The sequence below is a fragment of the Lagopus muta genome, chromosome 16 (assembly GCF_023343835.1).
Source record: "Lagopus muta isolate bLagMut1 chromosome 16, bLagMut1 primary, whole genome shotgun sequence".
Classification (NCBI taxonomy): Eukaryota; Metazoa; Chordata; class Aves; order Galliformes; family Phasianidae; genus Lagopus; species Lagopus muta.
This window is the reverse complement of record NC_064448.1, coordinates 4,644,894-4,787,424: the sequence shown is the minus strand read 5'-3', so window position 1 is coordinate 4,787,424 and position 142,531 is coordinate 4,644,894. Positions and strand designations below refer to the sequence as shown.

The following is a 142,531-nucleotide window of genomic DNA, read 5'->3' as shown; positions in this document are numbered from 1 at the left end:
GTCCCACTGGGAAGGCGAAAGGCTTTTCCCAAGAGTGCACATCTTGCTGTGTGATTCCTTCTCTCCTGTTGCTCATTTTTAACTTGAAAATCTCTTGTTAGGCAAACCAGATCCATTTTTCCTTCATTAAAAAAAAAAAAAAAGTCCCTTATTTAGCAAACAATTCTGACGTGCATGTCAAACCTGCTCAATCTCTGCATGACATCAGGCAGACAGTGCAGTCAAACAAGCTGGAGTGTGTGCTCATCTCCCTCCTGCACAGAAGCCTCTCAACCCCCAGTTACAGCTCTTCCCACTTCACAGCTTTCTGAATTCAGGACTGGCTTCACCATGTGGGGGGACATGGTTTAGTGGATGCAGTGACGATGGGTTGATGGTTGCAATTAGAGGTCTTTTCCAACCTTAATCATTCTATGGTTCTGTGATTTGGGGGACATTGGCATCCGCCTTTAAACTGAAGCTGTAAAAGAAAATGCAGGAGAAACACAAATAACTCCAAGGTAGCAATGTGCATCTTTCAACCTAAGCTCCATAAATATGAACTACATAAATCTGAGCAAGGCAAATCAGAAGAGGAAGGAGGATGACAGCCAAGGAAATGTGAGTGTGGGGCTTCCTCTCCACAAAGCTTTGGATGATGTTGGAGGAATGGGTTTGTGCTTTTCTGCCTCAGTCTCATCCCCTCAACAATCAGCAAAACGCTTCTGCAGAGGCTGCTTATCAACCCCATCCAACAAGGGAGATGAAACAAAAAAGGCAACAAACCAGCACCCATGGTAAAGGGTGAGAGAAACAGAGAAGTGCTGGCAAGGGAGAACAATATGTTTTCAGACAAGATTTAGAAGGAAATGTTATGTTAATACCAGTTTGGCGTCATACTGTCATAACACCATCAAGATGACATGCTGTCACCACTAATATGACTGTTTAGGGAATATGCAACATGAACAAAAAAGCAATTCACTCAGAAACAACCAGGATGAGTCTACATTGTAGGAAAACAGAAGGATGCTGCAATCTGAGGGAGCACTGAGCAGAACTTGTTCCATGCTGCACATGGCCTCTGAGCCTTCACTGAGATAATCTGCTCAGAAGAGAGAAACAGTTTAAGGACGGCTGTTCTGGTGTTAATTAAAAAGCCCTACAGTTCTTTCCTAATAAAACCACTTTTCTTCTAAGATCTCCCTCGATTTGTTTTAATACCTGTCCCTAATTAAGTCCAGTGAGAGGAATTCACTACTTCAAATGAGTTAAAAACGGCTGTTCTCAAGGCACCTGCATCTGAAGGAATTTATTTTGAAGTCCCTGAATTAAATTAGGAAGGGACATTTCCAAACTGATGGCTCCCTTTTGATTAGCACAAGCGAGCTGCCATTAGTGCTAGGTTAAAAACCATAGTGCTTGCTTTTCTGTGTGATTTGGAGAGAGTTCAGCTGGTCGGGTGGTAAACGATCACCAGATTGGATGGGGCACCAGGCAGCATGATCTGGTGGGTGGCAGCCCTGTCCATGGCAGGAGGTTGGAACTGGATGATCTTTAAAATCCCTTCCAACCCAACCACTCTATGACTGTATGATTCCACAATTCTATGATTCTGTGAATCTATGATGCTAAGATTCTATGATTAAAGATTCCAGGCTGTGTTTTGGAGTCCTTTGGACTCAGCAGCACGTTACCTGGTGATACCCCGCCGTGATGACAGCCCCTTGTTGGCCAACAGAGTCCTGGCATGAGCCCTGTGCACATCCCATGAGAGCTGGGCTGGCAGTGTGGCCACGGCAGCTGCTACACATGGAGCATTTGAGGAGAAGTGGGCACAAAAATATCCCTGCAGAAACCCACTAAAGAAAATTAAAATAGGAAATTTGCAAGGAAGTGAAGCTGTGTGTGAAATAGGCACCATGTATAAGTTTATAACTGTAGTCTCTCCCAAATTTCTCCGCACTTTACAACCAACTCTCCCCTAGCACAAGCACTACATTATATTCTGTCTGAAAATGTCAAACGCCCTGCTTCTTTTTGACTCTTCATCAAAACTGTGAGCTGATGGGCCTCAGAACCAAGCTGGATTCCTGGTGCCCACCAGTGTCCCAGGTGTGACCTTGCCTTCCCCATCAGCACTCCCCTCCCTGCCCTCCGTTCAGCCCAGCCAGCTCCATCAGCTGCAGAATTTGACAAGGGAACACGGGGGGAGATGCTTGTTGCCCCACTCCTCTCAATATGGTGTAAATCTGACCAGAAAATGACTTAAAGCATTTCCGAGGGGCTTCTTAAATGATAATTTCATACCTCTCTTGTCATAGCCTGCAGAAAAGGCGATCAATCAATGCTGGGTGATGCGCTGGGACGGAGTGTAAGCTGCTCGAAAGCCACCCCATCTCCAGCTGAGCCTCGGGTGAGCTAAATTCATTCCCGGTGTCAGGCCAGTGAAGCACACAATTATGCAGGAAAGATTTCAGTCTGTGCTGTCTAGTTACGTTAGGCCACCGCACCAGGAGCTGGAAAGATTGTGGCCAAGAATTTGCTTCTGGAAGAATGATAAAGTGCCCTGTTCAATCTCTTCCTTCCCACCTGCTGGGCTTTCTCTTTTAAAACCTGAAAAATAAGGCAGCAGCACAGTTTGCTGCGAGAGCTTTGACCCATGAGTTGGTTTTCTCATGTTGCTCACAGCCAAGCATTTCAAAAACAAGCCCAGCCATCTCCACCCAGGATGGATGCCATGTTCCAACATATCCGCACAGTGGTAGGCTCGTTCCTGCTGGAGCTGGGCATCTGCCATGCTTTCCTAGAAAAGCTCTCTGCAACATTAATTCTGAACAACAGAGATGGAATGAAATGTACTTTTGAAAGCAAGCCACGAGGCAGAAAGCAATATTTAGCTTTCCTATCCCAGCAGTCTCACCTATGTTGGCACTGGTTTAAAGATGTTAGAATGGGATTAAGGGGCTGAATCAGATATTTTATTAGTTACAAGAGCCCATTTTCCTTGCTAAATAATTGAATGCTTGTGCTTAAGGCAAGAGTCAAAGCTAGGTGGTGGACAGGAGTCCCTGATACTGTGGGCTGAGAGCTCACAGAGGATCAGATTTAGTGTGCAGCATCAGTCCACGTGGCGAGGACATCTGGTTGTCCTTTCCTCTGGAGTGGGCACCTGACATTAATATGCATCTCCATTTGGAGGCATTTCTGACAAGGATCGACATAAGGAGATAAAAGGAGCTGAAATTTCTTCAGAGGAAATCCTTTATTTTTTCCTCCAGATGAGGAAACAGGAGCTGAACTTGTGTCTTCTGAAGGTTTTTATTGAGTCCGTGTGCAGGCCAAATCTCCAACAGGATCATGAAATGCAAGGCCTCCTCAGGTTCAGCTCTTCATGTGATAACAGAAAGATAAAAGGCTGAGAAAGTTGCATCAGAGCAGTCCTTAGGAAATGTTCAGCTGTTCTGCACATTTAATATATTTAAGCACTTCTACAAATACCCTGAAACTTATTCATAAAACTTGGCATTTTATCATCTCTAATGGAGCTACAGAAAAAAAAACCCCACGTTATTATAGATTTTGTGGTAAATCTCACAATTCATCAACCAAAAAACGTTCCAGAGCTCCAGAGGCTTTTTCTGTAAGTTAATGTCATATGATTTGATGGTTCGATGGTTGGACTTGGTGACCTTACAGGTCTTTCCCAACCTTAATGATTCAATGATTCTACGATTATCACCTGGGGTTTGCTGAGTTTGCATTCCTGATCAAAGAGTTGACAGCTTGGGCTAGTGGACACGTCAATAGGATATCCATGCAAGCAAGTGACCTGCACAGCTTCAGCCTCCAGGTGGGGACACTACATGCCTTGGTCACCAGAACTTCTTGTGTATTTGCAATTGCCTTGCCCAGAGGCATGCACCAGCAGCAACCCTGAATTCCTCATCCAAGCAATCGCCGCTGACATACCTCAGGATTCAATCAACAAGGGAATCCTGCCCACTTTCTAGGGTGTACAACTCCATTCTGGGGCTACAGCAGAGATGAGTGTTCAGTGCCAGCATCCACCACATCCCCTCCTAAGCTGCGCCCAGGCTCTGGCCATCTTCCACACTGTCTGCAGAGGTGGCTGCTTTCTCTCTAGGTGAATGGTGACAGCACGTCCAGAGTGTTACGGGCACCGGAAGGCTTAACATCACTAAATGAATGTAATGAATATATATGATTTCATTTTGCCTCCCAGCCGCATTTCTACACTTTCATTTGATCTCGTCAACGCTCCGCAGCCTCGCTGCCTGTGATGTATGTGCACACCCCATGTCACAGATTGGAGCCAGGGATCTTGGCAGGTACGAGCTGCAGGCAAAAGAGACCCCAACACTGCATATGCATGAGTGGGGAGCTGGCAACTGCGTACACCACACTGCATGCCAGCCCCAGCAGCTAAAGGGGCCGTGGCTTCCCACTGCATCTCATCCCATCCCATTCCATCTCATCCAATCCCATCTCACCCATTTGCATCCGCAGCCTTGACACCCCTGTGCACACACGCTCACGGTCACACGGGGTGGTTGATACACACTGCATGGATGCAGACATAAAAGCTTTTTGCAGAAGTATTTCTGACTCTCAGAAGGGTCAGGGATGCTCAGGAGCGACAGAGATAATCAGGAGGGACAGGGATGCTTAGTACATGCTTAGGCAATGGCTCCACTTCAGGAAAGAAAACTCATCATTCACCTCATGATGGATTTGCTCCTGTGACCCAGCAAGCAGAGGTCAGAATACCCAGACAGGAAAGCAATGCAAAAGGGCATCCTTCAGAAATTCCTGCAGTAATGTCCTCTCCATCAGCTGCGGAGGGGCCGAACACAGGAATGCCCTCACAGCCTGGGTGCTGCTGAAACAACTCCCTGGGAGCTCCATCTCTTCCCACCTACAGCCTAAGAGTTCTCAGGATTTACACTGCAGGACAACGGCTCATCCAGCCACTTATCAGCATCCCCACTGCCCCTGCTTTGGGCAGCTCCTAACAGCTCCCTGCAAGCACTGACACGTCTGAAATAAAACAAATGCATTGCAAATGACTTTGTCCAGAAGAAGCACAACAGTACAACTTTGCATGCTCTTGTATATATCCTTCTGTCAAAACCCACATCCTCCCCTGTCCCTTTTGGGGATGCACTTGAGGCCACATATCTCACATCTCCCCATCCCAGGTGTGTGGGATCAAACCCAATTCTCTTCCTAACTCCTCCCATCTCCTTTCCAAGATGTTCCCATGTGCAGGGAGCAAGCACATTTAGGGACATGGTAATTTATGGTATCATTTATGACGAGGACCGTGCATCATCACTCAGAAAGCAGGGAAATAAATGAATGAGCTGGGCAAGTCTTCTTCACCACTTAATTGTTCCAGCGAGGCCGTGTTCTGGGGAGGGCGATGAATCATTGTTTATCAAATACTTCATCCAAGAAGATGATTTGAAAAATACATTTATAATTTATTGCAACCTTTTGCTTTCTTTGGGAACAGCAGCCAAAGGAGGAAAGTTCCTCCCTCCCCGGCTGCCTTCCCTCAGTTCATTATCACTATCATCTTATCTCCCATACGCTCTCCTCACCCTTTGAATATTACATCTCCTGCTTGTGCATGGAGGTGTAGCCGTGCGGGAAGGGGGGGGGGACTGGGAAAAATCGTCACATATTTCAGGCTGGCTCTATTTAAATGAGTTTGGGATTGTGCTTCTCTGGAGCAGATGGCCCTGGAGATAATGATGCCTGAGCAGCGGAGGCTGGAGCCCCTCTCTCCTGTTGCCATGGCAGGCCACGGGGCTGAAATGGATTCTGCTTATTAAATTTGCGAGCTCTTGTGTACTCAGGATGAATGGCGTTCAGTCATAAAGAGGCCCAACCTCCCAACGTGGCTGGATAGTTTTATCTTGGAAAGCCAGGCACTCCAGCTCAGCCAGACGATGGGCTCATTAACCTATTAACAGAGCCGTGCAGGAGTGCATCCCGTGGGGGCTCCTGCCCTGCAGCCCCGTGAGGTCGATGCACCAACATGTTTGTATTGGACCTGACATCACAGAGCCCCACTGTGGGCACTGAGAAGAGTTTGGGGCTCATGGAGGACAATGAGGTTTGTGGGGGTGAGAGTCCCGTGTCCCACTGGCAGCGTCACCTCTCTGGTATCAAGATTATGTAGAAATACGTGTGATATTGTGCTGGGGCCATGGGGAGAACGTGGCAGGCAGAGATCGTGTCTCTCAATAGGAAGGAGGAGAAAATGGGAAGATCTGAGATTTAGAGGACAAATATCTGAAAAAAAACAATCAAGGAAAATATTGGAGTATCTTTCTTTTCTGGTCTTCCTGTAGGACCAGCTGATGCTCAGACACTAACACTCCACTTATAGACTCAAAGTATTTCTGATTAAATAGAGCAGGATGACAAGCTGTACTTGAACACTTCCTTTCTTTCTACAGAAATTGGGTTTTTGATGAAAGTAAATATTTCTATATCTATATCTGCTCCAGACAAGGCAAACAAATCCATCCTTCTCCAGTGTGTTGGCAATGGGTGTTTCCCAGCCCTTTCAGCACGGTTTGCTCCAAAGGCATGGTGACACTTGAAGAATTAAAACTTTTTCCTACTATTCTGTTTTAATCGGGAGCAAAGCAAGGGATTCAAGGGGTTGCACCACTGGGATTTTGTTGTCTGACGTTTGCGGAGCCACGTTTCACAAACACAGAAATGGTTTGGAAGAATGGAAATTTGATAGGCAGTGAGACAACACACGCTACATTATAATGCAGTTGACTTTGATTAACCAGAGGTTGGCAAAACAGCACCGCACTATATTTAGTTCCATGTCACATTTTTTTACATGCTATTATGCAAATGTTTTTTGCACGAGCCTTATTTCAAATGCAACCCAACTCTATTTTCTCCCTGGCTTGGTGGGAGCCTTCGTTTCTGCATGGCCTCCATGAGCCCACCAGGAGAAAGCAGACATGCAGATGGGCCGTGGCTGTAAAGTTGGTGGGACATCTCCTAAAGGAATTTAATTACTTTGTAATTATGAAGGGAAGCATTTGTGGACCAGAAATACGTGACCCAGATGTTCCCTCCTCCATGGGAGAGAAACTGGACCCCTGGCTCCTTTGAACCCATAAGCATCTGGGCAGGTAAATGCAGAAACACACTAGAGCTAGAAACGACCTAAAACCTCCTTGTCACCTTCCAAGTCACTCATCACAACTGCCTAGAAGTTTCTCATTGCATGGGGCTGACAAAATAATCACAGGAGCATGGGAAACCCATCCTTGCCCCTGCAAATGAATCATTTAAACTCACAACCAAATGCTTTGGCAGTTGAGTTTCCCAAATTCAGGCCAGATGATAAAATTAATGCATCTAATGGCAAAGGGATGTTCACCAGAATTTCGTTCACATGGCCAAGCCAACTGGATCTTTTATTTAACACTCCAATTCATTTTGGTAAGTGCTGAGAATCTATGTCCTGCAGTTGGCTTTGAAAACCACAGCTTCATCCAGGGGCTCCAAACATCTCCCGTCAGCTGCTTGGACACACAGCAACTTCTGCAGCTTGCTCAGCATTAGCTGAGCTGCAATGAAACCTAACCCTCAGTCTACATCAGCTATTTGAGGGCTCTGCAGGGCAGAGGAGCAGAAACACGTGCTCAGGTTCTCACAGCACTCTCATCATACAGCACCAGCAGCAGCAACTGCAATTTTCAGAAGCTGGTTGGGTGCCACAGGGAGGTGCTTATGGTTTGCTTATGCCCGGCCACGTTCCCCAGCAGCAACCCTGACTGAACTGGAGGCAAGCGAAGGTAGAGGGGCTGCAGAAGCAGCTCTGAGCCCATGTGGATGTCACCTGTGACCCTACCCAGGTGGGGCTGTGTGACAGCAAAGTGCCAGAGCTCTGCGCACACCAGGTTGTTGCCCCCAGCCTGACCCACCACACACTCTGTTCCAGAGCCCCTAAAAAGAGAGAGGATGCACAGCCTGCTCCTGGGGCAGCTGCCTGCAAGCCTGGCCATAGAAAAGGGATTAGCTCCATCTGCAGCATGCAAATCCCCTCTCACGCTCTGCCCTCACAGGCACTCCTGCAGCACTTTGCCTGGTTGGAACATACAGCTTTTACACAGGCACGAGCTTGCCAACTTAATGTCAGGCGTGTGCACAGTGGTGAATTAAAACAGAGCCTACAAATGAGAATAGTGGATTAGTGGATATTAGAAGGACACTGAGACGAAGAGGCCGCAGTGATGGAGAAAGGCTCTTGTTCCCCACCTTGGTCTGTACTGTCAGCAGCAGGATCCAGAGGAGCAAGCAGGGGGTGCTCAGGTTGGTGACAAAAGCCACCACGTATTTCCTGAGACAATCACTTTTATGAAGCAAGAAAGGAAAGGCTCTTTAGACGCACTGGCAAAAGGAAGTTGAAAACATGAGAGAAAGATAGGTCTTTTCCTTCTGTTTGTTACTAACCAATCCATTTGGAGCATGCGACCTTCTTGCTTGTGAATGCTCCCTGTTGTCTTCCCAAAGTGGGACGTACCCACCAGCAATAGGATGAACTGAAGACAAACACTTCAGTCACGATGCCAGCTTAACTTCACAGGGGAAACAAGAACAGCATTAACCTGGTGTTCTTGAAGTAGCACTTTAGTTTCTCTGTTTAAAAGAAAAAAAAAAGAAATTACTATGGAGGGAAGAAAGGAATCACTTTGCTGTGATAATTGCAAAGCGCACACACACAAAAAAAGGTAATTTTTTGCCTGACTTACATTTAGAAAATGTCTCAGTTTTTACCAAACAGCCTTGGTTACCGACAGCAAGCAAGCACTGAAATACGTAATACACAAAACAGAGAGCAAATCCCTGGAGAACAAGCAAAGAGGATGAGGAAGAGGTGCTTGAAAGCTTGCAACGTTTGTGAAATGGTTGGTGGGCACTTCTGGTGTTGTTCTGTAAGGGATTCCAACCGTAAATGAGGCATGTTGAGGCTTACAGAGCAACCCAGGCAGGCTGCAAGCCTGGCAGAGGCAGAAGGAGATGCTGTTGCTGTGTTTCCCCTTGTCTCTCGTCCCTACGGAAGGCTGAAAAGGAATTGGCCATGCCCCTTTGACTCCCACACTTAAGATATTTATAAACATTAATAAGATCACCTATAAGTCTTCTTTTCTCAAGGCTGAACAGACCCAGGTTACTCAGCCTTTCCTCATAGGGGAGATGCTCCAGGCCCTTTATCATCAGCAGATCCTACAGGAAGCAGTTACTATAGGGCATATGGTTCCTACAGGGCACAGTTTCTATAGGGCATGGTTCCTATATGAAGTAGTTCCTATAGGGCATATTTCCTATAAAGCACAGCTCCTACAGGCTGCAGTTCCTATAGGAGCATGTTTTCTGTAGAATCATGGAATCACTCAGGTTGGAAAGGACCTTAAAGATCATCAAGTCCAACCACAACCTAACCATGCTACCCTAACAACCCTCATCTAAATCCCTGAGCACCACATCCAAACTGTTTTTAAACACATGCAGGGATGGTGACTCAACCACCTCCCTGGGGAGCCTTTTCCAGTGCTTTAACAACCCCTTCTGCAAAGAACTTCCTCCTGATATCCATCCTAAACCTCCCCCGGCTCAACTTGAGGCTATTTCCCCTCCTCCTGTCACCTGTCACCAGTGAGATACAGAGCACAGTCCCTATAGGGAGCACTTTCTATAGGATGCGGTTCCTATAGGGCGCAGCTCCCATGGATACGCCCGGCCCTGCAGCCTGAGTGCCCGAGGGGCCGCTTCTGCTGGCGGCACGCGTGTGCGTGCATGCATGCAGCCCCAGGCGCTGGATGCATTTCCATCCCCGCATGCTGACACGGCCTCGCTTTTGTTTGCTGAGTAAATAGAAGAGCCGCGGTGGCAGGAAGGAGAAAGGCACGGCAGCGCCCGGCGAGCAGCGCCTGTTTACAATGACAAAGGGCTCTGCCACACTTCGGGGAGGAAATTTTCCTTCCAGACTTCAGGGCTCATTAAGTGAGTGGGCGCAGCTAATAGGCTTTGTGTGCGAACGGCCCCAGCCTTGCAAGATCCAGCTGTCACCGGGGCGAATGTCAAAACTAACAGCGGGCCCAGCCATTCTCCACCCCGCTCCGGCTTTAAAATTTATCCTTAAAAGGGGGAGGAGCAGGCAGGGAAAAGTAGCGAGCAATTAACGGGAGACAAAAGCAAACGGACCCGCCGGTCTGATTTGGGGGGGAGGGAGGGAATGAAGGAGCCCCAAAATTGGCTGTAGGTTTGGTGGGGAAGGGAGAGAAAAAGCTGGCAAGGAGCAAGCCATTGCGGCACTAAATGTGAGGGTGCTCAGGAATCGAGGGTCGATGCGATCCCACCTTTCCGAGCAGCCCCGTTCCCCAAAAAGCCACACGCAGATGGTGACTGCGCGGCTCTGCGGGGTCGGGCTCTGCTGAAGTTTCGTCTCTCGCTGCCAGCAGCAAGCTGACAAAAATATGCAGAAATAAATATGCTGCTATGTTTAACTTTTCTCTGTCACCCCATCCAATCTCAGCTTGCCCTGAAATAATATTTGCATGCGTTTGCTTTATCCCCCTGTCAGCTCCGTCTGGAGGGAGACGCGCAAATGGCTCGTTTGAGGGTATTTGTGATTCATGTGATACATCAATGGAAGAAAGGATTTTAAAGCTCCAGAACTTTTAATAGCTTAGTAGGTCTTGGCACCCACATTCCCCCAGAACGTGCCTGGTGTATTTTTAGCTAACCTCGAGCTGACTTTGATTTCAGGCAGCAGCATCGCGTGCTCCGTATCTTGCCGTTGTTGCTTTGTTTTGCAGGATGGGTCCCAGCTCCACACCCTATTGCCCACATTCTTCAAATATCCGGAGACATCCCCTCACTTTTACTACTGGAGACGATTTTTTTCCGTGCGCTTTTGTCTCTGCGTCAATGAGGGTTTTTGCCTGACGAGTCTCAATCCGTGACATTTACACAGCACTTTGCTGCTCTTGGGCAGAGGACACGAGGTACAAACAGTGCAAGCTGTACGCCAGACAAACTTACGAGCTGCACGACCTCTGCTTTCCACACGGAGAAGTGCTGTGTTTGTGCAAATCTTACGTCTGAAAATGGAGTCCATGAAACAAAGTTGCTTGTGAGGCTCTGCCCTTCCACAGGGGCTTAGCTGGAGCCTAGCAGCATCAATGGGATGCCCTGGGATGATTCTGGCCTCAGGGAGCAGCGGCGCACCTTCCAGCACCCCCCTGCACTACTGTCTTCTCGTGCGCAGATATGTTAGGTTAAAACGCGAGGGGAGCTCATAGGGGGAAGTTTGGGGTTAGTTGAAGGCTCAGCATACAGCCACAGAAGAGAGAAGCACGCCTGGAAGCTCTCGAGGGTCCCTGAAAACAGCACGGAAATTTTTTGCCTGAATGAGTCACGCTGGTGAGAGCTGGAGCTCTCAAAAGACGCAACAATACACCTTGATGGGAAGGAAGCGAGGAGAGAGAGCCTACTCCAAACACATCTGCTCAGATCCAGGGTTCAGCTTGTTGCACTTGTACTGGGAAATCTGTGCAAACAAACAGTTATTGAGTGGGTCAACTGAGCAGAGCGGCTGAAGGAGCCGAACAATGCCCTGGTTTATTCACTTAATGTATGCCAAGGCCATTCACCAGGCAAGCACCTCTTAAGCAGCCACGTGATAAGCAGCCTCGATTTGTCGTTTGCTGAGGTCACATATTTGGGATGCTGGTCGTGATGTTGGCAAATGGGAGCAACAAGGATAGTGAGGGAGCTGTGGCACTTCCAGCACATCATATCTCTGGGTTTTCGTTCTCTTTAATTCCACGTGGGGATGAGAAGGAGCTGCTGAACTCCGGACTGAGGTGTGGTGTTCGTGGCTCTGCGTTTCACCTCTCTGAGCACATTTTGAAGTTCTGGGAGTCAGTGGGTCAGCTTGGGTCCCCCTGCTGTCAGCCCTGTGCTCCGTGAGCCTTGGAAGCTGGCAGCAAAAAGTAGGGAAGGAATTTGGTGTTTCCTCCACGTGCAACTCCATCTTGCAAGATGCTCAGGGGTCTCACTGAACAACTGGTGGGTTTGGCAAATGCATCATCTTCTCTGCTCAAGTACCCTCACAGCTTTCCATGTTCTGCTGTAAAAGTGTGTTTCATGGATAGCTGTTCTCCACAATAAAGCCAACAGCCTGCTTATGGCCCACACCAGGCTGCCAATGGAGTTCCTTTGCTGAGTGTAGTGAATGCAACACCAGAGGCTGCTTTTCTCTCCTCACTGCTGATTTATTCAACCCTCCTTACCCTGTAAAATCTGCTTTTGGAGCATTTGAAGGTTTTGTGCCACTGGCCTGGTTGGGTGAGTGGTGCTCTGGACAAGACACTGAGGAGCACCCAATGCTGTCAGACAGGAGGTGAACAGGGCTGAAACATCATTGCAAAGCATTACCCAGGAAGGAATAGGAGCAGGAGGGGAAAAGCAGAAAAGGTCGATGAAGAGAGCAAGAGGAGGAACAAGAGAAGAAGCAGAAGGCAGAGAAAAGGCAGATAGAGAGACAGACAGGTCCTGCACCCACAAACTGTACTGTATGCCGTGGGGACAGCCCTACTGATGGCCTTTGTTTGGCCACCTGTCCCCTTCCCCAGCCTGGAGATTTGGGGATTTGCACACTGGCTGCTCTCACCCCCTCACCCAACCATTGCATCCTTCCCCATCAATTCCAGGGCCCACCAGGATTCCCTACATCTGTATGCAAATGGGAGCTGCCAGCACTGATGGGGGCACTTTGTTTGGAGCAGCCCTGGCACAGCTGCGGAGCTTCCCAGGGTCAGGCTGGAAGCAGCCCCTCCATTGCCCACACTGAGGGTTGGGCATGGTGATGTGTCAACGATAGCATCATGTGATTGTAGGGAAAGACCCTGAGAGCTGCCCATCCCATAGTCACCACCTGCCCCGAGTCCTGCTTGTGTCTCCACACACTGAGATGTCCTGGGTACGGGCAAGAAAATATGCAATCTGTTTTCATACAGCATTGGAGAACAACAGACAGGGAAAGCTGGTGCTGAGTGCTGGAGAACAGACTCAGACACATTCTGGGCTGCTGCTGCTCCTCACATCCAGCTGCAGCTGCACCCAGGTGAGCAGGCAAAGGCTTGCCAAAGAGACCTGGTTGCAGGGCTGTGCAACAACCAAGGACATGTAGCACTGCTCCCAAATAGCATAGCTTGAAAAACCAGTTTATTTTCAGCACTAAGCACATATAAGGCGCAAGTGATTTCCCAGCTGTTTGCCTCTGCAAATGGAGAGACCTGAAGCACTCGAGGAGGTGATTTTCCAACCTGCCAAGCCCAGAACGCTCGACCTGGGTGCAGATCAGTGCACTGGTCCTGGGCACACACAGCTCTCAGGGCGCAGAGAGGGTCCCATTTTCCAATGAATTTGTCATTTGCAACTCAAATGGCCGCTGCCTCGGGGGATCTGTTTGTTTCTTCTTTCTGCTGGACGAGATTCTCTGGCTCAACATTTTATAAAAGCAGATTTTATTTTTCCCTTCATCCCATGTGACACAGATGCAAATGGGGAACAGTGGGATGCCAGCTTATCTTTTATTTGTGCTTTTAGGTTATAATTGCAGTCTGAATCACTGACTTTTAAGTTACACTACGTTCTGCCTCAGCAGAGAAAGGGAGAGGAGCGGAAACAGGGAACGATCCCTTGAAGTTCAGTAACACCAAGCAGCTTTGCCTTCAGACAAAAAGGCATTTGCAAATGTTCCTCCCGTTCGTTAAAGGCACAAACAATTTCCGTGATGAAATAATAAAGGGACTTAATTGAGATGGAAGGAAAAAAAAAAAAAAAAAAGAAAATCAAAGAAGAAAGGCTGCTTTGGTTCCTGTGACCAACACACTTATATCTACGATGCCCATTTTCTAGTAGTGATTTGGAGAGTTTAGAGCACTTCACCGCACTCCCAAAAGCAGTGTTTTGGAGGGTTAGCAGTGGAAAGTGTTTTCCACTCAACACGAGCCCAGCTTCCCTTTGGAGGCTGTCCATGTTTGATTAGTCAACCTCAGCACCCCCACAGCATCAGGTCTGGGTAGTTAGAGACCTTATGTTAATGAGTAAACTATGAGTCTAATTGACTCTTCCAAGGCCGAGCCAGCTGCCAGAGTTGGACCCACAGCACAGGGCTCCCAAGTTAACACATTAAATCCTTCCTGTTAACAAGACTTCTCACCTCTATTCCCAGCTTGGGGAGATGTCCAGCACTGGGACACAGGGATACATGGGGCTGGGATGGGTGCTGCAAGGTTCAAAGATCTGTGAAATGCAAAAGATGGCAATGGATGCTGCAAGATGCATAGGTTAGATTCTGTGAGATCCAAGGGGTTGCGAAATGCAAAGTATGAGGATAGGTGCTGTGAAATGCAGTGGCTGGAGATGGGTGATGCAGGGGGCTGTGATGGATGCTGCCTTTCTCCCCAGCTAAAAGCTCATCCGGCAGCTTCCAAGCAGACAATAACATCACAGGCTGCCCCACGTGCCCCCAGCAGTGACTCCATAGGACCACCCTCCTTGGAGGTGAAGGGCAGGGCAGCCACCCCACTAAATCAGCCCTCTCAATCTTCCCCAGACAAAGGCTATCTTGGGGCAGCAGGTCCTGGGGGGTCCAGGGCAGGTCTGGCTGGTGGGAAGCAGAGTGGCTGGGCTGGGGATACTGCCCCGTCCTGTGGGGTCATGGGCAGATAGATTTGGAGGAGGAGCAGGGCTGCAGAGGGGGAAGAGCTCGCTCCTCTTGGCCTTTGCTTCTCTGTCCTGTTGCTCCCCCTCCTCCCCTGTCTGGCCCTGGAAATGGGGAAACCTCAGCACAATTTATGGAGTATTTCACCCTAGGATAATTTACAGACATAGCATCTGCCAGACACTATAGTTAATCCCAGCTTTCATGTCCACTACCCTCTTTCCCAATGAGTTTGGGAGGTTGTATTTTTTGCCAAAAAGAATCCCCAAAAGCACTGTAAGGATCTCTTTGTCCATTTCCAATCTTGGGTAGATCCAGCTCATCCAAGCACAGTACAAAGAGTGTGCCTCATCCCACCGGACGTCAGCCTTGACTGGGGTAATGAAAATACCAAACCTCCCTTAGTTCCTTTCCGTTGCATACAGGGAGGACTGAAATATGTCTCATCACATAAAGCCTTCCTTAAATTAGGTTGATATTATGGACTTAAGCCTCCTCTGGTGACAGGATCGACACAGACAGAGGGACTGAAAATAGAGGTGGAGGTGGAAGACGGCAAGCAACGAGGGCTTAGAAATGCCTCACACCACCCAGCTTTGTGAGAGACATCTCTGTGGTTTTGCCTTTATGCAGAGCAACATCAGAAGATGGAAGTGGTAAGTGGATGTTTCCTTCATGTCAAAACAAAATAGACAAAACACACCTCCAGCACTATCACCCCCATGGCAGTTGCCAACCGAATTCCTCATCCACACAGAGCCCACATCTCATGGTGACAATTAATTGCGAAGCACAGTGGTTATGTACGTGTCTTGATGCCCAGATCAGTGCCATGTTGCTTTGGGCTGCATGCCCACACTGTGTCCCTTCTCCCCATCCCTGTGTGTCCCTGAGGTGTCCCTTGTCCCAGGGCAGGCCTGCTGCAGACCAGATGCATACATCCATGTGAGCCTTACTAATGGCCTTTCAGGTACAACATGATTATTTTCCTCTAATGGTGTGCTTTTCTCTCTTTCTTCCTCCTAGCTCATAAAAGGCACATCATAACTACAGAGGGAGGGGAAAAGAAAAAAATAAAAAAGGCAAAAGCTTTGCAAATTACAGCAATCAGAGAGCCTGAACCATTAGGAGCATCTGGGACTGCATTTTACATAACAGTGGACACTTTCTTTGAAACAATTACAGCTAATAATGAATTAGGATTGACTGGGCTGTAAACGTTTCCAATTGCAATTCAGAGACTGTCATTCCCTGTCATCCCTTCTCCCTGGAAAAAGCCCTCGCCATGCTCAGTGTGTGTGTGGCTGGTGATGCTTCAGCACTTGAGCAGTCGGGTCCTGCTTCGTGGGCTCTGCCTGGGCTCTGCCAGAGCAAGGATGCTATCTACAACTATCCTGACTCCAAATACATCTATTTGCAGTATAAATCAAGTAATCCATTTTCTCCTGTTTCATCTAAGACCTGTTCAGGGATGCTGTTTTTCTCTAGGGACTGTATTTCCAAGGAATTAAGGGGTGGCCCTAAGTCTGCTGGGGAGATGCTGTATTTAGGGTCCTATCCCTGGCTGGCCCAGAACTCCCTTGATGCCTCCAGCTCAGTTTTGTCCCAGGTTTTCATCCCATGCTACGAGATCCACAGCTGGGACCATTTTCCCATTGCTGTGACAATTTCTCCTCAGTGTGAGGCAGTGAGACCTGCAGCTTTAAGAACACAAATTTAATAAAAAATAGAAATATCAATGCTCATTTCCTTGCCTTACAGCTGATGATGGCACCAGCTCCTGCAATGCCATTTCTGGGCATGTGGCACTGACGTGTCTTGAACTCCCCATAGCCCCAACAACCCCCTCCCCCCACCCAGAAACACCACCAGGAGCCATTTCACAGCTGCCACGTCCCCATATCTCCCCCCAGAAGAGCCAGGATGAGGTCCCCACCTCTCAGCTCCCTGCACAAAACCCAGCAACTGGTGGTCACATCCTACTGCAGCTGCCCCAGGTAGTGAGCCAGCACTCCTTTCACTTCCATCAGAACAAAACTCTTCTTTAGAGACATGGTAAAGATAGAGAAGGAGATTGAGCAGAGGGAATGCGCGTTGCTGCTCTGCTGGGCATGCAGATGTGCTGGCAACGGGTCACTCTCTGCCCTCTCAAAGCACCCTTCTCTCCTGACTTGGCATACCCTAAAAGGCTGCTTGTTGGTAAGCTGGCTGCTCTTGGGCATCACTTTGGGCTTCAAAGATCAGCCACGCTGGCTGTCCATCATCCCATTTTGGCTCCCTTTCCTAAGAAGTCACCAAACAGCAGGCAGCAAGAACCCACATCTCAGCCCTTCTGAGGGAAAAGTTGAGAGTTCAGCATAAGGGGAGGTAAATTTAACCCAAACCAAAGCAAAAAAATCGTCAAAACCCATTCTGATACATCTTGAGAGCTTTTTGATATCTAGCCCTACATATCAAAGAGCCCTAGAGATCACCAGATCTCTCATTGAGATGCTCCACTGATGTTAACTCACAGAGCACAGCCAACTTCCCTTCCACTCTACTCAGACAGCAGCAGCTCTTTCCCGACTTCAGGCAAGCTGAGGCTTTGCAATAGGCATGCATGGGAAATAGCTCCTGTTTCACAGAGAAAGCTCACACCAGCTTCAAGGTTCTAATTATAGAAGAATAACAAGGCTCTGAAGCTCAGAAGCACTTAGATATTATTTCAAGCCAACCAACAAGGAAGTTACAGCTGCTGTAATTAAACATGACACGGAGAAGTCAAGCATTAAACGCAGGTTCATTAAGAAAGCACAGGGATTCGGTGATCCATAAAGGCAGGACCTTGTAGTCTGGGGCCAGTGAGGAGAGGCACAGTGAGGGGAAGTGTCATCTACCTGCCATGAGGATGCCACAGCACCCCTGAGTTCTGCACGCCCAGCAGCAATCTGCCTATGCTAGAAGAGAAGATAAATAAATACAAAAGCAACCCTCCAAAAAGGAACATGTTGATATTTAGATGCTACTCTAGCAGTTGGTACCTTGTGCTGCCCAAGTTGCTCGCATGGAGCATAGGGCAGGATTGAGCATGCTGGTGCTGAGGTTCCCTGCAGGAGCCTGGCATGGTGCAGGGCTGCTGCCTCCAGCTTTGGGCAATCCCGAGGTGATTGCACAGGGCAGCAGGGTGCATGCAGCCCCAGCTCCCCACACAACATCCCAGCACAGGAGGAGCTGCAGGGACATAACCCACTGCCACCCCACAAGACCACCGAGGAGAAAAAAAAAACCCACTCAGATCTCCGCAGGAATAAATCACCACATAGCACAGAAATAACAACAACAAAACAATCAAACGAGAGAACCCCTCAACAACCCCCCCGCCAAGATTATTATCTATTTATGTATTTACAGAGATAAAAGCAAAAAGATGCAGAAGACGGGACAGCAGCGGTGAAGAATAGAAGAAAGGAGGGATGAACAGCATGACCTCCCCCCCATCAACCCCAGCATGCAAGCCCAGCTTTGTGCATGCCCCTTCCCCCCCAGCTCCTGCATGCACAATCAGGGCAGCTGCCTGGAACAGGGCCGGCTGCCGCGCGGGAGAGGGCACAGGGGCAGAGAGTAATTTATTTACTCCTTACAATGTGCTGTTTGAACAGGCTCCTAAAGAAAACGGAGGAGGAAGCAACACTCTGCCAGGCGGGAGGAGGAGGAGAGTAGGGGGAGACGGTCCTAAATGGATTAGAAATTTACCCTGCAACTGTGGGCCTTTAATTGATACATGGGGAAAGGGGGGGGGAGCGGTAAAATTTCCCTCTAATTGTATTAAAGATACACTAATTAGGTTGATTAAAAACAGAGAGGCTGTTTCTTTCTTTCCCCAGAAGGCCTAAGGGATGGCAGCAGGGAGGGGGGGGGGGGGGGGAAGGAGAAGTGCAAACAGATTGGAGTTTAAAAAAAAAAAGAGTGAAAAGAGGAGAGCTGAGCCCTGCAAGAGGACCACAGCACAGAGCCCCGGGCACCACGGGATGGGCAAAGCTTTGGGGCTGAGCATCCCAATGCACCAGCCTCTACCCAGCCAAAGTGCTCTGAAGTCAGGTTGTGCAGCTACTTTGTCCCTGGTTGCTGAACTTGTGATCAGCAGTCCTTGCTCAGATGCCCGCGTTGTGCATCCTGATACAAAGATGTGTGCAGGTGTTATACAACTTTGAAATAAAGACTGTACTTTTGTCCCACGTGGAATAAGCATAAGGGAATGGCCTCACAGCTGCCCAGGCCTCTCTTGAGCAATCCCAACTATTGGAGGGTGGTTATGGAGAGAGGATGGGCACGGTCACCTCAGCCCCCACACCTCTCTTGTTGGGAGAGCTGCTTTCCTCTCCTTTGCAGCTCTGATGCTACAGCCCCAGCCCTGCAGCCTGCTGGATTCCCCTGCTATAACCCTAATTTCTTGCTTACTGATGCAGAGCCTCAGCACCACCAACTAGGAGACAGCAGGACAAGTACCTGCCACAGCCTTCCACATGCCCAGAAAGTGCCTCCTTCCAGCATTTACCAGCTTTTTACCCAGGAATTCCTGCTTTGAGCTACAACAAGCCTTTCCACAAGAAGGACAAGAAGAAAAGTACTTTTCAGCCTGGGTAAAAGTTTCCCCATAAAAGGTTTTTTCTTCACATATAAGGTAGCTGCTAATTGATCTTTGAAACGGGCAGGATGTAGAATGGGAATGGCAAATAAAGAGCTGTGACTTTAAGGGAAATGAACAAGATTGCATTCTTTTTTTTTCCCCCTCCCTTCCTCTTCCAAATGACCATTTTCTCCTTAGCCTGAAACCACGGGATGAAGGGCAAACTCAAATTGAGGAAGGAAGCGCAATGATTTCTGATGCTTCCATTACTGCATAATCAGGGACTGAAACTGCAATCAACAGAGCCGCCTATGCAGCCCAGCAGCTTTCAAAAAAACTCGAGTGAAAGGAAGATAATTTTCTTTGTGGGACTTTACGCTCCTGAGCCACCACCTCCCTTCCGCCCTTTATTTCTTAATGTTTGTTTAGAAAGGAGCTGTGGCAGCGCCAGGGAGTCGGGGCAGAGCGATGCAAAGCTAAAAATGTGGCTCTTACTGCTCAGAAATTGCATACACCCAAAGAACCAGGAGAACAGAGGCTGTTTGTCCCCTTTTCCTATGAGCAAATTCAACTTTCAGGCTGCATCTGTCACAGAATCACAGAAACACCAAGGTTGGGAAAGACCTACAAGATCATCCAGCCCAACCATCCCCCTATCACCAGAAGCTCTCATTAAACCACGTCCCTCAACACAAAATCCAACCATTCCTTGAACACCTCCAGGGTTGGTGACTCCACCACCTCCCTGGGCAGCCCATTCCAGTGCTGGATCACTCTTTCAGAAGAATAGTATTTCCTAACATCCAGCCTAAATCTCCCCTGCCTCAGGAGATTTAGCTCACACCTGTTTGCACCTGTAAAACCCACCAGGGCCTCATCTCCAGCAGGGTTTCAGCTGAGTTAACCAACTGGTTAACTCAACACAAGGAGAACCCAACACTCGCTGCGAAAACTGAGTGTTCAGTGAGTTGGCATCACCCAAATCAGAAGTGCAGGGCGTTTTCATTGACATCTGTGGTCTTGACACCTAAATCCACTCCCAACATGTGGGAATTCAACACGCAGCTGCAGAAGAAAGGAGGAAAAATAGTGTTTTTCCATAGCAAAAAAAGAGGATTGCTATTTGCCCAGATGGAGTTGCAAGCAGCCAGCCTCAGGAGGAGGTCCTTGGCTGCTGTTCTGCCAGCCTGGTTCCAGCAATGCCAATGCACAGAGCATTGGGACCACAGCTCTCAAAGCAGCCACAGTGCCAGCAGCATTCCCAGCTTTCCAGCCACAGGCATAGGGGTTTGCATGAAGATAACTAGCTTATCTGGATTAAAACCAACTGGATCTTTCATTAGCAGATCAGATATAGTGTTGATATTTTTCATAGCGCCGAGGCAGCCTCCAGGACTTCTCAAAGTCCTGGGACAGCCTGGAAATATGACAACCACCTTGAGCTTTGGGAGGCGACTGTCACACACTGCCACAAGCACCATGCCCTCCCTGCGAGTTATTCCCTCTGCTGTGCAAAGAGCAATGCTTTAAAGACAGCCAATTGATAGCCAATAATTGAGGAGCCTGTGAGCATCAGTAGCTTGCTTGGGCAGCATATCCAGAGTCACCCCACTCTGCCCCACTCTGGAATTCTTGATGACACAACTCTTAATGAATAAAAAGTGAATGAAGGCTTTTTCGCTCTGCCCTATCACAATTACACATCCTTTTGTACCATGGAAATGACAACTGAGGTTGTAAAACAGTGGCACCATCAGTTGTCCAGGTTTCCCATTGCTCACCACTAACAAAACACACAAGGCAGCCATTAATTTGGCTTTTAACTACTAATATGTTTGCTGGAAAATTATATTTCAGACGGACTAAAAATATTAACAAATTTAGGTTGGAAAAAAATGGGGGGAGGTGGAGATCGGATCTAAAAAATGTCAAAACACTCAGATGTAGCATTTTTAATGAAATGTTTCACTTCAGAAATGCCAAAACATTTTGTTTTGACATTTTCAAAATGAAACTTAATGATATTTTTCTTAGAAACAGCATGGATTGCTTTGTAATAACCCAAGTTAAGGAAAAAGGAAAGAAAAGCACAAAGGCTTGATGGCCACCAAAACAAGGCAAAGTTTTCACTATCTTTCCAGCAATGTGTTGACATGGAAAGAGCATTTCTTTCCCTCCTTCTGCCACTTTGCCAACAAATTCAAGCATTTTCTGTTTCACTTCACATTGCACTAATGAGTTCCCCTGCTTTCCTGCATTGCAAACGCTCTCGTTTTCGCCTGCCTTCCAAGATGCTCCTTTCTGGGGCGACTCTTCCCAACCTTGCCCTTGTCTGCCAATGAAGATGGGGGAAATCCTTTCGCCTATGGGCATGCTCAACCTTCTCCTATCCCAAAAAAGGTTTACATTCAAGCAGCAGTTGCTTGCTCCTCTTTGGGAGAGGAGCTTCTTGCTCAAGTTCTCATAGAGAAAGGAAAACTCTCTGCAATATTACCCATGGTAGAAACAATCACATAATCATTAAGGTTGGAAAAGACCACAGAGATCATCGAGCTCAACCATCAACTCATCCCTGTTAATCATGTCACTCAATGTTACCTCTACCCTTTTCTTGAACACCTCCAGGGACAGCGACTCCACCACCTCCCTGGGCAGCCCATTCCAATGCCTGACCACTCTTTCTGAGAGAAATCTTTCCTAATATCCAACCTGATCCTCCCTGGCACAATGTGAGGCCATTACAGCCTGTCCTATTGCTGTAACATGGGAGCAGAGACTGACCCCCACCTCACCACAACCTGCTTTTAGGGAGCTGTGGTGTCTGATGAGATCTGCCCTGTACTTTCTCTTCTCCAGACTAACAATCCCAATTCCCTCAGGTGTTCCCCATAAGATTGGTCTTTGTCCTTTGAGGACCTAGGGAGGGAGCTCACCAGCCCATGGGGCAGGATGGCACCCAGTCTATGGCAGGGCAGCATCCCCCTTCCCAAGCCCTCTACATTCACAGTGATAAAAACAAACCATGAAAGTTTATCAGCCATGAACCAAATGGCTGTTTATGTCTGTTTATTATGCAGTTATTTGTGATCTGCAACTCCACGCAGTTCATAGCAGTGAGTCGCCTGTGCTAAGCCCACATGGGGCGACACTGAGCACAGCAGGCTCAGGCAGGGATAGGGCACTACAAAATGGAGAGCTCTCAGTGGCTTTTCTTTCCATTTGGACTGGGTGGGAACTTGGCATTTCATGTGGTTAACATGGAGCCAGGCAGCACCTCTATGCCTTCCCAATGACACGTGCAGGCATTCATCAGAAACAACTTTTATCCCACCTCTCCCTTTCCCATGCTCACCTCCCATGCTGGCTGTTGGAACACCCCCATTCTTTCTCCATCCCACTGCCTGGACCCAGAAACAAAGCTGCAGACATCAAACAGTGCAGACTTGGCTTCACAGTGAGAGTTGAGCAAGGAAACCTGAAGGAGAGAGCAGAAACAAGGCAATGGAAAGGGAGCAAGGATCCAAGAAGCCCTTTGGTGCCTTGAGAAGTTGAGAGGGGGGCAGGGATTTCCTTCTGCCAGGTTAACTGCTGGCTCCTTTCTTACAGGGAACAGCAGAAGCCAATGCAACGTGAGCTCTGCTGGGCACGTCAGGTCCCAGCTTAGGAGAAAGCAAGCAAAGCTCACAGCTGCCTTTTTATCATAGAGGCTGAGATGCCTGTGCTTCACTGTGGGATTTTTCACTTTGCTCTGTGCAGAGAGATCAAAATAATTAATTGCCTGCACAACCCCTGCACATGCAGCCCTGTATTTACATATGGAAATTAAAGGATTGAGTATGCAAAGCCAAGCACATCCAAGGGATTTGCATCAGGCTCCTCACGGAGGATTGCTTGCAAGTATCTCCATAGGGCCAATGGTAGAGGGACAGGGATGAGGCTGCTGGTGACCATCACTGCAGTCACCTCCACACTGAGGGCAGCCTTGTGCACCTCTAGAGGAGACAGAGCACAGCATTATGTCTGCAAACAAGAGACCCACAGCTCATTTAAAATACGGTGCTGCCCATTAGCCAATTTTGCTTTTTCTAATTGAAATTATGCAGAATACCTGGGTTTGTGCTTGCAGCAGAGTCACACACTCAGATTGAGGAGGAGAGGCTCTAACAGCCATCCTCTGCTGGAAGAGGCAGTACAAAAGTAAAGGGAGAGAGCTACAAAACCTCCAAATGTGAACTGTCCCTTTAATTTCTGTCAAGGCTAAAACCCACAGACTACAAAAACAACATTTTAATTTAAATTCCGATTCCACATTCATTCATGGGAGCTGGCTCTGAGCGGGGATTTCATTAAAGGCTTTAATAGATTTTATAGGACTTGTCAGATCCGGAAAGGTTATGGAGCAAATGCATTTTCTCTGCTTCCAGAATTTCAACAACGGCTCGGTAAACAAATTTACCATGAAAATGCAGAGTCCAGCCTTGTACAGACAAGGAGAAATGAACTTCATCCAGCGACTTAAAGGCATCGTGATGCATTGTCTGCTCCCTACCCAGCTCACTTCTCACCGCTCCTCTCCCTCTGTGTGCCATGCAGTTTAGGAGATGTTTCTTTTCTGATGGAAAAACAGAAAAGGAGAAGCACCTTCTTCCATTGATCAGATTGGATTTGGAGGCATTTGTGAATGTTGGCAGCCTCAGCTGCAGTGCACGTATGGGAGCTGCCTCAGAGGGTACAGATTTCGTCTACTCAGGGTGGTGGGTTTTGAAGCTACCAATGATTTTGTTAGAAAATCCAGTGCATTTCAGCTGGATATACATCAGCCAGTGAAGCTGGAGTAGAAAACCAGCAGAACAGACAAAAACCACCTCAGCTTTGCTCCCAGCCAGTCCCAGCACCACATCATCCTTTTTCCAGGGACTTCTTGACCAGTTCTTCCAGCTCAGCATATAGAGCAGCAGTGATTACAGCAGGAGAACCACGTAGGCATATTTGCTGACAAAAAAAACATTTTGTACCACTCTTTTCCATTTTTTTCCCCATGATAAATCAAGCTTGAATGCTGGGCTCAGCAAAGAGCTTTTCAAGGCTTGATGGTAGAGCTGGGACTCCATCACAGGGGATGCCAATGTTGGGTTCACCACGTTACTCAGCTGTGGGCTCAGCACAGGGACTCTGTCAGGAGGGCTCAGGCATCACTGGTTGGAGCCAAACCGCAGCAGTCAAAGGCAGGTGGGTGCCTTGGCAACCGAGTCGTGGTGATGCTGAATAAAGTGAAGAAAAGGCCTCTTGTTTTTGGATGAGCTCTGTAAACAGAGATGAATGTCAGAGATTTTGCCTGAGTATCGCTTACTGGCTGCACAGTGGCATCACAGGGAGAAATCAGCTCGGAGAAAATTATAACTGGTGCAAACCTCCAACCAAAACCTTTTTACTGTTGGAGGGCGAGACAAGCTGACGGCTTTATTATTATTATTAATACGATGATTATTTTCCCTCCTTATGACTTTGCAGTTCGAGATTGACAGGTCCCAGCACAGCTGCTCTGGATCCCTTCCCAGCTCCACAAAGGCAGCGCGGTGCAAAGAGCACCCAAGGGCTCGAGAGCCACAGCCCCAGAGATGCAGGGCCCTGTGCCCAGAGGTGTCCCACATCTGGGAGACACTTGCAGCAGAAAGAAGCCCTGCAGGTGGCTCAGGATGTGCTGGGAGCTGCGCTGCAATTACAGGAAGCTGGGGAGAAAGACGGATTTAAATCAAGTGGCTACTGAGTTAAAGACTGAATATTCCCCCCATGAGATTTATGGCATGTTAAATAGCCTAAATATTCTGTCCCCATGAGTTACTTTAATAGCTCTTATTTTGAGGAAGCTTTTTCACCTCAAGCTTATTTTTTTCTCTTCATAGCCAGCAGGTATTACATCAAAATATCCTCCTCTGCTGTGTAATGTATACTTAAAATGACACACGTCCCTTAGGACATCAGCTTGCTGAACTCCATCAGATCAAACAAAAGGGATGCTTTAAACCAAATTGCCGAGGAGGGCCTCAAAAAAGCCTCAGTGTGGATGAATCTAGGAGATACTCCAGGAGGTGGCCTCAGGTCCTGCTAACACATCTGGGACACTAGGATGGCTATTCAGAAGGTGGTCAAGAACCTGGAGAGTGCTTCAGAAGGCTCATCCACCCCAGAAGTGGCAACAGATTCCACAGACAACTGAAATCATCTCCTCCAACCACGCAAATGGCTAAACCAAAGGAAACCCCGTTACATTGATCCAGATGGGCACAATTGGCACGTGATAGGGATCAAGCTGCTGAATGCTAGAAGACTCTGCAGGTCCCTGGTTGGACTCTGAGTATCTCTGAGCTCTGTGCTGCTCTGAGAACGCCCAAGCCTCCTGCAGACAAGTTCTGGAAGCCTTTAGGGATGAAGGAACCACGAGCTTTTAGCCAGCACAGCCACTCTTAAACTCCTCTCTCTAACAGCAGGCAGCACTCACTTCTCTCTCCCAGCCATAATGCACCAGTTGTACCAAAACTTTTGGATAGCTCTGATGGAAGCATCTCTCTGATGGAAGCAGGCACCCGCAGCCATCTCCACGCTGGAGGACACACAAAGCTCTGCGATGTTTTCTGCCCTGAAGTCAGGGCAGGGCAGAAACACAAGCAGCGAGCGGCCATTAGCAGAAAAAAATACGTTACCCAGAGCAGGAATCACAAAGAAACGGGATAGTCTTTATCCTGCTGCCATCTACAGTTTGGATTCGGTTGAAAAGGAAAAAGAAAAAAAAAGAAGGAGGAAAAGCATGGAAGAGAAAGGCAGAGGTGCAGCGATCCTCCACTCCGCTGAGAGCAGCGGCCGGGCAGCTGCTGCCACCTACTGATGCCACGGACACGGACCGGTAAAAGGGCGCCCGGCAGCGACCCAACAGCGAGGCTGGAAATCATTTCATCGTTCACAAAGCAGCTTCTGAACGCCTGATTGAGCCCACAGGGAGGTTTTACTTCCAGTTCGGGGTCGCACTGGCTTTTAAAGGCTATAGGTCTTCTCCCTGTCCTTGCCCTGCATCACAGAGCCACCACTCTGATGCGCTCCTCCACATCCCCTGCTGTTTTCCCCAAAGCCCAGGTGGAAGAGTGCTCTGCCATCCCTCATACAAACCCTCTTCCTGGGCTTCCCGATGGCAAACGGATGGATCCCTGTTCCTGTGCCTCCTTGGGCACTGTGCAGAGCTTTTACAGGACTTTGTGTTGCCTTAGAGAAATTCTGTTCTGTCCATTCTGTGCATCTTTGACTTCTTCTGCATGGTTAAGTTGCACCTATGAAACCCCACAGCCCAAGGGTTTTTAGGCTTTCTCCCATATAAGGATGGCAACAAAGCCATCTGCAGGGGATGGGCTGAGTGCTGAGGGGCTACAGGCATGGTGCTCAGAAAAAGAGCCAAAGGATAGCTGGGGAGAACAATAATAAATGGCTCCAATGTTAATTTGAAGCTGGTTTGTTCTCTGAACACATGAGGAAAGAAAGCAGCACAGAGCCTGCATGGCAGAGAGCTGTGAGGTACTTGTTCAAACAAATGTGGGAGCGAGAACGCCTTTGCATTAACAAGGCAGAAGGATACACACTGGTGTGTGCTGAGGGGAAATGAGGCCAGGCCCTGTGAATGAATCCCTTAGAAAGCAAAGACAACCCTACAGCACCTCAGATTTGCTTGGGAAGGTTTCCAAGGACAGAAGGGACCGTCTCAGCACAGACCTCCCTCAATGCAGGCTTTGTGGCGCTCCCTTAACAAGGACAGGCAATATCCCCTCCTACTCCATGTTCCTCCCTGTCAGGGCAGTAACAGAGCCAGGTTTGTTGTAAGGCACAAAGAGACCTCACAGCATCTCTCTCAGATGCAGCTCTCCCTGTCCATCCGCACAGCCCCTTCCACTCCTCTCTGATCTCAGCACAAAGCACTGTGCGCCCATCTCCAGCCCGTAGAACAGCTCAGCATCACCTGGCAGCCAGCAACATGCATCCTCTGAGCCCAAACCCATGTCCTGGTGCACCCTCCAGGCTGTCATCCCAGCATCATTGCTGTTCCTTTTGCAGGAACAGGCTGCCATCCTCTTGGTGACAGCAGAGTAGTAGAGCAGAGGGCTGTGTGTGTTGCCATTGCAAAGCCTGCCAGTCAGATTTTGCTGACCAAAACCAATTCTCTCCAAGAAACAGCTAAACAAGGAACAGGACAGCACGACTCCTCCAAGAGCCATAAAAATGCTTTTTTTACAGGGTAAATCTCTCTCTCACCCATGAGCGGGTTGATAAAGCACTCTGCAAGGCTTTCCCAGTGCTCCAAACTAAATTATCACATTTGACATTTCCTCCCTCCCTCCAAAAAATAAAAAAAAAATGCCCAAATAATTCCTTTGCTCTGGATACAGACCAGTTGGCAAACAAGATTTCAGGCACAATTATTTTGCCCCGGGAGGATTCTGCAGCTGCTCCTCTTTCTCCTGAGATCAATAACTAGAGGATAATCCTGCAGATTATCCCACAGTTTGGTAGTGTCGGCTCAAGCTCTCTTGTCTTCATGAATTACAAGGAATTTTCTGGTTAGATGCAGGGGAGAAAAGTGTTATTTTATTCTGCACCATCAGAAATTATATTTGGTACAAACTGCCTGCAGTTGGATGGTAATTAATACTGTTGACTTCTTGGTCAAATTGGAGCCGTTTCTGAGAACACAGTGGCTCCAGGTGGGACTCATCCCCTTCCAAAAGAGCAGAGCAAACAATAGCAACCACCTAAACAAAAACCAGAGCACGTTTCTTCTTTTTTCCTGCCCTATTCTTTTAAGGAAAATCAGATCTGCAGGAGTTTATTCTTCTGCAAGTCTCGTAGGCGAGCAAGGCAGCAGAGATCAGAAACTAGGCCTTAGATATGAAGGGTTATTTTTATTTGTTTTTAACCTGTCACACAGTTCTGAAACCAACCACGTGCATCCAGAATAGCAGCTCATGACTATTTATTGCTGAAAAGCTTCCCAGGTGGCAAACTTGAAGAAAAGAGAAAACAGTTTCTGTCTCTCCCAGGGCAGCCAGGCTGCTGCTGGGGTAAAGTTTTATCTCTGAATAATTGCCACAGAGTGCTTGGCTGCTGCCCAATAGATCAGATCCATAAATCTCCCTGTCAGACCCTCAAAAATGACTGTGTAGGATAAAGGAGTTTTCAAAGCCTGAGGGGGTGCTGCAATCTGGGCATCTCTGAAAATCCCCTTGTGGCACAGATACGCACACAAGGAGCTCGCCTCTCTCCATCAGCCCGCTGTGGAGACACATTCTGCACACTACTGGAAATGAAAGACTTTTCCAGCCCTGATTTAGGTAATGCAAATGCAATTTTAAATATTTGCATATACGCTCCTGGAAAAGGGTAGAGGTGGCTTCAGGGAAGAGTTCTCCTGCCTTCCTAAACGTGGCTTTTATGACCCATCACTATCCTGGATGCTCTCAGAGACACCCTTCTTAAAGCCAACTGTTTGAGCAGATGTTCAGTGCTAAGCAACTTTGGAGAAAAGCATTTATACATCAAGCCCAAAGGCAAACCACACCAGAGCCACCAGCAGTTGGACATCCCCCCAGTTCCTACCCAGGATCCTCCCAGCTTCCAGCACCAAGGGATCAAACAGGAGATCAGTCCCACCTGTTAAGCACAATCTCAAAAAGGAAGACCTTGAAACACAACTTTCTTGTACCAGCACTGCACATTAGCCCAGCTCTGACACCTTCACCCTCTGACACATGGCTCAGTGCGCTCCTTCACAGGATCACAGCACGGTTGCTCAGTGCTAGCAATGATGGAGAGCTCACAACGAGCGTGCAACTGAGAGCCAGAAGCACGTCCATGTAAAGGAACACTGCAAATCACTGAGCACAGGGCAGAGCACACACGGACACGTGTCTCCTGCCACTTGACAATTCAATTACACTGTGTTCAAAGCACTGCTGATCCATAAGTGAGCAGACGTGTGAGGGAAGGAAGTGCCAATTAGTGAATCTCAGCAGCCCTACTCATTCTTTCCCCTTTATTTGACTTCTCAAGGCTCAAAAAGACTAACCATTTATTAATGCTAATTGGGGCTTGCAGGCGGAGCTGCCCTGCAGGAGCCCTGGGGCTGCACGGTGGCAGAGCCCTCCTACCCTGTGGTGCTACAGGAGGGGACCAGACCTGGCTTCCAGCCCCCCCAGCAGCCAGAGCCATGCAAGCATCCTCCACAGCACCTTCATTTCATAGAATATCCTGAGTTGGAAGGGACCCATCAAATCCACCTCCAGGCTGGACTACCCCCCCCCCCCCCCCCCTCCCTTCCCCCCCCCCAAAAAAAAAACCCAGACCATACGAGTCACAAAAATACTCTGAGAGATGAAATACCTCCCTATGAGGACAGTCTGAGGGCTGAGATTGTGCAGCTTGGAGAAGAGAAGGCTCCAGGGAAACCTGAGAGTGGCCTGTCAGTATCTAAAAAGGCTCTAAGAAAAAAGAGGGGAGAATCTTCAGTGGAGCCTGTTGTGATAGGACAAAGGGAGATAGGTTCAAACTAAAAGAGGAGAGGTTTATGTTGGATATAAGGAACGTTTTGTACAATAAGGGTGGTGAGGCACTGGCACAGGTTGCCCAGAGAAGTGATAGTGACCCAACTCTGAGGACACTCAGGGTCAGGCTAGGTGGGCTCTGAGCACTTGATCAGTCTGATGTAGATGTCCCTGTTCATTGCAGGGGAGTTGGACCAGATGGCATTTTAGGGTCCCTTCTGACTCAAACAATTCTGTGGTTCTATGACTGGATAAGCTCCCAGCATCAGACTCCTCATTCCCTCTCTCTTTCTTAGAGCCACAGGATATAGCTTTCCATCCTCACATTCAGACATCCACCTCTCACACCTTTTCCCACTTGTGTTTCAGCATTTCCGAGGCAGGATCATGCTGGGACACAGCAGCACTCACCACCATCTGCATCCCCAAGCAGGGCAGCGCTCCACAGCAAAGACCCTGGCCATTCCTCTCTTCTATCCTCGATGGAGCAGAAGAGAGGGAGATGGAAACAGGGACACCATGTTCCTGCTGGTCCCACTCCCATCCTGCATCCTCAGAGAGCTTGTGTACTGCACATACCAAAGAGCATTGGAGGCAAAAAGAACATATTCCTTCCAAGAGGCTGCACTGAAATCGCAGCTGTTCAGAGCCAGGCACGTTCCCTGGAGGACTTTTAGCAATGATTTTCGTTATATCCCATCTTTTTGGAAGTTTCCCTGCGTTTTATCTCGGCAGGAAGGCACAGGAGCTGTGCGGTGCCGATCCCACCAGGGGGCAGCGCGCACCGTGCAGTGCATGGAGGAAAGACTGTTGCTGCTGTTGGTCCTCGCTCGGGTTAGCGGGAAGTTCTGCTGGAAGGAGTTATGATGTTCTCACCCCATTCAATGGAATTTTAAACTGGGGGAAGAAAAATGCAATGCCTTAGGTGGGCAAGCTGTAATCAACTATAAGCTTTGCTGAACAAAGAGGGGTTTCCACTGGGAGTCCAGCCCTGAGGATGAGCAATTAATGCTGTGTCAGAGAGGAACTGCTGAGTGAAACGGGCTCATCCCTGCACCTCTTTCTATTCAGGTCACTGAGTTTTGATCGTCCATAGAAGCAGGCAGGGGTGGGGGAGAGCTGCAGCCAGGAGGGCTCCTTCTGGTTGAGGAGTAAAGGAGTGAGCCAGAGTTGTACGCTCCTCTTTTCTGCATGCAGCATTAGGTTGTCAGATCCTTCTCCAAGCTGATCAGATGCACAACTTGCTCCTCGCTGTAGCTGTCCCACCTCAGCTCAGTTAGAAGGCTGCAGCACTTACAAAGGATGCCTCCTGAAGCAATGGGATGCTGCAGCAGGAATTTTCCAGTGGGGGAAATTATACTCCAAGGAATGGGCTACTTTGGAGAGGCAAAATTAAACCTTCTCTCATCCAAACACCTAAACTGACAGCTTGACAAAACAGTTACCATAGCAACTGGAGGGAAAAAGTCATCAAAAACTCAGATCTTTTTTTCCTGTTGAATGGAGAAAATCAACTTTTGATTGCAGCGAGCTTCACTGCAGTGCTGGTGATAAAGTGGCTGCCGTGGGGCTTGCTGTGGCTCACAGCATGGGACAGCACAGCTCCACAGAATCACAGAATCACAGAATCACAGAATCACAGAATCACAGAATCACAGAATCACAGAATCACAGAATCACAGAATCACAGAATCACAGAATCACAGAATCACAGAATCACAGAATCACAGAATCACAGAATCACAGAATCACAGAATCACAGAATCACAGAATCACCCGGGTTGGAAGGGACCCCAAGGATCATGTAGTTCCAACCCCCCTGCCTAGCAGGGCCACCAACATACATATTCAGATCAGGTTGCCCAGGACCCCGTCCAACCTGGCCTTAAACACGTCCAAGGACGGGGCATCCACAACCTCCCTGGGCAGCCCGTTCCAGGGCCTAACCACTCTCCTAGTAAAGAACTTCCCCCTAACATCTAACCTAAATCTTCCCTCCTTCAACTTAAAACCATTTCCCCTAGTCCTGCTGTTGTCAGCCCTTTTGAAGAGTTTACTCCCCTCCTGGGTGTAGGTTCCCTTCAGGTATTGATAGGCTGCAATGAGGTCACCCCGCAGCCTTCTCTTCTCCAGGCTGAACAAGCCCAACTCCCTCAGCCTGTCCTCATAGGGGAGGTGCTCCAGCCCCTTGATCATCTTAGTCGCAAGCTCCATGTGGTGCCTGGCCCAAGTTTCTCCTGCAAACCCTCTTCCAGACCTAGAAACACTGGGAAGCCCCAATGGACTTGGGAAAGAATTGGTTTTCCTGCTTTCTAGGAGAAGAACAAAACCCTGGGGGGAGTCACAGTGCCAACATCCCAGGAAAGGAAAGAAAAAGAGGCTGAAAACTCAAACTGTGGTTTACAATGGAGGGATGTGGCCCACAAAGCAAAACAGCTCAGGCATGCTTACTCCCATCCAGGCTGACAATCAGCAGTTTATTTCCAGTGGGTTTCCAAACACTATTTAACACTCTATTTGTTATCTCTGGTGCAGTGTGATGCTGATGCCAATCATACAGCAGCCAAAAACCAGAAGTACCCCAAAAACCTGTGAACTTCAGCCCCCCCAGCATCACCTCAAGCTCTTTGCTGCTGTACTTCAGCACAACCCTCTCATTCTCCAGCCAAAGCATCACCCCCCTTCCCCCCTTGGATCTCTGAGCCCCAAGGAGACAGGCTGCAATACAAGTGTGTTTGTTGTCGGTCTCAAAAACAGCACAGGCACAACCTCTGCAAACACCTCAGCTCTCCAAGGAGGCCTCAGACAAACCTGGCAGTGCCCTGCCTTTTAATAAAAGCAGGCTTAGCCCAGTCCAAGAAGCAATTATTTGCTGCAAAATGTTCCATTGGACCACTTTAGAGTATTTTTATCTTGCTGATAGAAAACACAGCCTGAACCAGCAGAGCAGAGGTTGCCCATCAACCCCTGTCTGACCACAGGGCTCAGCCACAAAACTCTCCCACACTGCGAGCAGCTTCTCCTGCCCGGCCCTGTGCTCCCCCTGTGCCTTTTCCTTAACAAAGCAGCTTTTGATTCCAGCGCGATGCTTCCAGTTCTGAGAAACAACATGGATAAGACATTGCAGACCCCTTAGGTTTATATAAATGTGGTCTGTTTATTATCCTTAGCAGTCGCTGTCTGAGCTGAAATGCTAGCACTTAGAGGGGGAAAAAAACAGGAGAAACTGGATCTTTCTTTTGCTGTGCTTCGTGAGGCTGTAAATAGGGCTTGGGCAGTCCTGTTTAAGAAGGTCAGTGATGCCCTTATTAATGGAAGAGGTTTTTTTAACAGCTCAAAATACACTCTTTGGTGACTCGTTTTCCTCTCCCCAGTCTCCCCACTCCCTCCAGCCATCACAGCTAAGCTGACAACCCCACAGCACCCAAACTACAGGCATCCAACCATGGCTGCTCCTCCCAGTCTGCCCCAGGGGATGGAGACCCCAAGAGCACAGGGTGAGAGGCAGTGCAGAATCCAGCACATCCCCCTTCCCTTTCATCCTCCTTCCCCAATCCATCAAACAAACAGGTTTTTCATGTTGTTGTTTTGCAAAACTATCCTTTCCAGCCCACGACTCCAGATAATTTATAACAAGGCAACAACGAGCAACAATGAATTATAGAGGAAGATTATGGGAAGGTCTGACACCAATCACGTTTGGAGGAATAAATGGGAGCAGACTGTTAAATATGATTATTCTTGTTAGTGCCTGCCTTTCCTTAGGGTGCCTATCACCAGAGCACAAGTGCCACGTGCAATAATTAATTGAAACAACACATTTACATAATTAGGGATTAACTCCTGTACTTCTCCTCTGGCTAATTAGTGTATCTATAGATCTATTTAGAAAGAAAATACACTCAGAAGGCCCCTGCTTCCCCCAAGGTATTCATGTGAACTAGCTGTCAAACGCAGGGATTAAAAAATGCTTGCTTCTCCCTTCCCTCCCATGGCACCTCATCTTTGCTTATTTCTCTCATCTCCTATGCAGCCACCACACTGAGTTTTACCATGCAAACACTACTGTTGGGGTTTTTCTCTCCCAGGTTTCTTGCTGGCTGTCATCATCAGACTGCTCACAGGAAATATGCCCAGGTGGAAAAGAAGATTTTACAACAGGGATTTCAGTCTGGTGGCTTAATTAGTTCCTCCTGTGCAGGACACAGCTTAAATCTCAGCTCACAGGGAGGAAAAAGCAGTAATTTTTATGTGAGTACTGTACTGTTGCAAGCAGAGCTGTAGGCACCTACCCAGCCTCAGTTTTGGATGCAGCAAACCTGTCCATGCCCCAAACCCAGCTGCTGGTTTTCATAGCAAATAACTGGGCTTACCCAGCTTCCTTATGGACTCCACACAAACTCTGGAACCCAGTTTGCCTCCCACCTTACCAACATCTCTCCCAGTTCCCAAATGATATTTGCATTTGTGGTTTTTGTTCTGTACCCTGGAGGCGTGCTGGGAGTGCATCCACAGATGCTGCTTTTCTTTCTCAAATGCAACGGGTGCAGTTGGCCTCATCACCCCCATCACCTGCTCTGCAGCCCATAAGGGGCTCTGATATGTTCACTGAGCTGCTCTGCAGGGCTGCTGAGCTCCAAAAGTCACAGAGCTCAGCAGAATTGTGTAGGGACACAAAGTCTGAGAGAATTAAACATTGTCACTGCTGGAATAACACACAGTCCATCAAATTAGGTTTTAGGGAGCAAAGATATTTACACTGAAAAAAAGCCAGGAGATAAATTCTCTATGAAGTTCAGTGTGACAAATTTCTCCTGCTTGCATTCAGGGGAGATCCCTCCTCTCCAGCTGCACCTGGACACAAAATGCAAAGAGGCTGCCCTGTATTTTCTTAGGAGGAAGAAAATGCAGTAACAAAAACTCTGCTCCCTCAGAGCACAGAGGTACTCACTTAAAGAAGGTCTGACCAAAACCTTTCATTATCTTCATCTCCAGCTCCTCTAGAAGAAGCTCTGATCCATTGCTGGCCTCTATTTGCAGGCTGAGGAGGAGGAAGGCAGAGTTAATTCATTAATTACCTGCAGCTGTGGCCAAGCTTACTGTCTTTCCTAGCTCTCATACTGCAGATTTCCATGCATTTCCCCTATGGAAGAACACAGCCAACCCCAATGATGAATTTCCTTCCTCACCCTTTTATTGGGCTTACACTTGAGGGTAGCAGAAGAAGCTTGTTGGGGTTTCTCTGCGGCAGAAATACATTGTTATGGTGCTATTACTGCAAGACTTTATCTTTCCCTAATGTACCTGCATGAGCACCAGTACTTCTGTGTGCTTACACTGTAGGTATTGCAGTAAGCTGTGCACACCCCAACATCTGCGTGCAAGTAGCTGTGAGCTCCTTTGTAGCACAGAGTTCTGCATCTGCCCCCAGGATCTCACCTGAGAGTGCTTGCAGACCAGAGCTGTCATGCACTGGAAAAAGGTGTCCTAATCTGAGCAACCACTGGGAAAGCTAAACAGAAATATGAGCATAACCACTGCTGGCTGAGATAACATGGGAACACCTGTGGCTGGAAATCCCTAGGGACAGACTGTAAAGCCTCTTCAAATGGCTTTTGGGAGAACCCTTGCAATGCTGATCCATTGACATCACGCCACAAATCTCTTCTCTGGAGCTGAGGAAATGGCATTTCAGGGAGCAGCGTAAAGCAGTAGGAAAAGCAGTAAGACCGAGCCTTACTGCTGCTCTGTTTGCAAGTGGCCACTGGGGGAAAATGCTGTTTCAAAGTTTCTGTGCATCTCACAGCCCATGAGCGACTTCCACAACGGAGGCTCATCAGCACATATTACATCTCAATGATTCACACCATTTCTGTTACCAAAGACTTACTTAGAAACTCATTTTGGATACCCAGGAAGAAAGAGTGAGGCTCATTGCTGTGAGAAAATGCTTTTTCTCGGACTGAAAAGAAACCCAGCCACTATTGCAAAGTGAAATCCCAAATGGGCTTTTTAATTCACTGTCACACAAAGATCCTTACGATCCTTTGGTGCTTGAACATACAGAAGATAACTACAAGATGGAGTTTACAAGCTAATGCAAAGCCCAAACTGAAATGCCCATGCTGCAAAGTGACTGCAAAAGCAGTGATGTCTCCTTGCATGGGTGTAGATCTGCTAAAGAAACATTCAGCCTTATTTTCCATTATTTTTGTAACATTTTGGGCTCCTTGACTACCTGGAATAAAGGATTCCCACATAACAAAATATCAAGCCTATACAAATGCATGCTGATTTTTAGGCTCCAATTCTCATCTTCTCCTCCACCACTGAAGCCCAAGTGGATCATTCTGGTTTATTCACACTGACTCTCACAGAGGCAACTGAAATTAAAATGAGTTAAATGGTTCTTCATCTTCCTTAAAGCTGTCTCGATTTTCAGTCTCTGCTAACTAAGATTTGATTGTTGAAGCCATTTAAAGTCATAAAGTCATTTAAAACAACACTTGGGATTAAAGGGAAAAAATCACATAATTGAACATTAAAATTATTATTTGTTCTTCCCAATTGTGACAGGTTTTTACAGATAAAATGGGGAAGTTTGAGATGCACACTTGTATGTTTTTCTGTTTTCAGAAAGGGAAAAGGAAAAAAAAAGCTGCAACAGAAGTGTTTTTCTTGGCAGTCCGTGAGCAGTTGGCCTTTCACTGTGCTTTAATTAGCGGCAACAAAATTCTGTTCCGCTAATTGGCCACGGCCACGCATTCTGCTAAACATCCTTCCTCTAGTCCAGAGCTGTTTATGTATTTGCACTGACCCTGCTAACAAAGTTGGTCCTTGAGATGCATGGAGCAGACAACTGCACCGACTGAGAGGTGAGGAACATTTCCCTGTTTGGTATCCATGGGGTGACTCACAGAGATAAAATTAGACTGGTGCCATACGTGGCTGGAGGACTGAGGTGGTAAAAAAGGCTCTGCTAACAGGAGTGACTCACAGCAGATACAGGCCATCTGGAATTTTGGTGGAGGTGGGTATGGTTGGAGAGGGGAGAACTCACAACTGGAGTGCAGGAGGAGCTTTGTAGGAGAGAGACAGTTAGCAGGCATGGTGGGGATGGGTTGGGGTTGGTGATCTTAGTGGTCTTTTCCAACCTTAATGATCCTATGACTCTAAGTGGGAAATCAACCAGCCCAGTGTTAGCGGTGCCAAGATGAGGTTTTTCTACTTCTAGTGATTGCCTTTGATTTCCCCTGTCCAAGTCAGGCAGTTCAAGCAATTGACACGCGTTCATTTCTGTGAGACCTCCTCATTACCCACAATGTTGATTGCAGCTCCCTGTGCTGAGACTGGCAGTGGCTTTGTATCCACAAATTGACATTAGAAATGAACACACTGCTGATTTTCATGATGAGAGAGAGAAAACAAGCGAGGAGGACAGCAGCTCCTGATGAGCTCTAATGGAGAACTCTCCAGCCCCAAACAGTGTGAAGGCTGTCGTAGAATGGAATCGCTCAGGTTGGAAAGGACCTTAAAGATCATCAAGTCCAACCACAACCTAACCATGCTACCCTAACAACCCTCCTCTAAATCTCTGAGCACCGCATCCAAACTGTTTTTAAACACAGCCAGGGATGGTGACTCAACCACCTCCCTGGGGATCCTTTTCCAGTGCTTTAACAACCCTTCCTGTGAAGAACTTCTTCCTGATATCCAACCTAAACCTCCCCCGGCTCAACTTGAGGCCATTTCCCCTCCTCCTGTCATGCTCCATCCTCCTGGGCTGGAAGACTCGACTAACAGCAAGGCCAGCTCTGTTAGCAGCACTAAAACAGGCCTGTAAAAAGGGAGAAGCACTGCATGCACATGGGGACATGGCCTTATTTCTAAAGGAAATAGCACAGATTTACTTTGGGGAAAAAAAAAACTCACAACCCTAAATATCCACATGAGAGCCCAGTTCCTCTACTTGAAGACAGCTGGTGATGAGACAATGGGGAGAACTGGTGCACACATGGGGGGAAGGGAGGAATGTGCCAAGCAAAATAAACCCTCCAGTGAAGTTCAATTTCTGCACAGAAAGCTCTCTCAGCAAGGCTTGGCGTAACCCAAAATTTCATTCCCTTCATCAAATAAATAAATAAGGAGTACAGGTGGAAAGCATTAATCCTTTGGCTACCCTAAGTTTCACAGCACACTGCTGTCGCTGGCAGCTGCAGAGCTATTCAGCTGCCTGCCTGCTTCATTGCAATGCTGCACACACCGGGGAGGGCTGGACAAAATCCAGTTCTCCCAGTGGCAGGAGGAGAGGTGTCACTGGTGTGCCATCGCTTCCCCTCCTTATTGAAGGCAGCACAGGGAGATGGGAGCGTGCTGGCTGCTGATTGGCACCTCCAATCCAAAACTGTGGCTGCTTTCTAGAAGGAGTTTTTCTTAGTTTGGAAGTGCTTTCTTAAAAGAAGATGGATTGCATAAATGGACTGCCTAAAAGTTAAGTATTATAATTAATTGTTTAAAAAAAAAAAATCCCAGAAAAAAATCGAGATTGGGTTGTAAATTAGGTTCTCTTGAGTTCTTTATTTCCTTTTGGAAGAAAGTAACATGGTTTAGCTTGAACTGTTGCTGCACACTACCTGTGTCTTTACTGAATTAAGCACTGAAAACAAGCTGAGCAATGACCTTAGATTTGGAGACCAGGCTCTGAAAACCCTCACTGAGCTGCAGGTGTTCCTGTTCACTGTAGGGGAGCTGATCTCGAAGGGTCCCTTCCAACTCAATTCTATGATTCTAAACTTGTTCCTCTTTTTTTTTTTTTTTTTAAAGTAAAGATCTCAGAGGACGATCCTGAAAGCAACAGTGGGTTAAAAACTTCTTGTTTATTCCCCTCTTCCCCAGGACCAGGACCACTCAGCACCTCTAAGAGGTTTAAACCACTTTGCTTATGCCCCTGAGATAGAACCCATCCTGGTTCAGAAGCCTCATCCAAAACTATTCTGGGTCTATAGATATGCAAAGAGGGGTTTGATGGTTTTACAACCACGAGGGTGGATAAGACAAGGAGGAGCAGAGCAGGGGAGGACACAGAGCAGGGTGGTGATGTGCAGGCTGCAGTTCTGTGTAGCAGAACACTTGCTTTTGTCAGAGTTCTTAGAGTTTTTTTGAATTGAAACCTGAAAGAAAATGGGAAGACTAAAAGTGAATCTAAATCTACCAGATGTACTGGAGAGCCTCACGAAATCAGCCCCATGTTCCTTAACTTAATCTGAAAACTCAGCTCCAGTTTGGCAGACTGAATGATTTCATGTTTGCAACATGCTCAGCTTCAGCTCTGCAACTCTCCCATAAGCTGCTTTTCCCATCTCAGTGTGGATTTACAATCACCTGCCAGCATCTGCTTGGAGCCTGAGATATGGAGAGAGCTCAGTGCTTTGAAGTGCCGATGCATCACCAGCACAATGTTACCACTGCATCACCTCAAGTCAGACACTGAGGCACAAGGTATCGTCTGCAGCTGGCTCTAATCACATCCCTGCACTGCACACAGCCAAAGTTTTGTCTCCTTCTATTGTTTCCCATGGCTTTGTGGGATTTGAAACAGCGCAAGAGGAAAGAAGCCCCATCAGCCCTTCAGCTCTTCTTCCTGGGGATAACACCTCCTGCTTGAATTGATGCAGTCAATAAGCACTCCCTTGTGTAAAGCAAAGCCGTCATCACAAATAAATAAGATTTTTGAGCCAGCATGACGAGACTGAAACATCTCCTGGCTGCTAGAAGCGTGTTGCTTCAGTGTCCCTAAAGGATTGCACTGCTCCAAAGACCCCCTGACTCCATAATCTCAACTGACCGCTGTGATTTCTGTCCCTGCAAATGTTGGGGTTCCACTTTGCCCTGGGCAGTATGGGATGGAGCATCGTATGGCCCAGGGTTAGGACATAGCAGCCTTCATTGGATGTGCAGGGTCTCAGAGGAAAAGAGGATACCAAACTCAAGCCCTAGCACCAGCTAAACAATTTCCATCTAACTGAAAGTAATAGAAGCCGTAATCATTACTAGAGCTGACTGCATATGGCTACAAATCCTCCAGCAGAAGCTGTTCATTTGCAGGAATTATGAGGTGCTCATGCATGGGAGAGAAGTTCTGGGAGATACAGACACAGAGATGGGATTTAAGACAAAGCCAGCCAATACGATCTTTAACATCCTTAAGCTGAACAGAACTTTGGTGCATCAAAAGTCCATCACTATTTCTGCTTCTTGGTAATAACTAATCCTTTGGCAACTCGAATTCAAAGAGGAAAAAAACCACACATTAAATATCATTCTTCTCTTGGAAAAATCTATAATCTTAATCTCCATATGCCTCATCTGCCTGTTAGGTTCCAACAGGCTTTCAGACAGGCTACACTGGAAGAGAAAAACCCTATCTATGGCTTGTTCACTCTTCACCCCATAAGAAAAGCTCAGTATGAGTTTTGTCCCCCTGACCTCACCCAAGCCCAGGCAATGGCTCACCTCACCCCACAGCTCCATGTGGCTTCCTCAGCACAGCTCCAAGGCCCCAACTCAGGGGGAGAGGAGCAAACACCTTCAGGGCTAAGGAAAGCAGGAGCCCAGAAGCTTGGCAAGGGGTACAAAACCATGCACCCAGACAGCTGAGAGAAGAACACTGTGGCCAGGCTTGCACACGGCAGCACTTATTTCCCCAAGTGGAGCAGCTCTGATGGGCCAATGAGTGATGCCCAGCAAACCTGGAGGCTGGGGCTGAGGGAGCCTGCCCTTCGTTACCAGTGACAGGAAGCAGATGGCTCTGAGCAGGGAGGGAGGGGGCTTCCATCGGGGGGATTTTCAAAAGGAAAGATTAAGAAAGAAAAAAAAAAAGATAAGTCCTTCATTTCTTTGGTTAATTCATGGTAACCTTGGGCTTCTCATAACCACGGAGAGATCATTGTATTTTATACAGAGATGGACTAGTGCTTGCTTTTGCAGCTGTAATATATGACTTATAAACAAGCCCTAGAGAAGAATAATGCTTCTGTACTTTGTGACGAAGGACTTAGAGCTGTTTTCACTTTTATCTGTATAAGAAACTGTCCAAAGGGGTGCTGGTTTTGAACAGCTGAACATAAAGCAAAGTCAACGTGAGGAAGCACCAGATCAGACACTTACCCACAGCTCTCCCTGGGCAATGAAGTGGGCTCATATTCTCAAAGTACATGAAATCATTGCACTGTTTTCCTACCTATCAATTTCCATCTGCAAATATTCTCTTGCTGGGCTTTTGTCTCCTAATCCTTGCATTAATTGAATTGTCAGCACCACTCTCCATCATTGTAACCAGGCTTCTTGACGTCCTGTAGCACCAGAGAAGTGGGCACAGCGCCGACCACTGCAGGAACACATCTGTGTTTGCTAGAGATGGAAATAATCACTGCAGCATTTGGGGGCCAGTTTGGAAGAAGAGGAGCAGAGGCCAAACCACATCACAGCATGAAAATAACCATTCTTGTTGCAGATGTCCATGGGAAAATTACCCCTCAGCTTTTGGGATAGAGGTCAGAATGTTATTCTTGGTGAGTGGTGATGTCTCATGTCCCTCTGTACCAGCTGGGCCTGGACCAGGCTTCACAGAGGAGAGATGGTCAATCAAAATGGACCCAGGCAGCCCTGCCCTGCTGCAGCAGGCATCACACAGGACCAGTCAGCATCACCAGCATCTCATCAGTGCCTGTTGCACGGGATGCCAACTCATGTACTGCATGCTAATTAGCAGTGCAAAGCCTGTGCCAGTGTTTGTCTCATTTCCCGGAACATGGAAGGCTCAGTCAAGCAGAGCACAGCCTCTCAGTAACTCAGCACATGACTTAAAGCTCACCAAAGCGCTCAGAGAGCAGCAGCTGGGGGTGCAGGATGCTGGAGGGGCTGAGCTTCTGTAGTGTAGAATTTGGCACAGGGTACCAGTTCCCCTTTGCAGCAGGATCAGGGCATGAAGGGCTGGCTAGCATTAGCACACAGAGCTGAAAGGGGAGAAATCTCCTGTGATGAACCCCAGACAGAAGTCTCAGCGCTTTCAGATGAGCACAGACCCAGCAAAGTGACTTATCCCCCAGTGCTGAAACTCTCAAGGTGATGATGAACCAGGAATATTTGAGAGCCTTCTCCTCCTCATCCTTAGAGACATTCAAGGCCAGGCTGGTCAAGGCTCTGAGCAACCTGATCAAGCTGTAGATGTCCCTGTTCCTTGCAGGGGAGTTAGACTAGGTGGCCTTTTAGGGTCATTTTTGACACGAACAATTTTATGATTCTAACCACAAACATTGAAATGAAGCAGTTCATCACCCAGCTGGCGATTTTACCACCTATTAGGTCCCAGCCCTGCCCATGGTGCCATCCTTAGCAAGGAGAGCAAAGGCAGCATTCCTCTGTGACCAGTGAAAGGGCCCTGCAGGTTGCAAAGGGGTCCCTGCTGAGCAGAGCCTGAGCAGCTGCTTGCCTCAGCAGAAGGAAGAGAGAAAGAATGAATGAGCTTCTCTTCAATTATTTTTAAATGAAATGCTGATAAATAACCAGTTTCCTTCTGAAAAATCTGTTAAAAATGACATTTCACTCCCTAATATCACAATCCAATGTTGTGAGATGAGTCTTTTTTTTTTTTTTCTTCTTTCCATAAGTCATTATTTTGTTTCAAATAATCCTGCCTTGCAAAATAGCTGCATGCTGATAGGAGAGGCATTTTCAATAATGTGCCCAGCTGTTCCACTGCAAAATGCTGACGAGCTCCAATCAAACAGCATTCACATCCCTGGGTAGGATTTATCTGTGGCATCAGTTGTGGATGAATCTGTCCTTGCACTTTAAGAGTCTTGCAACCAGATTTTCATCCTCATTTCCCAAGGAGCTGAGGTTCCCATAGATGCTTTGCTTGATCTGCCTTCATTCCATCTTCCATCCACTACCATTTATTAAAAACCATCCAATCATGGGTGGAAGGATAGGTAGAAGAAAGGAAGGAAGGGTCTCACATCAAAGTTAATGAAAACAATAGCTCAAATGAAGCAAACAAAATGAGTCATGTTATTACACCCAGTGCTGTTGTTGGTGTACCATCCTCCAAGCATGCAGCCACTGTGCTCTGTAGCATCTGGGTAGGGTGGCAAGGAGCAGGACGGAGGTTCCAGGTCAGTGACATGACAGGGGGCAGGTAGGGAATAATGGGTACAAACCCACAGGACATAAAAACTCATTAGTCCCAACGCCATGGGAGAGACTGCAGAGCGAACCCTGGGAAAACAGAGCTGGCAGTAATGGGAGCGAGATGCTATAAAACATGAATCACAGCCTCCAAATGAGACAGTGGAAGTCAGGGACACACTTCTCATATTCTTTCCTGGTGGCAATGGGAACACTTAAGGGAAAGATTCCAGGAGCACTTGTATTCAGAGCTCAGAAAAACACTACAGAGCTCTTCAGTGGTGATGTTAAACAAAATTGCAGTCATTTGGAAGAAAAAAAAAAAAGAACCAATACCATTATATAAGTACAGTACTTCCTATTCAAGTTAGGTCTGAATGCAGATGTGTTTGGGGACGAGGAAAAGGGTGAGGTGCATTCACAAGGGGCTTCCCCCATCCAGAGAAGCTCTTCTCCATTGGCACTTCCCTCTGAGCAACGCTGCGCAAAGGCTGAAATCACAGCACACAGGTTTAAGAATTTGGGCTGACATGAAGAAAACTGTCAGCCAGCACAAAGGGCTGTTTGGTGAAGAAAAAAAACCCCATACAATAATTCACTCAACTTCTAAAACAACGGGCAAGTTTATCTGTGCTCTGAACTTACCCTGGAGCTCCCCTAAACTGTGCCACAAACACTGCAGCAGCAAAGCAGTTGGCTTTGATCCCTTGTGTAGGCATCTTTACCCAAGCAATGCTCAGGGAGCCTGGAAACAACATCTGTTCTTCTGTTGACTGCTTTGGTCTGACATTTCAGTCCTGCACAGCTCCATGGGTCTCAAATTGCCTGCATGGCTTCAGATGAAGGACGGAGTCATTGCTGCTGCTCTTTGGGGTCTTTCCTCCACTGCAGTCTCAGTGTTAGGAACAGATAAAAGATGAAAGCAGAAGAGATTATGGGAGCATTATCAGCTGGCTTTGAAAAGAAATCAAAGGAAGGGGCTGTAGAAGTGGCGTTTGATGATGTGGATTTTTGGGGAACAGAATTTTTTTGCAAGACTGGTTGTTTGAATCCTCCATGATATCCAGTAATACACTGTTGTGCCTCAAAAATTGGTGGTAATTTAATTCCACTTACTCTTTTCCTCTCCTGAACTGCTGTCTCCTCGTGTCCCTCTCAGCCCACTGCTCTGCTTTTGCAGTTCACTAAGACATAACTAAGACTCTGAGGCTGAAGCAGAAATACAGAACAGAAATAGAACTGTGATGAAAAATAAAACAGGATTATGACCAAAAAATAAAAATAAAAAAATCTAAAGGCTCCAACAAGGTCCTGAAGGTTTCCACACATTGCTAATGCAGTGCCAGAACCAAGAGGCCAAGGAGGAGACATTTTAAGTAGGAAGGCTCTGTTTTTGCTAAGATCTTGCTCAGCTCTAAGTCTTGCTGGCATTAAGTGGCAGTAAGATCCCCAAGTGATTCATGCTCATCTTGAGCTTCCCTTCAGTAAGTCTGCTTTTACTGGAGCCAAAAGGGAGTTCAAAAAGGGGATGAGCAGCTGAAGTTGGCATAACTACTAACGTAGAGAGGCACTGATGAGTCACTGATGTCTGTGACACAGGCTCCCTTGGCTGTGGAACGAAAGGCACTTTATGTAGATGAGAATTAGCATCTTCACCAGTACAGCACTGAGGCCAAAAGTGGATTTTCCCATCTTCAGCTCTGAAGAGTCCTTTTAGGCTCAGATGCAAGCACCTCTACAGCCAGAGTCCATTGGCTTTGAAGGGAATAAAGTGCCCTCAAGTCTAGGATGCCAGCTGCTGGCTCTGTCCTCATTTCTCAGGAGTCATGTCTTGAAATGAACACCTGTAGGGAGCAGGAAGGCCTGAGGACACGTCAGCTGCATTCAGCATTGCTCCTTTAGGGCTGCTCTCTGGAGATGCTCCTCCAAGCAGCATGGCACCCGCTCCCCACTTGTAGTTTCTCCAGCAGGCATAGCACAACAACTTTTTTTTTTTCTTTTCCTTTTGCTTGCTTACCCACTACATAAAATTTCATTTCCTGTATTCACCCTCCCTGTTTTGTTCATTAAATTGTCTTTTCTTATTTACAGTGATGAGACTGTTAGGATGGCACTCATGGATATGTGCAGATAGTTGAAATGTACCCACTTCAAACACCGCTCATGCGAGGAGTGGGTAGTTACGTTCAGACACAGTAGGAGAAATAATACGCCGGGCCCAAATGTCAAATATAATCACAGGTGATATTAACCTCCCCACTGAAAGGAATACATCCCTTTGTGCAATAACCTGGCTTTAATGTTCAAGATTGCTACAAGAGATTAAGCGGCAGTCCTTGATAAGTTGCCTACACTAAAAGCATCATGGAAATTGAAAACATAATGTACCTCACTTAAGTGATTCACGCTATTAATATGTAGAGTCTTCTAAGCCATAGTTTTATCAAAGCTGAACAGTGGGAATAAGAGAGGACTTGTCTCCTCATTTTTTATTTTTTTTTCTAAACTAAAAAACAAAACAGTTGCCCTTATGTCCAGGGAAGACAGAAGGAAAATAGTTTCTGAGAAATGAGGCTTGGTACCTTGAGCTATTCTATTCCATACGGAGGAAAAAAGGAGCACCCACTACTGCCCTGCCCTCTTCCTGGAGAAGGGATATGCAGTGATAGTTCCAACCACACTTACACGTACAACACACGTGTCCACGGAAACAGACATACCCTCCCACACAGAAAAATGGGCAAATGAAAGGAAAGTATGTGTGACAGATAAGAAATGAGCTTATTGTATTTTCTGATGGAAGCGGCTGCTAATTATTATGGCAACATTGAATGAGATGCTGACAAGAGAAGCAGGATAGGCACACACAGCACGTGTGCTCCTCCACTCCGCCTGCTCTGCAGACTCCAAGCCTTGTGAGATTTAGAAATATCAGATTTTCTTTTGATTACAGCTTCTGAGAACCAGTTTCTGAGGTGAGCCCCATGCTGGATATCTCAGCCCTCAGAGCTAAACTGTACTGTTTAATCTACTTGTTGACTTTTCAGATTCAGTGCAGCCAGAACTGTGCCATTAGTCAACAAAAAACAGTTTGCAGCTGTTCCTGTTCTCTTGAAGGCTATTTAATACCCAGAGCTGCCATCCCTTCAGACCTGGTCCAGAAATCCCCAGTGCCACCTCTCCTTGCCTCCCAGTACTACTTTCATTTTGGAAGTTTGAAGTTTGGGATAAAGCTGCCTTGAAGCTTCCTTCTATATGGCCAGCTATGCCTTGCCCATATCCTAGATGGCTTTGCAGCCCTATGAGACACTTCCTTCAGGAAATGCTGAAGGACACAAGAAGCCAAATACATTTTCTCAGTGTACTCAGTAGGGCAACCACTGCTTCTCACTGCTTTGGTGATGCAGCTGGGACAGCAGCTGTACATGGTCCTTATGGAGTTGAATTTGGCCCCAGCATGCATCCAGTCCTCTTCCCAGTCCCCCATGGGGTGGTGAAAGCCAAGGGCTTGGAGTCAATGCAATGAACCACGATGCACATTTCAGAGACAACAACACAGCACACAAAGCACCTTCTCTGCTCCAGCCCTGGGGAGCCACAGGGGTTCATTCTGCTGCAGACCCCTTGCAAACAAATGATTCAGTACATGAAAGAGCCTTCCCCATTCCTTGTGGCTGTATTAATGCTTCAGTTACCACCACTTCAAAAGAAATACCATTTTCTCAAATCCCACGCAGTCCTCCAGTATACAGACACAGACAGTGAGGAAGGTGTAAGAACAGGGTCCCACTCTTTCCACCAAGGCAGCAGCTCTCCTGCCTTTTATTGTACAGATCTAAGATTCACTGTTCATGGGAAGCCCCAAATGGCAGCAGTCCTGTTCCCAAAGTCTCTGCCATTGGTAGTGGGCATCATTGCCTTTTGGATGTGTGAGTTATCACTGCGTGCACAGGAGAGAGCTGCTGCTCCTCCATAACGCCTGGTGAGGTGGGATAGGAATCACTCTTTAAAAGCCGATTCTGTGACAAGATAAAGGTCAGACCAACACAGGATTTCTAAATACAGCACTTCCTCAGTCCTTACCCCTCTGCTTTGCAGAACGTTCTTGTTATACCCAGCGAAGGAGAGTCCCAATGCACCAAAGCAATTTTCAGCAGCAATAGCCTGTGAAAAAAATCATGAGGCATTATCTCTCATTAACACTGCCAGACAGGGAAGGCAAGGGTAGGGGAAAGAGCTGAAACCTCTTTGATTCTTCTACCATAGTGGATTGCTCAATGAGAAGTACACATGGCATAATCCGCAGATGAGCCAGAGAAAGTCTTGTCTTTGTGTTAAACAGGTAAACACGAAGGTCTGGGGGAGGATATTCCAAGCTGAATTGCTTCCTTGTCATGCTGGAAATGCGCATTTGAAGCAGAGTTTGGCCAATTCACTTTCTGCACACAATGCTGCGAAGTGAGCAAACAACATGAGAGCTCTCAGCAGCCTCTCTAGTTTCTGTTTGTGGGAAAAATCACAATTGTATTCATCCAATAGGGACTGAAAATTGAATCCCACTGCTGCTGATGAACTGTTTGTCTTGTATCTCAACTTCTGCAGACTGGAGTTATTGAGCAAAACTGACTCTGGCTTCTGCAACGAAAACCCAACCTTGCAATGGCATCTCATGGAGGGGATGGGAAGAGATGGCAGCTGGCTGATTTTCCAGAGACATCATTCCCGTTTTCAGCCTCAAAAATGAAAAAGCAATTTCTATGCTCAGTTGTGTTTCAGTCTGCCACCTGGGGAAGCACCCATTTGTCCATGTTATTATTCATAAAGGCAGAGCTTGCTGAAGCTGACGCTGCACCATATGGGTAAAAGTGTGATTTTTTCCCAAATGATATTCCTAATCAGCAAGTTTCAAGCTACTGGTATGTATGTTTCAAGCTCCAGGGACCACAGAACAACAACAAAAAAACATATCTCATAGCTAGTTTATGGTAACTGCAATTTTTAGGCAATTAATTTGAATAAGAAACATCAGGACAATGACCATGCAGCTGGAAGTGCCGCTGTTTCAAGATGACTTAACTTTCTTCTCACAAAAAAAACAAAAAACATGGGCTTCTTCCTTTCCTACTTTTCAGACCATTTGTCACCAAAGATTACTGCAGATCTATGATGCAGTTTTGCAGGGGCAAGCAGGGTTAGTGGGTTATTTTTCAAAGAGAACTGTGGGTAGATAGAGCTTTGAATGGCTCCCTTGGTCCAGGCATGAAATTCAGTTAAACTGAAGATATTTAATGATGTTAAAATTGACTTCATCCAACTTTGCACAGGGCCTGGAAAACACAGAGGCGATGAAAACAAATGCTCCATGTTGCTCCTGAGCCACTGATGCACCATTCTCCCTCTGCAGAATCAGACACAAACATTCACTATAGAACGTCCCTTCTCCATATAATGTTCTCCTAATGAGGGTAGGACCAGATCTGAGCCTGCTGGAAATGCCTGAGAAAAATGGGCAAACCAGCAGAATCCACAAACTGTCAAGTGATGGCCTTCAGAAAATACAGGAAATAAAGCACAAGGCTGATGTTCCCAGCTTCCAAATCGTGCATTGGAAAGTGGGTCTGTCCCTGCAGCTGCTGGGTCTCTCGGAGCTGGGCTTCCCTCCTGAAAATACAAGTTCTAGCACACTCCTTGGTATAAATGAAACCAGCAGTGTATATTATATAAATAGGAATCCGTTGGATTAATGGCAAGATTACAAAAAGCTGCAGTTCCCCTACCCAAACAATTCATTAAACTGATGGATTTCATTTTTCATCCCAATGGTCTCACTGGAAGTATCATGAAAACACCGATGCTCATTTCTTCCACTCCAAAGAAAGGAATACAGAAACAGCACTGAAAAGAGTGGCAGCGCTGCCAGAAAATGCAAACCCAATGGCTTCTCTTGGTTCAGCTTGAGGATTAAGAAACGTGCTGCACAAAGACCTCCCAGCAGACAGCAGTGTGTGCTTCCCCCTTTGGTCCAGGCAAAGGCAGGCATTTCTCATGGCCTCTGCTATTTGCCTTCCAGAAGGGGAAGGAGGCTTTGTGCTTGGGGCATTCCTAGCACAGTGGGTTATAAAGATGCTCAAGTAACGTTAGTGAAGAAAAAAGGGGTTCACACATCTGACAGTATTTAATGCTTGGCCAAAAACACTTCCATGGAACTTCAAAGGTGGCTGTTGGCTCACCTGTGCTTTCTATGGCTTCCCTTCACTTTTGGCCCTTGCTGCCAACTTCAAGGCAGGAAAACCTCAGCAGAACAATGCGCGGGGTGCAGAGACATCCTTCTTGTGCAGGAGTGAGCTAGCATAATGGAGGTCTGCCCACAATTGAAGGTGTGATGGCAGATTGCGACCAAAGCATCGCTCCTGTCTCCTCTAGAAAAGGGGCAAACTCCACAGAATGAGACATACAGAAGAGAGATCTGACTCTTCCCCAGCACCATTCTAGTAAACACATCGAAATTATAATAGCAGTGATGTTGCTCCACTGAAGTCAGAGATTGTAGCACTCCTCTTGCTTAAGAAACGATGGATTTTCTCACATTACCAGGACAAAATCTAGCCCATAATACATAGGTCATGAACTCATTCATCTCCACCTTCTATGTCTCTGGGCATGGTGCTACTCGAATTAACAGAAATAATAATAAACTCCCATCTCCTTTGGATCACAAGAGTTTAACGATTATTCATTAGCAGGAGTACATTGGTTCTGCAGCTTCCTCATCCCTCACATGCCCAACGCTGGGCTCTGCTGCTTGTATCTATGAGAAGCAATCAATAAGCATCATGCAGTCGTCGGCTTTACAGGATGCTAATTTCTGCCTTCTTGAGTGAGGCACACAGTTCCCATGGCTCCATCAAACTCCATTTGCCAAGTGGAAAGAAAAAAAAAACAACCAAAACAAATAACAACCCACCTAATAAGACGTACCATTACAAGAGAACGTGCCTCCAAATTGCATCATGTGGCTGCAGGAGTGTGATGATGTAGACAGGCACGTGCCATTGACAAGGGGATGCTGGAGCATGGTCCCACCAACCCTTATCTTCCTGTGCTCATGGGAAGAAGCTGACAAGCTGTATCTATGCCCCAAATCCTCCCTGGGAGGATTAGAATGGGAGAATCACTGGGATGAGAAGCCATCACACACCTCTGTCCTTCCCCCTCCATTTAGGCACCTGGGCAAGGATAAATGCAAAGGCTGAGCCTTCAGGAGGAGGTGGGAGAGGGCCAGCAACCTCCATGGAATCCATATGTCATCAGGATGGCCTCCAGCTGCAGGTGGATGTATGGCCCAACTGTTCAGGCAATCTCAAAGCTGACTCGAAGCAGAATATGCCCCTGGTTTTGGAGCTTCTATGGCAGGTTTCCACATGCTGCACACCAAGGCAATGCAAGCAGTCAGCCCACAGTTGGAGGGCACCGAGCTGCCTCTTTTCTCTCTTCTTGGCCTCTGAACATAATTCATTTAAGCTCTCACAAGGCAATTCATATCCAGATTTTATTAGAAGTGGAAGGCCCTTTTATTTCCTCGGTGCATTCAACACACAGAGAACTGGTGCTATGGTTAATTTTATTTCTGCACTTTCTGTGTTTTAATAATGATCTCCCCAGTTCCATTTGACTCTGAATAGATTCAGGAGATAGAGAGATATGAGGCTGAATAATGTAATCATGTACAGAGAAATACCGCTAAAAATCACATGTAATGAGTGTAACTGAAGCAGAGAGATGAAAGATATAAAATCTGTTATATTTGCACACCTACCAGGTATGTGGCTATGCTCTCCAAAAACATGCAGATATCCTTTCAAGAAAAACGTAAAATGATGATGAAAAGTGACTTCTGTTAAAAAAAAATAAAAAATAAAAAATTCAAAAGCATTAAGGCAATATAACTATGCAGCTGTGGGGCCACATCTCCAGGTGCATTCTCTGTCTTTCACCACATTTTAAAAGCCAAAATAAGATAAAGACCTACCAGAACAAAACAAGATGCTCTTTGTGTGTTGAATGCCACCAGGGCATGAGAGCTTTGAGAGTGAGAGATCACAGCCTGGAATTTCACATTCCATGGCCATGCAGCTGAGCTCTCTCTAGTTTGCATCCCAGTTCCTCGGGTTGGCTGATAGAGCACCTGGAATGATTAAGCACAAAGCATTTCCATCACTAATTCTGCTTGGTGCAAGCTCAGAGCATCTCCTGGAGCTGGTGGCAGCTGCCAGGGATTTGCAAAGGCAGCCAGCTTTTGTAAAGCTTGATTAAAACACCAGAAAAGATTCAGTTACATTTTAACATCATTCCTTTAACCAATGCTCACAGTTTGCCTGTTTTCATTAAACTGCGCTGCACTTTCTAGGGGATTCACACAGCGTGGATATTCAGTGGTGTGCGTTTCTTATGAGCCAAGAAATGGGAAATTAAAGTCTGCCTGTGCTGGACACTGGAACCCCCCTGGCACAGTCAAGGAGATAAAACTGAAATAAATGGGGCTGAGCACCAGAGAATTTCCCTCTTCTTTTGGCAGCTTGTATTTTTTTCCCCATGTGAGCTCCCATCAGCAGCACCTCCCCAGGATGCTCTTAACTTGAAGCTCAGCCTGTGTTTGAGCCCAGCTTTCACTGCCCATGTCCTGCAGTACCCAGGGTGCCCAGAAACTGAACAGGAGCACCACCTTTAATAAGGTGTCATGACTTCACCTGATTCATCTCAGTAGAAAGACCCGTCCTGCTTCTCCCACTAATTCCTTTAAAGTGAAAGGTTAATGCAGTGCAATCAAGCTGCCCTTCATCACTAAGAGAGGGATGCAGGCTTTGAACATCCCCAGGTGAAATGGCTCTGGCACAAACCCTCCTCCTCCTCCTCCATCTTCCCTGACCCTTCATCCCTGAGGGGATGCCCCATCCCTGTGCTGTGATCTCCCCTCCTGAGGCTGATTAGCCTGAGCTGGAGTTCAGAAGAGGAGAGCACTGGTTTCCTCGTGGAGGTGCTTGATTGTCAGTGACTGAGTGCTCCCAATTAGCCTGCAGCCACTGTCTCCCCTCCACAAATACCTCACAAATGAAGTTTAACGAAAAGCCACCTGCATTGCCTTTCTTCAGCCCCCTCTGCCATATCAAAGCCTTCAGCAGTGCCTGAGGATAAAGTTTATTGCCTGGAAAAGCCCATTTGAACACGGTCTCATTAGTGCAGAGGCTGCTGCATGCGGAGCTGGGCAGCAGCCAGCAGCCCCTACCTCTAGCCCTGATTCTGGGGGGCTTCTGGGGTTCTTGACAGAAAGGTTCCCAGGCTCAGCTGCTTCCAGAGGAGCTAATTAGAGACATCTTGTTTCAGGAGCCATCAGTACCTGCAGTCAGTCTTCCCTGCAGTTTGATTTCTACCTCCTTTCATGGTAACGACCAGCAGCTCAGCGAGGAGGAAAATAACACAGCGTTTTAATATTTTACTAAATAACATTAGTGAGCTGGCTTTCCAGGCTGCAGCTTGGCGAGGGATGTGGTGAAGCACCAGGAGGTTGGATAAAGGCAGAAAGAGCGCTGCTGGGGGAGCTGGAAACTGGAGATGCACAAAGCCCCAGGGGCTGGTGCCAAAGCGCATCAAAATCAGGCTACCTGTGCCTCCTGGATCCTCCCTTTGGTAAGCCAACACTCAAAGCATCTCCTGGGGTGCTCGCCAGTAAGGCCAACCTGAGGTCCTCAGTAACACACTGCTGGAATGGCAGCCACGTTTTAAGGGCTGTTTGGGGCAATTTTGCTCATTATAAACCAGAGGTACACGTGGCTCCAGGTGCGGCACTGACAGGTGATTGGGTTCAGCTGCTGCTCACATCAAGGTCCGTGCTAACAAGAAAGCACCCCTGACACTTTCACACAGTTGAAAGGAAGAAGAAACAAAAGGAATATCATCATAGAATCATAGAATCGTAGAATCACCAAGGTTGGAAAAGACCTAAAAGATCATCCAGTCCAACCGTTTGCCTATTCCCAGTAGCTCCCACTAAACCATGTCCCTCAACACAACATCCAGCCTTTCCTTGAACACCCCCAGGCTCGGTGACTCCACCACCTCCCTGTGCATCCATTCCAGTGCCTGACCACCCTTTCTGAAAAGTAATACTTCCTCATGTCCAGCCTGAATCTCCCCTGCCGTAGCTTGAAGCCATTCCCTCTGCTCCTATCACTGATGACACGAGAGAAGAGGCTGACCCCCAGCTCACTGCAACCTCCCTTCAAGAAGTTATAGAGAGCAATGAGGTCCCCTCTGAGCCTCCTCTTCTCCAGGCTGAACATTCCCAGCTCCTTCAGCCTCTCCTCATATGACCTGTGTTCCAGACCCCTCACCAGCTTCGTTGCCCTCCTTTGAACACGTTCCAGGGCCTCAATATCTTTCTTGCAGTGAGGGGCCCAAAACTGGACACAGTACTTGAGGTGGAATCAATCAGTTATTGATTCCACCAATGCAGAATGACTGTTAAACACATCTAATGAATGCAGCACCAAAATTGTCGGCAAACACCTTTACCACCAAAAGCAAAATGCCTCAGGGTATTTCCTTAGTGATTTTATTGTTGAATTAGAAAAAGGGAGGAAAGGGGGAAAATCCTGAAAATAACGCTACTTTTTTTTTCTCCCTACTGTTTTCAGTACGTTTATTTTGCATTATTATCTCTTGTGTGGCCGTGAAGATATTAAACACTGGAAACAGAGAAAAAATACATAAATTAAACCAAACATTTTAACTCAAAGCAACTGACATTTCCTTGTCTGAATGATTTCAAAATTAAGAAATAATTTGTGTCTGAGAAGCTTTTTTCAAAGGAAATGTTTGGTAATTTGCAGCATTTCTGTCAGGTGGATTAGTGCCAGAATGTTATTCTTTCAATGTTAAAAACACTTTTAATGCACCCAGATCCCAACTCTATAATCTATTCAGGAAAAAAAAGGTTTTTTTCCTAGTCCTTTCTCACAGCCTCTCACACAGAAAAAAAAACCAACCAGCTGAATCTACCTGGCATTTCTTAGTTAGGATAGAAACACTGTAGTTAAATTATAATGGCTGCATCACAGTTTTTCTGATCTTTGAAGGAAAGGTGTACCCACAGTTGGCCAATTTTTGCCCCATTGCTTGCCCCCATTCACAGAAACATGCAGGATTTCTCCATGGAGATAATCTAGTTTCAAAAGGAAAATCAATGCAATGAAACTTCCATAAGAGACCTTCTCTTGTTCAGCAGACTTCATTAGTGCAGACACTTCTTCCAGACAGCCACATTAAAACAGAGGGGAGAAAAAAAAAAAGAAAAGAAATAATCCTTCTCTGAAGGTGTTACGGCATTGTGTTAATGAGCTGCCCTTCTGTTACCATGAGAAGCTACAGTATGCATTCAAAAAGGGAGCAGGTGCTGCCCACAGGATGAGAGGACTGCTGTGCCATGCAGGGAGAAGTCACGTTGGATGCTACCAAGTCCCTGTGCGAATGGAGCTGCTGCTTTCTTGGGGCTACAGCTCCTGTCCCATCACCAATCTCCCTCAATGGCCACTGCAAGCTAGAACAAGGCTGGCTCATCAACCAGCTTGGATCCAGTACTTGGATCCAATGGGAAATTTCCATGTTTTGATTGCGTCCATCAAAAAGACCCAGGGATCAACACCCAGCTATGAGTTGAGGTTGGCACGCAGACTGGAGTGGAAGGAACTGGTAAAGTGCTGGCAGATGCGCAAACCTGGAGCCAAGCTGAGCAAACTTCCCTCTGATTAATGCAGGTAGACAACTGTGAAAGGTTTGTGTCATCTTCAGTGCCTCAGGAGGAATCAGCCAAGCAGCAGCAATGCAGACACGGTATTTTTGGGAGGGATGCTCAGGTGCATCAAAGAGAAGAGTAGGACCAGAGGCACCAAATCACCCCCTTGTCAGAGACATTCTGTCTTAAACTTCTGCCTCAGAGCTTTCTGCACGTTTTGTATCTTCTCTGTGATCACCGTGTCACTGAGGTGGTCCCCAAACTTCTGTTTCAGCAGCACCCTGATGATTTTGATGCAGCGCTCATCCATCATGGGCTTCGCCTCTCGGAAAGTGTTGCCTCTGCGCCCCGTGATGGAGTGGCTCTGGATGTAGTCAGACGTGAAGAGCTTGTAGAGCAGCGTCTTGCAGGCAGTGCTGATCTTCTGGTCAAAGCGGATTGCTTCTCGGAGCTGTTCCTTGGTGTAGCCATTGAAGAGCTCTACCACCTCGCAGGGCTGCCGGTGGGGCTCCTCCTGGAAGGACAGGGATTCCAGCCTCTGTACCTTCTTCTTCAGAGAGAGGACGTCCTGTTGGAGGTCCAAGACCATCCTTTCCAGCTGCTCTATCTTCTCTCTGGAAGAAGTAAACCAAGGGATAACAGACAACAGGAAAGACAGCATGGCCTCACCACAGCCATTGCTAAAGCTGATACACCTCCACCCACGCCATGCTGGTTTGTTTCCTGCAAAAGGGCACAGGACAAGAGTACCAGCCCACCCAGCAAGGCAAGGGCACAGAACGACATGGTCAGAGCTTTCCAGAAGCCCAGAAGTGTTCTGACTTTAACCCCCAACTTCACGTTGTCATGCATACAGGGAGACTTTGATGCTCAATTTTCTTCTCAGCTTTAAGGAAACATATCAGCCCTGCAAGTCCCAGGAGGCATGTATTCATGGTATGAAAGAATGGACATGCAGGAAATGACAAAGCAAATGCCATGAGGTGATTTTTGGCACCTGTTTCTTCGCAGTAAAAATGTCCCCAATAGCTATTTCATCACTGGGTACTTGTCATCAAAGTAATGGGCAATAAAGCAAGCAATGCAGTCGTGCTCAAACATGATAGGTGTCATTTTGATGGCTATAAGCAAGAGTTTTGTGGTTTTTGCACTGTTTTAGATCCTTCTTGCATTTCTAACTCTGAGCTCTACAAACAGATCAAACACCAGGCTCTGATTGTACAGACACTGAAGCAGCTCTTGGTTCTAAAATGGCACCATTTTGTCACCCAGCTGCAGACTCAGTGTTCTTTCCTATCAGGAGGAAAATACAGTGAAGAACAAGTGCCTCCTTTGGCAAATTACCTTTCCATCTCACCGGGAGCAAATTTTTTCTGAACTCTCTCAAAGCCATCCATCTCCTGCAAAGCGTCCAGCTTTCCTTCTTCACAGCTGGAAGAAAAAAGCAAGCTAAAAAGCACTGCCACAAGCTCCACTCTCCTGTTGTGGTCATTCTCGACGAGCATTATCTGGAATTCAAGGGCTGACAGCAAAGTCAACTCTGGTTTCATTTACAGCAAAACCAAATGAACTAAGAGGAAGTACCTATGGTTCCTCATGCAGACAACCTCCTGAGCATCTCCTTCCAGGTGGAGGAAGCCCCACACACCGATGCTGGGAGCTCCTATTTGACCCACCAAGGGGTCAGGACTCCAGAGCACAAGGGATTCACTTGCTCTGCAGGATCAGTATAGTCACACTGACTGCCATTATCCTCAGTGCTTTGGGTTTAAGTCTATATTAATGTCTACTCAGACAGCACTACTAGGGCATAAAGGACCAGAGTGGACAGACTACACTGCATGAAATTAATTTACATGGTATGAGACATTCAGGGTTCCCACCGCGCTTTCAGGTGTTACCTGTTCAGACAGATGTGTTGCTGGCATTGGGACAAGATGCCATCTGACTTCCTCTTCATTGCCAGGGTAACGTAATCTAAGAGGCAGGGATGGGGAACAAGCTGAACTAGCCTGCTGTTGACAAGGGCAGCACCTGGATCTCTTGTCTCCAGAACAAATTACCTAAACACTCAGCACAGCAACACGTTGTTCCCTTTGCAAAAACAGAACTATCCAGACCTGCTTTCCAGGATCAAACAACCAGGATTTTGTTTTTAGAGTGAGGAGGTATCTGAAGGGCTTCTTCTGTTTCCATTACAAAAGACACAGCAGGCAGAGCAGGAAGAGCCAATGTGCCTCTGGACGCTGCTGTTAACCAGCAAGTAGATATTGCACTGGGGTATTTCTGTAACTACTTAATACATGCACTAGTGAATGGACAAGGGGGAACAGCTGGTACACGGTAGAGCAGACACTCTATGCTGCCACACATGCATGCATCTCTTTTAGACAGCCCTCCTGGAAGAGACCTCCTCGATAGAAAGGACCAGAAAATGGAATCCTATCCTCACAGACCTGGATCAAAGCAGGGATCTCCTGGCAACTGCACAGATTCCTAGCTCAACCCACCCATCAGGAAACAGCCAGAAGTCAAAGTCCCAATTTACAGCTACAGTTACCTTTGGTAGCGGTGTCAGCTCTGTCCTCCTCACCCTGGGAAGTCCCTGGCACAGCCAGGCTGACGAAAGCAGCTGGGGGAGTGAAAGTGCTGGTAGGATGGGGTGGCCCCAGGGTACATCTTTCCTTGGTGATGGAGGGGCTGCCAGCACTGCAGGGCAGGCTGGGCTCAGCTGCCTGCAGCAGTGGCTTCCCAGAGTAAGTCCTGTCAGCGTGGTATTTCCTGCATGCATTCACTGGGGTCCATTTTGGGAAGGTTTTCCTGGACTTTTTTGGCTGGGGTGGCATCACGCTGTGGACAGCTGGTTCATCTTCTGAAAGAAAGGCAGGCACTCAAGGCGTGTAATGGGGTATCAGTGCTGTGCATCTCCCCGCTCCCACGTGCTGCTGTTTACCTTGATATTAAGGTTGTGATGGAACACTCAGCAGCTTCCCACCCAGAAATCCCAATGAAGGCAGAAAGGTGCAATCTTCAATTCTTTTCTTAACAAAACCCCCGTCCTACCATATGAAAGGGTCGAAAGCAAAGACATCACTCACTTAACTTCTCCAGGAGTTGTCTATCTTCCAGCAGCTTCTTCTCCAACACATCTTTATGCTCTGTAGGAAGAGAGGACATTTCAGCATCAAAATTCTTCTTTTAGGGCTGCTCCCAGGCAGCCCCAAATTGTGAATTCCCAAACTGGAGGGGTGTCACTCACCACTTATGCCTTCCACAATGCCCCAGTAGAGCCCACTGAAGCCGGGGCAGCGTGCCAGCACCTGCTCACCCACAGCATAGAGATGGAAGGGCTTGCGGGGCTCCTTGATGTTCTCCATGCTGATGACACGGCTGCCATCAGGCCAGCTGATGAGCACGTAGAGCTTGGCCGACATCAGGGCTGCCCACCTGGAGCAGGAAAGCTCAGCATAATGGTTTTCTACCTGAGGCAGAAAGCCCTGGAGATACAAAGTTTGTGTCCGTGCATCTTTTCTACCAGTTATTTCTCCTTCCCTATTCATTGAATCACAGACTGGCTTAGGTTGGAAAAGACCTGAACGATTATCTGCAGAATGAACCATCATAGCTCAATTGAGTTCAACTGGGCTATAGCAATTTGCTGCAGAAGAGGATCGTATCTATGTAATATCAGGGCAGTGCAGAGAAAATACTCTAGAAGACCCCAGTGTATTCCAGGAAATGATCGTTCCTTTGCCTGTACAGCTATTTCCTTCAGTAAATGTCAGAATGCTTTGATATGGAGGGCATCAAATTACCTCCATTTCACACATGGGGAAACTGAGGCACGGAGCAGAGAGGGAGTCATTTAAGGCAGCCAAGGAACAAAGCTGCAAGGAGCTGGTCCTCTGGATCCTGGCCCTTTGAGACGTGCTTAGAGCTGCAGCTCAACCCACTGAATAGCAGCAGCCAGGCTACTGGAGACTTCCAAAACCTCCTGAGCCACAGCACCAGCTCAGGGATGGTTTCTTTCCAGGTTTTTCAACCCACACATCACAGAGGGGCACTAAGCCAGGCAGGGACCAACTTCTATAGCTCCTGAGGGCCCTGGCAGAGCCTCACCCCAGCCCATCCTGATCTACTCTGCAGCAGGGTTTGGCACAACTGCTCTTGTGAGTGAGGCTGAGCCTTCATGCCAGGAATTACATGCAGGATGCTCACAAAGCCAATGGCAGGAAGCTGGAGCAAGGAAGGGAGAGGTGGAACAGGAACAAGCTGGCAGGACAGGCAGCTACAACCCCAGTTACTGCAATCTCTTATTCTGCTTCCATATCCCCATTAAAGCTGTGCCTGGCTGAGATTCCCTCACCTGGGAGGTTCAGTTCCCCCTGGAGAACTTTCTCCTTGCCCCCTCCAGCATTAATCAGCTGCAGCAAAGCTGCACACAGGAGCTGTAGCACTCCCCAGTCTGCCCTGCTGGCACAGGTGCACACCTGGCTCACTCCGGTCCTGACCCAGACACACTGTGGGATTTATTTTTACAAGGAGGGAAGCACCATGCACCAGCGAATCCTATGGCAACTCGATCCCCACATCCCTCTCCCACAGGGCTGGATGCTCTGCAGCAGGCGGCTGCAGACTCAGGAAAGGTAAGGAGAGCCCAAGTAAACTGAGGTACATGCATAGCTGAGACCTCTCCCTCACAGCTGTCTCCGAACAGCAAACAACCCCAGCCCCCAAAAAAGCTCTCTAAAGCGCTTTTCCTTTCTTTAACATTTAAAGAAAAAAACCAACAGCGATCTTCACAGCTGCTGCTGCTCCTTCCTGCCCCACTTAGCAGTTCCTTACTCGCCTTACCAAATGCAACAGAACTACACAAATGCACAAACAGAAAGGGAGAGAAGCAGAGAGAGAGAGAGAGCAACATCTTCATACAACAGAGCCCGGTCCTTGCCTGGTTAGCACTGCTCCAGGTGTTGAGTCTTGCAAAATGTCTCCTGTCTATGCAGATCTCAGCTGCCTGCTCCAGGGGAGGAGATGACCGGACATTCCTTTGCCTTGGGCTGGTCCCTTCACCACAGTTTCTTGTCAGGTCTCCTTTGTCTGGCTTAGAAAGCTCCCACCTGCTGTCCCCACTGCATTGGAAAAAATAAAAATAAAAATAAAAATAAAAATCCCTTTCTTTTTTCCTGGTTGTTTTGTTCCAGCATTATTATTCCTTTTATTTTTCCCATACACATACATATATATATATATATATATATATTCCTTAGCTTGTTTCAGGTCTGTTTCTTACGAGGAGAGAATGCAGAAGAAAAGAGAAAAAGCCTTGGGTTTTTTGGAGCATGAATAAACCTTGCATTTCCATGAGTTATTCATGAATAATTCATGAAAATGCATGATTAATTCAGGTTCATGAATTATTCAGGAATAATTCTCGAACATTCCTGGTTAATTCATGCTCACACAGCGAGTGAGTCAGGCTCTAGGGCTTGGCGAATTCCTTTCTCCCCGAGACAGGAGAAGAGAGGCTCAGAGACAGCTGCATTGTGCACTTCCCATTTGCTGAGCCTTAGAAGAAAACATTCTGAGGCCTTTTTTCTTTCTTTCTTTCTTTCTTATTTATTTATTTAATGAAATAAGGACTTGAAGAAAGGATCTGAAAATGCCTGCAGCCTTCTGGCCACAGAGGAATAGCATGGCACCAAAAAAGAAAGAGAGAAAAAGGAAGAGTGGAATTGCTCTCCAAAGGGAACCTGGCAGCAAGTTTTTCTCACTTTCAAAGCATCTTTCAGACCAGCTGAGCCTTTCCTTTCCTTCTCCCCTGCCTCCACAGCTCTCCCTGGTTAAGATGCACATTGGCTGCTTTGGCATCACGTTGCTGCAATACCAGTGAGCAAAGCAATGCCATAGGGACACTGTGCTCTGCAGGACAGCCAGCCCTGAGCTTCAGGGTGACACACGGGGGCTTCCTCACCTCCCCCAAACCCGTTGTGACAGCAAGTAAAGACCTCATACATCTGAAGACATCACCAAGTCCTTCCATCTTGGTGCCGAGCATTGTAGGTCACACCTGTTTCTGTTAACATCCCCATGTCCTTAGAAGAAGGTGGCTGTGGCACAACTCTGTCCCTGGGAGGGATTTTCTGGTTGATCTGGCAGTAAAAAGGCCATAATCGGTGTTGGAAATCATCCTCAGTGCTTTGGGTCTGAGCAAGGCTCAGCGACACACCATCACCACGCTTCAAACAGGAGATGATCCTCAGCTTGTGGTGGTTCTTGGTCCTGTGGCCAGTCCTGCACATGAGAAGTTGGCTGTTAACAATCCAGTATTCTCAATCAACAAAACAGAACCACGACAGCAACTCCAAATCCCGCTGATCAGCTCATCTAGAGGTTGAAACACACAGGTTTTCAATATTTCAATCTTCCAGTTCTCAGAAATCAAAGTGCAAATTTGGTTAGATGACATCTCCAGCTAAAATACAAGGATTTCGCTTTGTCAGAGCCCACAAGGAAGAAAAGTTCCCACAGGCTGGGATGGCCACCTGCAAGCTGAGGTGCAGTGGGTTGGAGCCATTTCAGGTCAATCCATGGAAGCTGCCTCCCCACCAGGACGTCCCACCCCAGGCCCTACGTGATGTGGGAATACAGCAGAGGACTGAATCTAAGCAGAGCTGTCTGTCTTGTCTGAAACCCAAACAGCTCTGGGGATCATGGGGAGAAAGGGAGATTTCAGATGTTTAGTGAGATATCATCAAAGGACCTCATGGGGCAAGAAAACGTAAGGAAAGTCCATGAATTGCAGTATTTACAGCTCAAAGAATACAGCTGTCAGCCCAGGGAAACCAGACTTTAAAAAGAGATCCAAGGATATTGAAACGTATTGCAGCAGATGTAAGTATTAAAAAAAGAGATATCTGAATTCTGCGAAGTTTTGTACGATGTTGCTGAGAAAGAATTACATACAAAGTATTGGAAAAGCAATGATGAGTGGAGAAATAATAGAGACACATAACAATGACTGTGAGATTGGATTCTGCTTTTGTACAGGACCTGGTCCAAATGAAATCTGCTTGCAAATTGGCCTTGCTCAAGCGAACATTATTTGCTTTCCTTTGAAAAAACAGCAATGTACAAAGTAGAGTGAATGAATGGGGGCAGGGGCTTGGCTGCAAACTGCAGGAGAGGAAAAGCCTCAGTGACCAGCAGAGGAAGACAAGTCGTGGTCCCAACAGACAGACAAACCAAGGATGTGCTGCTGATCAATGCAGTCTTACCATTGAATTATTCCAGCAAAATGCAAGTTTGAAGTAAATCCCAAGCATACAACTTCACCACTTCATCACCCAGCCATAACTGGATAAGTGAGGGATGAGAGCCGTGCTGCTCACGACGTTTTATTGCCACGCTGCAATGACTGTGAGCCACCACGCAGTGGGTCAAAGAGAGCAGGTCTGTACGTAGCCAGGGCACGAGCTACAAGCTAGATATGGGGACCCAGGCATTTAGCAATGCCCTTTTGTCCACAATCCCATTTGGGATGGCAGGTAGGGCCAGAGCGGTCATCAGAACATGATTTTGTTGCTATCTGTGGTATAAGTCACTGCCTGTACCAGACAGCGGCCACCTGGAGGCATTTTGCAGCTTCAGTGACAATAAGTACAAGTCACATCTCTGCTTGCAGTATGAGAACACTGTAACACGATCCAGGCTAACGAGGCTAATAATTAAACATACTTTAATTAAGGTTTCGCCTCTTTCCTAGTAGGCTAGAAATAAGTTAGATGGCTCAGAAATGGGGAACAAAGCAGCTATCAGAGGTCAGCAGTCAGCAGGTCTGGTACAGGTAAGCCCTATCTACTGTGGTTTGTTAATTGCTTTTCTGGACTCAAACATTTCCATGTTATTCATCAAGTGGCAGAGCCCAGCAAACAGGGAAAAAAGCAGAGACCACACGTGCAAGGCATGGCTGCAGAGGCTGCATGTGCTCTTGCAAGTGCACAGACCTGGCAGGACTTTGCATTTACCAAAAAGTCATGTAGTCTTTCTTCTCTCTATAGCCTTGAATTCATCAGATTAATATTTTTTTCTCTGTGTAGAAAAGAGTTTCCCCTTTGCCTCCCATTTCAGCTATTGAGCTTTTGCACCGTATTGCAAAGCCTATTTCCTGAGCCGTGTGTTTTTATTTGATCTTTGTGCTCTACATCTGTTCCCTTATCTGTTTGGCTGGTTGCTTGGCTGGCTGGTTCCTTGGGCTCCTTTTGTGAGCTCGTCGGGGAGATAGCATCCAGCTAGCAGAAAAAAAAAGAAAAGTAAAACAGAAAAAAGGTGGAAAAAATAGCAAAAAAAAAGGGGGAAAGAAACTTAAATAGATGAAGAGCAGAGTCATCAACATGAGAATTCATTCTAAATATCCCCAAACCTTCTTATGTTGTTTTAGCCTTTTTTTCCAGTGTTCACTAGGGAATGATGGGGACCAGAAGGAATAAGCCAAACTAAGGATGCAACAGAAAGCAGAGAACAGATGAATCTCATGAAACTCAAAAAAAAAAAAAAAAGTTATTTGATGTCATTAAGGCTTAGGAAACAAACACTAATGAACACTATAGAGATGACCCTGATGCACAGGTCGGGATTCTCAACCTGCTGCTAATGAATAGAATGTACCAGGGAGCTGGTGGCTGCAGGAGGGACCAGCTGGGTGGCACGTGGGGACATGAGCACCCATGGGTGTGAGCAGAGTGCTGTCTCCAGCCACATCCATGGGATTCACGCACTCTTGGCCACAGCACTGCTCCTTCCATCTATTTTTTCCTCTTTCTGGACATGGTACCACACTGAATGCCATGGGGACCTCACAACCCAACATCCCCATGTTGAACACCAAAAACTAGTGAAATATTTTGCTTTCACTTTGCATAACCATGGCTGTCAGTTATTTCTCACAGGGTCCGTGATATTGCTGGATAATTCATTGTATTCCCCCCTCACATGTCACAGCTTCCAAAGAAGCAGCACTGAGCCCTTCCAAACACAGTGGGTTGGCATTACATGAGTCCCAGCAGTGTCACCATGTGGGGCTACAGGTGGTCCCATTGAGCTAGAGGGAAAGGACAACATCAAACTGCTTTGCAGCAACAGTGTAAAAATCAGGAAAACAGGTAAATCATCCTCAGCCAGGCAATTCTCAAGGACCTGATCGTGCAGCTGGCAAATGGGCACTTGTGTGAATAGATCTGCCGGAACTGATGGCCCTACTTAGTGGTGAGAACAGTCCCCACCCAAGCCTTGTCCACTTAGTGACATTATTTTGGTACCTGACTACTTGCCTTGGTGCACACTTTATGTAGAAGATGCAAACATGTTCTCTCTAATTTGCTAAATTGATGAATTTACTTATCTCAGGAGGCAGCCTTGTCTCCACCCTTTTCAGCCTTGCACACTCAGTTCACAACACGAAAAGGTTTTTCCTTAATTTCTTCTCCAGGAAAGAAGGAATTGAGCTCTTATTTTTAAGGTGGCAGCCACGGTTTAAATTGACATGTTGACTGCAGAAATCCACTGCTCATCGCATCAGAAGCTGATGCAGTAGTGCCTGTTACTCCAGTAATAGAGGTCTTAGGGACGAATGGATTAGTACAAATGGATGTGTGAGTGGGAGAGATGAGTGACAAGACTGAAACGGACAAGGTCTTCTTAATAGGGGTGTGCATCAGTACAAGGAGGTGAAGGAAAAGCAGAAGCTGGGAACCACAGAATCACTGAGGCTGGAAAAGACCACCGAGATCACAAAGCTTAATCGTCAACTCGTCCCCATCACGTCCCCAAAATTGTCTTCATCAGCGTCATTTCTCCGTGTTTCCTGATCATCTCCAAGGGCAGTGACCCCACCACCTCCCTTGGCAGTTTATGCCAATGCACAGTCAGTCTTTCAGGAGAAGTTGTTCCTAATAACCAGCACTGGGTTTGGGGAATTTCCACCACTGCTCAGGTCAATGGGACCCATCAGCCCGGAGAAGGGGCTCCTGGTTCCCCTCCAGCCAAGAGCACACGAAAAGTCTACCAGGGCCATCCCAGAAAATCCTGTGCTGTGCCTTCTTTTAACATTCTTACCTTATAATTCTGAATGCAAAAAGCAAGTTAGGAAGATCAGATTGTTCAGAAGCAGGATGTTTTCCACAGTCTTTTGTAAAGACTTTTTTGAAGGTTCAGGATGAAGGAGACATCTTCATGGAATGCACAATTATTCAGAATCCTGTTGATTTGAAGCTTCCATTTTTACCTCCTGCCAACTCTTACCTGCTCAGATCATCTCGTTTTGCTGACAGCTGTCATAGCTGTGTGCAATTTGTCATGCACCAAGCTGCACAAAGTCTCAGGCACTTGCTAAGTGAAAGCTCACTTGTTTTTTTTTTGGGACCAGGAAAGGTTTTATTTGCTCTACAGGGAAGCGAAACAGTTTGCTTCTCAAATCTACTCCACAAAGCATCATTGATACACTTTTAACTCAAAGAAATCTACTTGTTGTCTTTTCTTAAAAGGAGAGCTGCTCCTGTGGGTGACACCGTGTGCGGAAAATGCAAATAGCTGTTATTCAAACACATTTCTGAAGGGATTGTTCTCTGCTTTCAGATAAGATTAAGAGCTCAATTACGATACAGAAAAGGTCTTTCATTAAAAATGCTTTCATTAAATCACACATACAACATAATAAGGACAAATTATAAAGCTCTTCAGAAACACAACTGTGCCAGACTGCAAGGTATAGAGGCCTGCTGGAGGCAGCATCAGCTGCTCTTCCTAGCCTTCCTTCAAAGAAATGAATCCCACATACCTCATCTAACAACAGTTTTGAGGAAAACATAACATGGAACCTTTGGGCACTCAACTCAACTGTGTTTCTTTCAGAGAATCATTGTGAGCAAACATTCACACATTTTATATTTGCGATAGCGTGTTCAAGTTAAGAAAAGCCCAGAAACTCAATGATTTCAGTCCTCCATAGGTAGCAGCAGATCAACTACGGATTTTTAAAGATTTAAGGTAGTTTTAGCATGTAAAGTATGACTCAACAATTTAAAAACCAGTCAACACAAATCACACCCAAGGGCAAGCCTGTTTCATCCTGGCAATCCTCATACGTTCTCCTGCCTGTAAAGCCTTCAACAAAACAACCTTCAGATGAGAAAGAAAGCTAGAAGAAGAACGCAAGCACATCTGGCAGAGGAGCGAGGCCAAAGGCTCACAGCCAGAGAGCTCTGTGTCCTAGCAGCCAGGCAAGCTAAATCTTCCAAAGAAAAGATACCACACGTGCAGGGTGTGTGCATCACATGGACTGAGCAAGATGAGGAGAGCATACCCAGGGCTCTTCGGACTCACAGCTGAGAGAAGATTAAATCCTGACTTACCCAGTTATTCAGGAAAGAAATCAAGCCATGGGAGAGGGCTCAGCAAGCGGGAGTGTTGACAACAAACCATTAGCAGGTACATGGAGGGAGGAAGAGCAACTTGGGCTGCATACATCCCAACATCCCGCAGCATGCAGTGAGTCACAGCACCTGGCTCAAAACGTGGGTGGCAGAGCTGAAAAGTCCGCTGCTAAAGCAATGGAAGTAATTAAAAGCATATAGAAGTGAGCGTGCTGATTAGAGCTGAAGAAAGAACCTAAAGAGGGTAGACGTCAGAGAGTAATTTGGGTAATGAAGATTGAATAGATGCTGCTGTTCATTACGCACCGAAAGACTGACGGACCATTGAAAGAAAGGAGAAAACAATTTGCTCACCACCAGTGGAAAGCTGTATCAAAAGCAATCCAGAATTCTAATTAAAACAGCAGCTTCCAGAGTGCCTTTGATCTAGAGATTTATCAGTATTCACACAAAGGGCGAGACATCCACATAGGTGCTGTGATCTCTGCTTTGAGCTGGGGAAGGAAAGGATGCAAACCTTCACCACCCCAACTGCAGAAAGCAGCAATTGGATCTGAGAGAGACAGTGGAGAGCACAGCCCACACAGTCCCTGTGCACAACTCTACTGGGTTTGGGACACTCGCAGAGTCACCAGCCCTCAGCCCCTTTGTGCTGAACCCCAATGAGAAAATCAGCAGTGGTCCAGAGTGCCCCTGTGTGCTGCCTGCAGGCCCTGCGTGCCTTAATTACCCCTGCACAGGTGGCTAATGGCTTCCTCCTCTCCTTGCTGATGAGCCAGAGAAGAATGGAACAAGTTGGCTCATTAGCAGCATGACCCTTCAGGCCTCTCTGTACAAAGGAAAAGAAGCTCTGAGAGCTCTAACATAATAAAAACGATGGATGCTTTCCCAAAAACACCACTTTAGGGAGCAGCCATGGGAAGCAGCAGGCTGTGGGCTCTGCATCCACCTCCTGCTCACTGGTGTGTCACCCAGCCCTCCACTGTTTGCAATACCAACATGCTGTGTTTGGGGCAGGTTTCTGCCTCGATCAGAGTTGAACATTACAAAGTTAAATTTAAAAATCACACCCATCTTTCTATGCCTTGTTAGCAGACATCTCCCAGCTTGTATCCTGCAGAAGCATTGACCTTGTGATGTGACCACTACGTGGTAGCATCTGTGCACACACATGCAAAACTTTTCCAACAAATATATGCATTGTTGCTCCCCCAGAATAACACAGTTTTACCTGTGCACAACCAGCACTTCAAGAAAACACTCAGTGTAGGATGGCCAGAAAAAAATTAAGTGCCTCTATGGAGCAGTGGGCTGGTTTTAGTTCTTCTCCTTAGGTCATTAACTGCTGGTTTCATTAGGCTGCCTGCAGACAAAACATAATTGCTTTGTGGCTACTGCCTGGTGAACGGCCATTTGGGTTTATTAACATCCTCACAGCTGTAAACCTGTCAGGGAAATTCTTTTAAATATGTCTTGCAAAGTTTGTTCCTTCTCAAAGAACTTGTCAGGTTGATGGACTGGAGCTTGGAAGGAAACACCCCATAAATGGTGTTTTAATGCAGTTTAATGGCACCTTTCCCCTGAGCTTCTGTCTCCAAAATCCACAGGGACCTTTCTCAGGTAGGGGCTTTTAGATCTCTGTGAAGTTATAACTTCAGTGTTCATTTTACAGGAGTTTTACAGCCCAAGAACCAAGGCCATAAAACTCTGCATGGGTGATGAGCTGACAGTTGGACTTGATGATCCTTTCCAACCTTAACGATTCTATGAAGCTCTGTTTAGAGCCAGCTCTGCAAAGTCCTCTTTAGCAGAGCCCTGTTTTAAAGCCTGGCTCCCAACAAAGACAGACTCTGCTTAATTTAGTTGAATGTTCTCCTCAGAGTATCAGACATTATAATTGCTCTGACAGAACGCATTACATCCACTCTCAATTTACTCTTCTTACTTAGAGGAGAGCTAGTTGTATCAGCCCTACGCACATCCTCTCTCCTACAACACTCTGACGGCTCCTATTTAACTCATTACCATGCAGACATGTTGGATTACAGTTTACCTGAATGAGAGCTTTATCCAGCTCCTGCAGGAGCTAATGGAGAAGGTATTTCAATATACACAATGTGGCTATTATCTCAGGGGAAAAAAAGAAGTCCTGCTTAAATTAGAATAAGAATTCTGCCAGAATCAGTCTGCTTTTGTTTCACCCAACTATTCACTAAAAGCCTGCACTCACTTAACAGCATTTTGTATCACTTCTAGCATTCATGACATAACCAATTATTTTCAGAGTCACGAACCAGTAATACAGTTAATTATGGTCTCTGGCACTTCTTCATTTTTATTTTTATTTTTTAATCTCCATATTTTCCTCAACAATAGTTAGTTGCCCTCATCCCTTTTATCTCCCATTTAATCCATTTGCCATCGCTTTTCCCAGCACAGCACACAACATTTCTATAGCATCCTCTGTGCACCAGATGCACTGGTCACTGTGCCACAATCCCCACACCATCCCCTGCATTCCCACCCCTCCAGCTCGCCCTGCATGGAGTAAAGCCAAGGTCAGCCAGATGCAAATGAGATATTTGAAGCTGAAGCATGACTGGGTGATGATTGCTTGATGAGTATAAGAGGAGAGAAAGGTCTTGGCCGTGCCTCGTTTATTTAATCACCCTCTGTTGTGTGGGGACAATTAAGGACAGAGCAACTACCATCCTCTGACCGGCTTCCCAATGTCACTGTTACTGGCATTAAGACAAAGAGGGACAGGTTACACACATCCTCTTAGCCTGATTCCTGCTGCAAAGAAAGCATTGCTAATAATAAATCAAAGATTTTCATTACCTAGGTTGCAGCTTTCTGGTCCTCTTACAGAGGGGGAACATTTTGCTGGCAGAGGGTATGAGAAGGAGCCTCCAATTTGTCCTGGAAAAGCTAGATAATGGTATTCCTGTCCTTGCTTGGAGAGTTGCTGCTGTACACCTATAATGTGTGCACCAAGGCTTTGCCCCTCTGGAGTTGTCCAAGGACACGGGCAGCATCACAGAAGGCATTTAAATGAGATGAGCTCAACCCAAGAAAACCACAGAGGCCTTTGCTACAGGCAAAGGCAAGCAGCAGAAAATTAATTGGTACTCATGTAACCAACATGTAACAGCCACAAGGCAAGTGAGAAGTTGAGCCCAGAGAATGAGAGGAATACCAGAAAAAGCACTAAGCAACATACGAGATGAGGAAAATACCTCACTCCAACAAGGCAGAAAATGGAGGTAAACAATTCAAAGAAAAGCAAATGTAGGCGGGGAAAAAGAAACAAACAGAGCCAAAAAAGCCCACAAACAGCGAAAACAGCAGCTAACTAATAGCAAGTATGATACTCAGAGCAGAAACAAGCCCAGAAATGATGGAAGAGCTGAACATGTACTCCAAATAACATATGAAGTGAGAAGAGAAGCCCAAGGAACACCTCTGTGCCTCCTCCACATACCTAATCCATTCCATGCCCACTGGGTGGCTTTCTAATCCGTGTTTTCTTGCATCATGAAACAGAAATCTAAGAGCAAGAGAGCAAAGTTCAGCAGAAGTGTGGCTTATTAAGGATAATCCTGCACAGCACACAAAATAAAGCCTCCTGCATCAGCAGGGCCACACTTGGGAGGTACAGCAACTCAGAGGAGGAGACAGAAGAAAACAAGTGTCAGAAAACAGGTAAAGGCAAAACCTGAAGATGTGAGAGCTGGTGGCTGTCCTGGAGTTGACTTGCAGCCAGTGCTGCCCACAGCAGCAGGTCAGGGACACAGACATGCTGTGCTGTGGAGCTCCAGAGCCTTGCTTGCAAGTTGCAACCATGCAAATGATCCCAAGCAGAGCCCACATCATTAATTGCTCCTTGCCCTCTTCCCTGGAAAGCCCAATTACCACACAGGTCAGTTTTTCTCCCCATCCTTGCCAAGAGCAAGTGCTCCTGTCATTCCTTAATGCCCATCACACCTGTGCTCAGAGGACAGGACCAACTTCATTTGTCGGTAATTATACTGATTAACTTCCCCAACTACAGAGCTCAAGAGTCCCGGAGTGCCTCAGGTTACAGAGCTTTGCAGAAGGAAAGAGCTGTGCTGAGTGATGCTGTGGATGCTGCAGGCCCCCAGCTCTCCTTCCGTGCCCTGGGCACTCTGCTGCTCCATCTACGCTACAGAACAACGTGGGATGTTTGCCATTCCTATGCAAGTGTAGCATCTCAGAAAAACAAAGCATTTGCCCTCCTTCCCAGATCTGAAATCACACCAAGCTTGCCAACAGCATCAAAAACACATTTCTATTACGTATCTCCATCTTTCAAGGAAAGAAATACGCTAAATATTTTTTCCTTTTTTTTTTTTCTCTCTTAAAAAATCAACCAGAACTCTTCAGAAAGAGCTTCCACCCCATTTTCTCGTTTTTCCCCATTTGACAGAACATTTTCTCTCTGTTGTTGTTTACACCACTGCATTTCTATATCTAGCTGCTTAAAATAGTGTGATGAGGTAGCGGGGATGGAAATCTCTGCTCTTGTGCATCCAGCGCGTCTGTTGTTGGAAGCCTTAAATCCAGCTCTCCAGTGGGATGAAATAGATGCCACTAATCCAATTTCTAAAATATCAGGCATCAAACTGACACCGTTTTAAGACTGAAAAAGCCAATTTAATCAAACCTCTGCTGTTTTCTCTTTCTTCTCTTCCACGATTTATGATGGCAGAAAGAGAGAGAGAGAGACAGATTGCTTGGGGAACGATGTTTTCAAACCTCTGCAGATAACATAACACTGCTCTGCCGCACTCTGGGCTGTTACAGCCCCAAAATGCACTCCATCTCCTCCTGTTTGCCCAAAGCACTGCAGAATGAGGTTTGTCCTTCAGTGCTTATTTGAGCATGGCACTCCATATAGCTGCAGGGACAGGAGGTAACTGGAAGCTGGATACAGGTGGGTACAAAGCAGGAAATTAATTGTGAGTAATGAATATTTACTAGGTTGTTATTTGCTGCTATCATTATTTCCACTGAGTTCATCACTGACCATGAGAAAATGCATTGAGGCTCCTGGTGCAATAGCCAGGAATCTTTTCTCTTTTTGGATACAACATGGGTACCTCTGAAGCTTGGAAGGAAGCAGTTCCCAGTCTGAAGGAGCTGGGACTTGCCACAATAAATGGAAGAGAATCCAATTAATTCTGACACATTGGCTAGGTGCAAATCCCTTGGGCAGCATTTCAGCCTAGGCTTTGTCTCTGAGATGGCAGAAGGGATTTTGGCAGGTTTACATCAGCTGCTTTGGTTGTCACCTCTCAGCACACCACCAGCAACAGCATGCAGAATAAAATACTTTGCATGGGTTGTCTGAGTCGTAGTTGGAGCCAAGCAGTTTGTAATGCACCAGGCTGCTCAACCCATCTCCACAAAGGAAGAGAAGCTTCAGGAGAGCTTTAGGCCTCTTCATCCACGATAAACATGCATTGCAAAGCTTTGCTCTTGGATTATGCCTGACTTTTATCAGTAGGTCCAGAACTTTCATACTGTTCTTGGGTAAGTTGCAGAGATTATATTTCAGAGCAAGTTGAGATCAGCACAGCTCCTGTGACATTCAGCAAGAATCATCAGATCTGGTTGTTTTGACCATGCAAACTGATGCATCTTCACCCCTTGTGCAAAGGTGATTATTAGTATGTCACCCACGTGCCCCGTGCTCCCCAGAGAGCTGTCCCTTCTGCCTGGCCCTGGCAGGGCCTCAGTCCTTGCTTCTCAGCAGTTACTGACAGTGCCATGCAGTACTTCATCCCTGCTTTCCTCTGCCTTTTTCTCCCCAGCTGCCATCAGACAGAGTGTGTGGGCACTGCCTGACAAGCCGACAGCAGCAGCATTAAAGTGTCATCTTGTTGACGCCGAGATGCATGTCACAATGTCACATTGAGTCCCACACAGCCCCACGAGGCTGTGACAAAACCCAGAGGCAGGGACACAAGGGATGAGGTCGGACCTGGCCCCAGCATGGGGCAGCAGCTGTGCTCTGGGGGTCCCTGCCCCACAGCCACCTCCCATGCCACCATGTCCCCAGGAGATGCACCTGGGCAGTGACTTGTGCTTCCAAGAAATACCATTTTCCAGCAGCAGAACGAAAAGTGGTTTGGAGAACTACAGGAAGAATTGAAGCCAATGAATAGATGAAGATAGGAACTATTCATGCTGCAAAGGTTTCTGTCAAAACCCCTCTAATGGTTCCAAGGCAACATTCTGTCCCACAGAACTGGCAGCAGCCCTGTGCTGTAATTCAGTTATTGACAGCAAAGGAAGATCACCTGGAGCTTGTTTGGTACACCACATTTAGTATATATTCTTTTGAAATCCTGAAAATGTAATTGCATCTATTCTTTGAGAAAAAATAGAAAAAAACAACTGCTACCTACTGCTCTGAGTGGTTTGAAGCAAAGAGTTTCTTCCTATACCCACTTCAGTCTCCAAGATAAATATTTTCTCAGAAGACCTCTTCAAAAATCTGAAGTTATTTTTAACATAAATAACTTCATTATTTTGTTCCAAATGATAAGAGAAGTCAGCTTGACTCAGTCAGCTTTACAGAAAGTTTTTCTTCCTGCTACTTCAGAGAGGAGCAGTATGCTTTCTAGTAGGAAAATGGAGACAGGAAGAGGTTCCCTTCCCCCTGAACTGCACGACACCAAGAGGCAGCAAAGATCTTCCATTGTGCAAAGGGAAAACCTCTGAAGACACCATAGGCGAAGACGCAGTGGGAGAATCAGGAGTTCTGCAGGCAGGCTGGGGAAACAACACCCAAATCCAACGAAAGCAACGAACTCCAGACTAGCTCCCCTCACAAAGAGAAACACATCAATGTGACCCAAGTAGATCCATGACAGCAGACAGTCCAAGTCTGGTGCACTCCTCCATTGAGCTGTTGGATGGATGGCACATCTCCATCCACCTCCTCTCCATGTCTGCACTTGCTGATGGACACAAGTTTCCTCCTCATTTCCAGCCTAATTGCCCAGCTATTGCCATTCACTCTTCTGCAAACATTGGTTTTTGTATTTAATCTCTCTTCCTCTCCCTGGTATGCAAAGAGCCTTGTGTGGCTGTAAATTACGCCATTTCTCCATAATATTACCCTCCAAGATTATTGCACGGATTTGGTTCTGGCTCAGCAATTGCAGCCTTGACACCATGAATTCAATAGCAGTTTTTTGTATCAATTTCCAGAGGCTGAGCCCGTAGAGAAGAAATTACATCAACGATTCCAAACAGAGGCCCTAGGAAAGCTGATAAAATGCTTCATGCCTGTGTTTGCTGCAGGGAAGGATCAGCTTCCCTGTTTAGCACTGCTTATTAAGTCATTACAAACAATTAAAGCAGCAGAGGGGAGGAAGACGGAGTTGCTGTCTCCTGCTTCCAGCCTGCCTCTGCCCCAGGCATGAATTTCATGAGACACAAATCTCCCAGCGGGAACCTCTCAGCTATTGATTCCCTGCTCGTGAAATCCAGCAGGAAGATGCCCTGGCTTTCCTACCAAGAAAGGGAGATGAAAGGGGAAATGTGCCTCGCACAGCTGCAATGAGAAATCTGCCCAGCCATAGGCCATGAACAACTCATGGGACGCCATGGGACAGGTGCTCATCCAAGCACTGTCTTTGTGTTGCACGTCCCCAGCACAGGTTATTTCTGTGCAAGGGTTGGTTCAAGGTTGAATATTAGGAAACATTTCTTCTCTGAAAGAGAAGTGTTGTAGTGACACAGCTGCCCAGGGACATGGGGAGGGTCACCACGCCTGGAGGGCTTCAAAAAACATGGAGATGTACAACAGGGATATGGGATGGAGGGAAAAAGAAAGAAAAGAAAAAAAGAAAGAAAGAAGAAAAACAAACAAACAAAAGAAACAAATGTCAGTGGCCTTCAATTGCGCTGAGCCCAGCTGTTGACAAATGCCAGGTGCCTGCACTGCAAAGCCCATAGATCTGCTGGGTAGTGGGCACTGCCAGCATCTGATTGCAGAGCAAGTAGCTCATCGTATCCTCCTGGTAAATTAGGATGTGCTAAAGGACAGACGTGTAATTGATTGCTAAGTAACCTGCAGAGACACAAAACTGCTCGGCAGTTATCTAGTACTCACTAAGCAACACAAAAAGGTTATTGATGCACTTGGGGAGCGTTTCTGTACAGCATGTGCTCCTGTAACTCCTGACATTGGAGGCAGAGAAACACATCACTTAGCATTTACGAGAAGAAAGCAATTCTTATAACAAGAAATCAGCTTCCTGGCAAGGAGCCTCAGTGAGTGTTTGCAGCAGCCGGTGGAAATGGGCCGTCTACAAGGGAGTCATTTTCGGCCTCCTTCAAGTGAAATTGAGAAGCAAGAGGAGGCAGATCTCAGAGCCCACGTGTGCTCTCTGTCAATAAAATGACACTGGCATCACTGAGGATCTCTGGGATTACATGGAACGGCTAATCCCGTCCTAATGTAGCCCTCCAGGCTGAAATACCTCCTGCTCGGGGAGCTCTGGTCTGACATGGCAGACCTGGCAGGAGGCAGGGCCCAAGGAGCTCTGTGCTCTGGGATTTTTCTCTATGAAAAAGAGAGGTTTTGTTTTATAACCTTTGTATCTGTTCGTGTGCTGGTTTGTTTTCTGCTTAGAATCATAAAGGTTGGAAAAGACTTCCAAGATCTCCAAGTCCAACCCCAACCCACCCAACCATGTCCTCTGCCCACATCCTTCCATAGCTCCACAGCTCTGGAACACCTCCAGGGATGGTGACCCCACCACCTCCCTGGGCAGCTATGCCATTCCATCACTGCTCCTTCAGAGAAGAAATTGTTCCTAATATCCCACCTGAGCCTCCCCTGGCACAGCTTAAGGCTGTTACCTCCCAATTGCTTCTCTTTCACAAGAATTAGAAACACTTTTCCTATGGTGACTGTTCACATAAAATCACACCAGTAGGATGTGGAGGTGCTGTTTCCATGCATGAAGCTTTATTTCCCCAGGGAATTTCATTCTGGAGGATTTGCTGTGGGGCTGGCTGGGGTTTGGGATCCACAGATTTCAAGGGAGAGGAGTCATGTCCTCCTGACTGACATTCACTGCTCTTTTTTTGTTTCTACCACGCTAAATCCATCCTCACCCTTCCTTGGAGCCAAATACCCCTGTTCCATCCATGCCAACAGGGTGCAGATGAGATGGCTTTGCTAACTGGAAACCTTCATTTGCAGCAATGCCTCACCACTTTTCTTTTGCTCTGCATTTCACAACACGCCATCTCCTACTGAAGTTCACCCTCTGTTACACAACTTCCATTTGCTCCAACATGTTGAAACTTTCAACAAGGAGCACGCTCTCACAAGCTGAGTTTTCATTAGCAGTATTTGCCTACATGGGTTACAATGACTTATTTAAATAGGCCAGCCTAGCATGAACTTCAAAAATGAGCTGTGATAAGTGATTGTAGTCCATAGAATCAAGTTGGGCTACACTCAAACCCAGCTTCTTGTTTTTCCCCTTTCTCTTTTCCCCCCGTAGAACAACTGAAAATATCTCAAACCTCATAATCCACTTTCTTGGTTGGTCTGAAGAGCATTTGCAGAAAGATGCAGCTCTGTGCAACCATCCTGGAATACATCATGCTTGAAGACAGATCTCATGCCATTTTCTTTTTCTATTTAATCTAAACAATGAACACTGTACAAAGTATTAAAACATTTTTTTCTAAAACATGATATTAACATGGAGATGAGTCATTTCACTGTCACAACACAGGCAGGGAGGGGGAACTGGAGCGAACAAAGCAGCAAATTCATTCGGCAGCAATTTGCACTCCATAAGCCTCCGATGATTGGGCTTTTAGGCCAGATGAGCTCTGCTACTTAAGCAGACAAAGTGACACATTTAGCTGTTGCTTAGAGATATTGGAATGTATTGCACACAGCCAAACATCGCCGAAGGGCTCTGTGCTGCTCTTCTGTGGATGCATTAACACTGCTGCAATGCTGTGTGCAGTCACAAGGAGTTTTCAAAGGGAATGCAGCATTAGAAACAAACTTTTCAGAAAGCAATGCTTCTGTTACAAAAAACTCAAGAAGTAAATTCCTATCACCTGAAAGCAGCACGGGGCACCAAGGGCTGTTAGGAGTCAATTGCCAGCTTAACAGCAACTGACAAAGTAGAACTTCTGCACAGCACGTGTGTCCTGCACACCCCATTCTGGGTAGGGCTTAGCAGAGCAGCAGATCTCTGTCTGCTGACTTATACCCGCTGCTTTTCCACCTATCAGAGAAGATAACTTACTCTTAATTATCCTTTACACTAATCCTTTTGGAGTATTCTCCCTTATAACTCTGCTGGAGAGTCTCCCATTAGCTCTGCCATGCATATGTGCCTTAGTAACCAGCAGGAAAACATACCCCAGCTCACCTCAGTGCTTGTGGACAAGTTCAACTGTAAACAGCATCCCAAAATGACTACAAATGCAAGGAACTAACTGCATCCTGCGGTACTGCAACACAGCATGTCTGCTTTTGTTGTTGTTTTTCTCTCATGGGCATGGGACCTGAAGTTGGATTAAATGAAACCATGATTCAGCTTGCAGATCAAAGAAACCTGAGACAGGGAACAGCAAAATCTCAAAGCCCAGAGAACAGCTCACTCACAGGTGACGCTCCCTGCTCTTTCCGAGGGCTGCAGCCACCAGCAGTGCACTCAGTGACATCAGAGTCCCAGTGCTGCACTGAAGCCAGTAGGGCTCTGGCATCCCGAGTCAAGCACTGCCTTCTCTCAACTCCCAAAAGGCTTAGAGAAAAACAGGAGATGCACCTTCCCCACTGGGAAGCCCTTACCACACGTTCATGGCAACAGCATCGTGACAAGGGGAGCCCTGGCTGCTCCCCAACACCCCTGAACCCCCAGACCCCACAGAGATGAGTTGCATGGAGAAGAGTGGGTGCCGTGCCCTCCCTCCCCCCCTCTTCTCAAAGCCTTCCTACCCACAGCGGGCTCTGTTCTGGGCAGACTCGGGTCAGAAACTCCAAGTACAACTTCCAGCCCCAGAGAAAAGCAGGACAAAGCGTTGGAGAATAGAAGCATCCTTGACGACGAACGATCCAAGAAGAAGAATCATTTTGATTTTATCATTTTGATCTCTCTGGCTAAAACCAGAGGAAGAGCTGACAATTGAGCGGTTTCAAGCAGCTCTCTCGCATTCTATCCTTTAAATACTGGTATAAATTGCAGCAAGACCAGCCGCAGGTCCTCGTTGGCGAGGCTCGGGCGCCGGAGCTCCGTTAATTGACCGCACGGCGCCGCAGCTCCGCAGCGCCCCGGCAGGGAGCGGAGCTGTCCGCGGTGCTGCCCGCGCCCGCCGCCTTTATTCCCATCAGAGCCGCTCTGAGGAATAAATCGCACAGCATTTATCTTAATCGCTCCCCTGCAGAGACAGCAATGGGGCAGTTATTGATACATCCCTCACCTGACAAGAGCAGGCCACTTAGAGGACTCATTACTGTTATTATTATTATTTTTTTTTTCTTTAAGCACCTGCTTTTTAACTTCGCTTCCCCTCAGCTTGCAGCAGGCTGGATGAGCGGGAGACTGCTGAATCCATCACAATTGCTATTGCCATTCAGAGACACCTTTTTATGAACAGTTCACCCATTTCCCAACGGAAAGCTCTGCTCCATCCCCTACCCAGTAAAACCAGCACCCTTCTCCTGGCTCCCAAAGGTGCTATCCTTCCCCTAAGCCAGCCTGGAAAGGTTGGGAAGCTGCTGCAGATACCCTGGCTCATGACAAAGAGCAGAACAGGAGTGACAATAAGCTCAGGTTTCCTTTTTCCAGCTCACCCCAACGCCCACCAGCTCAAGGAGCAGGAGATTACTGGGGGAAATGGCCAAGCCCCATGAGCACCCACCCAGACAGGGATCTATGCAGCTCAAAAGCAGCTCTAAGGCAGGGGCTACAACACAGCTAATGTTGCCCCGCAGTAAATAACATGGCACTGCCTTTTCTTGCCAGAAACCACCACTTAGAGATCACTTGACACAACCAATGTTGAATGTTAACCCACAGTGCTGCACCACCTTTTGAAAAGTAAGAACAACTCATTCAAATAAATCACCCTAATAACCAGTGACCTCAAGGCAGTCAGCAGAGAACATTTTGTTTTGGTGAGCAAAGTATTGATTGCACATCCATGTCCTTGAGATGAACTTGACTCTTTGAAAGCAGCAGAAGCCCAATGAAACAGGATCCTCTCCCTGCTAATCCCTTTGAAGAGTGAAGCAGAGCTGTTTTATCAGGCTGGACCCAGCCACAACACTTCTCTAGTGGCCTCAGAGACCCGCAGGGCATGTTGAGCATGCAACAAAAGTTCCACCTCATCTTCCCCCCAGGTTTCCTTGCTGAGGGGCTGCAGGAGGCTTGGACAATATCACTCACACTGCCATCAATGGGAGAACAATCTCACAGATTATTTGCTGTGTTCTCCAAAAGCAAAGAAGGCTTCAGCCCTGCTTGTGCCCAGAGCTGTGGGTGCTGCCGCAGCCAAGCATCACAGCCCCAAAGTGATGGATGGCCTATGCCTGCAGTCAGCAGTACATAGCTTTATGGAAGCAACAAAGCAGCATTGATTTCACAACACAGGGGATTTCCCCCTCCCTAAAATACTGCCTGCCTTTGCACAGTTGACTCAAGCTGTATGGAGCAAACATGAGTTTCAAGAGGCAAAGCCCATCTGCACCACGCATATTTGCTGGGGATAGAAACTTTGTCCCTATTGCACCGTGCTGGTGATGGGGCTGTCTGCACAAGGATGTGTCCAAATGGCTCAGAGGGAAGATGCCACTTGTGGCCTTAACAGTGAGTTAACCAGTGCCTGATTCTCAGGGTTTCATGCCACTGCATGTTTGCAATCGTTCTCCATAATGAATCAGTGAATTTTAGTGCAAATCTGTTTAAAAACAGAGCTCAGAGAAAGCATGGTCAGCGCATTTGTCTTGGGGATATAAAAGAAACAAAAGCCCCCTCCTCATGCTAGAGAACAAGATGAGATTCTTAGTCACCCTCTCATCTCCGACAAAGCTTTAATCAAGCACATCCCAACCAAAGCACGCAGGATGCTGTTCTCACTGCGGGTCCTGAGAACAAACGCCATGCATGCAGCCCCTGCACCCTTCCCTTGGGAGTGCACCCCACAGATAGCAGCACCCAGGCACACAGCCAAAGCAACATGAAAGCCAATCCCAGGGGAACAGTCCGGGGAGTGAAAGAAAGGACATCAGGTGTTCCTTGTGCTGGAGAACAGAAAATCTTCCCATTGAAGCCTTCAGTGCAAACATTTTTACAACTTTTGAGCTGGGGAATAGATCACGATCATAATACTTCCACCTTTCAACAGCAGCAGGCAAGAATACCCCTTGTCCTCACAGCTCTCTGCATCACCCTACAGCACAATTTGAAATAAAGGAGGAAAGTCCTTCAGCCTTTCCCCTCCGGGATCACTGCGTGTGAGGGACACCCTCACCACCCACTCTGAAAGCAGCAGCTCTAAAGGCAGCAGCCAGGTAACACACACATGAGATGTGTGGTACAGATTTTGCTTTGAAAAGTTGGTTCAGCCTGCCAGCCTCTTTTCTGGGAATTAGTGTGGAAACAAAAAAAGTCCCACCCAGAAAGAAGAACCACTGGCGCTGCCAGAACTGTGTCAGCTCCTTTGCTTCCCTTTATCTCCCAGCAGTGATGGGGCTCCCTCTCATCTCCATCCAGAGAGAGAACGTTTCACAAAGGGTTGGAAATAAAACCTGCCTTAACACCAGTGAGACCCAGAAGATGCTCTCTGATAGGCACACATTGCATCACAATGGCAAGGTGCAGGAACTGGGACCAGGCTCACGAGAAGCTCTGCTCCTCCAGTGGATGCCAAAATCCACCCCAGGATCCTTCCAAGCAGCCTCACAGCCAGCAGGTAACATTTCCATGGTGACAGTCTCACCTGCAGATCAGTTACACCTGCAGTAGTGCTGTGTATCTCACCCAGATCTGCTCACACATGCTGAGTTCAGATCTGGGCAAGTTTCTGACAGCCTCATGTTCCCATCCACGCAATTACACTTTTTCTCCCAGATAATCTCTCACTGTGAACAACAGATCTAGCATTTTATTCTCCCCATTTTTTTGTTCCTTTTTTTCCTCATTTATTGTTCAATGTATTCTTGACAAAGAACAATGATTCCTAAACCAATGCCTTCCCACTGCAGCCCTATCAAACCCAGCTTCCCCTACAACAACTCACAAACGGTTCCAATTTTCCCCCCAAAACAAAGAGGGCAGCTCTGGAGGAGTCTATTTTCTGATGAAATAACATTCTTATAATTGCTATGGATATTCCTCGGGCGATCTTCACTTTGTTTCATTTTGCTGAGGTCTAGCAACTGACCAGATTTTGGTAGGGATACAGAAAATACCAACAAGAGTTGTGCTCCAGGCCTGGAAAAAAAGGAGTGACTGCTGAAAAGCCAGTTCTACCCATGGCCCTCAAGAAGACACTTCAAAGTATTTGATTCCCAGCCCATTACTAATGCACAGGAACCTTGCTAGAAAAGGCCAAACATCCCCAGAAAAGGGGCAAAATCAAACACAGCTCTTAACAGCTTGGCTCATTCCAACACGCTGACCCACTTGGTGCTGCACATTGGCAGCAGAGTGCTGATGGATGGATGCCTCCTCTGCTATTAAATCAAAGGTCAGGCAGCCTCCAGCTGGAAGCTGCATTTAAAAGACGAAAGGAGAATGAGGATGACCTTTGGCTTCCTTCCTACGTTCACAGGAAAATAAAAGTGATCATATGCTGTTGATGACTTCGTTATTCGACCTGGGGTGGGTTTCTTCACAGCACTTCTGCGCCTCCCCAAGCACATCCCAAGATTAAGCTGTGTTTCCAAAAGCTGGACCAGGAGCTCAGCTGGAAGCAGCAGCGCTCTGGCAAGGTATGGCTGTTTATTTTTTCATTACCAGCTCCATAATGTTGCGTGCCCTCCTCCCACTCCCTCCCACCCTCACACATCTGTGCATCTTTCCTTGTTAAAAACAGCCAGTGCTCCCTATTGGGATATTCCAGCTCCCCCCCTCTGCCGCTTCACACATCCCCTGCTCAAACAGCCACAGCCTGACAGCCCTGGGTGCTGCCTGTGCACCTCATTCCTGAAGAGAGCAGCCCTGCTGCACCAGCTGCTCACCAGCATCTGCCTCATTTCCTATTTAAACAGCCCAGCACACGCAGAACTTTTCTTCCCCCCGATGGGAAGGAGTGCTAATTGCTCAGCCGTGCCATGCACACACGGCCACCATGTTGCTATGATCTCAAAGATGGGTAACGTCAGCATCCCGGGGACCCTCCTCCAGCTGGGATCGGCGAGCCAAGGCTGAGCTACACGGAGCAGCGGTGCCGGAGGAGCAGCAGAGCTGCACACCAGGTAAGGGACACCGCAGCCCTCTGTCCCCATGCTGTTCCTGCTCACCCTATGGCCGAGCGACAAACTGCAAGCAGAGCAAGGCAATTCTCACTGCACAGCCCGGGGAACGGTTGTCAAATCTTTGATCTGCACAGGGGGTCGGGGGTTTTCTGTTCCCTTCCTTGCAGAGGAATTTTTGGGAGCGTAGGTCAGGCGGTAGCAGCCAGAAAGCTGTAAGCAGAAGGGGAGATTCTTTCCTGGACTTTAAACTGGATCTGCTTTCATGGTGCTTCCCCCCCCCTTTTTTTTTTCTGGCTGGCTAATCTTCAACTTGGGATTCGTGGGTTTGTCTGTCGGTGCCAACTTTTGCATGCTGCCACAAGCAGATGCTCTTCGTAGTGAGTGAGATCATAGCGTACCTCAGTTAAGAAATAAAGTTACTTTAAATGTGGGTTAAGCCCCTTTAACTTAGTTTTGGAAATACTCCTTTAACTTTATTTTTCCCCCTTCTTTCTTCTGCTAGGGCACCCTGGGAGAGGAGAATAGCTGCGTCATAAATGTCACTGTATGTGCAACCTCAGCTGCTGAAATGAGCTTGAAGTCCCCAATCTAAAGAAAGGCACTAATTAAACACAGCAATGCTCCTGCTCTGATACGGAAAAGCAAGCACTGTGCAAGTGAAACAGCCATCCCTCACATCCTCCAGGAGAGGAGGAAAGCCGCCCAGGCACAAAGCTTCCTCTGCCCTCCTTGTTGCTGCCAGCCCTGAGGAATCTCACTGCAAACAGCTGAACTGCATCCCTCCAGCAGAGAAAAGCAGCGGCTCACCGGGATGCTCTGAGAGCTGTTCCACTCGCGCAGGGGGATACAATTCTCATTTGCTTTGTTCATGAAGCCTTGGACGCCAGAGGGCAGCCTGTGACCAGCAGGCATGGGGAACAGCTCTCTGTGGGACAGTTTGAACGGCACCTGCAGCAATGCAGCCAACAGCTCCTACCTGGACGGCGATATGATGTTCAACTTCACCTTCCAAGAGCAATCAGCTGATTTCTACGTTGTCCTCCCTGTGATTTACTCTGTCATCTGTGCTGTTGGGCTCACAGGCAACACTGCTGTCATCTACGTGATCCTCAAGGCTCCCAAGATGAAAACTGTGACAAACATGTTCATCCTGAACCTTGCAATAGCCGATGACTTGTTCACACTTGTCTTGCCCATTAATATCGCTGAACACCTCCTCCACTATTGGCCCTTTGGAGAAATCCTCTGCAAGGTCATCTTGTCCATAGACCACTACAACATCTTCTCCAGCATTTATTTCTTAACAGTGATGAGCATAGACAGGTACCTGGTAGTGCTGGCTACGGTCAGGTCCAAAAGGATGCCACACCGTACGTACCGAGCAGCCAGGATCGTCAGCTTGTGCATCTGGATCCTAGTCACCATCATAGTTCTCCCTTTCATCATCTTTGCCAACGTATACATAGATGACCTGAAGATCAAGAGTTGCGGTCTAAATTTCCCCAAGCCTGAAAGGTTTTGGTTCAAGGCCAGCAGGATCTACACCCTCATCCTCGGCTTTGCCATTCCAGTGTCCACTATCTGCATCCTCTACACCATGATGCTCTACAAGCTGAGGAACATGCACTTGAACTCTAATGCCAGAGCTCTGGACAAAGCCAAAAAGAAAGTCACCATCATGGTCTTCATCGTCCTGGCCGTGTGTCTCTTCTGCTGGACCCCGTTCCACCTGGCCACCATCGTGGCTTTGACCACTGACTTGCCCCAGACCTCCATGGTCATTGGTATCTCCTACTTCATCACCAGCCTAAGCTATGCCAATTCATGCTTGAATCCTTTCTTGTATGCTTTCCTGGATGACAGCTTTCGGAAAAGCTTCCGGAAGATGCTGGAATGCAGAACTTCTTGAACAGTGGATGGGAGGCTTGCAGCTCCCTTCCCTCCCATAGCTTTGCAAGGGAAACTTTGCAGACTTCAGAGGGCGGCTAACGAATGCACAAGTCTTCTCTTTAGTTTGTATGTAGTGTATGTTTAACATCATCATTCACAATTTGTCCAGCATCTTTCATCTCTGCATCCCCAAACTTCTCAAAGCTGTATTTCTATGTTCTCATTTTTAATCAAACCCCAAAGCAGTAAGGACAGAAAACTTCTTTTGCAAAGGTTTGCTTCTGCTTCAGCGGTCCTTTATTGCCATCTGCTGTACAGCACAGTGAAGCTGTAGACCAACTTTCAGAGGAGCAGCAGGGCTAGCATTCACTTTGTGACACATCAACCACACAGAGGATGCAAGATGAGTATTTGGAAAGGGAAAATAACCATTTTCATGTGTGCACACGTGTTACAGCTTTGCTCTTGTTTGAGGGATGTCAGCTCCACTCTGACCCCAGTTTCCTTCCTTCTTGAACTGTTAACAGCTGTTACGTTTAAACCAAAAAGAAAAACCCGTGTCTTAAAAGTGCTGTTCAATAACACACCTTAAAAATATTGTGGTAACCGTGGGAATTTGTGCTAGAAATTATTTTTAACTAATGATTCCTGTTCAACGTCAGATATATATTTATTTAAGAGTGATTGACAAAATAAACTTCACGGGGAAAAATAAAGACAGCCTGGTCCTTCTTTCACTGCAGAAACCTTGTGCTATTTGTCCCACGTCACTGCTACACATATTGTGCTTTCTCTACTGTAAAAGACAACATCATCACTTGGTAACAACTGAGGTGCTTTGGAAGTCACAAGGCTGTCAGCAGGTAGACATGGGTGCACCTTCAACAGATAAATAATAAAGCAAAGTGCTTCACAGAACCAGGGCTTGTGGTGAAGCATCTGGAGACCAAAAGCTGTACACTAAGAGCCAGGAGAGATACATGAACTTGTTGCATCCCCATCCTCTATACCTCCCTGGGGGCTGTGGGATGGGCACACACCTTCCAGCTTTAACAGCTATGGAGGAACCTCACCTCCGCTGCTCACCTACACAGCAGAGCAGGGCTCAGTGCACAAGCAGTATGAATGCAGTACCCCCAGAAGTCCCACCTTTGTGGGAAGGAAGGGATGAAGGAGTCAAAACCAGATGAACATTGTGATACTTTTCAACCCAAGGCCATTCTATGATTCTATGACCCCGCTTAAGGTCCCTCTCTGCCCTCCCCAAACTTACAAGCACCAAGCTGAGCTTTTATCTGCCCACACCTTGTCAGGAAAACACAGAACAAACCAAAGAGAGCCTAAACCAAGCCATAATACACACACACCAGAGCCTACCCAGAAGGTGATTTACCTGGAGCACGGGTCTGATGTCCATCCACAAAATGGAGCAGCAACATGAGCTCAAGCACCATCCAAGAGGCAATTTAGAAGCAGAGCTTTCCTTCAGCAGCATAACAGGCTCCTGGAGAAGCAGGGCAGGGGTTCCAGGTGAGGCCATTTGGGGCAAATCAGGCCCATCCATTCCCTGACACCAAAATCAGAAGCCTTCAATACAGCATGAAGGCCATTTCTTTCTTTCCTATTCTAATTTTTTTTTTTTTTCCCCTTTAGAAAAGTGAAAGAGATTTCTTATACAAGGTCATTCGTATTGCCTTCTCTTCCCAGCCTTAGACCTGGTGACCTATTGCCCACAAAGCTCAGGAGCCAAGTTTCATGGCTCAAATCTATTTCTTGTTAGCTGCACCTTGTGCCTTTGCCCCCCCTCCTTTACCAGAAAACACAAAGGTTTGTCCAAATCAGAAATGACAACGTGTGGTTGGCAGGGGAGGATGGGGGGCAATGGGGGACTGCTTGCTTAGCAAGCCTCAGTGACAAAAGGAGGAACTGGGAGGCAATCAGCTGTGGCTGGAAGGTGCTGCTGCTCCCAGGAAGCACTGCATGACTCGAGGAGGGGCGAGATGTGGCAGGTTGGGGCGTGAGACTAATGGCTGATTTAGGAAGGAAAGCTGGGAGCTGCGGTCCTGACCCACCTTCCCAGGGCAGGACGGGCGTGCAGACGTATTGCCGGACCCCCGGAGCAGCCCAGAAGAGCTGAGGACGGAGGGTTGGCACAGACACCAACCGCTTCAGCACGGCTGCCATCTGCTGGCGACGGGCACCCGGGTGGGAAAACCTCCCGAACCGACACGCGCTGCGCACAAATCGCCTCGCTGGGTGCAACTCTGACGGTTATTAGCGTTACATCCGCGGCAAAGGCAGCAGAGCCTTGTGGAGTCTAAACCGCTTCAAGGCAAGAGGAGGCTCAGCTCCTCTTCGCTCTGTTGAGGGGGTGCAGGAGGGGGCTGCCCGCTGCTCTGCCTGCTGCTGCTGCTGCCCGGTGCTGCAAGCGCTGAGCGGCACTCGGTTCGCAGGTCCGCATCTCGAAGCGCCGCTCGGCCGCGCAGTTGAGAGATGCTGAACGCTCGGGGTGAGCACGCAGAGCCCGGCTGCTGGCAGCTCGCCCGCTCTCGGCACAAATTTCACCCCTAAAGTAAAAACTTGAACGCCTGCTTGAGTCTCTGGTTGGTTTTATTGCAGACCGGACCAGCTGCATCTTCAAGGCTGGAAGCAGGGAAATAATTACCCTTAGCAAGTCACCTAAAGAACCCTCTGCTAGCATTCTTGCTACCCAAGATCCCTTCCAAGGTTTCTCAGGGTTGCATGGGGCTCCGTCCCTCCCTTATCTCTCCTTTCCCACCTTCCCCCCTAAGTGATCATGTATTGAGTGGGGAAAGCAGCCCAACTCTGCAACCAAAGCAGGTGATCTTCCTTCTGGGATGCCTTAATAAATGCAAAGATGCTGGGAAACCCCACAGCTCCCTGCCTATGCAGAGCTGGGGGCTTTTGGCTTGCTCCTACCTGTCCCCTATCTGGGAGCAAGATCAGGACATCGCCTTCCTTCGTGGCACTGAGTGATGTGGTTTAGTGGGCATGGATGGTGATCTGTTGATGGTTGGACTCAATCTTAGTAGTCTTTTCCAACCTTAATGAGTCTGATTCCCCCAGTTGCTCCCTTCATCATCCTTGGGAGAGGGAGAGGGGGTCATTTCCCACCTTCAAGACAGGAATTAGGGCTCATGCAGGGCTCAAGTTCCCACCATAGGGATTAAATGCAGGCAGCTGAGAGAAAGAGAAGGGATCAGAAATTGCTATTGCTTTTTAAGTCTTTGTGCTGCAGCAAGAAATTGTGTTTGTTTCGGTCAATTGTCCTTGGTTGAGTTGTGCTGCAGCTTGTTCCCACACGGAGCCGTAATCCCCCGGTATTGGCACAGCCTCCTGCTGCTGGTCACAACATTGAGTGAGAAATGACATAATGCTCCAGTGAGGAATGGAGGCTCCGCTTTCAGAAGGACATTTAGATGAGGAAAAAAAAATAATCAAAGGAAAGAAATGGGAAACAGATGGGAGAAAACTTGGGAGAGAGAAGATACGAAACAGAAGCGCTTCTAGATGACATTTTTCAAGCCATCTCAGGAAGATAATTAGTCCCTTTTCTGTACGTCCTGACTTATTCTTAGCCCTTGCCTTGTCACCTATAGGTTGTGGGAGCCCCTGGGTGTCATCTGGGATGATGATGAGTGGGGTTGCTATGCCACCAGCCACTGTGCTCCCACTGCGAGTGCAGGATCCCGTGAGCTGCCCTGCTCTGCACAAGCCCAGGGTGATGCCTGCAGGGCTTCAGGGGTGAAGGGCACTGAGGTTTGTGGTTACTGGGCATGGTGGGGATGGGTTGATGTTTGCACTAACTGATCCTAGTAGTCTTTTCCAGCCTTAATGATCCAGGCTGGGCTCACGTGGTGAGTCTGAAGGGCACCTGAGAACCAGTTTGGGCCATGGGACCACAGCTACAGCAGTGCTGCTCTCATGGAGTGGTGGGAGGCCAGGCGTCCTCTGAAACACAGAGCTTCCCAAAGAAAGCCCCAAAAAGCCACAGGTTGCACTGCTCTGTTTCCCCAGCTCCCTTGTGCTGGAAGGGAGTTGGTTTAAAGCAAATCACCAAGTGCAGTGACAGTAAATATTTTCGTGTGTTTCTCACTGGCATTTGCTTTTCGTAAGTAGAGATGCAGAGAGGAAGATCAAAGCTGTCTGAATAGCTTTTAATTACAAGCCTCAATTGCTCTATTTTCTCTCAGAAAAGTATTACAATTATCTAACAAAGCTCATCAAGTGGAATTAGGCACTAGCCTGAGGCTTCAAGTACTGTTTAGTGGCTATTTTCCCTTTTAAAATAAAATAATATTTGATGTCTAGATGGAAAAACAGGCACTCCTGTAAGTGCCTAAAGGCAAAACCTGGCCTCACTGCATAGAGGCAGGTTGAGAAGCTGTTCACAAGCAGAACTGAGCTGCGCCCAGGGCTGAGCACAGCTCTGGGAATCCACCCCAGTGTGCCCTTAGCACCTCTGGGTGCTTCCATCGCCTCCTGCATGGGGGAAGGAACATCCCAGGAAGGGCACTGTGAGCTGCAATCCAGGAGCAAAACCAGGCAGCTTTCCCCGTTGTCCGTTTTCTTGACAGGAGATTTCTTTCTCTCTCTTTCCCCAGGACTTCAGAGCAATTCCACCGCATTGCCTTGGCCTGCACAGCTCCATCACAGGAGAGCCCAGGAGTTTCTAAAGGCCCCAGCATCCACTGGACACAACTCGATAAGAGAGACGAACGAGGAACGTGGAGAAATAAGGACACCATTTCATAAACTCAGCCCTCAAATGAGATCAGAGGCTGGTAATTAATAAAGTCAGCTTTCAGTGCAATGAAGAACCTCCCATGAGACTCAGCCTGCTGCTGCTGCACATCAATGCGAAGGACACGGTGTAATTACATTTCTCTGAGCTGTGTGCTGGAGAAATGGGGCTGTGCTGGGCACGCTGCTCCCCAGGAGCTGATGGCCACGTCCCGTGGCAGAGATGGTGTGGTTGGGCAGCTCACATCCATCCCTAACACGTAACCAGGAGACAAGAGGCAGTTTTCCAGCCAAGCACTCTCAAGCCAAACCCCAGTGCTGATGCCAAAGCAAATTGTGGGCAGAGAACCCTGCTCGGATTTCCACCCCCAGCTCTCCACAGCCACAGGAATGCAGGCAGCAGGGGCAGAGCCAGGGCCAGAGGTTGGCTTCATGTTCTGCTTTTTTTGCACTCTATCCCTGGAGGCAAGTGATTATCTCCAGGAATTTTCTCTGCAGTTGAGCAAAGTAAGAGCTTGCAATGCTGAAATGAGGGGAAGTCTGAGCTATGTGAGCAAATGACCTGTGCACACAGAGAGGCTGCTATTAGCACCTAAAATTGGATAAACATTGTGTAGCCAAATCACAACACTGGATTTGTTTCACATGGGGGGAGAGGGAAGTAAGCTGAAAATCCATTAATCTTGGTTACCCACTGACTGCATTGCTTGTGTGTTCATTCTTCATCACTGAGTAAATCAGTGCAGCGTGGTATTTTCAGGGCACTCACTGCACATGGCAAACTGAAAACACACAAAAATCCGTGTTTACAGAGTGGATAGGGCTGGAGCCAACTTTGCCTGGTCCCCTCTCTGTTGCCAGGAGAAAGCTGAATGGATGCAAGAAAAAAAAATAACAGGAATGTGCTCATTCTACCAATGGTTTACTTGGGGAGGAAAAAAAAATAAATTAAGCTTCCTGTTTGGTTTCTTGCAAATTCATCCTTCACCATGGGGAAAACCTGCTGTTTGCTGTTTGGCAGGGCCTGTGCTGCTCTGGGCTTCTGAGCATCCTGCCTGGCTGCAGCCTGGAAGAGAAAGAGCAAAGGAGATACTGAAATCTGCACAGGAGCTGCAGTCTCTGTGCTGGATTGTGAGCATCTTTGCTGCAAAAGTGGGCTGGGTGCATAGGATTGCTCCCAGAAATAGGTGCTAACGTGGTCTGTGCAGGTAGAAATTCCCACCCAGCACCTATACACTGCAGCAGGGTGCATGGAGTGGGGAGTAAAGCAGGAGCAAGGAGCAAGGATGTGTGTGACGCTGTGCTGCATGGAGCTACAGGTGATCCAACCTGCAGATTGCTCAGAAACAATCCAAGCAGCACCAGCGTGGAGCAGCAGTTTTGCTTCCAGCAGAAGCAAATATCCAGGGAGCTGAACAGATGTTCTCCAGCAGGGAAGATGAACCCAGCCAGCTTTGGAGTATCTTTGTGCACTTCCTACTCCAGGGAGCATGAAGGGAGCTTCTGGATTGCTGAAGCAGAAACCTTGCATACATGGCAGCAGCAGCTCACAGAGTCAGGCAGGGGAAGCAGGTAACAGGGTGTCCCAGGGTACAGAGCCACATCACTGCTCTGCTGCACACAGCTGGGATTGCACTGCATTAAGGGAGGGAGAGCAAAGGTAGTTTACGTGGCTGATTAGTATTGTTGTTGCCAAGATACATCACCGTGTTTCTCCATTTACTGGTCAGTTCATTCTGTCAGGCAGTTTATCCAGGCTTCAGGGGACAGAAGGGAGCAAAAGGAGCTGTGAGGCTCTTTCATCTAAAGCTCCCTCATCCCCGTCCCTCTGCACATCTTCTCAGTGCTCTGAAAAATCCTGGAATTCCTTCTTTCAGAACGAGTTACAGCCTTAACACATCTGTTATGACATGCTTTGAGCAAGCCTACAGGGGCAGGAGGGCAGGAGCAGGCAGCCACCCCAAACGGGTGTGCATCAGCTCAGCAGGAGCATCACCTCCCACCCCCAAAATCCGATGCCAAACACAAACTGTCATCACCATGCTCTGACTTCTTATATCTCAGTTCTTCACCCAGCACCACGAATTAGGGGCAGTGGTTGGTGCTGGAGCCTCAGGTCCTCCGTTCCCTTCCTCTCCCTTATCCCAACCACAGGGGGTGGAACTCGGGGATGTGATTCACACAATGAACACAACGAGCTCCGCAGCGCCGAGTGCCAGCATGCACCGCCGGTTCTGCAAAGTCACAGCAGCAAAGCTCTGCCCACGTATTCACATGGAAACACGGCCGGGAATGCACGAGCAGGGCTGCGTACCCCTCCAGATCTGTCAAAAGGAGGTTCTCCTTTGCTGGGGGAATTCGGTTCGTACATCAGTACCCACCAAAATAGCTGAAAGGAAGCAGAGGGAAATGAGTGGGAAAGCAAAGCGGAGTTTTTCTGCTTTGCTGCCAGGCTGCTCGTTCAGCAGGCACTAAGGGCTGCTCCTGCAAATCCCCTTCGCTGGGGAGGACGTAGCCATGCAGAGCACCCAGCCCCTGCAAAGCAGAGCAGGGTAGGAGCACCAAGGCCCATGCAAAGCTGCTCCCCAGCAGCAGTACCTGAGGGATGCGCAGAAGGAGCAGAGCACAGTTGCAGCTCCTGAAGGAGTTAACAAATCTGCCTTTGGGAAAGGGAAAAAAAAAAAAAGCAGACATATTTACAGTCTAGCTCCTCACAAAAAAACACCTTGTAAAAATAGCCCTGGCGACTTGTCAGCATTAGATAACGTCTTTATTGGGGCTGGAGCTGCAGGTGGTGGAAGGTGTTGCGGTTCCAAAGGGCAGTGGGCATCAGAAGGGTGATTTCAGCTGGAAACTCACCTGAACCAGAGGACCTCTGATCTGTGGCACAGGAGAAGATAACTCATCCCCTTTGTGGCATAAAACCTCACCACAGAGGAAAGCTGAGGGCAGAACAGCCCGAGCAGGGGGAGGTGAAGGGGCACGGCCCCATTGAGCGAAGCATCCCTACGAAACAGAGCATCCTAAAAGCCAGGAGCATGGCAGGGCACAGCTCAGCTCGTCCCTCCTGAGCCCCTCCAGCAGCCAGCAGCAGGGACAGCACTCAGAGCATTAATGAATTCCACAGTACTGAATAAAGCAGCTTATTTTATAGCTTTGCCATAAGAACTCACCCCTGGGTACTTACAATTAACTGGACTAGAGGAGCAATAGAGATTTCTTTTTTTATTTTTCCTCATCAATTTTCTTTCTCTTTTTTTTTTTTTTTTTTTCCTCCTGGAAAATAAAATAAACTAAAATCACCACTGCTAATAAAGAAAGCTCTGCTGATATTCCCCTGTCTGGGTAGGAATATCGATCTCCATGCAGAGAGAAGATGCTTCCTTTATTGCACATCGCACAGGATGATCAATCTTTTCTGGCTATGGGAGATTGCTTAGGCTTTGTTTTCAAAGCAGGCCGGTAACTCAGTGCTCTGCAGGACCATGCCCAGCCCTGCAGCCCTGCGGGATGGGACCCAGAAGCTGCAGGAACTCACACTCCTCTCCATCACCCGTTTTCTCACTTCTTCTGCATGCAGGCCGCCTCCAGACCAAGTCAGCACAACAGAAGTCCCAGTGAGCTCAGGAAAACGGGACTGGATGCTTTGGTGGAGCTGCATGCACTCAGCAGGGGTTTCATGTGGAAACACAAGCCCTCCTGCGAGCGTCCCATCCAACAGCTGCTGACCCACGCAGCCACGTCTTTCAGATTGCACATCATTCCAAGCACGGGGGTTTTATTTTCCTTTATTGAAGCACACAAGTAGCCACCAAGGAAATTGTCACTTACACAGCAGTAATTGTAAAATCATACCAACACGACCATTTTAGAGGAGAATTAAAGAGCCTGCACTTCAGCTGGGCAGCTGAGCACAAGCCTTTAATTCCGTAGGCACAGTACAATAAAGCTTTTGCTTCCAGCTTTTGTTGCTCTTCTTATAACTCCACCGAGCACGAACAGAATGCCTATACACATCCACTGCAAGGGCCACAGAATTACCCAAAAGCTCAGTAAACACACATTTATTGGTTACTCGATTATGTGAGATTGTTGCAGCATAGTCATTATAACAAAATCCTTATAAAAAGTGCCAAACACTTTCAGAGGACATAAATCTGTTTAAAAACACAACCAGGAGCTACAAAGGGAGCGTGGCTCTGCTCTGGCTCATGGCACTGCAAGGAAAGCCCAGCAGCCACATCCCTACTCATACCCAACACCCCACATCGTGTGGCTCAGAAGACCCCACGCTGCCAGTGACCAACACCATCGTTGCATCCATGAGCACAACAGCTCATCAAGCTTGCTTTGTTACTGTCCCCATGGCGTGCCTAGGGCTGTATGAGATTTCCTGGTGAGTGCCTGGGGATAAACATCCATCACAAAGTGCTTACAGTGCCCAGACCTCCTCCTCTCCTGCAGCTACTCAGGGGAAGTGCTACTTGTAAAGTTCTCCCTTATATCCCCCTCCAGATTCCCAGTATAAACTATGAGAATGGTCCCAGCTTGCAGAGTTTACAAGGGACCTGGGTCCTACACAGGGGATGCTGAGACTGTGTCTATATTTTAAGCCCAACTGTAAGGGAAATACTCTACATAGAAATATAACATCAGATATTTTTTTCTTTTCTTTTTTAAACAGCATATATAAAGAACGTGATAGCATTAAAATAGTGGTAAAGTGATACATTAAAAATACAGCATCTCATAGACCAGAGCACAAGAACTACATTCACGTGAAGTCTGTACAGTTTGGCTGCCACCGCAGCCGGCCATCTCCAAGCAAGGGCTACTGCTTTCCTTCCCAAATTTTCCTGTGGCCACAGTGCTTCAGGAAGAACACAGGCCCACTGTCCCTGCAGAGGGCACTCAGTGGCCAAACTCTCTGGGAACACTTGCATGAGCAAATGAAATAGCAGAGCATTTCATTTTACACGAAGGTCCGGAAGAGGGGAAAAATAAAGAAAATCAGTCAGGTTGGTAGAAGGTGGGGCACCTCAGCAGCATTTCCCAAAGCTCTCAGCATCAGTGATGTCACTCTGCCAAGATAAATAGGTAAGTCATCTTTTGCACGCACGGAGCAGATGGGGCGGCTCTAAGCTGCTCTTCCTACCAGAAACATCCGTGCCTTCTGGAGGAGCTGCAGGGCTCTCTGAAATGGCTTCCCCCTGTACACAGGTACATGTGTTCATAGGCCACTCCATCCGCTTCATTCCTTCCTCCTCTCACTGAGGAAGATCACCAAGGCATGCTTGGCAAGACAAACATCTTACACTATAGCTGTATCATAGCAATATAGAGACGCATATGTGTATATACAGACATTCTGTCCATTATTACAATGGGAAGATAATGCTAAAAAAAAAAAAAAAAAAAAAAAAAAAACCCCACAAACAATAGCAGCATGTAAACAAGGATTTGTGTTCATTTCATCCATCTTTTCCTCCTCCTCTCCCCTCTCAGGTGGAGGATTTTCTGCAGAGCTCGCCAGCTCCCGGCAGCTTGAATTTCCCTTTCTGCCAGCTCTTCTCCCTCCTCTCCCTCCCCGCATCCTTCCCCTCGTGATGACTCATCCTGGAGATGATCTTGGGTTTTGTCTGACGGCTGTTGCCCACTTTGTCTTCAGCAAAGTCTAATTTCAGAGTGGTGCTGCAGGAATAAACCCATGCACGAGTGCCCAGAGAGGTACAAGAGCCGAGGATCTGAAACAACTCGGGGAGGAAAAAGAAATGGAATAGTCTGCATTTTGTCTGTCTCCCAGCAGCAGAAGCGTAAGATGCAGGAGCAATGCCTGTTTCAAACCCTTAATTCCCAAATTCTCGATAGCCTTGCAAGCCACCAGGGTTTCACAGGAATCAAAAGGCCGATTTCAAATGTGCTCCATAGTGCAGGGCACGTCGGAACTAAAAATGCATTGAATCAGCTCTTTTGCATGCTCTTGCAGCGTCCAGTTTTCCCAACTCCCAAAATTGCTTCCTTGGTTTCTCAGTTTTGAGGTCCTGCTAAAGGGCCGTTATCTGAGTTAGCTCTGACGTGGGAGTGGTTGGACTCTGCTGGGCGACAGCCACCATGGGGATTTCCATGCCTAGTCAGGCCGGATTGTTAGTCCCCTCTGAGTTCTTGCAGGCATAAGCCACATCCTTGGCAATGCTGCACATCCTGTTGGACATCTGGAGCTCCGTTCTGAAGGCAGTAGGGAAGCAGAACTTCTTGAAGCAAGCCTTGAAGTTCTCATCTAGGAAGGCATATAGCACAGGGTTCAGGCTGCTGTTGGCATAGCCCAGCGCTGTGCAGAAGCAGGAGATGGCCAGCTCGAGCTCGCTTTCAGCCTTGGCACCCAGGCACTGGACCAGCACGAAGATCTGGATGGGAGTCCAGCAGATGATGAAGACGGCCACCACCACCAGCACCATGCGGGTGATGCGCCTCAGGTTCCGGTCCTTCTCCTTGGAGCCCGAGAGGACACGGACGTTCTTGAGGCGTCTGATCATGAGACTGTAGCAAATGGTGATGATCAGCACAGGGATCATAAAGGAGAAGAGAAAAACGCAGATGCCAAACACTGGATCCCAGTAATCCACGGGCGAAGGGAGTTTAATTAGACAATCGATTTCTGCAAGGAAAAAGTAAGAAGCAGAAGAAGATCGGTAAGCCCATATCAGGAACAGAAGGACCTTCACATTCCATTTCATTAAAGCATGTTTAATACTGAAAAACAATAGCAGTGATGCAGAGAAGCAATGACAAAGAGGAATGACTTTAAACAGCTTTATAGCAGGGAAATTAGCCACTGTCGAAACCAGCTCCCCCTCAGATGGCTCCCCAAGACCGTAGAGCTCTCCTGGCCATTGGCATAAGAACCCCCCACCCCTCAGTGTGTTTTGACTGACCGTTGTTCTCATTCTCTGCAGATCCCATCACCATCGCTGGGATGCCAAAGACAGAAGCGAGCGCCCAGATGCAGACATTCACCACTTTGGCCTTGTGAGGAGTGCGGATGTCCAGAGCTTTGATAGGATGGCAGATAGCGATGTAACGGTCCACACTCATCATCGTCAGGGTGAAGGTGCTTGTGAACATGTTGTAGTAGTCTATAGAAATAGCAATCTTGCAGAGGACATTGCCAAAAGGCCAGAAGCCCAGGAACGTGTCTGTACCTTGGAAGGGTAAGGTCATCAGACACAAGGTATCAGCCAGAGCGAGGTTAAAGATGTAAATGTTGGTTGCTGTCTTCATCTTGGTGAATCTGAAATGTAAAAAGGAGCAATGGTTAGAGCTCCACCTGACCCCAGTGGGTAAGGCATTGAAGTATGCCAAAGTGGGCATCCATGTTATGGAGATGTTGCATTCTGCTTACCAGAGAGCTATATATTGAACATCGCCACCTTTTTTGGCCTCCCACGTGCTTCTACCTAGCTTCCACACTGATGGAAATGGTGCTTTCACAATCAGTTTCACAGGCAGAAAGAACTCGTCCTCATAGACCACAAGCAAGGACAACGAACACTTGAAGCTGTCAGGCCAGCTTGTGCTTTATGAAAAATGACTTCAGTAAGGCTAATCTAGGATTTCATCACATACGCCTCCATTATTACAAATACTGGTGAAAGCTTTACCCAGTAAGCTGATTTGAAAGGCATCATATGGTCCAGGAGTAAGATGATTAGCCATTCTGTATGGGCTCATAGCCAAAGGCTACAATTAACGTGAGCTGTCAAAGCAGAACGGGTGAGATGGCCAACGCTGGTTAGCAATGGGCTACAAGACACCAAAAAAAAAAAAAATCTGAAAGGAAAATGACACCTTGGGGATAAAGTCATGAGCCAATTCCAAATGATTTGTGTAGTTTCTGTCACTGGAACAGGCTGCCCCAAAAGATTCACCTTGCTCCAGTGTTAGTCGTCTCCTCTTTGCGCATGGGAAGTGATGCAAACAAAGTTGTGATCACCAGCCAAGAATATCCAGAGTGTGCAGGAATGGAAACACAGCCATGACTCCAAGTGCACCTTCCCTTTCAGCTCCAGGAGGCTCCTCTCTCAGACATAAGAGCTAACACGTTGATATCATTTAAAAACTTCATTTCATCAATCATTTAGCATACTAATGGCCTTCACAGAAGCGTTGCCAGAAATGGCAGACAACAATATGTATTAACTGAGGACAAGTTCATTTTGAGGGCAACACCAAAACCCATAAACCACCGTACAATTTGCACTTTGATATACGTGCTGCAATATGATGAGGCCTGATTTGACCTCACATGCTCTTTCAGTCGAGTCTGAAGAGCAAACTCAGAGCCGTGCACCTTCAAACATAGTTGTACCCCTCCTGGGTGATGAGGACCTTGACTCCTGATAGGTGATTTGGGTGCTCGGAGGAACACTGTCACTGCCAGACTCTGAACTCTGCCAGGACACAAGGTGACAGAGCAAATTTGCAGTAACCTCACCCAGAGAATCCACAGTTGGGAATATGAAGTCCAATTTATCCTTCCAGAGCTTGTGTTAGAAGCCAGGTGTTTGGAAATGCCTTCTGCCAGACTGTGGCTTCAGAAAGCAAGAACAAAGGAGCCTATGTTTGCCCTTGAAAGCCAAGGGGAGCTTTTGGAGCAGGTGAATGTTGACGGAAGCATTTGCTGTTCCCACGTAAGCTTCAGTCAGGTGGCTCCTGGCCCAGAAAGCACAGCAGCCGAGCAAGGCAGCGGGTTCTTAGAAAGATCAGAACTTATATAACAAAAAGCACTGAAGGAAAAATACCAGCATCCTTCCTCTTGCAAAGGGGCAAGGAAGCAAGGCACCTCACAAATCCAGCACAACCTGGAAGCTGCCAGGCTTTAGTGCTTGAGGGCTTCCTGTGCAATTCTGCCTTAAGAAAGAAAGAAGATTCCCGTGCTGCATAGCATCGTTGTTCTGTACCAGCACACAAAAACACATACAGATAAGTATTGTCAGCTCACGCTTCAGGAAATTAAGTCAGCTAAGACTGTCTTAGAAGATATCTCCTGAGAGCATTACTGCCTCTGTCCCTCAGTGCAGGCTTCCCAAAGGCCAAGCTCGTTCCCCCCACCCATGCAGGAGGATTGCACTGTGAGGCAGCTCATCAGCACACCTCCATCTCACTCTTCTTTCTCTAGCACTGTAACTTGAGGGAACAACAGCTGCATTTTTGAACAAAGATGGCCCACTTAACCACATTATATATGTATATAATATCTATATTTCTGAGCAACAGGAGAAGCAAGCAACGATCCACCAATCCACCCGCATCCTCCTGCCGACCTTCATGTGGACTCTGAGGCTGATTTTGTGCTCTTCAAAGGTTGGGAAAATTAATTTGCACCTAATTAATTACTTCTAGCTCCACTTTCTCTGCACGCTGAGAGCCAACAGCCATTATCCCAACAAACCGATGTACCCAAACATTTCCAGAATGTTCAGTACAAACAAAAATCAATTAATCACTTCTCCACGGATTAACCTTTCTTTTCTTTTCCTCCGGGAACTGAGAATGTTCTCCTTCTTAATCTGAACAACAACAACAAAAAGAAGAGAAATTAAACTCTTCGGCTCAAGGATGCTCATAAGTTACCCCCCCTCCGTGGCACAGCTGATTGACAAGGTCTGCACACAGGACATGAGCTCCTGCTGAGCCACTTTCTTGCACTCGGTCACAGAGGTAATTTCCTAATGGAGCATCTCCCACAGCGTGCTCCAGCAGCTCTCAGCTCTCCATCCCACTTCACCATAAATGTAATCCTGCTCTGTTCTTAAGCTTTCTCAGCTCCTGAAGCCTAAGAAGAATAAAGACCTTTAGAGCAGCTCAGCACTGGGTGCCCCCCTCCTTTCTGCTAAGTGGACCTCCAGCAGTGTTACATGGGGGAAATCCTTCAGGAAAGGGAACCTGCATTTGGGGGAGGGGGACAAGACAGCTTTTCCACATGCTGGCTCTGAGGTGCTGTTTCTCAGGATGGATTCTGCTTGTGGCTGAGCCTCAGGGCAAGCTGCGATGCTACTGTTTTGGCACTGTTCTTCCTGTCCATCCAGCTGCTGTACAGCATGCAGATGCCCCAGGGATAAGAATCAGCAAAGTCAGATCCTGAAGCTGCAGGCATCAGGGCAGAGGGAACAGAGAGAAGACTTCACGCCCTGGGGAGCTGTGAGCATCACCTCCAGGAGCCCTCTGCCTCTTTGAGCCACTTGGCATCAGCAGCTCCAGCTCATTGGGATGCAGACAGTCCCTTCATCCCCTTCCCGGACACGCACAGATCTGCAGCAGGGAAGCAAAACAGAGCAGAAAGAGCTCAGGAGGGATTTTGCAGAGCTGTTCCAGCCCTGACAGCAGGAATCCGTGGAAATCAGTGACATCCCAGCTCCCAGCCTGCCCTTAGCCCAGAGGTTGAACAAAGATCTGGCACAGGCTGTCCTGCATTGTGTCATCTCAGCCATGTACTCACAGTGCTCTGCACATCCCTCCTGCTCTGATCACTCTCTTGCAGCCAACTCATCCTGGAATTTCTCCCCCTTTTAAGCCTGTTTGCTCCTAATGATTCAACATGCCACAAACAGCATATTTCAGAAACCAGTTTCAGACTATGGAGCCAGACACCACTGAAAAAAACAGCCAGCATCAGCAGCACATAAATCCTATTCATTACCTGGGCAGGATGGTGACCAGCGAACAGGGGTTAAGGAGGCTGCCACAGCACTGGTGCTTTGGGACAGGCAATTCTCTCACCCTTCGAGTCTCCACGGTGTCTGGGTGACGGCTTTGAAAAACAAGCAATGTGTCCCCCCACTGCCAGGGTCTCTGGGGAGCAGCACCAGGAGCCAGCACAGGTGGGGACAGGGACAGCACATGGCCCTGATCTGCTATGCTGAGGGTTACAACTGTGCCAACCCCTGCAGCTCACCCTCAGGCTAGCAAGGATGCTGAAGGCTGTCAGGGTGAGGGCTCTAGGATAAGAAGGATGTTTGCCAGCAGCTTTTCTGCAACAGGATGCTCTCATCTCCATGAACACACTGTGGATACCTCTGCTGGACCAATCAAGTCCTAAATGCTGGCCCTGCTCCTGGGAACTGCCCAGACCCAAAAAGCATTGGGAACTGAGTCGCAAATCAAACATCACTCAATTACTGTTGCACATGGGTGACTCCCTTCAACTCATCCCACCAAAGCCAGGGGAAACCAAGAGCAGAGGCACTGGAACTACAGGAGCTGTCAGTAGGAGATGGGCAGGGCTGCCCTGTGCCATAGGCACAGCTTGTCCACGTCCACAGCTGCAGATCTGTCCCCCACCAGCCCTGTTTGAGGGATTCCCCCCTCCCACTCTGCACAGCACAGACCCCTCCACGTGGTTTTCCTTCTCTGCAATTTACAATTGTCTTTTTTTTGTTTTGTTGTTGTTGTTTATACTCCAGGAAAAACCAGAAGAGGCCAATGTGGGGAGAGCAGATCTCCCAGCTGACCTCACTGCATCCCCTGAGTTTGCATTGCATTAACCACTCACTCAATTTCAGCTCCGAGCCACACAGCTGGTCAACGTTCTTCCATTAAAAAGCTTTCTATTAAGAAATCAACATCTCTGAGATGTCCTATTAACTTCATTTTCCCTGGCTCATCACAGCCAGCTGCCCTCAGCCTCCACAGTCAAGGATCGATGGAGGTTTCAAGCAGAAGGACAGACAGCACAGAGCTGCAAGACAGGAGCGGCAAGGCAGAACTCAGGCTGTAAGTAAAGGGGGAAGAAGTCTGGCATCTAAACTGAAGAGCTGCTTGAACTGCTTTGCAGCCATGTACACTTGCAGGGAGAGCTGAGCAGCCCCAGCACTTGGTTGACTGCTCCAGGCTTCCAAGGAGGGAGAGCTGGCACAGAGGGAGGCAGCCACCCCATGGAGCCCCATTGCAAAGAGCCCTAGAGATGAGGCATCGTTCTCAACGAAGCTGATCCCAATGAGCAGATTCAGCACCAAGGAAGAGTTCTCCAGATCATCATTGCCAAGCATCACAGCAACACAAGTGGAGTGAGAGCGCTCCCCAGGCCAGAAGCTGTGTGCTGTCCATCATCCCCTCCCCCAGCTCCTCTGGGGCCATGAAGCTTCAGGGCTTGGTCTCTCTCACACAGCAATGCTTTGGTAGCTCTCATGCATAGGGAGATTCTGGGCAGCTGGGTTTGCAGCACCTCAACCCATAGCCCACATGGTCAGTCATGCCCAGTACCATTGTGAAAGCAACACATCTCCCTTTGCCTTCCCTTTTCTTCCTGAAAACAGGTTTTGGGCATCCAGCACTGCAGAGATCAGCGATAGGAAAGAACCCAGCAGTCTGCTCACCCCCACTCACCCCTCAAATCCTCTCTGCACGGCGATGTTCAACTCCTTGTTCTACCCTCATTAAAAGCAGCACAGGAAATGTATGCAGGAGAGAGCAGACAGCAGGAGGAGGGAGGGGAGGCATTCTCTGGGCTGGCGAGGAACTCTGCAATGAGCAGAGATGCAAAGAGAACAAAGCCCCAACCAGGCAGATCTCCACAATGGGCCCTTTACTGTCCAGGAAATAGTGCTCCTGAGAAGAGCCCTTCTCAGTCTTATCCAATTAGTGCCTCCAGCACTGGGAAGGGACTGGCAGTCACGTGGTGACCGGCGCTACAAATTAATAGCTCCAGATGTTAAATCACTCCAAATACAATAGAGAGGTAGGTTGGCTTTTACAACACAGGGGAAAACCCAGAGGAGGCTTTGAATACGTTTTGTCTGAAATACCAAGAGGTTCCAAACTCTTCCCTGTGCGCTATGAAAAAAACTCATTCAAACGGAACAAACAGGCCTTCTTGAAGCCTCCCATTTCCTTCAGCACCCATTTTTTGAGTCTTTGTGTTTCCCCACTCCCTGGAAAACAGAAAGCAGTTACTGCCTGCATCATCAAACTGTTCTTTTGGTGAAAGGAAATATGCCCGTTTCTTACAGGTAATCCCCTTATCCCCAGTGAAATACAAGCACAGAAAGGTGAAAAGAGCTTCTGTATGATGCAGCACAGTAGATTCACCCATCTTTCCCCATCAGTGGAAGCATTATTGCTGAGAGTCTCAGAATACATTGTTTTGCCAGCAACCGTGCTGGACCCACTAGAAATGATGCAGCTTAAGGCACGAAGCCCAGCAGCACTGATGCTCAAGAAGTCAGCCAGGCCAACAGCAGCATCCTCACACCCTCACACTAACTTGGAGCTCTGTGTCAATCTGCGTGCTTGGCCCTGGTCAGGTTTGGGATACTGAGTTTGTTTCATTGCTATATCTGCTCCAGAGAGCAAGGGCAAGGAAATATAAGTTCTGGGCCAGAATACCCAAAAGTTGCTGCTACTCTGTGAGCCCGAAGGATCATTGCCCATCACAGCTCAGTGTTTCTCTCAGCCACTGCTGAGATTCCAGGAGATACCAGTGGGGAAGCAAAGGACAAGATGTTCTAGGGGAAACTCCAGGGCTAAATGCCACTTTTTCTTATGGCCCATCTATATTGCTGGAAAGTATCCAAGCCAAAAAGAGCAGAACAGAAGCCACTATTCTGGAAGTGTAGCCAGCACATCTCACCTGCCCAGGATGCTGGGTTGGGGTATTTGGTGATGCTGCTGACACATCAATCAGCTCTCCTTGCCACATCCTGAGGCTCTCCTTGCTCCTTAGAGGAACTCTGCTCCCCAGAGGCCAACACATGCAGGTTGTCACAGACACCAGCACCTAGCCCACTTCCATGAGGATGAAATGATGGTGGCTGCTCACACCCCATAAGAACTTCTGCAGCCAGCAAGGAAATTCTGAGCTCCTCCTGCCACACACCTAAGGCTCACACACACTCTGGGTGAGGACTCCCTCCCCTGCCTGCTCAGCACTTCAGGCACCCTCAGCAGCTGTGGCACAGGAACTTTTCATTGGCAGATTCACTGCTCATTGCATACACACATACCCACAGACACTGTGTTGTGCTGAACAGAAACACAAGCAATCCCAGTGTGGCACTGCTATGCTGCAAACCTCCCTCCATTTCCAGCTTCCCCAGCAGGGCTGTGACCCCTTCTCCTCTCCATAAAGCCATCCTCAGGAAGAGCTCTGCTGGGCAACTCAATGAACAGGAGAGTAGCTTTGTCCTTGGGGCAGAGACCTGTTTACCAACATTCCATTTAGCAGCATCTCCCCCAGCACAGCTGTGTGTTCACTGAAGAAACGCTTTGGGAGCAGAGGGGCTCCTAGCAAGAGCAGGATTTAATCTCAGTGTCTGAATATCTGCTAATTATTTTAGTCATCTTTGCTGAAGGAGAAAACAAAAGTTTACAGTGTGTTTTCTGCACTGGCAGCACTCACACCAGGAATCTGCTGATATTTGTATAGAATGGAAGCTGATTCTATACTACACACAGCACTGAGATTACAAGAGGGATGCTGGCACTTGACACAGAATCGCAGCCCCAACAGTTGCAGGAGCTTACTTTGTACTTGCAGGGTTTCTGGCTGCAGGAAATAAGGTGGTTCAAACCACAGCAGGAGCAGGCAGAGAGGTCAGACAGTGCTGCAGGAGCAGCCCATGCTCTGCACTGTCCTCCTGCAAAGGTCCCCCAACCCCAAAGCCAGAGGAGTTGCCTTTATCTCTGCAGCATCCTATTCACACCCATATTTCCCAACGAGGTGGAAAAGCTGCGTGAATTGCATTTACAGGCAGAAAAAAATGCAAGTCTGAGCCTCCCAGCAAGCCCTACCCTTCAGAACTTGGTTCAGCTTCCCAAATGGAGCAGCACCTGCACCCACAGTGTGCTGCTAGGCACAGTACAGGAGGCAGACGTCCCACGGAGCAGTGGGCACATCCTGGATGCTCCCAACACTCTGCCCTCCCCAGGACGCCCCACTCCCTGCACAGCAGCTTGCAAACAGCCCCGTTTTTTCAAACAGATCTACTCGCTCTGTTCCATTCTCTGGGTTAAACTTTAGGAGGCACCAGAGGGCAGCTGAAAGCTGGTGGGAACCTTCACCATACCTAGGAAGGGAGAGAAAAAAAAAAAAAAAAAGAAAAAAGAAAAAAACACAACAAATAAAACCCAAACCATTAAACAGACGCCACACCATTACCTCTAAAGCACACTGCAATTACCGGAGAATCACCAACCCGCTCCTCCTGCGGCACTGATTTATTCTCAGCAGGAGCTCTCCCTGCTCCCAGCCCTCCCCTGCACGCTGTCTGGTGCCTACCTGACGATCACATACATGACGGAGCAGTTGCCCACCAGCCCCACAATGCACACAATGGAGTAGACGACCACAATGGTGATCTTGATGCTCAGCGGCAGGAAGCTGTCTCCCGTGCCGTTGTTGAACCAGTTGCTGGGGAGAAAGCTCAGGTTCAGCATGGAGGAGTCGTTCAGCAGCTTTCTCAGGTCGGGGTCTTCCAGAATATGGGCAGGGAAGAGGGGGTCCATCGTGAACCACCAGCCTGTGCCAAGGACCTGGGGGGCACCAAAGAGAGAGTTTTAAGATCCGCTGGCGAAATGGGGCAGCTCACAGCACAAGGAATGCTAGGGATGATGTATTGCCGGGAAGTGTGCAGCCTCCCTCCAAGCTCCCCAGGAGCACGGAAATGGGATGCAGACTCCAGTGCTCAGTGCACCCTGAGCTCACATATCTCCACACCGACAGCACAGCGGGAATGCAGGCTGCACAACTCCATCCCTCCCGGGCACCGGGAGCCCCCCACCCACAACCCACAGCCCGGATGAGGCTGGAAGCCCCGTCTGCAGCTTTGTGCACCCCAAACCTCCCCTACAGCAGCCCTCCAGCCAGGGCTAAATGCTCACCCCCGCCCTTCCCCCTTCTGCCCAAAGCCAGCCTGCTGCAGCCCTGCAGCATCCCCTGCAAAGCGCTAGGAAAAGCCCAAAGTTAATATATACATATAAAAGATACAGAGATACGTAAAACCCTGCTGGCTGCTTACCTGCGTACGGGTTTCCCTTCTACTGCGGCCGCATCCAGGCAGCCCCGCAGGGAACAAAGCCGGGTTGGGCACGGCCGGAGGCTCCGCTGGAGGAACTGCACCCCCGGAACGCAGGTTTTAAGGAGCAGGGAAGGATGGGGGGGAGAGAAGGAGAGAGAGGGAGGGAGGAAAGGAGGGAGGACGGCGGCTGGGCAGAGCCAGCCCCGGCTGCCTGGCTGCTGTCACTGCGTAAAAGCAAAGCGAGATTGGGGAGGGGGGGGGGGGGGGGGGGGGGGGGGGGGGGGAAGAGAGGAGGAGGGAGGGGATGAATTAAAAAAAGAAAAGAAAAAGCCAAACCCAGCAAAGCAGAGCGAGCCCACACCTGCGGGCTCCGTCCTCACCGCTCGCAGCTGCCGCCCTCCCCCCGTTACCCCGCAGCCGGAGATGGGCTCCAGCACCGGCACCCGACCCCCCCCCCCCCCTGCAATGTCCCGCACCCACCTGGGGCCGCTCCACAGTTGGGAGGGCTGAGCGCTCCCGGAGCAAAGGCAGGATTTGGGAAATCTAACCTAGAAAGCGGTCGAATGGCAGGGAGGGCTGAGAGCAGGGGCTGTAAGAGTGGCCAAAGCAGGGTGGGGGAGAAGGGGGGAGAGAATGTAACCGAGAGCATCCCCTGCTTTGTCTCAGTTCGAGGAGCACATGGAGCTTCGGAGCTGCAGACCAGCCATGGGATGTGACCACAGCTGTCTGCTATCCCCAAACACGGGGCAGAGGGGACTGTGAGCTCTGCCCTGTTCTGATCCCACACCAAGGGCACCCTGCCTGCAGGACCCCACGCTCTGCTGCCCTGCTCACCTGTCACTGATGGCAGAAGCTGTTTTTCCAGCAGTTTTGGGGTGCAGCCCAACAGTTCAGCACACATTGGTATGGCCCAGGAAACAGAAAGAAGGACTACAGTCTCCTTGGGCAGCAAACACTGCTTCTCTTCCAGAGCCCACATGCAGCTCAGGAGAGCAGCTTGGGCCCAGCAGATAGCCCTTGATGCTCTAGTTCCACAGCAAAGCTTGTATGGAGGTATCTGGCACAGAAGCTGCACCTTCCTCACCAGCATGGGAACACACAGCAGCAGTGTTCCTAAACGCTTCCCTGAAAGCAGGTCTCAGCTCTGACAGAAAACAAAGAGAAAAAGCACATACCAGAGATCCAGCCCTCTGTGTTATGCAGGAGTCCTGGTGTTTGAAGGCGTTTTGGTCAGTCCATTAACGGGCATGCGAAATAAATACTGGGCGAGACATCACTTTAATTGTTAATGGATTTATTTTCAGAAGCTGAAGGAAGAACAGCAGTAAATTAGAGCAGAGAGCTCACCTGGACAGCCTTCATGCTGCTCAGTGTGCTCTCACATAGCCAAACCCAACACATTCCTGCTGCACCTTCAATCCCAACCCCTCTGTTCTGTTCAATGTGACCCCAACCCGAATCCAATCACAGAATCATTTGAGGTGGAAGGGACCCCTAAAGGCCATCAGACCAACACTCCCTGCAGTGAACAGGGACACCTACATCTCCATCACGTGCCCAGAGCCCCTCCAGCATGACCCTGAGTGCCTCCAAGTCCTCAGTTCAATCATGGAAGTCCATATTAACAAAAGAGATCACTATTCCTTCTGTTCTGCCCAGGATCCCCTCCCAGTTCAGTGGGCAGGCTGCCATCCCATGACAAGTCCCTGCCTCATCAGAGATCTTCCCTGCACCCTTTGGGGTCTCCACACCAGAACGAAGGCCAGCAAGATTTCATCTGTGAAGTCCAAAAGGATTCCTCCCAGCCTATTTCTTGGAAAAAGAAAGTGATCAGCTCTCCTGCTGGAGGGCTTCTGAGCAGACAGCAAAGTATAAGAGCCAAAAAAGAATGAGCCAAGAACAAAACCCTCCTTCCAGGTGATGGCTGCCCAGAAGGCACACAGATGACACTATGAAGAGATGCTGGATTTGCAGAATGCACCCAGAGCATCAACACCAATCAAGGACACACTCAGTGCAAGTGCCATCGCCTCCCTCCCTGCTCAACCCCACTTTGAATATCTGCAAAATCAAACTCAAGTCAAAATTGTACGCAAATGCAGTAAATAATCAGAATATCCATAACAGATCAGTGCCAATAATTGCATTTGATGCTGTTTCAAATTGGTTAATTTCACAAACACCGTTCCACGACATGCAGAACTTTTGCTGCTTTTGCAGAGAACAGCCTACAGTCCTCTGCACTCCATAACAGCAGAAGCCCACAGCTTTATGCCTTTCCTTTCAGGAGGTGAAGCTCCTCTGCCTGAGCTGTTCTGCCACCTTCAGCACACTTTGCTGTGCTATTTAATGAAGGCCACTGCGAGCAGAGAATTAATTTTGCAAGATGGGAAATTATTTCTAACCAAGAGAAGGAGGTAGGTTGGGGGATGCAGAGTGTGCTGCTAGGAGAGCAGAGGGTCAGAAACCCATCTCTCACTGCTGGGCTGATGGGCACCAAGCAAATATAAAATTCCAGCAACATTTGCACTCTCACCATTGATGGCAGGTGGAATGTGTTCTTTGGATATTAATCATTACTCCAAAATCCAGCAATCAACAGTGTGCACAAAAGGAAACTCCTCATTTCTCCCATCACTGCCCATGCTATAAGCACTGAGAGCGCCTCTGGTTGACATGCACACCCTTCTCCCTTCAGAACTGATGGCACTGGGACACATCACCATTGGAAGCACATTGCCATTGATGGAGTCACTTGTTTTCCTACCGTAGAGCTAGGTTAAGCTATTTAGTAGGGTGAGAAACATGCAACAGGCAGGTAGCTCTGTTCTCTGCCATTAAACACATTTGTAAGCACAAAAGGTCCTGCTTTGTGGATCAGAAGTTTATGCTTTTCAAGGGTCAGCTCTAAGCATCTCTGCTTCCTTCACATCAGTGCTGAGCAGCACCACCAAGCACTGCATCTTTCAGCACCCAGGAAACAAGCAGAGCAGGTACCAGCATTTTATACAGAGGAACTGCGTGGCAAATAGAGATACTAGAGCAAGAATTTTTCAGAGATTGAAAGCATGCAGAATAAGCATGGAAAGTGAGACTTGGGGCAGCCAAGCTGTGGAAGGGCGCAGAGCAGTCCCTGCTCACCTTGCAATGGCTCAGCAAGACAGGAGAGATGCTGGGTTCTGTTTATGAGCGCTGACTGCTTTACATAATGCCACAGATCTATGGCAAACAGCATCAGAGGAGCTGGCAGGAAGTAATGAATGAAAAGTCAGGGCAGAATGGAAAATACAACAACCATCTCTCAGACTCAAAACCTCTCCAGAGTCCCTCCTGCAATGGGATTCAGCACGACTTCACAGAGATGGTGCTGACAAATTCTCTTCCTCCAGCTATGTTATAAATCATGCAAGAACACGAGGGAGGAAGGATTCCAGAAGTGGATTATCTGCCTTCCATCACCGATGAACTGCTTTGAAGAATGAGAAATAACATCTATTAAGAAGAGGGCACGCTGACTTCAATATTTGCAATATGAATTCATTGTAAGCTTCCGTATTTGCTCCATCAGTCTCCTTTTGGAGATGGCAGAAGTCTCCATAGACCCTTTTCAGGGATGCTAAAAGCATCAGAACTGATAAGTTTAAAATAAATAGAAGTTCAGAAGGAACAAGCAGCGACCTGGGAACAATCAACATCAGGAAAAAGGCTGCTCCAGGTTCCAACCTGCACTGGGACACTCCCCAAAGCCCACCAAAGGGAATGGGGCCAATGGGACACCACATCTCTTCCTCTTTTCCTTCCATGAGGAGGGAGATTCTCAGGGAGAGCTCACAACGGGGATCCAACCTGTGCACATCACACCATGAATATACACCCAGACACATGCATGAAGACAGCAGACACAGCAGAGCTCTCCCATCCCAGCTCCCAGCTTCTGCTCCCAACACATGTGCCAGAACCATGGTGATGCGTGCCTGCTCTCCGCACCTCTAAATCCCAGCCCACAGCTGAGGCTGCAAGCAAGGACTGATCCACTATGGGCACAGCATACAATGAAAATCTCACCCCTGATCCCTGGGTGCACCTCAGCAGTAAAACTGGAATCAACTTATTCCTCTTGTAAAGCAGTAGGACAGAAAAATAAATGTAACTCCTACCCACCTCAAGCATAATTACAACAGAGATCTCTCCACTTTTCCTCTCGTCTTTCTCCTCCTATTTACTCTCCAGCATGTAGTTACTATGCCAGGGAATTCATCTGCTCCCACTCCATCCCTTGGGAGCACGAGTGTGAGAAGAGAGAGCCATCCCACCCCCAAAACCTGAGCACAAGAAGAGCTGCTTCAGTTCTGCCCAATTTCTCCTGTGTTCCTTGCATGTCTTGGTCATCAAGCCACATCCTGAGGGACAACAGCTGCCCACAGTGGGAGTCCCACAGCCCTCAGGCATCACTACGGGGCCCTCAGTGAGGGGTGTAACTTAACATCAGCAGCCACCTGCATTTTGCAGGACAGCCTGCATGGTGGTGAGCTGATCCTCACTGCTTACAGGTAATTCAAACTGATCATGCTCCTATCATGAATTCATTTAAAGCAAAATCCCCCAAGTTCTAAGAGGAGAAGGCGAGTGCCTGACGTCACTGATATTTTACTGTTTGCCACCATTATTCACAATTTCCCAGGCAGTGATCATTTCAGGTGGTTCTGAATGAGCCCATTAGCCATCTTCTCTGTAACATTATATCCCTCTTTACAGCCTCATTCCTTTTTCCATCTCAAACCCATCAACTTTGAAGTGAGCAAATCTCTCCAGTCTCACGAGACAAACCCTCCTTCCTCCGGCCATTCCCTCCCCAGGACATGGATGTTGGCCCCCCACTCTGTGTACAGGCACCCAGTGACCATTGCTCAATACTGTGGGCCCCCACAGCCCAGGTGCCAGGAGAGGAAAGGGCTCTGATTTAGGAGAAGGAGATGACAGCTGTGCTATTTACACAGCCACCAGAAAGACAGAAGAAACGATGCATGCAGATCCTCTAAGCCCCACCCCAGCACCTCATCCTCTCACCCCTTAGGGAAGAGCACAACTCTGTGCTCAGATGGCAAAAGCCCTTCAGAGCAAAGACCTGCACTGCACCATAGGACAGCAAATTTACTGCAAAACAGTGCAGCACTGAGATATTCAGCGGCCATTTGCTGCTTGCTTCCCTCAGAGTTTTCTTTTCTCAAGGCAGCATCGCTCAAGAGCTTGTTGTCATTTGGATCAATAGCAACAGATGCTCACTAATTTGCCGTTGGACAGCTTGTTTCCACTGCCCTGTCCCACCTGAGTGCAGCTCCTGAAGCATTCTCCTGTTCCACTTTCTGGAAAGAAGAAGTTATAGATGCTTACTGGAGATTTCAAGGGCTTGTGGTGGGAATTATATTCCTATCCATTTTTTAGAGGCTTGAGTATCTGCCTTTAGAAGATTCCAGTCCCTGGCAAAACCATCACTAGGAAGAAAAAATAAGTTAAAAAAAAGAGATAAAAGGAAGACAAATGCCATGGAGCCATCAGCTAGGTGCAGAATATGTATGTAAATAATATGCAACAAGCAGCAGATCCATAAGGCCCTCTTGCATATGCTATTTACGCGACTGTCAAACTCATTCTGAAGATGTCATGCAAAGAGCCATGCCAGCAGTGCTGTACATATGCTCCAAATTTCATAATGTTATGTGGGATTGAGAGTCAACTGCTCTGCTGGAACCAACTCATCCCAGCAGATGCTTTGCAGGAGCCAAAAACCAGGGCCTGAAGGTTTGACAGAAAGGGGTAACACCTCTAAACAGCGCCCCAGGGACAGCACCCAGCCATACAAAGCCACAGCTCCTTCTGAAAAATAATCAGTGCCCCTCAAGAGAGCAGCCTCCCTTTGTTCTGTAGCACGCTGCACCGCTCAGATACTCCTCCCCAAAGCAATACTTCATCTCCAGTGAGATCCTATCCCACCTTCCTCCAAGCCAAAGCCTTACCCAGAAGCAGTGCCATCACCACCAAGCTGCTCCCACACTTCCCACTCCACCACGTTCCCTCCTCACCCCCCACACGGCCCTTTTTATTCCCTCTTCCCAACGTGCCCCACCTGCACCCAGCACAGCACTGGGACTCATTGATGCCACCTGGGCTGCAATGTTCCTGTCCTGATTGCTGTGGGATCTGGTTGGGCAGAAGAACCGATGCTGGTATCGAGTGCATGTGCCGAAGCCAGGCATTTGAATGTGAAAAAATGTGTGAAAAGTTTCTGAAAGACAGATATCCTACCACAATTTCCAGTTCTAAATGTGAAAAACCATGCAAAAAGGCTGCAGGGAGTAGATAGCCTAACACTTGTCACTGCTGGGCTCTCAAACACAAACCAGAATAATAACAGCCCATAGAGAACAGGGCTGATATTGGAGGAGGCATAAAGCTCCTTACAGCCCTCTTAGGGCAGGGCAGCTCTCTGTGCAGAGGATCACAGGGTTACTGAAGTTGGAAAAGACCTCCAAGAGCACCAATTCCAACCCCAACCCACCCCACCATGCCTTCTGACCTCGGTGCCAAACCTCCATCTCCTGACATGTGATGGAAGCTTTCCATTCCTAATGCAATAAAAGATCTGCACAGGCCAGTTTCCACACAGCTGGGGTTTGGTGTAGATTTATTAGGTCCCTCTTGTGCACTGAGGGTCAGCCATGCAAGAGGATGGGCTCAAGGGCAAAAAAAATCCCCAACTTTTCTTTAAATTAAAATATATATATATCAAAAAATTCAGAGAGAGCTCTATTCAGATCTTTTCCTTGCATGAAATGATCCACAAGCATTAAGAAGCATCATCTCAAGCTATCAACTGGTTTTATGTAAATCTGAATGAGGGCTGAGGAAAGGGGAAGGGAAAGAGAGGGGAAATGGCACTTCTAAAATTGGTCCCTTACCTCAGGGGTATTATAATTTTATATAATTATAATTCTAGAGGTTTGGATTTGTGCTTTCCTGCAGCCTTCATGCTCCCACAGAAGACAGATGAGGTTATACAATAGTCCTGGTGTAGCCTCCACTATCATCTAGTAGTGCAGCAGCTCGGTCCTGCACTCACAGTGGGTGGGGGTTAAGATTTGTACAGGAATGCCTTTCAATGCCTCCTCATCACTGTGAATCTGGGAGTATGACAGTAAAATTTAAACAATTTAACAGTTCTGCCTTATTCCTGTCCTCCCTGACCTGGTTTTCTTCATTCATGTCTTCAGGTGATGAGCCACTGTGCAGCAGCACCTACGCATCCCATTAAAAACCCCACAGCCTGCAAAATGGGGTACTGTGCACCTCCTGCACGGCCCCTCACAAGCCCTTCCATCACTTTGCAGATCCCATTGGAACCAGCAGGTGATGCTGAAGCAGAAAACATGGAGTTCTTCTGCTCTCTATTAGGCTTTTATTTTCCTTCCATAAATCTCATAAGTGAGAAAAATACTGTGATCTTGTTGGGGGATTTGGAAAGTGTAGGATATAAATGATGACATGCAGCATATGGCTTTGTTCTCACTATCTAGTCAACTCCTCAATCCCTGCAAATACACGTGGGATTTTTCACACCTAGCAAACAGCGAGGAGGGCACCTGATAGAAGAAGGGACATTCCTCTAGCAGAAGGTTGGTCGGGTGCAAGCTTTCCTTGCTCTGCTTTTCACACAGCACTTGCACATCCCCAGCCTCACCGTGACATTCCTGGTGTAAGTTAGACACTGCATTTCCCTTTGCAAGTCTGCAGGTGTTGCAGGGAGCCTTGAGTAGAGCAGCTGTGCTGGGAGAGGAGACTCGTGGTCAGCACCTTGCTGACTCCTGGTGCATCTCTCTGCAATCAGAAGGCTGCACAGCAATTGCAGCAAATGACCCCATCCAAAGCAAGAAGAGATGGCTTTTTCTTTTGCAAGGCATGCATCGTCAGCAGTCTGGGAAGTCATACTGATCTGTAAGTCAGTGGAAAATCATCTTGATGGTCTTTGCTTGAAGCCTGAACATTGCAAGGCTTAGCAGTGCTACAAATGCATCTCTCTGGGATTTTTATTTGCTCTCACTGCTTGAGCTAATTCTTCATCTAAATACTTCTGCTGGAATCTCTGCCTGTGCAACAGACTGTATTTATTAGATAAAAAGGAGAAACTGGTATGTCATTGCTAAACATCAGCAAAAGCTTCTGTTATTGCCAGCATCCACTGCTGATACAGAAGATCCATCACCCTTTCCCAACCCTGCATCACAGCTCGTGCTCACATCCCATTTGCAGGCAGCCATGGCACACACAGTTGGCCACTCTTGGCCACCAGATGTGCAGCTGCTGCATTCCCAACTGATGGAGAGTCACTAGAAGTACCACCCTCACCCTGCAGACTTCTATCCCCTAATTGAGGCAGTGCCCAATCCAAGGCCCTGACAGTCATCCCTCTGATGTGCAAAGTGTGAACACGTGGACTAAATGGCTTTTGCCTAATGCTGGCCATCCTATGTAGCAGCAGGAGGGATAACTTGTTCCATTCCCCTGGCTGTGCCTCAGTTTTTCCCTCAGCTGTCAGCTCAGGCGTGTGACACGTGCTTATTTCGCTCAGACAAAACCAAAAAAAAATCAAATCAGTACATTTACCAGAAACATTAAATTGTGGGGAAGAGGCACTTGATAGGCAGCCTCCACTCCAGGGGATGGGAAATGCAAAAGCACTATCTGACAGGCGGTGACATTTGCAAGTACTGCCAAACTTCAGCAGCAGAAGGGGAAAAAAGTAATCTTTGGTATGTCAAGGGACCTTCAGTCATGTCCTATCCACTACCAGGACCGAGATCCACATTACAGAGTCACTGAATACCCCACGTGTTGGAACGGATCCATAAGGCTCAACAAGCCCAACTCCTGCCTCCATATCGGGCCATCCAAAAATAAGACCAAATGTTCAAGAGAGCCTGGAAACGGGCACCAGAAAACAGCCCCTCAATACCCCAACTGCTGTACATTGTATTTGCCCCATTGCTTATCAGTTGGAAAATGGGGGTGCAATGCACTGGTCCAACCATGCAAAGAGTGTGCACATGGACAAGCATGCAACGATTACACAAGTTTTTCTCTACTTGTGCTGGATTTGCACAAGGGACGTTTTTCTCCTCGCACCCCCCATGGCTTTGCCTGCCCAAATCCCATACATTCTCTTTTATGGAAGTCCATCACTGTACCCAAGTGCATTCCACATAAAATAACAGTAAAATCTGTTAGGATGCCTTTAGTTCCAGTGTTGAAATGTACTGGGCTTAATGGTTTTGCTTGATGAATACATTCAGTATAGATTTGAGTTCGTTTTCCTTCTCCTGAGATTTTAGCTCAGTTGAAATGCACCTATTTCTACAAAAACACATAAACCACGAGGATCCAAAGAGAACAAAGAAAGTTCACAAACTCAATGAGAATTTTCACACCCCCTTTTCATCTCCAGGTCAATCCTTGATGAACTCCAGCCAAACATCTTCATAGTTCCAGTTGAATTTACACACCATTTTTCCTAGAAAGATGTGATGCCACTAACTCTCCAAGCTCCAAGTAATAAAAACCAAAACCCCGGGTAAGAGGCACAGTGACCTTGATGGAAAGCTAACAGAATAAATGTGGAACAGAAACACCTGAAGTCCTCTGTAGCGTCCTTTGGTGCCGTTGGCTGTCTCAGCTGCAGAAAATGTCACCTCTGGCAAGCAGAGGGCTTAATCAAAAATTAAGTTCTAGGAAAAAGGAAGGAAGAAAGAAAGAAGAAAAATACTTGCTTTCATTCTAAGAAATACCAGATGCAGCTTCCATCCTCAAGGAGAGCACTGAGAAATCATTTCCTAGTTGGCTGGGGGGCTGTTGGGCTATTTGCTTGTTAACGATGAGATGCAGCCAAACCTAAGGAGAGGAGCGGAGCTGGAATGGGCACACGGAGCTCTCTGAGACTGGAGGAGAGCCCTGGGGGATGAGGCAGCCATAGCACATCCATGTCCCCACACAGCCAGCAGCAGATTTGGGAGTGTTGAAACCACCTATGGCAGCTGCAGGAGCTGGCAGTAGCCACGTGCTGCTATCAAAATGAGCCCTGCTAGCTCTGCGATAAGCACACACAGCAGTGCCTGCCAGCTCCTTCTCCATGTTAGCCTGCACTCATCCACGTGTTCTCAGCTTGTTTGCAGCCCATCCTCTGCTTTGTACAGAAGGCTGCTCCCTCCGTGTGGGTCTGCCAGAGGTCTGTTATAGAATCATAGAATCATACAGTCAGTATAGTTGGATCCCCAACAGTTGGATCCTCTCAGATCCCCAAGTCCAACCCCCAGCCCACCCCACTGTGCCCACTGCCCACATCCCCCAGTGCCACATCTCCATGTTCCAGAACACCTCCAGGGATGGTGACCCCACCGCCCCCCCGGGCAGCTTTGCCACTGCATCACCACTCTTTTGGAAGATATCCCACCCCAAAATGACACAAGGATCTTCTTCACCCTCAGCAATCCCCTTTGCCACTGCTGAGCCTCCACCACAAAGACCTCTGCTTCACCCTCAGCCATGTAGTGGACATGGTGGTGGGTTGGTGGTTGGACTAGAGGATCTCTGTGGTCTCTTCCAACCTTAACAATTCTATAATTCTCTGACAGTATATTTTAAAAGCCCTGGAGAAACTCCTAATCTTACTTATCTTTTTAATGAAAAATATTATGCCTGGGGACAGCTGCTGTCCCTATGACCAACGCGTTCTGAGAGTACAGCTGTGTTTTCTGGACTGTATTCTCTTTTCCTCCTCATGCAATATTTGTTTCCTGAGGGAGAAAAACAACAGATCAATTTTGCTCCATTATGTTCACTGCACATTTTTAGAGATTCCTTACAAAATTCACTGTGCTGTTCCACCCTGTTTATCTGAAAGGTTACAGGAACTTCAAGCATCATTAGATCCTTGACAGAAATTATTTTTGCTTGCAATTTACCATCCCTGCTTGGAGAAAAGCCTGCAATCTAAGGCAGATGAGCTGCCCTGGAGCTCGTTAGCTGTGTGAGTCTCTGCCCTCTGTGCAGATCAAAGCAGCAGCTCACCCAGGGCTTCCTGAAGTCTCCTACCCATGCCCTGCTACAGCACAGCCTCACTTTGCTGCCCATGATCTGCTCCACACTGTGCTTCCAGCTTTTGCCAACACCAAAGCCCCAGTGGGGAAACCTTTGCTTCTCCTCTTCATACGTTCAAGATGCATGTTTTCCATGAAAGCATCCTGAACCCAAATGGATGTCATAAAACTGTAGGGGTTGGCAGGGTCCTCTAGAGATCATGCTCTGCTGTAGCTGCAGGGAATAAGCCCAATGCCTCTGCTGAAATTAACGGGTCCTATTTTGCCATTGATTCCTCACACTGCCTCAGTCCTTCTGCTTTAATGGCACTCCCTCAGGCATGTCCTGCTCTTCAGCTTGTGTTCGTGCAGCATTTTCCATGGGCAGCCTGTGAGTGGCCTTCTGGACACTGCCACACTGCAACAAGTGCTGGGGGCTGCATCCCGCTGCTGTGGCTTCAAGCACCACTTCACCCTTCAAACAAAGGTGAACAGCTTGAAAACACTGCGGTTTATCATTTCTTCTGCTTGGCCAGAGAATGTCACTGAAATAAGTTTCCCATTTCTTTGTAATATGTTCTTAACAGAGAGCACTCAGGCATTAAGATCACTGGCTACCATGGACTAAAATACCTCCTGTTTTTCATGTGGAGAGAAGTGACCTTAAAAAACTTGTGCATCCATTCAATCCTTCACTGCGACACAGCCAAAACAGCATTTAACCTGAAGGAAGCATTTAACCTGACACCAGAAGGCAGACCAACAAAAAAACTTTTAAAAAGTTATACCATAGCTATATTTAACTTGAGAAATGAACTAAAAACCTTGGAAGCCCACAGAAATGTCATGAGACCCAAAGGGATCAGTGCCTGCATCAAGTCCTGACTCCACCTGGAATGGGTCAGGCTCCCCATATCTTGTTTTTCCTATTTCCATCATCAGGATGTGGAATGTTCCTGTGCCCTCTAAGGGATGATCTGAAAAAAATCCAGGCGAGGTCTTTGATTGCCAAATGAAGAGTGCTGGCCAACGAGCACAGCTTCTTGCAGTCATCCTGCTCATGTGACAAGAGCATCCCTTCAGCACAAGGCCAGGTGACCAGGTTGCTCCAACCCCATCCACGTGGCAGAGATTTGCTCTGGGGCTGAGCACCTCTGAAGTGTAAGGATCACCCCCAGAATCTGCTGCTCAACCAGCACTGACTCAAGCTGCAAGCCCCAGGCAGCAGCACTTTTGTCCAACGGATGCCAATGAGATGTATTACTCATCCCAGGAGCAGGCGGGATTGGGATTTGTGCCCTGAGGGCAGCAGTCACCTAGCAACTCCGAGAGGCTCTGCCGTGCTCCTGACACATCTTTGACAGCAGCACTGTATCCTTTCAAGTCACTGTTAGAAACCGAGAAGAAACACGAGAGAAATTGATAGGTTGAGTCTTCTTACAGGGTGAACTTGCATTGCTCCTCAGGCTTCATGGATTCCTCCTGAGCTCTTGCTACTAGCCAAGGTGATGGAGGAGGGAAAAGTGAGGCACTGGCAGCATCACTCCCTCATCCTACAGCCCACGGCTGGGACCAGCCCTTGGAGAAGGCAGAACTGGAAAGGCATGAATGGCTCCAACCAGCCCCCTGAGGCCCTCAGCATCCTTGGGAAGGCAGAAAGGTGAAGGCGCTGCCTCTCGGCTTTGGAAGGCACTCAGCAATGCTGCTCTGCACAGATGGGCACAGATCCTGTGCTGTCCATGTTTTGGTGGCTGGGTTGAGTCAGCTGTGCTGAGGACTTATCCAAATGCCTTCTTGGATGGAACCCAGCCACATAAATAGACTACGCCACCCTTTTTGGAATCGTTTATTTTTTAATTTTCCTTTTCAAAATGTTCCTTGCAGTTGGCTCCCACCCTCATCTATAATTCTTACAGCAACACTCTGGGGCAAACAAACAAACAAACAACAAAGCTCAATTTTATGACAGCCCGGCAAGAGACCTTACCTTGCTCTGTACCTAGAAAGGATGATGCAACCACAGCCAGCCCCAGCAGAGCTCCCACCAAGGGGCAATGCCCCCTGCTGCCTTGTGAAACAGTGTGGAACACTTTGCAAAACACAGGTTGTCCTCGACCTGCCTAATAACCATGACTAAGCTGATGAATTCAAGCTTCTAAAGACCTATGTTTCATAAACCCATTTGTTTCATCCCTAGCGCTGAATTCCTCATCAATTGAATTCTCTTTCACCTGTTACATCATTTTGTCCACAATTACTAGCTTGCATTTATCCCAGATATAATAACAGCCTTTTTAAAATACAAACTAGCCTCTTCCCAGCTTTTCTGGTGCTGATTAAAAATGAACATCTGCAGACCTCAGCCTTCTGCACCAGCTCTTCTGAGACTCTCCAGCACGCGTTACATAGACACTGATTTCTAAGTGCACCCCCTGACAACACAGACATAATTTACTACTCCACTGATTAAAGACGGGTTGGGAAAGATTGCACTGCCCATTAGAGACACAAAGCACATCATTCTGTCTTTCCAAATGCCACAAAGAAACACTGACCGAAGATGATTGCATGGATTGAACCACTCCACGCACTGACAAACCCACCAGCTGGAACCATTTTTTTCCTTCTGTTCAAAGATATTTAAAGATCTTTCTGTGCTTCCTCTTGACAACCACAGTTTCCACACTCTTATAAAAATTGTCCTCATGACTTATGAACTTCATAATTCCTGATACGCATCATTTGGTATCAAGCTCCTTTTGCAAACTACTGCTTTTCTCATATCATTTATACCTACCCTGGCTAGGCTCCTGAGACTGGGAGACCTCAAGGCAAAGACTTCCTCACAATGAATTCCAAGGGCTTGTCCATCATCCATGATGAACTCTCCTCAAAATCCCCTACATGCACGCCTTTTTTCTGCCCTTATCTCCCATCCACTTCCAAGTGCAGCCACCCCAGCATTCCTTTGGCCCTTTGAAAGCTGCCATAGGACTGTATGGCTGTGACAGGGATGGAAACACAGATGAAGCTGCCCTTTTCAGCCCCTATTGGATGCAATCAGGCTGTGATCAGCAGTTCCTAGGCAACCACAAAATTCCTGTCCAGCAAGGTCCGGAATAGGCTTGGGGATTGTTTTGGCTAAAATGCCTTTTGTGCTAGAAAACTATTAGATATCGTTATGAGAAATCCTTATGACATTTTACTTACCAGATTTTAGATAGCAGCTTCCAGAAGTCATTCTCAGCACATCTGCAATGACAGCAATTTGCTTTTTGCACATCATCAGGCAGCTGTGGGCCACAGGACCCCTTCCTGCCACATGGGGGTTCGTTATGTAAGCACAGGTCCACACTCCTCCTTTGCTCTGCCAGCACAGAGGAAATCTCACTTATCTCTCTTATAATTCTGCAGACAGAAATAAATATTAATGTGAAAATTTTCTGGCAAAAAAGGGAAGGGAAGGGAAGGGAAGGGAAGGGAAGGGAAGGGAAGGGAAGGGAAGGGAAGGGAAGGGAAGGGAAGGGAAGGGAAGGGAAGGGAAGGGAAGGGAAGGGAAGGGAAGGGAAGGGAAGGGAAGGGAAGGGAAGGGAAGGGAAGGGTGCTCCAAAGAACCTGAATAGGACCAGAGAGTCAGCAGCCAACCACCAGGAGGGCTGAAATAGAGGTCACAAGGAGAGCATGTCACTGAAGCTGTTCTCAGCAGGGCCTGAGAATGGTGGCCTGAAATAGGAATCATCACACTGGTCAATTGGAAATGGCAGCTGATGGTCACCATGTCAAGCCCCTTCTGTGACCCCTGTGAGATCCCAGTGCTGGAACACACAGCCCCCCATGAGAACCAGGCACCAAATAAGATGCTGTACCTCCATTCTCCAGTTCCTCCAATGCTTGGCTTCAGGAGAACCATCTTGCTCCCTCTTAACCCTCAGCTCATCCAGACCTTACGTCCTTCCTCTCATGTCTCAAAGGTGCCCCAGAGCTGCTGGCTCACAAGCATCCATGATTCGACTTGATGACCTGAGAGGTCTTTACCAACATTAGTGATTGTACAAAGCCCAGGTGAGCAGTGCATTGGGAAGAAACATCATGCTTAATTTCTTCTGCTGCCCTCATTTGTGAGGAGAAGGGGCACTGTCCTACAGGAACATTTCACACTGCAGCTGCTGAGACACCTGCTCTCAGAGCAGCAGAGCCACTCCTCAGGCTGCGTGAAGCCCAGTCTGTGCATGTCCATGCATTGCACTGTCAGCAAATTGGGGATTAAAACCTTGGGAAAAGGGCTTTCTCAGCCCAGCAAGCAAAAAGTAGGACAAGCATCCCTATGATGGCCTCACTGAACCCAAATCCAGCTGCTGTGGTATTGTGGGTAGGTGACAAACCCCAATGTCTTTCTCACCCTGAATGTCCCACAGCTTTGTTTACCTGTTAAAGGATTCAGTTCCAGTGGCAGAGATGGGAAGATCTCTCAGCAATACCTCAGAGCACTTTTCACTCACAGAGCCATGCTGCCCAGAGCAGCATATTTAGGAGGTAAAAGCTGGCGAGCCTTGCCCTGAATTCAGCACAACACTATTTATCTAAGCAGAGAGCAATAATAACACAGCAGAGATTTCATTTCCTTTCAACACATAAGAACTCTGCTGAGCGAAGGTGAGATTAAATAATACAATAGACAGAAAGAGAGCAAGGCAAAGGAAGGTTTTAAAGTCTTTCTCCTTTGGCAGGAGTTACAGGAGCCTTCACAGCTAAAGCTCCCTAGATATCCTGAGCCTCTTATTGAAGACAGCCCTGTTGCACACTCACCTCCAGCAAGACCTACGCCTGATGAAGTTAGCAGAATGTAATACAGACTGCCTTGGGCTTTGCCACTCTAAACATTCACCCAGCTTCTTCACCATGCTACAGAACTGAATTTTTTTCCTTCCAAATGCATGGGAAGAGGCACTGCTTAGTTCTGAAGGACAATGAGCAGCGTAAAGGAATCCAAATTCTTGATGTGTTGGCGCGGGCCTTGGCTCAACAAAGGACTTGATATGTGCTGAAGCCAGGATATATCCAGGAATAAAACATAGGTGAGATTAAAGCACGTTCTCAAGCAGATCCACTCGGGCTCCATCAGGCAGTATGGGCAGCACAGCCCACCCAGAGCTGACGAACCACAAAGCGAGCGATATACATGCAGGAAGGGAAGGAATGCTCCAGCGAGGAGCACAGAAGGAGGAGTGACATTTTGGCACTTTATTGCAGTCAGAAAGCTGGGTTTTGGCTGTGCCTCACGGCTTTATTTCCAGCCAACACAACAGAAGATGCCGTGCCTCCTGTGCAAGAGCCCATCGATGCCATTGGAAGCCACAATGCTCCTTATCGCTGAAGACGTCTTGAGATCTGAACAGGAGCCAAGAGCTGCAATGAAATGTAAGACTTAATTATGTCTGACAAAAGCAAATCAATTAAAGGCTGCTTCACATCTGTGTCGTTTTGATCAAGGCTTCTGTTTTCCCATCTCTCCTCCGCTCCCTTGAAGAAATCTGAATATTTATCGCCAAGAATTAGGTCAAAGCCTAGGAGTGAATAAATGTTTCTCTGTGCAGGAGACAAGGAAAATCTCTGATTGCTAAACATGAAGCAAAATCCGCATTAGCTCTCAGGACTGCCAGGTAGAGCCTCCACCCATAAAGGAAGGAACTCACCTGAGCAGTGCTGTACCTGTGCAGCCTGAGCTCTGCAGAAGCAGTGGGACTGAGCACCAAATGCCCAGGATAAAGGTGGTTTATTTCTCCAACATCCATTAGATTTGCTTTTAAACCTGCTGTTAATGCCCTTTCAGGGGAGATCCGGGACTCTGCAATAGCAATTCCATGGGTAGTTATTCACAAGGCATGACTACAGGCCCTGAAAAGAAAAACATTTATATGGAATGCACAGCAATAGCAAAACTCTTTTGTTTGGTGCAAGAACCCAGCCAGCACACCGCCCTAACCAAGTACAAGGTGTTGCAGGAACCACATGAGATCAGCAGCATGCTGAGCCTGGCAAGATGTTCCCACTGCATCCCCCCGCTGTGTGCCTTGCAGGTGAGCTCACAGCAGAGGCTGCTCACTGGCCAAAAGCCATGGGAAAAAACCATCCCTTCCTCTGCCAGCCCCATAGGAAGGCTGGGCTCTCCCCCAGGCACTGTGATCTGGCCATCATCTTCACGCTCAGCCCCATCCCTGCTCCCTGTGGGCCATTCCTCAGGGAAACTTCAGTTGGAGACTCACAGAAATGATCATCCTGGTGGAATAATTATATCTGTATTGAGCTAATTCCTCTCCTCAGAGCCTGCCAAATATTAAGCAAAAGCAATGCAGCGTGCTTTGTCACCCAAGTGCATCGGACAAGGCTGACACTAAGTGAAAACCAGTGCTGACAGCATCGCTCTGTGTTCAACATGAATATATATAAATATAATACTTGGGGGAGAGGCTCGGGCTGGATGTTAGGAACGTGCTCTGCCCCCAGATGCTCAGGGAGCATTGGGACAGTGCTCTCAGCCATAAGGTTTGGGTGGTGCTTGGTGGGGCCAAGGGGTGGACTCCATGATCCTTGTGGGTCCCTTCCAACTCAGGATACCCTATCATGCTATAGCACTGAAATCTTTCAAGGGAAAAAAAACAATTCTCCCCCCTCCTCTGTTCATCTCTCTATTGCAAGATTTTCCATCCCTGGTAATTTACAGCCTTCTCCATCCCAGTGGGATTGAAAATTAGCTCTGTCACCTTGTCTATCCGAAAGCACTGTACAACTGGCAGCTACACTGATTGCCCAATTTTCTTCAATAGTTAACTCTTCTACCATGAGGAGCAGGATGATCTGTGGCCATGCTGCCAGCGCATCTTCTGATTTTGTACATTTCTCTGTCCTTGCCATGCACTGTCACGAGCAAAGCAGAAAAAGTACACTGCCCAAAGTGGCAGTGCAAGAAATGCTCTGCAGCCCTGCAACGCCACTGGGGTGCAAAACACGGGGTGACAAGGGTTCAGTTGGAACATTTGTGCTGAGGGTTCAGAAGAGGAACAAAAACCGAGCAAGGCATCAGCATGGAGTGGCTAGAGGAGGATTATTGACTGCTAGCCCACGAATGCCAGGCAGTGAACAGGAAGGAGTAGCTGGAAGTTACAGGCAGGCAGATACTGGATGCCAACAGCAGGCTGGCACAGCCTGGTTCCCAAACCTGCACGTTTCCCAGGGCTTCCTGCCAGTAGCACTGCTGGGTCTGCACCAGGGCCTTGCAGAGACGAGCAACACCAGCACCTAAACCTAAGTTTGCCCCCCTTCCCAAGAACAGCCCATGCTGTAAGCAGACCCCTGAACCCCCGTGGACTGGTTTACACATCCTTATACACAGGAAAGCAGCGATGGAAATGACAGATTTTGTTCTTAAACAGGAGCAGCTAATGAAATGTCTTGCAGAGATGGGCTGCAGAGGTTGGATGGAGAGATCCCAAGATGAGATGGAGTCATTTTGCTCCGTGATAAGATATCTAGAAAAGAAAAGAACCACGGGTACCAATGTATTGCTATTTCAGGCTTCTTCCTGCTCCCAAAGCCATCAGACATCTCTCTAAGCCAGAAACATTGCACACACAAGGCTATTACCAGCCTGCATACAGTAAGACCATTTTAGCTAATGAATCCCCTTCAGAATCTGAATTAGCATCTCTCCTGATTCCTGATGGCTCACAAAGAGCCCACCAGTGACCCCAGGAGCTTTGGGGAGCTGCTCCAGGGACACAACCCAGCCTTAGGAAACTGCTCTGCCTCTTCTCTCAAGGCCTTTCGTTACACCCAGGAGGCAAGCAGCAATATTTATGGCATTACCCAATAATTAAACTCATTGTGATTTATCCTCTTCCACAACGCTGAAGATCTTTATGGATTGATGAGTTGGCTGGATGCAGCAGATCTGTGGCCCCCCAGCACTTTGAAGTGGACCAAGGACCTCCTCTGCCCCCCTCCCACAGAAACTCATGTCTCCTGCAGAAACCTTTTAATTTCTTCTTCCTGCTGCTCTCATCTAATTGTCCCACTCTTATTTAATTCTGAAAACTGCTTTTGGAAGTCTTTGTATGTGAAAACTGAAGTTTTGTTCAGTCAGATGTTTACTTGTGCAAAAATAACCTCAAGAAGGGCTGGGCTTACGAGGTTCTGCCATGCTGGGCATCAGAAAATGCATCCTTTAAATAATCTGTGGCACCAGAACACAAGCAGCCACTTCCCAGCACCAAATCATCCCATAAGTGTACATGAACAAGGCTGTACACCCCATTTCTACACCATGTTCCAGAGCCAGGCTCTGCTTGGGTCTCCCCTGGAGCCACCACCGAGTTTTTTCAGTGAAAGAACCTCTGCATTTCCTTCTACCTTAGAAAAGGCCAAAAACAGCACCACAAAACCTAGCTCTGCAATTACAGAAACTTGTCTGTTAATCACAGCTTAATTGTTTCATACCTTTTGTTAACCTTCTGCTAAGTCCTGAACTACTAACTACTCAGATGGTGATAATTCTCATCATTAATGCATGAACCCTGGGGCAAAATCATTCAAACATCTTAACATTTGCACTCTCTCGTTTGAGAGCAACATCAAATATTCAGAACAGAAGCCCGAGTGGAAATGAAAGGCCTTGCTGGAATAGCAGATGTTCTAAGCAGAGCTCCTAGTGCTGCAGGTGAAGGGCAGCTCCAGAGGTACAACCAGCACCACTCCCACCACTGGTACCTGTCTGAGCAGCATCTGCACATCTTCTACCCCAAAGCATCATAGAATCATAGAATATTTGAGTTGGAACGGGCTCATAAATATCATTGAGTTTAACCTCAGTAGTGCAACTTTCATCCTCCATCGCCATCTCATCACAGCAGGGGGGAAAGGTAAACCCACACCAGCTGCAGCATTGGGTAGCACCCCAAATTACACCAAAGGATCTGCACTTGAATTGTACTGCCTGTAGGTATAGGCAAGGTGCAGCTCTGGATGGGAGCTAAGGCACAGCAGGGAGCTGGTTCTCAGCCCAGCACAATGCCTCGTGTGTTTTCAGAGCAGAAGGAAGGAGAAATGGAGTAAAAAAATTGGCCAAAGACATGAGTTTCTGTGGGAGGGAAGCACTGGAGTTCCTTAGTCCTCCTCAGAGTGCTGGAGGATCCCAGATCTACTGCATGCATCTCAGCAACATGGTTTTCCAAGGCACGGGCACCTTCAAGCCTAAGTCAGCATCCAGCCATTACTTCCCTCGCTGAGGACCAGCTGCATCCCAATGCTTGAGTTGAGCCATGGAGGAAAGCCAAGCTCTATCAGAACCAGAGGGATGGAACTGCCACACCAAAAGTCTTTTCCTTAGCACTTCATCCACTCTGGCAGGAAATATATTTTCAACTCCCCTTCTGCTCTTCCTTTCTCCAAAGCAACAGGTGGCAGCTTTTATTAAGAAAAAATAATAATAATAATAATAATCTGCAGGGCATGTGTGGTCAATGGCTTCTTAATAACATTTTTAGCATTGTGTTCCCAAGGGCTCATGTAAATAAAAAATGAACAAAATAAAAAGAGAGGAAAAAGCACAGCAAAACAAATAGCTTGTGCACAGTCTGCTTGGAGTGCTTAATAATCCCCAAAGTAAAAGGCACTGCAGGGGAGAGGCAGGAGCCACGATCCCAATTATACCCTGTCTGTCCTCCTCATAAACCAGAGAGATGGGGCTGCTGCTGGAAGACACTGATCCTAACACTGCTAAAGACCCATATTGCAGGAATATGGGATTTGATTTTGATATGAAATTGCAGGAATGCTCACAGGAATCAAACTCTGAGCTTGAACTGCTGAGGTTTTGCTAAAGGACAGTCTGGATCTTTCCAGACAGGCAAAATTTGCAGCTGCCCCTGAGCTTGAGCATTTAAACACACAGAGTGGGGCTGAGGTGTTTCCAAGCAAAAAGGGACAACACTCTGAGCTGGAGAAGGCCAGGACAGGTGGGACGATCACCAAATGCCTCCAGCCTGACCCCACAATGCTCCCAGCTGGGGCAGGAGCACTGCTAGGGGATCTCTGAAAGGCAAAGGCATCACTGCCATTCTGCAGGAGACCCTGACGTTGTCACCACTCCTTTGACTCATTGCATGGCTTGCACAGACAGCAGTGCACAGATGAAGTTCAATGCTGCTGATTTCTCCCCCATTGCTGTAAGAACTCAGCTCTCTGCACCCCACAGCATAGGGCTGCTCCTCGCCACCTCTTACACTGCAAATATCTCATGTTTAGCATCCCTTAGCCTGGACTCAACAAGATGAGAATAAGGAAGAATGATGAAAAAGAAAAAAAACCTCTTTTTTTCTTTGAAAACAACTTTAAGCTTTCCTTGGAAAGGAATTATCTGTCATTTGTACCATACCCAGCAGACGCAGCATCGTGTTACACGGACCTTTTAGGAAAATTAGAGGGCTGTTACTGCTCCACTCTGCTGCAGGGGAAGCTGACACCGTCACTTACTAATAAGATTAAGGGATTTCAGAATTTCATTGCAACTCCCTCAGTACCTGGATGGTTCCCCAGCCTCACTCACAGGTACCTGCCAGAGTTACTTCATGCAACTGAGAATGGGAGAATTAATTTCCAAATTGAATGAAAGCCCAGAAAATCCATCGGGCACAGCCTCCTCAGGCTGATGGTGAGGCTCTGCAGCACAGCTCCCCATCCTGCTCCAATCCAGCTCTCCATGCTGTGCACTTCACCCACGCTTCACCTGCTTGTGCAAACAGGGACATCTTGCAGAGAAACAGATGCAGGCAGCCCTGCTGCACCTACCACCTGTTGTTCCCATCCCACTGCCATCAACCCACCCCAATGCTGCACCGAGGCAAAGGGACATTGCAAATCTCAGCAAACCCAGAGCCTTGCTGTGCCCATCCCTCCACACCTGTGCCTCTACCAGCCACCACTGCCACCCTACATGGAAAGCAGTGCAGCATTCCCTCCTGCTGACAAACCACAAGGCACGCACACTCCCAGCACTGCTCTCTTGGCTTTCACAGTGTAACCCTGCTCCCTGCAGCCTGCCTGCAGCGTGCAAGGCGAGTTATCGGCACTCCCAGACAACCAAGCAGTTTGTTTTCACCACAGTAATCGCACATGGAGATGAGAACCTCAATCGAATGCCTGCTTTTCTCGACGCAAACGTAAGCAGGGATTTTTGTTCGGCTGTTTTCCAACAAGGATTCCTCATGCCCTGCATCTGCTAAGTCGCTCATTGCCACTTGCAAGGCTCCTCCAGGCTGGGAGCTGGATGCCATGCCTCTAGGGCTGCTCATTGCAGGACAGCAGAGAGCTTGCCCAATTAGCAACTGCTGTTAATTCAAAACATCTCAGCGAGGCAAACGTGTAATTGGAGCAGCTCTCACTTTGGTGAGTCATGGGATGGGTCCATTGATTTCTTTCCCAGATCGATAGCAAACAAGAGCGATCTCAGGAAATCAGCTGCACATTTCCTTTGCAAGGTGCATCATCTGAAAGCTGTGGTTACCCCATGCCCACCCCAGGGGTGCCCACTCTCCTGCTGCTTGCAGCAAGTCGCCTTCAGCCTCTGCCTCTTAAGCGCTTGGGAAGTCTGAGATGTTGAAGAAATAGGTGACACTTGAAGAATATCCAGAGTGGCAGTTTCCATTTTGGTTTCCTGCTACTAAGCATTTTGTGACATCCTTATTTATAGCATTGTACTGATAGGTGAGATGTAAGTGGTCATTCTTTCAGGTTATATTGCTTCAACGAGCAGCAGAAGGATCCCATAGATGTGTCAGGTACTAATGGGAGAGATTACCAGACTGCAGATCTCAGGACAGAGCTTCTACCTATCATCTAAAATAGGTTTTCCTATTGCCCTCTACCTCTTCTATCTTCTCAGCAGCCATGTTGCTGCACCCCAGCTACACGCATGGTGAAAGGAGGAATCCTATGATGAGGCAGCAGCAAAGCTGAAAGCGCCAGAAGCACTTCTGCTCCTGCCAGGAGCTGAGCTCCTCATGCAGAAGAATACGATCCATCCATCAGTGGTTTAGATGCAATTTGTGATTCAAATACCAATTATTTCCCCCAGAACGAGCACCTGGAGGAAACCATTCCTTCCAACTTCAGAGCAGAGCCAGCCAGCCCCACACCCCATGCATCTTTCTGGTTATCTCCGGCCCCAGGTTGCCAACAAAGCATCCTCTGCAGAGCTTCACTAGCCAAACTGCAAACCAAACACTGCCCAACAAGCAGAAGAGCACCATTCCATCAGCCCAGCTGTCCCTTACTGAGAGAGTGCTTGACACTCTATAGCAGCAATGAAAATGAAATAAAAGATTGAAAAAAAAATATGGAAAGAGGAAAAAAGAAAGCAGCAGCAGCATTAAGCTGGGAATGTGGCACTATCACCCTGCCAAGAAGCAAAGCTGAGATCCTGCACTGATCTCAGAGGCAGAGCTCAGGAGCCGGCAGCTATCCAAGTGACTGCTTCCATCCCTCTTGCAATAGACGTGGAATTTAAATCAGGTATTCCAGCCCCGCTCCTGCTTTATAGCTGTAATTGCTTCAAAGAGCATCTCACACTTGCTGTATCAAGTGCCAAGCATGAAGAATTGCCAAAGGAAAATTAAGGTGGAATTACAGCTACAAGCCAACTTAGCTCAAGCCAAGGCAGATTTTCCATTGCTCACTCTGGAGCAGCATCAGACCTGTGTGAGGAGCTGCAGGGATGGGGCACATCCCCAGGCCACCTCAGCCATCCTCTCCTCTCATTTTCAACCACACTCTGCAGTTCAGGAGAGCAGCAAGGAGCTCCTGCAGGTGGGGATCATCCCATCCCAATGGGAGCCCATAACCAGCCAGCCCCATTCCTGAGCAGCCATTTCAGGACTTTCAAGCGTTGTTCAAGAAATACCCAGCAACTCCTTTACTAAATGGGAACATGAGATCTGTGCTGTGGGTTGCTGTTTTTTCCCCCCTCAGTTTTTGTAGCTTTGCAGAAATGTTGCTTAATTCACAGATCTATGTTAAAATAACCTTTTGGAAGGTTGTGATTAACTCAAGTGCGTGAAACTATTCGCATTATAGGTTGTTTTTCAGCCCTTGGCAAGAAAATGCTTACCCTGTGATGAACTCATCCCTTCCATATGAGCCAGGACAACTCAGTGCCATTCTACTGAAATCCCCACTGGTTTCAGAAGGAAACTGTTTAAAGTCAGTTCATTTCATCACGCCAAGTCTGAAGGATGAAATACTTAAAAACTGAGAAAACTGCCACGGTGTCCCTTCTGGGTCCCACATACAGAACAGGATCTGCTTCACCCCAGGAAAAATCCCCACGTGGAGCAGCACAAGCTGGACACATTTCCATGCAGAGCTGGGGGAGGAGAGAAAGCCTCAATGCCTGTCAACAGATCCTACCATTTTGTAGTGCTTCCCCTTCCCAACTGCTGTGCTGGCAGAGGGGAGCGTTGGGGATGTTCCCAGCCCAGTTGTAGTAAATAAATCCTGTGCTCCTCCATCTGCTGTGCTGCTGGGCTCACAGGAAGCCCCCGCAGTGCCACCAAAGGCAGGGACACAGTGCCAGCTCACCAGGAGCTGGGTTTGAACGCTCCTACCCTAAAACCAGGCACTTTAGGGGAAGGCACCATCACTTTTCCCTTTGATGGAAAAATAAACCTGCCCTGCATCACAGCCCAGTGTCAGCAGCAATGTTTCACTAGCAGAAATATGAATATGCAATAAGTAAAGCTAAAATTCAATCCCTTACACAGCTCCTGGTCAGTGTACCAGCAGCAGGGGGATGAGCAAGATGCCCATCATGGCTCTGTTACTTCTACAACACCCACAGACTCATTCAGATGCAGAATATATCCCATAGAAGAGCCAACCCAGCACAGCCCCATGCTCCCTCCATGGGTGGTGTGTGGCTTCATTACAAGGGGACCAACAGATCCACCAGCATCTCCCTTGGAGGGGGCAGGCACTGCAATGGCAAAGGTTGTTGTGAGCATGGAAGGACTTTCCAGTGCTTCTTCTGCAGGAGCAGACAGGCAGGCAGCTGCAGGCTGGGTTCAAGAAGCTCCATTTTCTGCAGAGCCCTTCCTTCAAAGGGGAGCTCCACTCAGCTCTGTGCTTTTGATGCAAAGGACACTGCAGGGCTCCACCTGGCTGCTCAGCACCCACCCTCAGCAGCATGAGCACTGAGACAATTACCTGCCCTTCTCCTTGCTAATTGCTCTCAGAGAAGAAGAATTTCTAGAGGAAAAAAAACCCACTGAAGTCCAGCACGGTGCCTCTGAAGTACAAGGCAGAAGACCTTTATCTAGCAGAAAACAGAGTTTGCGTAGCGTCCCTGGGAACTGCAGACTGCTCAGTGGAAATTAAAGGTCATCCTTTTTTATTATTTCTTACAGAGATGCAACCCAAATCTAGGATTTTGAGAACAGAAGAGAGATAAAAGACAAAGCTCCAAACACACCTTGTTCCTTGGTGTCCTTCCTTGCAATAAATAGAGAGAGGGAAGACATCTGGCACAAGAATGGAAGGGAACACTGGGAGCTTTGTTCCAGCAGCCCTGGGCACCATGAGGTCTTCCTTCCAGGGCTGGGTTCTCCAACAGGGTTGGGTTGCCCCAAAGCCATAGGAGGCAGTGGGGCAGTGCTGGGGCTGAAGGCAGCACCATGTGCCCGTCTGTCTCCTCGCCTCCCCCCACGCTCCCACCTGCAATGTGTTTGCAGAAAACTCTTTTCTGCAACGTCTGCCACTCCACAGTCATTAGCATCCTCCCACCATTTGGGCTGTCATTTTCCCTAATGATATATTTAAAGAAAATGATACCACAGGCAAAGCATTTCTCACTGATTACAACACATGGCAACTCCCAGCACCAGGCATGAGTCAGCCGTCATCACTCTGTTTTTGCTGCTCCTCCCGGAGCCTCAGGGCAGCCCGTGCAGATCTGCTCTCCCAAACCCACCCATATGGGGGTCCTGCCCCACACAGGTGCCTCCTGCCCCAACTTCTGCACCACCACAAGGTAGCTTGAGCCCAAATTGATGGGTGCTGCGTGTCTAAATGAGGGCAGTGCTCACGTGGAGACTTGGTGAGGTTTTACACAAGGCACAGCTACGGCTGGTGCATTTGTTAGACACATTTTTTCCCCTTTATGGCTGAGCTATAGCAATTGCACAGCAAAGCTCAGGGAGCGGATCGCACGCGCAACCCATCCATCCTGGGAGCTGCAGGGCAAACAGAGGCTATTTTAAAAGACTGAAAACCAAGACAAAAAAAAAAAAAAAAAGCAACAATAAGAGAAGCCAAAGCCAGCTCTCTGAGCAGTTCCTAATGCAGAGAGATCCAGAGACGCCGCTAATACCACCTGGGAGTTCATTTATTGCCATTAAGTTGATGAGCAGGCAGTATAAAATGCAGAGACAGACAGCTGTCATGTACACCCCTCATTAGAAGCTAGGCTTCCTCAGAGGCAGCTCCCCTCCAGAGAGCTGCCAAACGTTCCATATTTGTCTCAAGCATTTAAAATAAAACCCGGGGAAGGACAAAATGTTACCTCTCATTTCAAGAGCAGTGACTGAGCCCACCGATTCTGACAGGTCCACGTGGAAAGCTCAGCACAGCCCATGTCCTTGAGCACCCAAGTTTGGGTTGGTGCACCATGCACGTGCCTACAAGTCCACCTGGTGCAGCTGCTGCTGAAATCTATGCAATGGGCAAGGCCAACTGGGCTTGCAGTCATGCTGCAATAAGCAGATCTGCACCCTCTGTATGTTTGCTCACCTCAGGTTAACAAAAACTTCAACTTGGATTAGAGAAAACGTTTCACCGTTCTCACAGCGCTTCTCACCAAAAGGCCCATTTTAATCACTGTGCTTGCAAGGAACAACTAGAGGAAGGGACAGAGCACATCAGGAGCAAATCCACCAAATCCAGCACCAATGGGAATGGGGTAGGAGCCAGGGAGCAGCATTCCCTCCCCCCCCCCGCCCCCCGCAGCCCTTTAGATGGGAGCAATATGGAAGCAGCCTCCCCTCCACCCAACCCTGCAGGCAAATTGGGCTGCCAGGATCCCAGGACACCAACACTGCTCACACCTTGTCATATGAATTACTGCACTGCAGCTCACACAAGCATGGCACAGAGATATATCTGTTGCTTTGCATCTGCAGGGATTTTGCACTGCACAGCACATGCAGAACAGCCAGGGGACACTCAAGGGGCTGAAGGCAGTGCCCAAGGACACAGACATGGTGCTCAGAGCCAGCACTCCCAGCAGGGCTGGTGGCATCAGAAATCCAATGGCCAAAAGTGGGGAAATGGGGATTTGCAGCTGCAAAGTGTCCTACAGCAGTACCTCCTTTGCAGCACGGCTCCAACAAGTCATCCTCATGATTGCATTCCTTTCTGTTGCCTTGGTGAGCATGGGGAGACAACACCCAGCAGAGGTGGGAGAGGACACCCAAGATCCCCCAGCTCAGATGGGGTAGGGCTCTCCATCACAAATCCTTAGCACACAGTACAGAATGGGAGCTGATTCTCTACGTCAAACTGGGAAAGTGCCTCACTTGATGCTTTGCTGTGCTCCTCTTTACACCTATTAAGCAAAGTTCTTAATTATTGAGGGGGGTGGCAGCAAACGCTCAACCTGTCAGCACACTGAGTGTTTGCCCTTCTCAAGGATTAATTTCTAATGGGTGAGTAATTTAGAAATTTCAAAAGTATCAGGTGTGTAATTTGGAGCAGCGTGTCACTAACTATGAAGCTCGCAGCCGTGTGGATTTCAATCAGATCAGAGCAATTTAGCTTGCAAAATACAGGTTGCAGTTCTGGAAGGCATGGAAATGTCTCCTTTTGTCTGAAACACACACTCGTGTCTCTTACCAGGAGATGCTGTTGTCAGTCACTCCGATTCCAGCAGGCATTATTACTGCTAAATGCTGTCTTTGCTATTTTGGGAAGGAAAAAATGAATTTCCACAAAGCTCTGCAGTTGCATCGTGGCTCAGCATTGCTTTGCTGGTGCCCATTGGTAACACAGGGCAGCAGGAATGGCTTGCAGCAGGCAGCCTGCAGGGAAGGAGATGCTCAGGCTCTGCTCGTAGAGGAAAAGCAATGGGTAAGAGCTACAGAGTGCCACTGTCCCCAAAGCACACAGATCCATTTATCTAGCAGAGCTTGAGGGTTTTTCCTCTCCTTCTTTCTCACCATATTTTCACCAAAGGAACGCCATGAGAAGAGCACACAGACACAGAGGTGCATGGCACCACATAGGGACAGCACTCCCACCAGTGGGCGACATCTCAGAGCATCACCAGAGCCATGAGCAGGGTCCTGTCCCGGCAAGATTTTCCCCATGCACTGTGACACAGCCTCTGACTCCATCACAAATGCAAAGAAAAAATCCTGGCCAGAATCTGAGATTTTCCCTAAAGCAGCTCTGGAGCCCATAGGGACAGCAGCAGCACACAGCCCAGGGGAGATGCTGCTCCCACTGATAGCAGCAGGGCAGGTTTTGAAGCATGGTAATGAAGCAGGATATGGCTGATTTGCATTTCTGTGGCCTTGTTTGGATCAATATAAGTTTCATACACTGTGTTTGCGCTGATAAGTGCATGCAGGCACCCATATACAGCTTTGTGACGCCCTGTCTCCCTTTGGTTTCCCTCAATCAAGCTGTCAGAGACAAAGCCAAGCTCCAACAGCTCCTAAAGATCTCCAGAAATATCACCAGGACAAGCTAAGAAAAGCTTCCACCATCAGGATACATGGCAGAAGCTGAAAGCTGGCAGCATGCAACACCAGCTAGGGTTCACATGGACCCCAAAGCTGCAGTTTGCTCAACATAAAGCCACCTCCTCACCCACCACGTGATCAGTCCCAGCATGGCTCCTCACAGTAGCCTGCTGAGGGTCATCATGCCAATAATGCATTTTTCTCTATTTCTCCACCTTGCTGCTTCCTGTAGCATCCTTGCGCCTTCAGAAAAGCCTGTATTCACAAAGGAATAAGACAGACACCAGGTTTGCACTGGCAGTGCTGTTGCAGCCACACAGAAGCAGATCCTCCTGTTGTTTCCCACCCATGGTCCCAGGGAAGATGGGAGATGCAGCTTCACAGCACAGCAGTGACCGCTGGAGAATGCACACATCCATCTGCCCTCCACTTCCATAGGGGTGTGGGTATCCCAAAGAAGCCAAGAAAATGCTCTGGGCTCTATTAGAGTAAGTAAAAAAAAAAAATAAAGTATCTAAACAGATCACTCAGGAGTTCAGGACTAAAGACAAATGGCTGAAGGAGAAGATGAAATCATTCTCCCATCAGGCACACGGGGGCCACAAGGATGTGCTCACAGCCCAAGGCTCAGTGCTCTGCCACTGTCTCCACTCCTCACACCAGACACCCCACGATGATGAGCGAGGCAGTTCAGCTCCATTCCCTTCTCAAGAGGAGATAAATGTGCCAAGACGACACAGAAATTGAGATGCCTGAAGTCAAGCCATTAAGATACTTAAATATTCCCCGTGCTCGAGCTAAGCGGTGCCTTAAAACCATCCGGTGACTCTGACAGCCTTCATCTCATCTGGATGCATCCATCAGTGGGACAGGTCTGGGAATGATGGCCATCCTGTGCCACTTCTGCTTCATTTCTGCACGCTTCTATCCCACCTGCTCCTCACCCTGCATGTCCTGGGACTGAAGGATCCACTTAGAAGTGCTTTGGTTTAGGCTGCAGACTCACTGGTGATGTACTGGAATATTTGCTTTAATTGTTCTGGTTTGATTCTTCCCTGTTCCTGCTAAGGTCTGTCCACAAACAGGCAAAACATACAGTTTCTACCAAGTGCTCAAACATTGATTTTGCTTCATGCTTGCACAGTTCTCTCATTAAGACAAGCTGCCAATAGTTCCATCAGCCTCTGGTCTGCAGAGTTGCAGAAGGAGAGGGCATCGAGGACCCCATCCCACTCCCAGCTATGGAACAAAGCTCCAAGACAAACTTAAACTGCCTCCAGACAGATTTACTGCTGGGATGGGCCAGGAAGCACCTTTTCCTACCTGACAGGAAGAGCTATAAAGGCAGATCCTGACTTATTTCAGATCTCGTTCAGAGCTAATAGCTACTTTCTGCCCTCAACCCTGCTGTGAATATTTTACTGCCATTTACATTCATTCTTAGCCCCGATTTTGCTGCTGGCACCAGGTTCAGCCCGCTTCGGATAATCACCAAAAGCAAGTGACATGTTCTGTTCTCATTTTTGTTTGTGCGGATGACTACAGAAGTAAAATCATGTTGCTGTCATGCCTAATGCCGGCAGGTTTTGTGCAAGTGCTTCCCCACAAAGCCCTGCCAGCAGAGCTCATTCCTAATCCCTTCTAACCTCCTCCTGCTCAGGATCTGGGGCCGCTTCCAGAGCTGACAGCCAGCAGGGTGGATTTCAATCCCTGCCTCCAGGACATCCTCTCCTACTATGCAAGAATAACTTTGTCTTTGAAGGTGCCCATTCATGGGGCCATCTGCCCGCTGAGATCACTGCACATAACTGAGTCCACCGCCCTCGCCTCCAACCCCATGTCCATCCCCTGAGATCCATTGCTAGAGCAGCAGTCCTACCCAAATACACCACAGTAGGTGGCAGAAAGATCAGACAGCAGGGAGGAAAAAACGTCGTCCTCTTGAATATTCAGTATTAATTGAGGAAGTGGATGGGAAAATCGGGTACACTGTGCACAAACACTTAATAGGCCAGATGGGTTGGAGTAATTCTAAGCAACGGTTTAGTAAATGTCTTAAGAAGAAAATGAATGCAGCCACAGAGCTGCATAAGTGGCATTCAATAAATACTTCAATCAACATGCATTAAAGACCAGAATAAAGGCTATTTGCAATTTTCAGTAGGTAAAAAAAAAAACCGCTATGATTTTAATGAGACATGAAGGCTAATTAGTAACTGGTACTTAATAAGACAGCGATAGTCAATGGGAAAAAAATGGAAAGCACCCATTTGAAAAACATCGCTACCACAGAACTGTATTTTTCTTTTAACATCATTCCTGAACAGTTTCCACCAGGAGAATTGACAAGCAGATGGTTTTTCCTCATTTAAGCAGTAAGCCCTGCTACAATGGGGTTGGATGGGGAGGAGCACGCAGGTTGAAGCAGCACAAGGGCATGGGTTACCCACACAGTGGATGGGGGGGGGTAGGGGTGCAAAGCAATCTTCTCCACAGCAAAAAGTGTGAGCAGACGTGCATCACTAACCCAGAACCATTTCTTCTTTCCATGGTAGACAACCTGCTTTTCACAGCCTTTGCTTTGAAGCTCAGAATAAGAATGTCACGTGTCAGTGGGTACTGAGAAAGCAAAGACTCTTTCCAAGCTAACAGGCTCCTCACCACTTCCCCTTGTTTTCTGCATCCATCTGTGCGCACAATTGGACAAATTTCTATTTTGAACCACATTGTTGCCATGCTGCAACATTACTCCATGGCAGGAGCAATTCTGCTCATCAAGGAGAAGCCACCTGTGGCTCCAGGAGGCTGACATCTGTCTTACTGCCTACAGAAAGCCCACACAGGGAATATTAACTCTGCCTGCAAGCCGTCAGCAGCTCTTGCTCAGACACTTCTTGAGGCAAAGCCAATCCACGTGGGCATCTCCCTGGGGTCCTGTCCTCACCACCCTGCATCACCGTGCCCTGTCCTCGTGGCTGCACCCAGCTGCTCCAGGGCTGTAAGAGAAAGGCATCACAGCAACACTGAAAAACCTCTCTGAGGAACAGCAGAGAGGCAGACTTTCAGAAAACACTCAGAGAAACAAACGAATCATCTAAATTAGAAGATGAGCTTCAAAAGCTGTTGCTTAGGCAGATCTGTGATCTAATCCCATGAGTCACGGCAGCTGTGCCTGGAAAGCAGCACAGACCCTGCCTTGGTTTCTAGCAAAGAAGAGCTTCCTTTCACCACCTGCCCTGTTAGCTTCCCCACGGCTTCACAAAGCACTGGGACACCCCTGCCACCACTCCCAGCCTTTCAGCCTGCTGCCAGCTTTACCAGGGCTGAATCACTCCCTGTATCCAGGTTTCCATCTGCACCATTAGAAAGAAGCAGCATTGCAAAACCATGAAGACCTCTGTGACACGGGAAAGTTTGAAGGTGAAGAAGACATGCTCATAGGGAGCCAGCATTTCTGGGAACGAAGCAGAGTGGAAGATAAACCTTCAAGAAAAGGTTAAAATTAACATCCTGATTGAGATACAGCTCACAGAAATCAGCTCAAAGAAACAGGCAGGAGGATGAGTGTGAACAGAGTCCTAGGGAAGACTGGGATGTAAAGGATGCAAGTCTTTCATCTTCTGCCTCTCCCATAAGCTAACCTGGGCACTGGTCTCCTTGGCTGGGTGAGCATCTCCAGAGCTGACAGAATCCCTCTCACAATCAAAAAATACCCCTCAGGAGGCAGGTCAGCATGGTGCCACACCATTTCCATAGGCTTCACTCTTCAGCCTTTTACGCTCGCTTACAGTTTGACAATTCTGAGCTGTTACAGCCCTGGCTCTTTGGGATAACCAGTCCCATTTACTGTTCTGGGAGAGCTATAGAAAACGTATGGCTTCAGCAGAATTAAATCATCACCTCCTGTGGAACATCAGGTGTGGAAAACACCAACACAGAACCTACAGCAGATCCCCCAGCATGAGTCTCAATGAGAGACCATCACAAGTTTTAACCATAGGCTGTTTTGGGCTATGTAACACACAGGACTGCCTTCCAAAGCATTTGTTCACAGTGTTGTAAGAAAGCAGCAAATCTTGGGTGGCATTCACAATCAGAAACCAGATAAGGGATGCTGCACAGAAGAGAAGAGGAATGCAGGGAGAGAAAGGAACAAAGAGAACTGCTTCAGCACCTAGCAGTGTTATCTATGATGTCAGTAATTAGCATGGAGTTATGATGATCACAGTGAGCAGATCACACGGTGGGACTGCTCCACAAAAGCACTCATTCGCAGTTAAATTTTACACCAAATTGCAGCATGAAGAAGAACAACTCTCCATAGAGGCCAAGGCAGAATTGCCAGAGAATATGGAGGTATTCAACAAGCCCTGTGGAAACAGCGTAAGAGACTCAGTATAGTAAATCCTGCAGAAAAGCATGCATTCATCAGGAAAAATATATATGTATTAAGGAAAAACCTGCTTTATTCTATTTTCCCCTGGTGCACCAGGACAGGCACTAAGGCTTGGCTAAAGCTTTTTCTTTTTTTGCACCATCTCAGTGCCTCTGCTGCGTTTCCCCTCGTCTAGACATCTGCAGTCTGCATGCAGAACGAGCACTGCTGACGACAGAGGGGAGATCTTACTTGCATTTCCCAGCCCCGTTTGCAGGCATTTTGCAGACATAACTGATGACGCACTCTGCAAGCCCAGGAGGAGGCTTGGGGCTCGTTACACTTTTTGCTGCATAGACACGTTCTGCAATCACTCCAACCACTCTAAGAGCCTCAGCAAGTATGCAGGCAAAGAAAGGCAGCGAGAGGTCCTGAGCACCACAGGGACACAGCTGGGGAATGCACCAGCTCTGTAAGTCGGGCTGGGGATTGCACAAACACGACCCTGAGGATCTCTTGCAAGTTGCACTGCAAAAAATGGAGACTACTAAAAAGAATCTCCAGGATCCCAGGCTCCAGGACACTGAGCCAAGACCAGATATCAAATCATCTCCCCCATTTCTCCTGGTCTGAGCAGTCAGAACGAATGGGCTCAATCCAGCAGCCTGAAGGTGTCCTCCCTGCTCACTGCCTTTAGGAGCAATGTGAGCTGCCATTTAGTCAATGGGAAAATAACTTGGTTTAGCTTCTTCCCCTGTCATTAGCAGCCATCACATTAAGAACACTGCAAATCGCTGAAGAGAGGAAGAAGCACTTGTGCTAATCAGATTTCATTAGCTGGCAGCACCATGCATCAAAGCAGGCTAGAGACAGAAGAGAGGGAACTGCAGTCCTAATGGGAAACCTCAACACAAGCACCACGTCCTTCTGGATGCAGCATTTCCTTGCTAAACAAACACTGGGGTCCTCTCCACAGCACAACCAGCGATGCACACATCAGTGAGCACAGAATCCCCATCCTGGAGACTCTCCCCAACCCCGGGGGTCCCTGGGATGCTCTCACCTGATGCTCTCCTGACAACACATATCTCCTTAATGCAGCAGCAAAAGTCATAATGAGCTTTCAGAGCTGGGACCAGAAGCAAAAACAAGCCAGAACTAGAAATAAGGCAAAGGTTCTAAATGCAAGGGTAATTTCCCAACCTGACAAGGACATTCAGGGTGTTTACTATCTATCACGCATCACTCAGCCTTGAAATCAAGATGCAACATATGCAAGAGCTCAACCAGAAACACAGGCTCAGGGTGATGACTCGTGGAAGCTGGATTCATTAAGCCACTGAGTCCCATGCTCGTGTCACATCAACTGAGTTCAGCAGAGCACAGAACCCCGTGAAATTAAACCAGCTCAAGGTTTTCCAAATAGAAATGCTTTCATCTGGCACAACTTAACACAAGCTGCCCCTCTGTGCAGATCAACCCACGCTGGCACAAAGCCCCACACACCCTCCCTTGCTGCACAGGGAGACGTGCCCAGGTGCATCACGTCTCTGAATAACAGCAGGCACAAAATATGGCACTTGCTTTGCAATAGAAAAGTGAGCAGGAATAACAGAAGCACAAGACAAGCAGCAGTGCAGGTGCACATGGTGACAGCACACATGGGTTTTGCTGACAGAGCTCCAGCCCAGCACTATTCAGAATTGTCATCAGCTAGATCTGAACTTGAAGGCAAAATTTAAGTAAGTTTTAGCTCCTTATCACCCAAAAGGAAACACTGACATGCTATCCAACCCCAAACCACCCTTTAGTCCTACCCCATTCTGTTCCAGACTGGGCTCGGGCCTCTGTGGGATGGCACAGCTCAGCATCACTCCTGCAGCAACTGCACCAGAGCTCCTAATTTTCAGGAATACCAGGAACTTAAACCAATATATCACCTGTTATCTAGAGGTGTTGCATGTTGTTAATCCCATAGCACAAATCAATGAGAAGATGCACTACAGCTGTGCATACCCAGCCCACCAATCCCTCACAACTCAGCTGGCTGCATTACCGTGGGCATTAAACAGATTGAATAAAATAGCATGAAAATACAAGTTCCTTAAACTCTCATCAGCTTTTTCCTGCTTTCAGCCTACCAAGAGAAGCTGTTCACTGCTACTGCAGTTATTGGTATTAAATTACCTCCATAGTGAGACTCACCTGCATCCAGGCTGCGGTGCCATACAGACACACACTAAGATGCCCAAGATGCATTATCCTCACCCACACACTGGGAAAACTGGGAAGGATGCAAGGCTCAGCCAGGAGATCTCCCTCTTTTCAGCCAGCCCATGGTGGTGAGTTGGGTCTGAACCCAGCCAAAGCATTCTACTGTGGCTTTCAAGCAGCTCCCAGATTCATCACATCTCGGTCACTTGGGGACACTGGAATCACCCAGTTCAGCTCAATAATATAATATGCTTTGTTTCCTTTATTCAGGGATCCAGTACATTTTATACATTAACCTGAGCCCTTCACCAGCACAATTAATTCAGCAAACTGGGCCATTCGTTGGGCCATTGTTGCTGAGAGATGTGCAATACGAGCCACTAAAATATATAAACAACAACATACGGGATTGCAGAGTGGATGGACAGAAAGTAATTAAGTGAGCTGGAAACCAGCCAGGACAGTAAAATAAAATAGTTTGTTTGGATTTCTTTTTTCCAAATAGACCAGAAGTGGTCTAGGCTTCCCATCGCTGCCCAGCTCTGTGTACCAGCTGGGAGAAGCAGCAAATCCATTGGACCAATGCACCAGATCCATGCCTTGGCATACATGGGGTGAGAATCAACATGCTCTTTCCAAGGACCCAAATGTTTCTATGTACAGCAACCAGTGCAGCTGGGTGCAGACCTCACCTGTGGTTTCTTGAAGAGCAGAACTGCAGCTGCTGAGTCAGGGAGCTAGCTTCTCCCTGCCTGCAGTTCTCTTGCAGACTCTAAACCTGCAGTTCACTTGCACAGCTCTAGCATCTGCAAGCCCCCCACTGCAGGAGCTGCACCTGGCCCAGCTCCTCCTGAGCTGACCTTCAGCCTTGGCTGATGCAACCCAGGAGCTCCTGGAGCATCTCCATGGGCAGGACTCAGCACCTCAGAAAGATCTTTCAGGATCAGAGCTCCAACAGCTTCCCTACAAAATAAATAAATAAATGGATAGATAGATATTACAAGAGTCAAAGCTATAGCCAGAACAAGAGACCCACAGTGCCCCCCCCCAGACCAGCTCCTCTGCCCCACTCTGGCTTTTATTAAGGGGCAGTTGCTGCCTGATTGAGCTCCTGCAGCTCCTGTTTCACTACAGCTGCACCTTCCCTGGGGTGAATCAGTCCTTAGGGACGTTTCCCTACAAGCATCCCTCCTCAAGCTCCACAGGCTTTCCCTGCCCCACAGTGATGCTGGACCACACTGGAGCACATCTCTTCCTGCATGTTTCTGCATTCCCATTGCCCTGCATGGCCTTCCAGTCCCAGAGCCACATCCTGACCTGGACCATAGCTCCCACCCCTCCCTCGCACTAATTACATGAGATTGCCCTGAGGTGGGGTGAAATAAACAACCTGAGGTACAGCACAAGAGGCCAAAATGCCCAGAAATTGCTGTTTATGTGGGAAATAAACAGCTGCAAAGAGCAGCGAGGTCACAGTGAAGTGTGGAGTGGGAAAAGCGAGCCTCTTCTTGACTTCTTCTGCCTCTAGAGAGCATTGTTGCATTTTCTTCCCAGCAAGAAACAAGAACAGAGGCATCTCCCCGCTCTGTGAGTAGTGGCACTTGAAATGCTGCAGTGGCACATAATAGTCTCGCATTAAAACCCCCATACATCCCTTTTGCAAGCTCTGAGGACTAACAAAGCCTCACAGAGAAGGTCACCATGCTTTGGGATCAGGCTTGCTTCTCTTTCAACACACATCAGGGGCTCACGGCAAAACATTTCTTGAGAAAGGGCAATTGTTCCTCCCTGAGAAGAGCAGAAGGGCTCTGCAGAGCATCGCAGCGTGGGCAGAGGGAGGAGGACGAGGAAGCAGGACCTCATGTGTGTGACCCTCTGCTCTGCTCTGCTCATCTGGGGGATGCAGCCCTTGCTTAGGCGCCAGGAGAGAGGACAAATCCCTGATGGGACTGCAGTGAGCCTCACCTGCTGCCTCTGTGTGAAGGATCCATCCTGGTCCCTGCGTGACATCTCCACCTTCTCTTCCTCCTGCTCCATCTGCCCCATCCTGTCCTCACACCCCCCCCCGCCACTGCCCGCTCCCTCAGTCTAACTCATTATCCACGATCAATTAAAATATATTTTTAAAAGAGCATCACTACTGCTATGAAGAGAAAGGTTATTACTGGTCCAATTTGCCACGGACAGAATAATTACTGTCTCCCACGCAGTGAGTCAGGCTGCAGCCAGGGCTCAGCCGCCAGGGACGAGCGGTGTCTGGTGGCAGCCAGAGGGTAACATGCACGGGCTGATGGGCTGATAAGGGGCATCAGACATCGGTGAGAACATGTTGTAATGAGCTGCCTTCGCTGAAGCACTCCGTGCTTTCAAAGCCGGCATGTCTGCCATCATTCTCTTCTTCTGGAGTGCGGGAGGGAAACTGGAGGGACAAGGACAAGGAAGGCATGCAAAGGGCAAAGCAAAAATACCATTTTGCATGAGCTCAGCTGCTGTGAAATCC

General features: G+C 47.9%; 3 protein-coding genes and 1 long non-coding RNA gene across 6 annotated transcripts; 1 reads left to right on the top strand and 3 right to left on the bottom strand.

The window, feature by feature from the left end:
• Positions 1–23,236: 23,236 nt before the first annotated feature.
• LOC125701376 (uncharacterized) lies at positions 23,237–40,594 on the bottom strand. Its single transcript, XR_007380220.1, has 3 exons — positions 40,481–40,594; positions 34,920–35,009; positions 23,237–24,694 (listed from the first exon to the last, which is right to left on the bottom strand). It is a non-coding gene; the product is annotated as an uncharacterized LOC125701376 (long non-coding RNA).
• Positions 40,595–55,113: 14,519 nt separating this feature from the next.
• Positions 55,114–60,269, bottom strand: LOC125701486 (uncharacterized). The gene is made up of 8 exons (XM_048963581.1): positions 60,238–60,269; positions 59,896–60,076; positions 58,204–58,391; positions 58,043–58,102; positions 57,505–57,816; positions 56,846–56,921; positions 56,289–56,375; positions 55,114–55,558 (listed from the first exon to the last, which is right to left on the bottom strand). The coding sequence occupies exons 3-8, from the start codon at positions 58,376–58,378 to the stop codon at positions 55,114–55,116; spliced, it is 1,155 nt and encodes a 384-aa protein (XP_048819538.1). The 5' UTR covers positions 58,379–58,391; positions 59,896–60,076; positions 60,238–60,269.
• Positions 60,270–77,393: 17,124 nt separating this feature from the next.
• NPBWR2 (neuropeptides B and W receptor 2) lies at positions 77,394–84,495 on the top strand. 2 transcript variants are annotated; one of them, XM_048963366.1, is made up of 3 exons: positions 77,394–81,383; positions 81,663–81,869; positions 82,372–84,495. In XM_048963366.1, exon 3 carries the CDS (start codon positions 82,780–82,782, stop codon positions 83,776–83,778), a length of 999 nt encoding a protein of 332 aa, XP_048819323.1. In that variant the 5' UTR covers positions 77,394–81,383; positions 81,663–81,869; positions 82,372–82,779; the 3' UTR covers positions 83,779–84,495. The 2 variants fall into 2 exon arrangements, with proteins under 2 accessions (XP_048819323.1, XP_048819322.1); XM_048963365.1 differs by lacking the exon at positions 77,394–81,383 and having other exon boundaries at positions 81,437–81,869.
• Positions 84,496–92,295: 7,800 nt separating this feature from the next.
• OPRL1 (opioid related nociceptin receptor 1) lies at positions 92,296–139,805 on the bottom strand. 2 transcript variants are annotated; one of them, XM_048963362.1, is made up of 8 exons: positions 139,635–139,805; positions 121,350–121,501; positions 119,272–121,062; positions 118,867–119,064; positions 104,534–104,757; positions 103,795–104,048; positions 95,456–95,811; positions 92,296–95,178 (listed from the first exon to the last, which is right to left on the bottom strand). In XM_048963362.1, exons 6-8 carry the CDS (start codon positions 104,019–104,021, stop codon positions 94,655–94,657), a joined length of 1,107 nt encoding a protein of 368 aa, XP_048819319.1. In that variant the 5' UTR covers positions 104,022–104,048; positions 104,534–104,757; positions 118,867–119,064; positions 119,272–121,062; positions 121,350–121,501; positions 139,635–139,805; the 3' UTR covers positions 92,296–94,654. The 2 variants fall into 2 exon arrangements, with proteins under 2 accessions (XP_048819319.1, XP_048819320.1); XM_048963363.1 differs by lacking the exons at positions 103,795–104,048; positions 104,534–104,757; positions 118,867–119,064; ... (1 more) ...; positions 121,350–121,501; positions 139,635–139,805 and adding an exon at positions 95,923–99,752.
• Positions 139,806–142,531: the final 2,726 nt, after the last annotated feature.

What these genes read in the sequence shown, in the direction of transcription:
- LOC125701486 (XM_048963581.1), bottom strand. Translation starts at nt 58,378, where the DNA reads ATGTCGGCCAAGCTCTACGTGCTCATCAGCTGGCCTGATGGCAGCCGT. An exon ending in CATTGTGGAAGGCATAAGTG is followed by an intron (nt 58,103 to 58,203) that starts GTGAGTGACACC and finishes CTCTTCCTACAG; the next exon opens with AGCATAAAGATGTGTTGGAG. An exon ending in GCTCCCGGTGAGATGGAAAG is followed by an intron (nt 55,559 to 56,288) that starts GTAATTTGCCAA and finishes TACTTCTTCCAG; the next exon opens with AGAGAAGATAGAGCAGCTGG.
- NPBWR2 (XM_048963366.1), top strand. Translation starts at nt 82,780, where the DNA reads ATGGGGAACAGCTCTCTGTGGGACAGTTTGAACGGCACCTGCAGCAAT.
- OPRL1 (XM_048963362.1), bottom strand. Translation starts at nt 104,021, where the DNA reads ATGGACCCCCTCTTCCCTGCCCATATTCTGGAAGACCCCGACCTGAGA. An exon ending in GTCATGTATGTGATCGTCAG is followed by an intron (nt 95,812 to 103,794) that starts GTAGGCACCAGA and finishes TTTACATTTCAG; the next exon opens with ATTCACCAAGATGAAGACAG. An exon ending in TGCAGAGAATGAGAACAACG is followed by an intron (nt 95,179 to 95,455) that starts GTCAGTCAAAAC and finishes TTTTCCTTGCAG; the next exon opens with AAATCGATTGTCTAATTAAA.